The 113,974-nt window shown below is 39.4% G+C and overlaps 1 protein-coding gene and 1 long non-coding RNA gene across 3 annotated transcripts; one reads left to right on the top strand and one right to left on the bottom strand.

The window, feature by feature from the left end:
* Positions 1-23,021: 23,021 nt before the first annotated feature.
* Positions 23,022-34,193, bottom strand: LOC134419088 (uncharacterized). Its single transcript, XR_010027974.1, has 3 exons — positions 34,002-34,193; positions 26,482-26,539; positions 23,022-24,879 (listed from the first exon to the last, which is right to left on the bottom strand). It is a non-coding gene; the product is annotated as an uncharacterized LOC134419088 (long non-coding RNA).
* A 636-nt stretch (positions 34,194-34,829) lies between these two features.
* On the top strand, positions 34,830-82,660 carry TAPT1 (transmembrane anterior posterior transformation 1). 2 transcript variants are annotated; one of them, XM_063157672.1, is made up of 15 exons: positions 34,830-35,040; positions 39,398-39,528; positions 43,623-43,741; positions 48,752-48,775; positions 57,463-57,625; positions 61,349-61,484; positions 62,281-62,378; positions 62,553-62,622; positions 70,317-70,397; positions 71,235-71,344; positions 72,947-73,006; positions 74,450-74,518; positions 75,496-75,572; positions 79,028-79,188; positions 81,842-82,660. In XM_063157672.1, the coding sequence occupies exons 1-15, from the start codon at positions 34,830-34,832 to the stop codon at positions 82,069-82,071; spliced, it is 1,740 nt and encodes a 579-aa protein (XP_063013742.1). In that variant the 3' UTR covers positions 82,072-82,660. The 2 variants fall into 2 exon arrangements, with proteins under 2 accessions (XP_063013742.1, XP_063013743.1); XM_063157673.1 differs by lacking the exon at positions 48,752-48,775.
* Positions 82,661-113,974: the final 31,314 nt, after the last annotated feature.

The raw sequence follows: 113,974 nt of genomic DNA, 5'->3' as shown, positions 1-113,974 counted from the left end.
TGAAAAAGTTGTTGCAATAGCCATTGGGCTGGTATATTTTTTCTCAACATATAAATGGTTCCTCCAGAATTTTCTACTTTTCCCGTACATAATTAATTCCCTATGGTTTGAAGTGATTTTAGTAATTCATTGACAACATCAAAATACTTTATGTATCTAGAAGTTGAACCTGATAGTTGTATTAAATTACTGCATTTGGATTAAAATATAGGTAGTGAAATACAGCTTCCATACACATTCCACAATGTTCATGCTGAGCAGGTCACAAAACCATTAAAGTGTTATTTAATGGCTTAAACTCAAGAAGGTCTGGGGGGTTGGGAAGGGTGGTGGGGAATGGGAAGAACCAGAGTGAGAACAACCAAGTCAACCTAGAAAAATCCTCAAATTTCATAGACCATACAGCCTTAGTGTATGTTATTTATCCAGAGAAGAAAATATTATGAAGAAATGAGGAATAACACAGCATGGTATGAAGAGGAATTGCATGGCAAATCAATTCAATTTTTGAAAGAAAAGGAAGCTTTAAACGGTTGTCATTGGACAATTAATCCAAATAGGAGAGTGTAGATGTTAGGCCATGCGCCAGCCTGGTTACCTGTGGAAGTTATTGAGTGTGTTGAAGACAAGAAAGCATGACATATCTGGTTTTGGGGGATTTTTTGGGTGGCTATAATTGTACCCTTTCATTTCTAGCCTAAGAACAGACTCATGGAACAGAGGAGCTGTGCTGAGCATTGTGTTCAGATTAACAAACTATAATGAAATTTTTTTTTCACTATAAACTTGTTCCTATAAATATTTTCCCAGTGTGGGAAGTCCATTGAGCTCACAGTGAGCACTCCCTTTCTAACAGAAGCTGAACCTGGTGCCTGTTTAGGTACCAAGCTCTAAGCTGCTTGGCACTGTCAGGATATATTTCACACCTAATATGAACATATCTGATGGGTACAGTCCCTGTTGGCCACCTGCCTGGTGCCTGGTCTAATAGCTAATTCTGACTACCCCAGAGGGTAACAGTGCTTTTTCTGCTTGTGCTCAGCTTCTCTTTCCATTTTCATTGGCCAGGGCCTTAAATTATGCCTGTCTACTTCATATATCCTGGTCAGTTCCTGCTCCATGCAGCTGCACTTGAGAAACCAAAACCCTATTAGACTTGGTGCTATATAAACATCAGCTAAAAAAAAAAATAAAAAAAAGGGAGATTGATCCTGGCATAAGGAATTAGGCAGAAAGAGTATGCCTGAGGAGATGCAGCAATGCTAATAGATGCTTGCACATTTTATAAGACTTTCTTATAGAGTGTTTTAAAAAGTAAGTCTATTTGCCAAAATTAGGTCAGAAGAGCTGGCCAAAACAAAAAGAAAACTCAAGGTGAAAAAAAGGAATAGCACTACCTGGATTTTATGTTCTTTATAAAGAATTTTGGTGTTAGGCTTCTTTCTATTACATTTATAAAATTATGCTGCCTTTTACATATTTTATTCAGTATTTTTGTTACAGAGATTCACAGAGATCTGGTTTTAATATTTCCAGTTAACTTCTTCTAAAATGAGTGCTTTGAAATGCTTTACTTTTTTGGACTCTTTCCTGGAAAGCTGCCTGTGATTTCCAGTCAGGTATGGAAGTCTTCTGCCCCTTTGGGAACATATCTCCAGTGTCTGACTCCTCCCATTCATCACCTGGTGTGTCAGATCTCTGAGATGGGAGCGTGGCAAGGGTGCTGCTACAGCTCTCACCATTACAGTGTTGGAGGTGTCCCCATGTAAACACTGCCTAGCCACAGCAAAGATCCTGGAACAAATCCTTCTGCCCAGGCAAGCCAGGAGAGCTGAGCTTGTCCCTACAGACTGGATGCTGCCAGCTTTCTGCATGTCAGCTAACTCAAACATCAGGGAACCTTCAGCTCTGTGTCCCCTGAGTATAAAAAACACTGCTTTACTCCCCCATCCTATTCCTTAGACTCACTGAAAAAAAGTCCCTGCAGACATTTTTTACTTATATAATCAACGTATGGGTTAAACTCATCAAGGAATAAAGAATAGGTATCATATCAACAATTCACTGCAGTAAATCACTTTTGTTAAAATTAGGAACTTGTTAAATAGGGCCTTGATGATAATTGCTGACATTGTGTATTTATGGTAAAGTGACACAGACTTAGTCATTAGAAAAGCAAAATTCAGCATTTTGAAACTGTGGGTTTTCACTGACTATTGAAATTCAATATGCTATCACTGGAATTATTTATTGATCTATTAAACAGTTTTACAGACCCTTGCTGTATACTTGTTAACCATCTTTTATGTTCAGTCCATCTTGTACTATGACACATTTCCTGGATGAACTATAAGCAATAAATTCCATGTTTGCTACGTGTTTTTGCAAAACTATAAAATCTATGGAGGCATCAAAAATAAAATTTTATAACACAGATGATGCCCAGACATTCCTTTCCCGTTGAAAATCCTAAGGACTGACTTGCAGAGGAATCTAGATGAGCATTTCCCCCTGATTTCAGTAAAAGCAATGAATAAATCCTCAAAGTAACTTAGCCACTGAAATATCTTGCTCATAGATGGTTGCCATCTAATACCACCTCCTTTCCTGATTTAGGAACCAGCAGAGAGCACTTGTGGGAGAAGAGAGAGCAGCTTTGCCAGCACAATTGCAGTTCAGAGGAGGAGACCAGCCCCAGGAGGTCCAGAGGCTGAGGCACCTGGATCTGGGCACCTGGCTCAGATCAGGAGAGCTCCTGCAGCAGGATCCCAAGGAGGGAGAAACATCCTCCGACCACGCTCTGCTCCTGCTCACAGCCCAAACCTCAGCCAACATTATCCATCCCCTGGTCAGTTTAGGATGGAACTTCCCAGCTGTCCCACTGCTGCTGTTCACTTGCTATAGTTAGCACAGGAACAAAGAGAGGGAGAACACATAGGATTCTGTTCATTAACATAAACAGAGTGCTCCTGCTCCCAGGGATATCCTTTATTTATTCATAATAAAATATCTCTAAGAAGCCACATTTGGAAAGTATAGAATAATCAAATAACTTGCCCATGGGGGATCTAGGAGAGCTGAATTTAAGCACATTCTGTGGATCATAGAGAAGAAGAGTATGAATCCTGGTTCTTCATCTCCCTAAGGGATGCTCTCACTACCCAACTCCTCGGGACATATGCACACAGTCTCTCCCCCTCTCACTCCCTCTCCCTCCTTCTGTTTCATGCTTCAAGCCCACCCACTGACTCTCCTCCTGTTTCTTTGCACAGACTGAGATGTTGGCTTTGGTGCTGGGCAGCAGTGATAGCAAACCATATGTAAGTTTCTATATGCTAAAGAATGGAAATATTTCGTACTTGAGTCTTGTCCTAATCGTTGTATCAATTTTGTCAATTACAATTCTGATATTTTTAAAATATTTGGTAGAGTTTTCTCATTATAATTTTTGCATATTTTAACAGAAGCAATTAAAGAGAGGGTTGAAAGATACAGATGCAACTGAAAATGTTTAGAAAATGAAAATGAAGTTTTACATTCCAGTACCCAAATTCAGCTCACACAGACTTGGACTGGGACAATTAAATTGCCACCATTTGTCTGACTTCAAAAAATTTTTGTACAGTATCTCCATACGTATCTCTAATTTTTTTATAATGACAAGAATAGAGGAAAAAAAAGAGCTTGTGTGTTAAACTTATCCTTTTTACCACATTTGCTAAAGACAAATAACACAGCATCAGTATTGGATTTACTTGGAATTGAAGAACAAGGTCTTCAGATGACTATAAAGCAGAGGTTAGGTATTTCAGCTTTAAATGTAGTACTAAAAGCCAAAGGGAAAGTCTTGCAAAAGAAAATGAGAGATGAGTCTTTGTTATCCATGTGGGTGGGTTTTCACCAGTATCTGCTTTTCCTGGTCCAGTGACAACCAGGAAAGAAAGACTGGTGGCACTTAAATTCACTAGTTGTCCTTTACACTGGGACAGTGCTCAGCATCTGGGCCGGGCAATCAGTCAGCTGGGCTGCAGGCACAACAGCTCACCCTGAAATCTGAAGCAAGGACAGCCAAGTGCACACTGAGCTGTCCTCTACACTTGAAAGCACATGACCATTTGTCACAGCCTCCAGGAAAGTATGGATATGAGCAGGTACATCATCTTTTACTTACAACCCTGGACAATCTTTGGGTAACCTTATGTGGGTGCCAAGACCTCACCGCTTTTCTGCTGGTACACCTAGCTGCAAACTGACCAGAAATTAGTCCTCAATATTTTAACAGGATTAGTCCTAAGATTTTAACAGCAAATCTTTTCCAATAACAAGAAATAGTATTTTATCCTTTGGTCAATAAATATTTTCAAGCTCTGATAAAGCTAAACAAGAGAGCTCCAAAGGTTTGGGAATACTAAGCCCTGATAGATTAGAATTAAGCATTTATAATGAAAGAACTGATTGCTTCATTCACACCTCAGAGTCCTGCAGTACTTCATGAGGTATTTGAGGGATGCACATTTTAAATGAAAATATGACATTTTTAAATGCAAAATTCAACACAGTAGTTGCAGCTAAGAAGTGTGAAATGATGAAGTAGGCATTCTCTTTTTCTGTCATTTTATTTATAAATCCATAGTCTCTCTGGTGGGTCAGGTTTTGTTTTAATGCATTTGAATATTGTGGCACATCACAAACATTATAAGATGGGGCTTAACTGCTAGAATGGAAGAGTGTTGATTTTATGCCATGCCTTGCGATAAATGTGCCTTTGTGTAAAGCAGTAAAAATTGGTAGAGATGGGATACAAGTAGCAGTAAAAAGAAAAATGTTGAGACTCTTTTAAAATACATCCTGCAGTTTAGCTATAAAGCTCCTTATTTTTAGAAAACCAGTAGAATTGTTCAGGCTCTGCCCCTGCAGTTTCAATAGCAGTCTAGTGCTTTAAAACCCTGACCTTGAAAAGAAAGCGTTTACATTGTAAATGCACTGGCAGTATGGAGACTATTCTATGACTGAGTATCCAACTGCAGCAAAAAGTTCAGAAGCAGGTTTTCTTTCTTCTGAAAGGCCTAATCCATGGGGCTTTTTTAGTTGGTAAAAGCACTTGGCACTAATTGTGACTTACTTCTAGCAGTGAACCTGTATAATTCTCATATTTCACACAGCCAATTAATTCCCATGAATACCAGGAATCACAGACTTTGATAGGTTTTTATATACAGCATTTTTTGATGCTTAGATTTTCTGCAAACATAGGGGACCTCTCAAAGCTGGTTCTTGTGTCTAAAATGAAGCGTGGTTTCATAGCTTGGGGTCACACACCAGTTTGTGATGACCAGAGTACTTAAAGGATGAGCAGAAAACAACCTGTGGAGGTACCACAGGGATGAAGTGTGGCGCTGGAGGGATGTGCAATCCCCTGGCTCTTGGGCTGCCTGTCAGATGAAGGAGGATGGAGAAGAGACAATGCACAACTGCAGGGACTCCCTGCATTGAGCCCAATTCACAGCAAATCCTTTGTAAAATATCTCAACTTCAAGAATCTCCTTGAAAAAGGCTCACTTGTCCCAACTGCTCACAAAGTTAACAGGTCCTCAGTTCTGGTCTTAAGACCTTGGGCACAACCCTATGGTTTAGGGAGACTTCTCTCTTGCTTCCAGACCATAGAGCTACCGTTTTTATTATGGACAAAAAGTGAACTCACCTCTCCAATCTTACAATTCTCATCCTTTAAAAACAGGTTGAGTGTTCTGAGCACTAATAAGCAAATCTGTTAATTTGGGCTAAAATTATACTGGTTATTTAAAGAAATTTAACATCTGTTCTTTGACCTGAATAATCTCAAAACTACAGACTCTCTCAACTCCCCATGAGTTAGAATTAATCAAAAACTTGTGCACAAGCTGTACTGTATAAAAATAGATTGCAGTTAAGATAAGTTGCTAATTATTGTTTTATCTAATTGTTTTTAATATGCAGGATGCAAGGAGGGTCGGGTCAACAGTTAACTCTTAAGTGGAGCTACTTCAGCGATGCAGCTGGTCACCATCCTCCTCTACAGCTGCTCTTCACTAAACAAGTCTGCTAGATATGACAGGGATCCAGCTCTGGGAGGTCATGCCAAGTCTCCAGTACCAGTATATCTTCTTGCACCAGTCTTACTGGTTAAATGACTGAAAGGTCTCTTAGCTGGCATTGTGCTGTGTTAATTAATTAATGACTGAAAGGTCTCTTAGCTGGTATTGTGCAGTGTTTTGGACTTAGGATGACAATAATATTGACCTCACACTGATGTTTTAGTTGTTAATGACCAGTGCCTGCACTAATTCAGTGGCTTCTCAACTATTCAGACCACCTGTCAGTGAGGAGGGTGCAGGTGCCTGGAGCTGGAGGGGACACAGGCAGGACAGCTGACCCCAATGAACCCAAGGGTTCATATACAATATCATATGGCATCACAGTGAGCAAAAACCAGAGGGGAAGTCGGCTGTGGGGCAGTGGCTACTGCTTGGGGACTGGGTGGGTATTGGTCAGGGGGTGCACAATTGCGTTGTGCAGAGCTTGTTTTGTATATCCCTTTATCATTATTGCTATTTTCCCTTGCCTTTCTGTCCTATTAAACTGTCATTATCTCAGCCCATGAGTCGTACCCTTTTTCCAGTTCTCTCCCAGATCTCACTGGAGGAGGGTGAGGAAGCAGCTGTGTGGGGTTCAGCTGCCTGGCAGGTCAAACATGCTGCACCAATAGCAGTTCTCTTCAAGCTGCAGTGGTACCATGACTGTGCTAAAGAGCCCTGATGAATGCTGTTGCTGGGCAAGATCTAGAGATTCTTTAGTTAATCATACCCTGCTACATTGAATTAATAACTGATGAAACCATTGAAAATAAAAACCCACCAACTGTGGGCATGTTCCATGAATTTGTGCTAAATATGATATAATCATGACCTTCTAGAGCAGTGTTGTGAAAATTTGATATCCTCAAAAAGACTACTGAGGCAGCAGTTATTGCTATACAGGCTCTCAAGCCTCTCAAACAACCTCAGCACTCTGTGTTTGCTTCTTAAGTAAATAATTGGTGCACTCTTCATATCACAGCTGGACAGTTTAATACAGAGCTGGTCATATTCCAGTGTCAATGGCAGCTTGATAGTTATGTCCAGGGACTCCATTTGACAAGATAAATAATCAGGTCACTGTACACTGCTTGCTACACATTCAATTGAATCCCACCTGCAAGAATTCATCAAATGAAGCCAACAAGACAATGTCATTCTAGCAGTTGATATCCTGAAGTAAAACAGTGTCAACTCAAAGGTCCATTAAGGAGTCAATGAAGACCTCAAAAAAATTGTAGTAGAAGGTCACAGCCTTGCCAAATGAACCCACCTTGTTAGCAAGGAAAGCACAAAATAGCTATACATTTTTAAGGTTATATAAATACACCAGGGTAGTCAGTTTGGGAGTTAATTTTCATTTAAAAGGTTATCTTGAATAAAAGTAATGCTCTGTTCCTCTGATCTCAGTATAATAGAAGATTCTTTATACTCTTGAAGTACTTAAAGCTGTGCCCTATCCTCTATCATAGTGTTGTAGGATGAACAACTATTTCCCCCTCTAAACATGGTTTTTAGAATTTTTTTCTGCAGAAAATTTCATGGACACTGTGAAAAACCTCTCATTCAAATTGGTTGTTTTTTCCTTAATGGAAGTGACTTTGTGGTATGAAGCTGCATCTATACTCTGCTTAAATAACCAGAGTCAGAATAGAGCCCACCAGACTCCCTGCCCTGGCTCCCTGAGGGCGCATTTATGGCTATGGGATTGGTTATGGCTGAGCCCCCAGTGCCCAAAAATGAAACACTCAGGCTGCCCATCAGTCCCAGCTACCTCTGTAGCACATGGCATGAGGTACAGGCGGAGTGCCTTCCTAGGAAAGATGCCAAGAATTCCAGTCTGCAGGCTGCTGGCCAGCCCATGGCACCAGCATGGCACCAGCCGTGCAGAGCAGCAGCCTGGTCACGCTGCAGCTCAGCCTGCAGGCACCACCAGCACAGCCCCAGCCCATGGCAAGGGACAGAGGATTCCAGCCTGACCCTGCTCCTCCCTGCCCTCTTTGAGGCTTGCAGCGCTGGTGTGCAGAGAGCTTATGATGAAAAAGCAGAGCAGAAGAAGCTTAAATCCACAGAGGCATTTTGAGAAGAACAGCATGTTTCCATTGTTCTTCCTGCAGCTGAGATCACAGGCTTCTCTTAATGAAAGTAGCTGCTGGCTATATTCTTAATGGCAACACTATGATGACACAAAGAGAAAAGAAAAAAAAAAAGATAATTTCTATTTTTAGGGAAACATTTGAATCTGGAGCTAGAAACACAAAATTCCCCTCACTAGAATGATTTATTTTATTTGATAAGACAGCAGAGCTTTCTTGGATGCTATTTCTGAGCATTTCTCATGCTATCTTCCACATACTTCCTTAAAAGGTCAATTTCCTTTGAAATTTTAGATACTGTATATGTTGGATTTTGCATAATTACATGATTTCTACAAACCTCTTGTTTAGCTTGAGCTGAAATTGAACTTTATTTCAATGCAATCGGTCTTTTTCCTTGACACAGAATGTTTTCTGCTCTTAAGCACCTGCCGCTAGTTGCACACAAGTCCTTGAAAACAGAATAAATAGGTCAGCCTGTCAATTTCTCTGCCTCAAGGAAGAATCAACCATACCTATGTCATTCCTGGCAGATATTTGTGCAACTTGTTCTAAAGAGTTCTAATGATTTAATTTTAATAATTTCCTTATCTATTCCAACACTTAAATATCTTCTCAAAATTGCAATTCTTACGAGATTATTGAGAATTAAACCATGCCACCACATCTTGCACTGGAGTCCTTTAAATTAATGTGAAATGACATCTTAATGTAAAAATGAACAACTGTGCCTAGCAGTTTGTTCATGATGGGTGCCCTCTCACTCACACAAGAGATAAAGAATGATCCCTAACCTTCCAGCTCTACAAGCAATTGCAAATTCCTTCTCTTCATTTCCCTTTTCCTAATTCTGTGAGCAGGCATTGCATATCTTAACTACCTGCATGTCCCTCAAGGTTCTTCAGGAAGCCTTTGCCAAGGAGATGTTAGATGTTTGTGCAGGAGAAACCTGGTGCTAAGATTAAAATGATACAGTAGGAACCTAGATAGTGTATCATGAACACAGATCTCCCAATTTTATGTACTTGCTCTTTGAATCATGTTCTCTGCCTGAACTATTATTTGAGACCTTGGCAATGATCTCGTGTCTCTGGGCCCCACCCAGGTGTTTCATGCAGTACAGAGCCTTTAAGAGGGGCACAGCTTTCCACAGACTGACTTTGCTTTTGCCAAATCCCAGCTGCTCAGCCCATCCTGCCTCCTTGCAGGACTAAACTCTGGCTGTGAGCTCCTGGAGAAAAGCTGTCTCCTCACCACACACTGGTATGCCTTGTTGAGCAGCACCTGGATCCTTTCACAGTGCCAGTAATGAATACTAACAAAGCATTACTAAATTCAAAATAATGACAGTATATCATCAAAAGCTGTTTCGGTAATAATAACAAACAGTTGTGGGTATTTCATGTAAATGGGCAATCTTTTAAATTAAGCTGCTCTTCAGAAAATATATTGCATTTCTTTAGAGATTCACAAAACAATGTTTTCATTTAAGAACTCTCTGTAACATAGAGGTCTTTGAGGAAATTTCAAGGTAGACATATAAAATTTTTATTGTTGAGTTTTTTTCCACAATAGGGGCAGTAACTGGCATGGTCCCTTCATTCACCCTCCTGCCAGCTACTTTATTAGCTGCTTTAGCTGTCGTGGTGCAGGACAAACAAGCCACCAGAGAGATCAGTTGAAAGGCAGGTTAAGCAGCTGAATGAAAAAGGGCTGGAGGAATAGGGAAGCATAAAGCAAATACCTTTAAAAAAAGTTAAATATTTTGTTCTGCTTTTCTTTAAAGTAAAAAATGCTGTGGGATTTACTGAGGCACCTGTTCTTTCTCCTGAAGTGCAGAACTCTGATTTTCTGAAAAGCTGGAGTCTGACTAAATCTCTTGCACTCATAACCTGAACAAAGACTGACCCATCCTAGGATTTTTTTTTCCCTGTAAGTTGTAACAACCAAGCTTCAATAGGCTTATTTATTATTATGCAGGCACACTGGAAAGAGGAAGAAAATGAAGATAACTTTTCCTTCCTCCATTACTGCTGGTTGCTGGGTCACATTCTCCATCCACCCCCTGCAAGACAGTGGTGAGTTTGCAACTCTCCCTTGTCTCCAGCCAAGGTTGCCCAGGGTTGTGCATCATATTTCCCTTGGGCACCTCTGGAACCTCTGCAACTCTGCACAGCTAAAATCCCTTTGGGTTTTATCTGCAGAGCACAGTGGGAAGTCCAAAGGGACTCCTGCTGCAGCACAAAAAGGACCCAGTCCCTTATGGGGTACATCAAATTGAGTGCCCAAATTGCCTGTGAACCTGACTTTTTATAAAGAGAAGCTTCAGAAAAAGCAGATTCAGCTCCTCAAAGGACAAGCCCTGGTGAGGTTCTCCTGAATCTGTGAGGCAGTAAGGCACCTCCTGTCCCAGCAGAGCAGCTCAGAGGCAGATAACCCTGCTCTGCACACACACAGCTGAGCACAACTCCAACATATGTTCTTTGCTTTTTTGGCTGAAGTTACTGTTGTCTTTGCTTTCCTCCTTCTCTCCCCCCAACTCTCTCTCGCTCTAACTCTCACAGGAGCAATAAATGCCAGCAGTAAATATTCTCAGCCTTACAAGGATTTCAGTAAATTAAGGTTCACATCCAAGCTTTGGGCAACTTCCTGTGTTCTAAATGGGATCCAAATGAAGGTTTTCCAAAGCGTATACACTATAATAATAATAAAAAACATATCTAAATCATTAAAATGAGTGACAGCATTCCCTATACTAGTTCTAGGCTCCATAAATAATGTATAAAACCAATCTGCATTATATTAGCAAAAGATAAAAATTAGAAAAGGGTGAGAGTAAAACCCCGTGTTTAATTTTTCGGTGACACAAAGAACATCATCCCCGCTCCTGAGCTGCGAGCTCCATCTTGTGGGGGTGGTGGAGATGCAGTGGTTTTCCGCTTACCGCAGTACTATTATTCTTTACATTTTCAGGCATTTTGAATAAATCATTATGATAATACAAGCTTTTTATTGAAAAATAACAGCAAATCAAAGGAGGTAAAGCAAACTAGTGCAGCCCTATGACCTGACATGCCTCTGCTGAATCCCACCTTTCCTTCCAAACTCACTTGTTAGAAACAGACCAGTAATTTGCTCCCATCACTAGTGGTTCCAGCCCAGATGAATGCACTGTGGTTCCAGCCAGATGAAAGCATGCACTGTGGTTCCAGCCCAAATGAATGCACTGTGGTTCCAGCCCAGATGAATGCACTGTGGTTCTAGCCCAGATGAATGCACTGTGGTTCCAGCCCAAACGCATGCACTGTGGTTCCAGCCCAGATGAATGCACTGTGGTTCTAGCCCAGATGAATGCACTGTGGTTCTAGCCCAGATGAATGCACTTGGGTTCCAGCCCAGATGAATGCCCTGTGGTTCCAGCCCAGATGAAGTGCTGTGGTTCCAGCCCAAATAAATGCACTGTGGTTCCAGCCCAGATGAATGCACTGTGGTTCCAGCCCAGAGGAAGTGCTGTGGTTCAGCCCAGATGAAGTGCTGTGGTTCCAGCCCAAATGCATGCACTTGGGTTCCAGCCCAGATGAAAGCACTGTGGTTCAGCCCAGATGAATGCCCTATGGTTCAGCCCAGATGAAGTGCTGTGGTGCCCCGTGTCCCCGGGGTGAGCACCACCGAGCGCTGCCCACGGTGCCTGCCTCAACAGGGCTTCCAGAAGGGCTCATTGGGGAATGAGCCCCATGGAGCACAGCTCCACCCGCTCTGGGGTGGCAGAGGATTGGCACAGGGCAGCTGTGCTGGCCAGGACAAGGGCGCTGCTCAGCCTCCCCTGCCTTCTTCCATCCCCACCCACACCTGGCAGATCTCCGCTGGAAGGAATCCTCCCCCAAAAATGTTTGCAATTGCTATTTCATTTATGCAACATCTGGAATGTACTTCCAGGATGAAAGACTACTTATCTGGTTAGCTTTATTGCCTAATTTCATCCCATTATGACTTGATAGATACCCTTTGATGCCAGGAGTTCCTGTAGGGCAGCACTATCTCTTTGAGCCACTCTTCAAATATTTGTGAATACATTCCTCATTCTCTTACCAAGAGACGTGAGATAAAGCATTAAAAACCTAAGCTTTTCTAGTGATTGCCTTTTTCTTTTCTTTTTGTTAATGCACTCTACAGAATTGGAGAGGCTTTAAATATAACCATTATTTTCTAGTCATTATTAACCAACAAAAAGTGCTTTGTTACAGGCAATGGTGAATAGAAATGCAGAGTTTACAAAGCAATACCCTCCTAAGCACTGCCAAATGCAGCAACCTCTGCTCTGTCAGTCTTGGAATTAATAGAAATTTGGACACAGCCTTGGCTTTTAAAAACTGCAGACCAGAGCTCAGAGGAGGCCTAAGGAATGAGACAATACCAAAAAAGGGAGGACACAGATATTTCATCAAAAATGGACAAAGTCTCCTGGAGGGCAGACCACAGCAGAAATGACACCCAGAGTAAGCACATTAATGAAGTGTGTGGTTTCCACAGCTGTTGTGCCACCAGAGGTAAGAGCACAGGTAAGGAGCCACTCCCCCACCCACTGCTGAGAATGGAGCCAGATGTTTTTGGACTCAGGACACACACTTTGCTACTGGGGCTGAGCAGGGGGCTCCCTCTGAACATCCGGGTGTTTCTAAATTAGCTCTACCTGGGTGTCCCAGCTCCTAGGGACCTGCAAAAGAACAAAATGCAAATCTGGTCTCCTTCCTTTTTCCTTCCAAAGCAATTATGTAGTTTGGCCATGCTGGGCACTTATGCCCAAAAGGATCTGCACCAGATCTCAAAACTCCAAATTTCATATGGGACAAGTGGAAACCTACAGAGAGGTGAAGGACAATAGGCTGGAGGACCATGCCATTTCTTTCTCAGCTGAGGCAGGAGCTCACCTAGACAGCAGTGGAAGGTCTGAGTGCTGATCCTGCTCTTGAGCACAGCAAAGCACAGACTTTGAAGCAAGGTGGGGAGCTGCAGGTCTGAGATCAACAATGCTTTTTGTGATGGAGGAGGAAAAAACAAGACATGAAAACCAGAGGAAAGGCAAAAATTAAGGAGCTTACAAATTTAACCTTGTATATACTAGACAGAAGAAAATGTTGGTGCTCTGTAACATTTATACTAAAGCAGGAGGAAGTACTGTTAGGTGGATTCTGCGGTTCAATGGCCATCAGCTGTTCATAAATCAAGTACACAGAAAGACTGCAGACTGCCCTGCTGCCATGACAAAGACAAGATGATTAATGCTTCTGTTGTGGATTAGGGAGGCACTGAGGTAGTATTACAAATAATACTGAGATGTTGCCTTTTTTTTTTTACTTCTCAGTTGAAGGCCAAGCAAAGTTTGGTCAATATTGCTTAGAATTAAACTGTTAGGGGATTGCTATATGTTTTATAACATACACACATGCCTGTACATGCCCATAGTTTCATAATTTTTTCTTATTGTAGTAAATTCAAGAATGATGATGCAGTAAATTTGTCAGTATTTTCTTGCACTTATTTCCCTATTTGTGTTATGTAAGTTTCTGTACAGGCTGTGTTTTAGCATATATGTATATCTAATTCCATTCCCTTTGCTGAGGCAGTTCTTCAGTCTCTGCAATGTTGCATCAATCTAGTAGCTACAAATCATCTGGTCTTTTCAGCCTGGAGAAGAAAGGAATGGCTAGAAATCCTCTAGATTCTTTAGGGAGAATGAGCAAAAAGAGTCTGAAGGCTTTCAGAAGGAAGGATCATCGTGCCCCAGTTTGCACAGAGACTGATCCTCCTCTGCCAGGAGGATCAGGAGGGGTCTGGGACGTGGTGGATACAGCACACACAGCTGTCCTGCATCCTCCCTCCCCTCCAGACCATAAGGCTCTTTTCTCTCATATGCTTTTTGTCTACAAACTCCTGCGAGTAAACTCTGACTAGCCTAGCCCATGGAAGGGAAAAATACAGGGGTGTAGCATGACAGTTTTCCCACATTAAATACATTCTGAAAAACCTCAAGAAACTATAAGATCTGTAAGAGCCCCTCCTCTCCAATGCCCTTTAAATGCCTCCTCCTATTTTTCTCTGCCTATGTGCAAAGACTCAGAGGATTCCACAATGGCATTTCCCAATCTCATTAACTGACCAAGTTGGGGGGAAAAAAGTCACAGACACTGATAAAAGTAATATCTGAGTCTGGATTTCCACATTTTAAAATGTAGCAGATCTTTTGTTACCCATGCATCTGCCTTGTGCCCATGATCGTGGGATTCCAGTGTTTTTAGCTGAAGGCACTGTCTGATAGATGGCAGTATTCTAACCTAAATTGAAATACATTTGTGTGAATCATTTTAAGGAAAAAATCTAACTCTAAATTTAAAATCATACTCTTCTGTGGTTTCATTTCTTGGTGAAAAGTAAGTGAACTGAAATTAACTAAAATGTAAAACATATCCATCCCTACAGTTATAGAAAAAGTCATTTGCAGCTATTTTAGCAAAATGCTCACAGAACTCATAGAACATATTTCCTCAGTTTCTTGTTATTGTAGGCCTTGGTCCATGTCTATCAAAAACCTTGGAGAAACATCATGTTCTTATGTGATAAAAGCACAATGTTAGTGGACAAACTGTTCACTTTTTTTTTTTTTTTTTGCTTCACAAGAAAGGTAGCTGCTGTATTTTGAATACATGCCATGTTTCTAATATATTGCTCTGTGCACATCTCACTGTTTGCCTGCTTAATTCTGTCAGTAGGTATCTTGAAAAGGGTACAGACTGCTGCAAATGATTCCAAATACTTTGAAATTTATTCACCCCTTTCTTTTTGCCTTTATTTATTAAAAAGGCAAGAACACTTGTCTTCCAAATCTGTTACCGACTTTAATAGTTCAGCTTTTATGAAGCACACAGGTTTCATGAGAAAAGCTCATAAAAGTCATTCATATTCTGTATTTGCATCAATCAATCCTCAATTAGCCATTTATATATGCTAATTTCTTCTTCATACTCCTCTATTATCCATTTCTCCCTTGTACAATTGATTATGTTTCTAGTTTAACTTTACCAGGCAAAGTCAAGACCGTTACAGAGGGTCAAAATTAAAAATAACATTATTGATGCTGTTTTTTCCCTTGGTAAAATATTAAAAAACATATCTTATTCACATTGATCTTTCTTAGCATACATTTGCTGGTTCAGTAGGTTTCAGCTATTTTCCTTTTGATTCTAAATAAAGCTTTTCCGTACAAATATTTCTTTCAGACTATTCAAATCCTTTATCATGATAAACAGGCATTGAAATTTGAATGAATCACTATATAGGTAAATAGTTCTTTATTCCACAAAAATTACAGGAAATGTTGTGACAACTATTTGCATTTTCATATACAGTTCCAGCTCTTTCAGATACTCAGGAAAAGTATTTACACTAAATACTTTGCAGTTAAGTCATAGGAAAGGCTCTTTCTTAGGCATGAGTCTCATTTTAGAAGGTCTCATTTGGGAATTACTCTATCATCTAACAGTAGTTAATCAGATAGGTGTGATTTTAAGTAACTTCAGAGCCTGAGAAGACAAAACATTCAGGCCTTACTCTTACTGTGGGTACACAAAAGTCTTCCTCAGACTTCTCATATGACTTCAACATACCTGTTCATGATCTGCCGAGGTGCATGGAGCTCCAGGATATAGAAATGTACCTTAAATCCTGATTTTGGGGCCCTAAGCTCTAATTCCTGCCTTGGAGATCCTGGCAGTTAATGATTCTGTTTTCTATACACAGAAATGGTCACTACACCCCTGCAGTGTGGACACTGCTTTTGCACACTGGTTCATCACTGCAGGGCTCAGAGCTCTGTCCATCTGGCACCCAGATTTAAATGGTCACTCAGCTTTCCAAGAGCATGGGATTCTCTGCCAGGCATGGCAAAGTCTAAACAGGGGTAGGAAGGAGTCTGTTGTTACTGTTCTTTACCCAAACTAGTTTACTAGGAGTTTGTTGCAAGAAGAATATACAGTAAATCAAAGTGGTTCCTAATAAAAGTGAGCAATAACATTTCTCATTTGGCTTTTTGCCCTTCCCTTTGGCAGTGTCTTTTCCTGAATAAATTATGCTCTACCTCATCAGCCTTTGTCTTTTTAATTTTCCTTTGGTAAAAATGGGTCCTTGGTTCTATCAGTACCAGTGGGAGAGGTGTGGATTATGGAACACCTTTCTTCTCAAGAGGAGGAACTTCTAATGTGGTTTAAAACTGCAAGTGTGAAAACCTGTCAAGTTTTATCAGCTACATGCTTTAATTATTGTGACTCAAAGTCTTGTGATATCTTACATCAAGGAATAAAGACATTTACAAACCCCCAGGTCTTTTTGTTAATGATCAATAACTGATCAATAAATACAAAAAATCCACTTCCCTGTGATGTAAAACAATGGCCCAGAGGAGACCAATAGTTTAATGACATTAAACTGCAGCTTTCCTCATTAGAGCTCTTGGTAAGGTGTGCCCTGTGATTAATGACAGATCATTTATACAGCATTACCAGCAGCAAATAATTCTAATTACCAATAACATTAAATCCTGATCACTATGCAAATAATTTACATAATGTAATGGAATATCTGGTCATTACAGGGCAAACAATTCACAATGTTAACTGAGGTTAGTCAGTTATCACAGAGTAAATAACATTAGAAATTAAACAAGGCCAAGCTAATATCAGGTTTTATCCAGTTAATAAGCAGTGAACATATCCCTAGCAAAGCACATCAGACCATGTAAAAACACATCAGACCATGTTACTTTGCTGTCTAATGCAATACAAATTTGAGATAACATAAAAATATCTTATCTAGCAGGATTTTCCTGGCTATCAGGAAGTGTGTAAACAAGGGGGTGGAGGGATTCATGGTGAAGCTTTCTGATTTCTATTGCTTCATTGATTATATTTTCCTGTCTTTGATGCTTTGCCTTTGATCCTGTATTCAGATGCAGGCTACAGGACCCTTACACTCTGAAGGATAAAGCACCATGGCAGTCAAAACCAGCCCAGATGAGGCCATTCTCATTCAAGTGTTTATACACTTAAAACATAGCTGTAGAGGTAGCATTATATGAAATCTGGCATTGATCTAAATCTCTTAACAGTTATTTATAATTATGGAATCAGATAATGTCCTCATCAGGCACATGAGGCATACAACATTCCAGGAATATGGTGGAAAAGAAGACAACACAATACACAGGAGGTAATATATTTGGGGGGAAAAGGGCAAAAGGCAGCCCAGAGAAGGCTGGAATACCACAATTCTGAAAATATGCATGAATATATGAAAATGTGGCAAGAATTTAATTACATACTTGACTAAAGAGATGAGGGTGGAGGGAAGTAAGAGGAATGGTTGGGTTTTAGTTTTTCATTTCCCTACTGAGAGGAAAGGGTAAGAGACAGGCATTGCTACTTGAAATAATGCCTGAAACCTAACCGCTGTACTTGTGAGCTTCAATAGAGAAGATTTTTTACTAAATATATATTGATTTTATTTGTTTTTTCTCATTTTATTTTGTCTTCTGAAACGATGAAGCAGAAGAGGATACTTGAGTTAAAATGTCAGACACTCAGGTACTCTAGGTAATCTTAGGGGCATTAAAGAATTTTTCCCAAGGGACAAGTCTCCTTGTGATGTTGGAGGACATTTGGACATCAGCAGTGAATTCTAGTTGAAAACTCCATCCATGGCAATCAAATGAGAGACAAAGCCTTGATTTGGCCTCTATCCTTATTTGGCATTGCTCTTGTGACTAGCTTTTGTTTTTGCAGCGTCTCAGGTTAGGACAGACATTGTCTGCAAGGTCCCACATGCCTGTTCAACCATTCCACCCCAGCTGCTTGCACATCCAGCACTATCCTGGAGGCTCTGCTCCTGGAAGGGATCTTGGTTAGATTTGCTAAATTGCTTCTGGCAACCTTGGCCCTGCTTGTGCAAACCAGTGTCATCAGCTGTTTAGATGAACCCAGTTGCACAGCAAAGGCTGACAGGATTCCTCCTGAGGTCAATAGCCTCTAGCATAAGCAAGTAGCCACACATCTGGGGCAGAGAGAGTATTTCCAATGGGCAGAGCTGAGTGAATGCTCACCCTGATCTTGGCTGGCTGCGAGGAACAGCTGTACAGCAACTGAGCATATTGAAAGCAGGTTTAAAAAACTGGCTCCACCAAAGGGATGAGAAATGTGGGGCATAGTCTTGAGGTATGGCATGTTCAAGGTCCTACAAAAAAAGCTTAGTTTTCATACATGCTGCCTGGTTTCTGCTATTATGGAATCATAGAATACGCTGAATTGAAAGGGAGCCATCAGGATCGTTGAGTCCAACTCCTGGCCCTATGTAGGACACTCCAAAAATCATCATGTGCCTGAAATCTCACCTTGTCTTTTTTCTTATACACGTGCAGGATAGTGAATACTGCTTGGAAGTGATTTATGGAAACATTGCTGCATTACCTGTGATCCACCTATGCTCCCCCAAAACCAGGGAAGAACACGTTCATAGAGCATTGCTGTATCTACATGTTTACTACATGAGCATTTGTATTTGGTGATTTTCTCATGGGAGAAAAGTTCCTGGATTTCATGCATATTCACATATTCTTCTTCCTAACCCTAATGTTGAGGCCATCACCTCTTTCATTTAAAACAGCATTGAGCAGAAGATGGAAATCTCACCAAAAAGTATTTATTTGCTGACCCCTCTGAATCTGGGCAGAGGAGATAGTGTTTGATGGATTGTATGGAGTAGAAAAAAATAACAGTGTTTGCCTCTTGCAAACTGATATAAGGAGAACATAAATGAAGCAGGAGTAAAGCAGCAAAAGAGAAAGGAAAGTGGCAACTGACTTTAGAAAATTACTTTAGAAAGGGAAAAAGTACATAGACTGCCTATACTGAACATGAAGGAGACAGCTGGAGTAAGCAGCAATAGAAGACTTTAGGAAAACTTCAGGTTATGGAAGTAATTTTCATGGAAAGGCAAACACAAGCAGAAATGGGAGACAAATCTTGACAAGTTTTTAACTTGAGAGAGCGGTAAAAGCACAGCAACCTCCTCTGTTAAATGAGTCACAGGTCAGTATTGCAAGTATTGAAAACTTTTAGAAAACTTGAGAGAAAAAGTTATTTTAAAAAAAAGACATTTATTTTGCAAAGTCAAAAGAATGGGAACAGTGATACTGAAATAACTGCATGACCTCAAACAAATCAGGTCTTTTTCCTGAGTGTTGTCAAACTTAACTATGAGTATCTAGTCAGCTCTTAGGCAGTATCACTATTGTCTGTGATCCTTAACAACTGAAATAAATTTAACCATTCAATGCAAAACAATAGATGAAAATACATTAGAAAACCCTCAATTTATTTGAAACCTTTTGGTTGATAAAAGATATATTACTTTAACAAGTCATTATTTTAACCAAGGGTGCCCTGTTGTGGTGATTGAATTAGTCAGGAAGGCCCACAGCCAAAAATCATCCATATATGATTTTAGTTATTTTTCTAAAACCAGCAGTGCCACTGAATAAGTCAAACACAGGCCAGCTTTCCTACTGTGAGTCCAAGCTGCTAGGGAAGCAGCAAAGGTAGAAGCTCCCCAGTTCTTCCAAAGTGCAGCACATGCAGACACAGCACAGCCTTGTTCAGACAAAGATGCAGGGATCTGCAGGGGCACATGCAGAGAAGTTTGGGTTCTGGAGATGGCTGCAACTTGCATGTCACCTTTCAGCTGGGTTATTGAGGTATCCCTAAGGTACAGAATGCAGGAAGTGTGCAGAGCTCCCTGGGGAATGGTACAGTGTGAACAAAAGGTTTTATGGCCATGAGGACTTAATAAATAGCACCCAACCCAGTTTTCTTACCACATGGCTTTGCCTTCTGACCACAAAGTAGGTTCAGAAAAGGATGTAGCTCTTTGTAGTTGGTATATCAGCCATGTGCATCACCACTAGCTCATTGCACTTCAAAAAAAGCAGGTTATGCTGTTATCATTTGTCAAAGCAAACTGTGAGAAAGCAGGAACATCATGGCACATACAGGTTCAAGAACTTAATTTGTCTAACACTCCTCATCAATCTCCAGCCTGCTGTGCTTTCTGAGCACCCGTAAATGACAGTGTATTTACTTTTACTTTGCTACACCCAGTGTAATATTCAAAAGATTGCTGTGGTATAACTCAATAATTTCAAAATATCTGTTACAGCAACATCTGGCTCCCTGTGCAACTTTCCTCAACAGTCAATCTTCAATGCAGTCTCCATCTCTGCCACTCAACTAGCTGCCACTGCCTTATCCATCTGTCTGAAAATACCTTCCAACAGGAAAAGAACTACCACTCTGCCCATCCACACAATGTGGTCAGAATGTCAGCTCAGATACATCATGAAATGCAGCACTGCATTCACTGAAGTGTAGCAAATGTGTGAGATTAAATGTGGGTAATACATGCATCATCTGTGTACATAAAACATGTACTTCATCCTGCACACAGAGTGCAACATACCAGACTTGCTGCATGTGCTAAAAAATCAGCTCCACATACTTTCAACAAAAATATTATTTGTTAATTCACCATGTACATTCACCATTTGTTAATTCATTCATGTACTATTTGATCAAAACTGAACGTGAACAAAGAAAGTAGAAAACACTTAAAGCAATTCAATACCATGGTGCTTTCTTAACTGAACTTCCCACCCTTCCCTATGCAATCTTCCAAACTGGAGCTACAAATTCTTCCAAGAGATGTTCCTCCACCTTCCAAGAGATGTTCCCAGGCGCATTTCCCTGGGAAAAAATACCTCGGATTTTGTTACACACCAGCAGGTCACAGGAACAGTCACAAGATGGCAGCAGAGAATTAAAGATGTCTGATACCTTGTTTTTGGAGTTATACGATTTGGTTAATGTTGATTTACACTATAAACAGTGAGATATTTTAGCAGTGCCCAAACAATTTTCTCTTTGGCGCTAAATTTAATAAATATTTTATAGAAGCCTAGTTAAATATTTAGTTTACATTTTCCTAAAGAATTTCAGGCCTCTCTTTAAAAATCTACTTACTTTGTGATTTTCTCAAAGAGAAATTGTTCTTATAAGCAGAAAAGCACACAAAATTTATATCCATGTCAGAATTAGAGAATTAGTGATAATTCAATTCCTGGCAAGAACTCTTTACTAGCAGCTATGTAGATCAAAGTCCACACTGGAAAAAAACTACAGTGCAGTGAAAGATGCATTTTTAAAACTCAAGGAGTTACTCATAAATAACTTACACATCATTAAGACAGAGTAGTGAACAAAGTTCTGAGTTGAAGGCCTCTAAGATCAACAGAGAGCAGCCCCAGGAGTACACTTGCCTAATCTAAATGTCTCCCATAATTTGTGCTGTCTGCTTATTTTCCCCCCATAAAGAGCCAAGCCACAGGTGGAATGACAGACTACCCAGGGCATATTTTTCTCCTGCTTCACATTTTCCCCCAAGGTGCCTTTAACAGACCCATCTCACAGCGGCTCTGCCAGGGGTGTGTCAGTGCCACCAGCTGCACACTGGTGTGTTCTGGAGCCTCTTGGTTTGGCCATGCAGTCATTCTTTGTTAACCTAGCTGTGGCAAGTCTCTAGAATACAAAATATAATTAATTGCTGATTGTTTCCTCAGATCACAAAGCTTTGTATTATTACTAAAAATGTTAATCACTTAATGCCAACAGAGATTGTGGGCTTTGTACCATTATTAGAGGTATGCAGATTCAATAGTCACTATGTCACTAATGTTTCCCAAATACCCATATAATCCACACAGACTCAGACTCAATGGAATTTCTTCATCACACACGTGATCAGTCCCTGCACATTTTTCACCTCCAAAATGGCTTAAGCTCACAACTGACAAACGAGGAACATGTGAGTGACCCAGAAGCAATCTTTCCTTTCTGATGCCCTGGTCCTGCCTCCAGTGAAGTCCAGGTTATAGCAGCAGTGTGAGGGCACAGACCAGTCAGCATCACCAACCAGCGAGACAGGAATGATCCCAGCCAGCCTGAAACACTGCTGAGCCAATTCTGCCAAAGCTGCAAAAGGGAGTGAGAGCAGAATACAGCAGAATCATGGCATGTGCCAGAGCTACTCCACTACCTGACCCAGCTCATCCACAGGAGTGCAACCACAGAAAGGCAGCACCCAGCCACCTGGGGGCCTCTTCTGGTTTTAAGTGGTGAATTCTTTTCTGCTACTGGTAATTGCTCATTGTGTAGTTCTAAAAAGACCTGTCACACTGGAATGCACAAAATCTGTGCGTGTTTTGGATAAATAGATAAGCCCAGCCACAGCTGGTGGGATTTCTCCTTACCATGAGGCACTATCCAGTCTCCAGCAGCCTATCTTCAATCTCAATTGCTTTCTTCTGAGGAAAGAGCAAGAAATCCTGAAGCATATGAGTCTGGAATAAAAAGTGGTTGTATAGGCAGATTTCTCTAACTCTCATCAGTTAAATTTGATTCATGTCCAAAAAAGTGAAAATTCATTCTTACGAGAGAACTGGATTTTAGCCAATTCAATTCTGGATATTATGACTTCATTTCCTATTTGAAGATGTTGAGCAGCATACCTATATGCTATTAAAAGAGCTTTTCTTTATCCCCATTTTGATCCAATTTCATTTGGGGAGATATTCTGGATGCTTTTCGCAGGGTGGGGGTTTATATATGTGTGTATATATATATATATATATATATGCATTTATTTCTGACAGGCATGATTACACAATCGCTAGATGACAAAGTGAACCCTTGCTATCCTTTTGCTGAGTGTTTATCCAACACTGACATGAATGATCTTATATATTACCTTTTGTAAATTTATTGTAGCTATATGACTCTATGAATAATGCAAAAGTAAAATTTTGTGGGGCCTATATACTTTAAATCCAAGCTTAAGTTAATTAAAAGATTTTAAAACTGCTATTATTTTCAAGAATAACTAAAAGTCATTGTACTTTGGATAATTCATGTAACCCTTCATTTGCCTGTTATATCTGCAAGCTTCACATCTATCTTTTACTCAGAAAGAAAACCCTCTGGCCTGTAAAAAGCACCTTGTCCTTCCCTTCTGTTTCTTGAACAAACTAGCAAAATGTGTTATCATAGCAACTACTTTTTTACCTCTCACAGCTGTATTTTTCATTTCCTCGTAGTTTACTCCTTTTTCATTGTTATCACTTGATTTGTATTTATTATAATCTCCTGTTCAGACAGGAAAATTTTTGGAACAAAATTTTGTTGTGCTTTAGTTGTGGAGATGATGCAGTGAATTTATATGACCACATACACCACTATAGCCATCATGCAAAGGAAATCCAGATGTAAACCAAAGCTATGCTATTTCCCTTCCTTTTTTATTTCCTATTTGAGGATTTCAGAGGTTTCACAGATACAACACTCATTATGCACATCACACACAAACACACACACCCCACCCCATGGCAGCAGGGTTGGAACTAGATGATCTTTAAGATCCCTTCCAACCCAAATTGTTCTATGATTCTAAAAGGTGGCACATGTAGTAGTATCCTCATTTATACATAGGGGGAAAGTGCTATAATGATTCCACATCTGGAATAGAGAAAGAAACATGCTCATTCCTTATGCCTTAATGATACACTGTTGTATTTTTCTTCTATTTTAAATTGTCATTGTGAGTCTTCTACTGCAGAGAAATCTGTTATTAGCCCCTCTGGCTGGGAAGCAGAGATGCTTTTAATTTGTATCCAAATTGATGAGATGGCTTTTTACTAAAATACTCTACTTTTTGTTCCACACATTTCATTTCTAGTTGGACTCAAATGTCAACAAATTGATCCTTGGCAAACTAAGCTTTCCACTATGTAATATCATTTCCTCATGGAACTAATTACTTCATCATCTCATTGCTTTTAAAGTAATTGGGGACTCATATATCCATATTCTTTATGCAAATTAAAATTAATAGCTATCTTTAACAAATGGGAAAACTGCCTTGTTCGAGTAGTTCCCAACCTGGAAATTCATTTCCCACAAGAGACAAAGTCCAGTTACTAACCCACACCTAAATTTAAGTTCCAACTTTTAAACCTGGGTATCCAAAATGATCTTCTACAACGCAGATCTAAAATTTTAAATACAAATGGCTCCCTTGCAAAACTGCTTGCCACCCCCAACAGGACACAGTGCTCTCACATTCTCAGCACTGAGTTATCTGCTCAACGATCCCTGAAAGCCCATTGAAACTGGGCTTTGCTGCACAGAAAGAGCTGGCCCAGGATCAGGGTATTCCTTAGTTCTGCAGAACAGAAGGCTTCTAGCACAACAGTGTTTGAGCAGCCATTGCAAACAAATGGGAGGGTGCTCCTCTCTCCCAGGACACCAGTTATTTTCCAGAGTGAAACACGCAGCTCCTGGCTGTGCCTGCTGGACACTGGGGTGCTCATCATGTGGGTGATTCAGCCAGGCATTAAATGTGCTCACTCAAGTTGGGCTAGAGGTCTGAAAAGTCCACAGTACTGTTCAGGCAAAGTAAAGTTTGGCTGCTGAAGACCTGAGCAAAACGTGTTGAAAACAACAAGAAGTGTCCTGGAGGCACTGCAGAAAAAAAAAAAAAAAAGGGTGATTTGACATCATGAGTAATCTGAAGTCACAGCCTCAGAAATCAAGAGCATGCTGTAGTTAGGAAAGAGTAAATAAGAAGGCACAGTAGTTCTGTGAACATAATTAACTTTTTTTCTGCCAATTCTCAGGTATCTCTTAGTCCATATCAGGGACTCCAATTTAAATGTACACTAGTGCTCTGTGGATAATCAGAAGGTGTACTTTATATATTACCATAAAGTGTGCTGCTTTCAATTAAGATGATAGCTTTGCATTCATCCAAGGGGCAGCACTCAAGCATTCAACTGTTCTTATTTCAATTTATAAATCTCCTGATTTCATTTCAAACAATCTCACTTAAGGAAATGGGAGAATGATTGTTATGGATTGTGAAATATAGGAGTCCTGGGAGGGAACTGAATGTACCAGTTGGGAATATAAAAACGAGGGAATGAGTCATATAATTTCCAGTCATTCGGAAAGGGTCATCCTGACTGGGCAGGGCTACAATTATTAAAATTTATGTATCAAGCATTTTATTCCTGGGTTGAATGAATAAATGATCTTCTAGCAGACCATAACGATCCTAAATGACCCGTTAGCAATGCTGCAATAAAGGTTCTGTCAGCAATTAAATGATAGGATTTATAATACAGAACTAAAATAGTGCACCCTGGTCACTAAAATAACTCCAGAGTCAGACTTTGGATCAAGTTACCACAACCAAGCAACTGACTAATGCCCACAAAAATATCCATATCCACGGGAGTCATCTTTGTGCAGGCTGGTTGGATAATTGCACGTCTAGGCTTGTTTTCACCAACACCTCCATGGGATGTTGGGTACTTGGTCAGGGGAACACACATCTCTGTGTGCAGGTGCTCTAAATAAACATTAACATCAATGCATATTGCTGCGAGTTTTTTAGGCCAGAACAAGCCATTAGAATGTAAAGAAGCATATATTCATAAACCTGAGATAGAAGTAAATCCTGCTAACTCAAATATTGTCAGAACTTTAAATGTAATAGTGTTTAGATACATAATTTACATTACTTTTACTTAGTCATCTGCCTGTGTTTGAAAATGTGATCTCATTTTCCAAAAATGAATATATTTCATTTTGCTTCAATTAAATTGCTAAATTTTTTAACCTTTTCCTGAACCAGTAGGGTGAGGGGCCTCTTGAATCTGCTTTCTAGAGGGACCGCTTTGGAAGTTTCCTCCCAGATTTGCCCTAGACCAGGACAAATGGTTTCCCCAAGACATATGTTCTGGTATTCCAATGTGAACTCAGCAACTGACAAATAGAATCTCAAGTTTTACACTTGATGGCTCTCCAGGAGTCCTGCTAACTCAAAATGTGACTCTGGGGCATATAAATTGTTGAGAATTACAGAATCTCACAACAAAAATAATTTGAAAATGGAAAGGAAAAATTATGTTTAGTTATAGTTGTGCTAGTTGATTGAAATACAGGGCAGGTAGGGTTACTCTGAAGGAATATTAAGCATTTTCAGTGTCAAGTGCCTTTCTTTATGATCTGTCAGTGCTGAAACAACAATCCCAATACATTCCACTGGATCTTGTTACTCACCAAGGTAGAGCAATTCCAACTCCTGCAGTTCCAAATGATAATTGGACTTGTAAGGAGCCTGCCAAATTAAAATTGCCTGCTTAAAATATACAACTTGAGCAAAAAAAGGACAGGAAATTTTGAGTTCAGTTGATGATGCGTTCTTATCTCATCAGGCTACTACAGAAGGTCTTCGGCACATATGAAATCATTCCCTTGATGCTCTCACCATGCTTTTGATAGACACAATTTGATACATTGATGGATATACTTTGTAAATGTATCAAAACTCTACACCTGCATGCTAACATTTAAAAAAAAAAAGATCATACAGACTATATTGGTGTTACTGAAATTAATTTAGAGTTGAATTTGATCCAAATTCTGTTCTCACATTTGGCAACTGAACTGTAAGTGTTAATAACAAAACCAATAAATAAAGCAAAAGCTTATCTAAAGGGATGATTATTATTAAAAAAACACAACACTGAAGCGCTTCCTGAAAGAGAATAGCTGATCTTTATGTTAAAAAATACTTAAAATTGACCTTGATTCCAGCTCCTAAAGCTGACCTTGATCTCAGTATTTCATTATCATATATATGTAAAGAAACATTTCTGTGTCTATATATGTAAAAAACAACGTGTGTTCATGAAGAACAGTTCTGTAGAAAGTTTCTCACCCTTCTTATATGGATTAAGTGGATTAAGTGTACCTATGCTAGCATTGTTTAAATAACAAATAACAATTAAACAATAAAACATTTATTCTTTCAAACTCTGAATATTTCAAAACCAGTCCTGACCTCATGAACACTGCATGAGTACAGTAAAGGTCATGACTTTATTTTGACTTACAATGACTGAATATTTAGTCTAAAAGCCATTCATCCTATATTTATAAGCAATACATTTCCTTTACTGTGCATGCTACAGTTCATGGTTTTCACATGCAAGTATAATTACACAATGAATGATAATTTTTCACACTTAGAAATCTAAGCTTAGTGTCCCAGAACCTCTTCATTGATTCAGTTAGTCCTACAGGAGGCACAATGTTTGTGAAGAACACACGGGCCTTGGTGGGATGCATCAATGAGTGGTAAGAGAACTGGCAGACACTGAAGTGACACCATTCATGATCATCTTTGAAAGGTCATGGAGATCAGGAGAGGTGGCTGAGGACTGCAAGAAAGCAAATGTCACCTGGTCTTCAAAAAGGACAGGAAGGAGGACCCAAGGAACTACTGTCCAGTCAGCATGACCTCTGTCCCTGGAAAGGTAATGGAGTGTCTCATTCTGGAGGCCATCTCTTCTCGTGGACAACAGGAAGGTGATCAGCAATAGTCAGCCTGGATTCATTGAAAATAAATCATGCTTAGCCAACCAGATTGCCTTTTATGGGAAAACCTGGAGGAATAAGGGGAGAGCAGCAGATATTGGCCATTCTGACTTCAGCAAGGCTTTCAACACTGTCTCCCACAACCTCCTCATAGGGTCAGGATTTGTGGACTGGATGAGTGGACAGTGAGGTGAATTGGGACCTGGCTGAACAGCAGATCCCACAGGTTTGTAGTCAGGGGCACAGGATCTAGTTGGAGGCCTGTCACAAGGGGTGTGCCCCAGGGTTCAACACTGGTCTTAGGATTGTTTAACTTCTTCATCAGTGACTGGAATGAAGGTCCAGTGCCTCCTCAGCAGCTTCACTGACAACACAAAGCTGGGAGGAGCTTTGGGCTGGTCCCCTGAGTGCAGTGCAGCCCTTCAGAAGGCCCTGGGCAGGGTGGAGAGATGGGCACAAAGGAACCATCTGGAATTCAACAAAGGCAAGTTCAGGGTCCTTAACTGGAAAAGAATGAACCTGGGCACCAGCACCGGCTGGGGGCTGACCTGCTGGAGACCCCAGCTCTGCAGAGAAGGACCTGGGGGTCCTGCTGGACAGCAAGCTGTCCCTGAGCCAGGAGTGTGCCCTGGGGGCCAAGAGGGCCAATGGTGCCCTGGGTGCATCATGGAGAACATTGCCAGCAGGGAGGGATGGGATCCTGCCCCTCTACCCAGCCCTATTGAAGCCACACCTGCAGTGCTGTGTGCAGTTCTGGGCTCCTCAGCACAGGAGAGACATGGAGCTCATGGAGCACACCCAGCAGTGGGCAATGAAGATGATGAAGGGACATGAGCATCTGTCTCATGAGAAAAGGCTGAGGGAGCTGGGCCTGTTCAGCCTTGAGAAGAGAAAACTGGGAGGGGAGCTCATCCATGTCTGTCAGTGTGTGAAGGGAGGGTGGCAGGAGAATGGAGCCAGGCTCTGCTCAGTGCTGCCAAGCAATAGGAAAAGCAGCAGTGGGCAGAAACTGAGGGCCATGTAGTTACAGCTGAACATGAGGAGGAATTTCTGCACTGTACAGGTGACTGCATGGAACAGGTTGTCCAGAGAGGTTCTGGAGTCTCCCACACTGGAGATATTGAAGAAGTGTCTGGATGCAGCCCTGTGCCACATTCTCTGGCATGGCCCTCCTTGAGAAGGGAGGCTGGACCAGATGACCCACTCTGGTCCCTCCCCGTCTTACCTATTCTGTGATTCCGTGGTTTTTACTGCCCAAAGTCAGAAAACACCTTTATGTTCAAATCAAAAACACATTTGAATTCTCTTCTGAGTAGAAATGTTTCCCAGAAGTGAGAGACTTAACATCTAGAGATCTCACAACTTAATTTTAGGCACAAAGCTTGTACATGTGTATATTTATACATATCTGCATTTCTATACCTATATGTCTTCTTATACTACCATAACAGAAATGCTCTTGCTGAATTGAGATCTTCAACTTGTTAAAATCAATAGGACCATTTACAGCAAACCTGATTGCTAATGATTCTTATAACAGGGATTTCCATCTCCACTCGGGTTTGGCATGACTGAAAACTCATTGTAAATTCAATCATAAAATTCTGGACACTCTAAATTTGGGATTTAATCTCTGCTCCCTGGACCTGAAAAATATGAAGAAATGGTAGACTGAAACTTATACATTAGAAAACCCATTTTTAGAGGCAACATTTTTTCTGACACCTAAACAAAACACCAGCCAATTTCTGTAGGATTCTGGAAGTTTCATTCAGGAAACTCATGTTTAGGTGCTGAGACCCTATTTGCCAGGTGCTCTCCTCAATCCTTGGCTTTTGGAGCTCTTTATAACCATTTTTCCATCAGCATTTTCTCCACCGATTTCCTCCCACCTAGTCCTCTCACACTTCATGTCTGGCTTAGCTTTCCTGAGGAAGCAGCTGGGGATGGAGTCAAAGGCAGCTGCACTTATATTTTATAACACTTAAAACTCTCTTGTCATGTATAGAGCCATCTTTGAATGTTATGAAGCTACAGGCGCATAATGTGGGAAAAAGAGAAAAGAAGAGATTACAAAACCTTTTTTCCAACATCTCAGGGTGAAGGTTGTGATAAAAGTAACTTGGAATTGAAGAATCTTTGTGCTACTCTACTTTCAAATTTTACTTTACTTTGAACTTCGTGGAGAAATGCCTCATCATAGAGTTCAGTGATGCTGATGTTGAAAAGACACTTTGTTGCTCTTCTTACATAAAAACTGTCAGTGGTTCAGATGTTTGCACTCCAGCAGAGGCAGCAGTTTAAGAATTAGTTGTGGCATCTAAAACAAGATATAAAACCTGAAGAAATCTTGGCACTGAGAAATGGAGATCAGGTCATGGGCAGGAAAGCACTGTCTCTGATGATCACCAAAAAAGTATTGCCTTGATAAAAAAGAATCATGAAATTTGAAAGAAAAATAAATATAAAAATATTACACTGGGAAACTCTTAGAAGTCTTAAAAATCAAATAATTATATCACTTTTATTCTTAAGATAATGTGAGCATGCATTTAAAGACCTGTAATACTGAACTAACTTTCTGCAACTCTTCCCTTCAGTCCTGCTTGAACAATGGTCCCACAGGATGAAATGTCATATAAAAGCATCTATTTCCCCAAAAATTTCAAAGATGGCAGGTGTGGACAATCATGATGCCACTGGAAAGCACCACTGATTTTTAACTGTGCAGTAGCTCCCGTGCTACTGCAGTATATAAGGAGGTATCCAGAGCAAACAAACAATGGAAATGTACCACTGAGAAGTCAAACTCGACTTTCAGGTACTGTAGTATTGCATAACATGATTTGTACTTTCATTATTCAAGGACATGCTGATGTTGAGTAATGCCTTTAGCTTACCTAGGAGTCAACTTAATCTTTTGCCTACAACATAGTAACAAATATGGTAAACCTTAGCATTGTAATTTTCTATTGAGATTTTTTTAAAAAGTGATACAGCATATGAAAATTGCTTATACAGACTACTTTTCGTATGTGAGGATTATCCCATGCAAAATTAATGTGCTGCTTAGATGTTGAAGATAAAATGGAAGAAAAAGTCTTTACGGGATTTTTCCCCTGTGGGCGTAAACAGATATTTTTAACTTCAGCTACCAAACACAACTGACTGAGACAGAATTAGATTATATTTCCAACCAATACTTTTGTACCTTGCGAATATATGACAGCTGCAACTCTGAAAGATTTAGAACTAAGTTAGTTAATATCAGTTGTTGCTAAGAGATGCACTGCCTTTAGTAGAAAAATGAATACACACTCACATAATAAATAGATAGATGAACCGAAAGTCACAAACTCAACACAAAATAAATTTTATATTACAAAAGGGGCTAAAAATGTTTTATTGTGGAAATAAGTCAGCATTATTGCGCTTAGAATTCAACATTAATTTTGTTAACTAACCTCCTCAGAGAAAGTGTGCACACCAATGACACTTTTAAAAATGAAAAATTATTCATAATCACATTCAAGATCACAATTCAAGATAATTCTTGCAGGAGACTCAAGAAACTAAATAATTAAACCATACATTTTTACTATCTGGTCTGTTTTGAATGCTATTGCGAAGTCTAAAGAAGTTTGAGCCCCACTAGCAAAAAGCTTACAATGGAAAGAAAAAAGATGTTTTGACATAGTTATGAGTATTGCAGTTACTTGTAACTGTTTCATATTGCACTGCTATTATCATCATTTCAACACCTGCCTCTTCTTTATTGTTACTTAATGTATTCTTTTTTTCACTTAACTCTGCTTGGGGCAGTACACTGAGTTTCTCTAGACTTTGTTCACATTTCCTAACCTATGTCCGCAATTTACCTCTCATATGAAATATAATTTTGGTGATAGATCTTTTTTTCATGTTTCTATTACTACCTAAAAAGAAGATCTTAGTTTACTTCTTTTGAACACACATCACTGATATATCATCTTTCTTAAGAGGGCTGAGTTGGTGGGCGTGAATGACATAGATCTGACAAGACAAGGTCTGAAAAGACAACAAAGTTCTGCCAGCAAAAAGCACTTACAAAAAAAATTATTATGCATTTTCCAAGTCTTCTTAGTGACCTTTTGTTGTGGCTTTTGGGGGGAAAATCCACTACAAAAAAGGAGGAGTTTTAAACCATGTGAAATGTTCTTCAGAGTAAAAGAACTCTCCTCAGTCAGAGAGAGTAATGAGTACTCAGGGACTAAAGCACAGCTGAGCTGGATAAAAGTTTTAATACTTAAATACACTATAAAAGTTTTAATACTTAACAGTGCCAGAAAAACTTTTCTGATATCAAATTGGTAAAAATCCCTCTCTGATGATTATGTATAAGATACTTTTTGTGTTGTTTAAGCATTAGTCTACTGTATGTATGGAAAATTTAGGGCAAAAAATGAAGTAGCTTGTGCAAAGCAAGCCCCAAAGATCAAAAGAGCTGGCATTCCTACTAAAATTTAAGTAGCCCTTACTTCTCCGTCTGTATTCACTATCCTAGTGTTTTTTGCTGTTCTATGAATGAAACTGGGTTTTTCTCCTGGGAGACAGTCATTGTTTTGAAACAATCCTCCCTCTCCTCCCCACCTGCTAATTATCTCTTGGGGAAAAAGGTGGAACTGCAGCTGTGGGAACATTGACAGGGCTGTGTCTTGTTCTAAGAAAATTGTTTTAGGAAAAAGATTCGTGAACAGCGCTGCAGAGTCACTCCATAGTGTGTCTCAAAGCAGATAAGCTTTGGAAGGCAAAAAAAAAAAAATCAGCTTTTCCTGCCCAAACAGCAGATGGTTCCAGATAATTCCCAACAGCAGATATCATAATTAACCACTATTTCCAATATGAGCATTGCTAACGTTTCTCACCAAGCAACTTTTCTCCTCTGCCTTGACTAGTTCAAGGCCTCAAATACCTAAACACTGGATTTTGCTGCAGTTGGGTTGACCTTCCAGAAATGGCTTCTGTGCCAAAATATCACATGTAATATTTGGAACACACGTATTTGCAAGTGGAAAAAAACATACTAATCATCCAGCAAATTATGTTTATAAACTGTATGTAAAAACAGAAAAGAAAAAGCAGAAAGACTCACTGGGTAGAAACTCAAGGATATGTGCTCAAAGTGCTTTTGAAGTGTCAAAAGTAGAGTGAATTCTTAGCTGAACCATACTGCAGTCATAACATCATCGTGCCTTCAGCTGAATTACTTCAAGCAGAAAACTGAAGATCTTGTAAATGAAGCAAGATTGTCTTGGGTCAACCCCTGAAGACAAAAATGTATGTGCTGTCACAACTGGTGCCAGCAACTCATTAGATAGCTTCTCAGTGGGCCTGAATAAGATGTAGATGATGCTGGATGCTGCAAGCACCTTCTTTTTGGAAAGACTGACACAAGGTTCTGACAATTTGTTGTCCTTAAATATCATGCAATGCAGCTTATGGTTGGATAAAAGTTTATACAGTTGGAAGGAGAGAAGCAGAACACCTCTCAGGGCATCATGTAACTTTGCATAGACTGCACCAGCCCTTCAGGTGAGAGAATTTTTCAGGTTTTTTTTAAACTTTTGTTCTGCATCCTATTTTTCCAACTGCTTTTTACATCTAAAGAGAAACTCCAGACTGAAAATGTGTAGTATAGTAGCTATTACTGATAGCTCCCTCTCTGATGCTCTTATTACACAGTATCACTTTCTGCAAGAAGCACTCCCCTGTCTGAAAACACAAGATTTGGATACAAAAACTGGATTGAATACAAAATTGGCTTGGATACAAAATTTTGATTGAAAATACAATATTTGGCTTGAAATGCCAGATTTGGGGCATTTACAACTACTAATGGCAATGGGAATGGGCATATCCAGTCTATCCAAAGACCAAAATGCTCTTTGAGACAACAGTACAATTAAGTTAGAGTTATAGATGAAGACTACTATGGCCTTCCAAAGAAAGAATAAAGCATTCTTTGTTTTCCCAGGGTGAATGGCTAAATATTAAGCTGACCGAATCTGGCCTGTGAATATGTGATAAGAACAACAGAACTGAATGTGAAGGAGATCTTGTACTTGAAATTCAGACCAGGTATTTTGTCCTCGTGCCCACGTGAATTCCCTTGCAAACAAGTGCTTCACTGTTACCTTGAGCTGCCTGCTTCTCATACTCACCTTTGTGTGTAAATTACAAACAGCCTGTGGCAGGAACAATTATTTTTCATTAGGACAGTGTCTAGCGAGCCTCATCACCGCCAGTACCACGCTGCCAGGACCGAATGGCATTTCCAGCACTTTCGAGCCACGCCATTTCAGGCCCTTTTTTCGGGCTGGTGGGGCTCGCTGAGCTTCGCGGGCTGTCCGAGCGCTGAGGGGCCCGCTGAGCTCCGGGCGGGGCAGGGCAGGGCAGGGCAGGGCAGGGCAGGGCAGGGCAGGGCAGGGCAGGCCCGGCAGCCGCGGCTCCGCCAGGGTCGGGGCAGCGCGGGGCTGTGACCTCCGGCGCCCGGCCCGGGCCAACTCGTGCTCTGCAGTTCACCGAAGCCCTGTTGGCTTTAAAGTTAATAATTCACCACTCGCTTTCCATTTCTGAACAAGGTCTTTATTTGCGTGGTTCAAGGTTTAATCACCTTGTTAGCCACCGCTTTGAGCTGCTGTCCCACGGCCCGCGGGGAGGGGAGGGGGGCGTGAAACCGTGACTGTCATACGCGTTTTACGAAAAACGGAGGAGGCCCCACTGAGTCCGGCCCCCGACACAAAGCTGCCGCCTTCCATCGCAGCACACTCAGAGCCGCGGGAGCCTCGGGGCGGGGCAGCGGGAGGCGCCGGGCCAGGGCCCGTTCCCTGAGGGGTTAACGGCGGCAACATGGCGGCGCGCCGGCCCGCCCCTCTCCGCCCCCCGCGCGCGGGGCAGTGGCGCGCGGCCGGGCCCGCGGCTGTCGCGCGGTGATGAGTCACCGGCAGGCGCGCGGCGCGGGGGCGGCGGGCGCGCAGCGGGCGGCGAACATGGCCGGCGTTGCCGACGCCGCCGCCGCGCCGGGCAGCGGCGGGGAAGGGCGGCAGGACAGCGGCCGCGGGGAGCCGAAAACTCTCTGGGGGAGCAGCGAGCCGCGGCCGCCTCCCGCCGGCCCGGGGCAGCCGTCCCCGCAGCAGCGAACGGAGACGTTGGGCTTCTACGAGAGCGACCGGGGCAGGAAGAAGAAGCGGAGCCTCTCGGGTGAGGGGCGGCGGCGGCGGGGCCAGCGGGCTCCTCCTCGCGGCAGAGGGGGCCCCGGGACAGGGTGGCCCGCACCGGGTACCGGGGTGGCCGTGGCGGCGTTGCCCGGGGCGGGCGGCTCTTGGTTCGCCCGTGCGAACTTGGGCGAGCGACTTGAAAAGTGCGCCGGGAGCGGGCGGGCCCCGGGAGCGGCGGGCGGCCCGGGAGAGCTCTCCCTCAGCCCTGCCGTGGGGTCGCTCCGTGAGGCGGGTGCGCCTGGCCGGCCGCGCCCCGGTCCCCGTACGGGAGCTGGGGTGCGGAGCGCGGGCGGCCGGGTCCCCGTGCCGTGTCACGCAGTTTGTCAGCCGCTGCTGCTCGGGAGGGGTGCGAGCCCCACGGGCACCGTCCCTGGAGCGGTGCTGTGCCCCAGGGTGGGACTCCGGCTGTCGGGCTCGGTACCTGCCTGGAGCGAGCGGGGCCGCTCGGAGCGCTCCCCGCGGGCCGGGTGGCTGCGGGCTCGCTCGAGTTTCTTGCTGAAGTGTTAGAAATGTTTGGTCGTCTTACCAGGTCTTGTTACACGCTCACAGCTGCGACTACAGTGGTCTTTGCCTGTGCTACTGGCATTGACGATGCTGTTAGAACTTTGAAGTTGTGCCCAGATTATTAAAAGTTATTTAAAGTAAATTAAATTTGCCAGCTGGGGATTTATAAGGAAAAATAAGGGGAAATGTCATGGCCTTTGTTATCAGTATGAAGCTATATTTACATTCAGGCTTCAACCGGTTATTTCAGGTACCTACTAAGTAACTTTTTAAAATACCCCTGCCGTTTTTGTAAAAAACGTCAGTCACCGTGTCAGGATTAATTTAATGTTGTAAGGTTATAAATAACTATATTGCTACTGTATTCTTGAATGATTGGCTTGCTTAAAATCTGGAAAGTGCTTGAAGTGTAAAACTTTCAAGGCTTTTTCAGTCTTGGCTTGAATGTGGTAACACAGATCTTATAAAAAAAAGAAAATAAAATAATGGGAATTAGGATTTAACTTTAACAATGTGTCAATAATTGTATGCTTTCCTTCGAGTTTGATGGGTGCAGTGTCTGTTTCTGATGTGTTAGATCATCAGACGTGCAGCATCATTGACTGCAGTTCTGTGGTGCTGATGAACACTACAGAATGTAAAGGTGATGTAATTTTTCATAGTTGTAAAGGAATTAGCTTGATTGCAGTAGTATGAATTGCTTTGAGGTGAAAAAAAAGAATGATCAAGACACATACCCATGTGCCTGAAAAACAACTGAACAAATAACTTTATAAAAAGAGGATTGTTACTGGAGGTGCTGGAGAATACTTTACTATGTCCATGAAATTGATTTGAAATTTTAAAATAGTTAAAAACCTTCAGTGCTCTTTGATGTTTCATGGCAAGAAAACATAAGAACAGGCTTCTTGATTGAGCAACTAAAAATCCCAACCCGTCTAAGGGTAGCAATACGTTAGTACTGTAAAGAGAAGTTGATTAGAGGAGAAGAAAACTTTTTAAAAGATACATTTTCTTGATTAATTGGCATAATTATGGAAGAAGTGTGTGTATTTAGGATTGACAGGAGTGAAGTGAGCCTGGAACTGCTGTAGTTAGGATTAAATTAATGATTATAGAGTAGAAACTTACTGAAGTGCAATACATTTCACATTTCCTCAACTTTTCCTCTCCTTTCTGGTTAATGGTTGTCCTTTGTGCAGCTATGCATTGAAGTATAACTTAGCTAAATCACTGTCTTCTTACCTTGAAGGAATTTGTGTCTTTTGTGTTTTTTGAAGATGCTTATGCTCTCCTGTCCTGAGGTGTGGAGGTAAATGAGCATACTGTAAGCATTAAGAGTATGAATCTGTCTGAACAGATTAAACTTGGACCACAGTCTAAAACTTTGACTGCAAAAGAGGGGAATTTGAAGTAGGGAAAGAATTTGAAGTGGGAGGTAGAGTTTACTCTTAAAAGAAAATGTTGCTTGATGCTTTGATAGCAGAATTAAGCTGGTTTTGGAATGATTTATTACTTTGTTGTGCCGTGGTGTCTCACGCTGTTCTTTTGGTTACTGTGTTTTTCCTACAGGGTCAGCCCTGATCTGTTTCACAGCTGGCACAGAGCTGAGGCTGCTGCTGGGTGGCAGGAAGGAGGGAGGTGGCTGTGACTGACTGTGTGCGCCAGTGCATCCCTGGCACTGCCGAGGGGACTTTGCAGTCACACTCTGGAGCTTGTGTATTGATCAGGCTCAGTCAGGAGGATTGATTATCCCTCAATATCTAGGGCATGAAAGTCTAAGGGGTTGGAAACTTAAAATAATTTGGTTTCCAGCGATAGACCTCTAAAATACTTTGTGTTAGGTAAGAAGGGGTGGGAACAAATAGCTCATTATCTAAATTCTTAGAATATCTGAAGTTGGCAGGGACTCATAAATTACCCCATGGTACTCACCAAATGCATATATTTACTGTGCAGGAAACTTCAGTTGTTTGACATTGGTCTGTCTTTAAGTTAGAGAAGGTTGGTTATTTAAGGTGGAAGAAAAAACACCTGGGCATTTTACAGAGTTATTATTTGGTGTGCTTATACATGCCAGGTTTTACTTTCAAGTTTTTAAATGTTGAAGAATTGGCATAACCAAAAAAGTTTAAAGTGATAGTGTTAGAAAGGGAGACTCCAGAAAACAAGTTTACAAGAGGTCTGAGCAGTGATTTCACAGATTGAACTTTGTTTGAGACTTCACATGTAAATATTAGTTTATTATTACCCATTAGGCAACATGTTGTTTTGTTTGTTTTTAAATGCCTTTAAGGCTTTGAGTGGTTTTGGCCTACTTAGTGGAAGTGGATCATCAAAATCACTATCCAGTGACAAGCTCATACACTGGAAAATGGGTCAGTTCTCATAGTTTAAAGAAAATCATGATTTATTAACAATACATAATTAACAGCTAGTTAGTGAGTTTTACAGCCAGTACCAGCAATATGCTAAACCACAATAGCAGATACATGGAGAATATTAATGCAGCACCACAAACTACAAGGTGCCTCCAGGTTGTAATCACACCTCCCACCCAAGGTAATGCAGGCTGTAAGCACACCCTCTTTTGCTTCTTTTATATTTCTGCTTGAGCTGATTCCTTCTTTGCTTTAAAACTTTGTAAACTTCTGGCTACTGTGAAAGGCTTCATCTTCCATGTGATGAATATTGAGAAGGCATTGCCTCAGACAGTTCTGGGTGAATTCTTCATGCAGAGTGTCAATACTTGCATTCCACTCTTAACAGCTGTTACCTGAGTTGTTTTGCTAAGGATGTATATACAGCCTCTTCCTGCCCTGAAAAATGCAGAGCATTCTACCATGCAAGGTTACTTCTCCCTCCTCTCGTCCCTAAGACTTTGGCTGAAATTTGAATTTACCATTTGTGAACATGTGTGTGTATCATAGTAGGTGTCTCTAGCTTTTCATTTGTTTGTCTAGATGAGTGATTTTCATCTTCTGGGTATTGTGTGAACCAGAGTTTCTAGTTTTAAATGCCAGTAATCAGAGATGTTGAACTTCATTGTAGTGTTCTGTCACTTCTGAAGTGTTACAAGGAGGTGGTAATGTCAGACCTTGGCTGTGAGTGTTGAAACTTTAGTTCAACCTTCTTTTGCTAACAGCCTGAATTTCATAATTATAATTTCATATGTTATAAATTTTGTAAGACTCTTCCGTGCAAAGTCTTTTATAGAAGCCATATGAGCTGCTTAAACACAGGCCAGTCAGCCTTCAGGTTATTTAGGTACAGCCATTAAAGCAGAGGAGATCTGTATGTGCCTGATGGCTTTTTGGTGGTGAAAGACCTGATCCCAGAGGTTTGTGTGTTTGTGCTGTTTGTGCACTGAACCGCTTGGGATCGCACGTCTGTCAACGCTTTGCTGTTGTGGACAGCTATTCTTTAAAATAAAGAACAAGTTGCTAATGTTGCCCAGTGAGAAAATAGCTTTTAAGAAGTCAAAAATAGAGTTTAGTAAATTTAGGAGGTCTGATAATACATTAAGGATTAGATTCACCCAGCGTGTTGCATTTTGTGTAGCAGCTTTGAGTAATGTTTTGTAGAAGTGGATGTCTGATTGCCTGGGAAAAGCGGCTTGTTTGTTGGGAGGCAGCAGGGAGATGGAGTGGAGAGCATTGGATTGCATCTCCTGTAACTCCTTCCGTGCAAAGTTATTTAACCATCAGCAAAACCTTCTGGGTTAGAGGCTATGCAAATGCAACATGTAACAAGTAATAAGTAACAAATGTTAGCAGCTTCTCACCCTCTGGAGGCCGTGCCTGAAGTGACTCGTGTCTGTGTGTGTTTGTGCATAGATCTTTCCTTGCTGAGGTTCATCAGTGCCGAGCTGACCAGAGGTTATTTCCTTGAGCACAATGAGGCAAAATACACAGAGCGGCGGGAGCGAGTGTACACGTGCATGCGGATACCTAAAGAGCTGGAAAAGGTGAAGTATGCTCTAACTTTTGATTCCATTTACAGATGAAATATGTTGAATTAAATGATTTAAAGAACTGTTTATTTTTAAAACACTTTTGCTACAAAAACAAGATGTAAACCTCTATAATGATATTTTTCAATGTTACTAACTTAAACATTTTTGTTTCAGCTTTTTTTTTGCCTGTTTTCTTGTTGCTGCTGGCAACTCATGCTATTAGCAGAGACAAAAGACAAACAAGTGCAGATGATGACAAATTAATTCAAATATATAGATGTCACTGATCCTTAAAGGAATAATCAAGAAAAAGAAAACTTTTTACAGCAAAATGTAGTTTTACATTTAAAAAAATCTTTTTTTCAAAGATTTTTTTCCAAGGTAAAGTTCTCTGACGATGGGAAGGTTTCAGTCTTATAAAAACAATGGTGACAGATGAGTTTTTCTACGGTTTTTAACTTAATTTTTGTAGTTTTTCTTTTCTTTTGTTTCTTGCCACTATTTGCCACATCTCCCCTCTCTGTCCCAGTGTTATGGCCCTTCCTGAGGGATTCTTGCCACCTCCTCTATGTCAGCTTAGATAATATTCTGGCTCTGCAGTGAGCCAAGGTTTTGTTCTGGCTTAGCCATGTTGATTTGGGAGCAGCAGCAGCAGCAGTGTGCTCAGGATTGATGAGTAAGGCACCATTGGTAATAAGGTTTGGCTAGGCTGCAGTGTAATGATAACATTAAAATTAATACTGCTGAAATTCCCAAAATCTCTAGGGAAGGGATGAAGTTACATAGGGCTAAATCATTTTAATTTAAACTGAAGGAGAAGAAGAAGAAGAACTGAACTGTTCTTCTCCCACTTCAGTCTCCTACTTTATGCATGCTGCCTGTTTTGCATGAGCTGTGGTTCTTGTTGGACCATTCCAGGAGTTAAATCCACTCATAGTTTGGCAGAGAATGTTATACTTCCCTTGCTCTGTTTGCTCTCTGCTAGAATACTGCCCTGATTTGCTCAGCCAGTATTCTTGAGAATCCAGAGTCTGCACAAGGACAGAAGGGGAGCTTCATAACTAAGGATGAAAGAGCAGTGGAGGAAGAAGGAAGGGTGGGCAGGATTCCCTTGGTCAGTAGTGTGTTCATGTTCCCCCTTCAGTATCATTAAATTCATCCTTCAGCCATGGTGATGCCTGGCTTTACCAAATTAAATTCCCAGTCAGTTAGTGCAGAAAATCACAGAATGAATGGGATTGGAATGGACCCATGGAGTAGTTCATGCCCTTGCCTAAGGCTGTGTGACCTACAACAGGTTGTTCAGGATTGAAGGCTTTGGACATCTCCAGGGATGGTGTCTTCACATCCTCAGTATTTACCCATTCCAGTTCATGATAGAATATTCCACTTATGGTAGAGACTCAGTTCAATGACAGTGTTTTTACATCATCTCCATTTTTAATTATGTAGATTATTACATGCTGTCTCCAAAGCACAGAAATTATTCTGAAGGATTGTCACCATAGCTTTTCAATAAAATTTTTGGTGTATGAGAACATGTAATATCCAGTAGTCTTTTTATAAATAAGATTAATGCTGTAAGTGGTACAACTGATGGGTTTTGCATGGTAAATCAAACTTCAGTCTGTGCTTTGAATATGAAATATTATGAAACTGAATAATAAAGAGATTTTTAAAATGATAGTTATCTTTTTACACTGAGATGATGAAATAATTTTTTAGTTCTTTTCCTTGGCTTAGTCCATGTTAGTATGCATACTAACTTTATCAAATTGAGCACGTAGAAACCAACTAAATAGTGCACAGATCATCACCTGTTGCAGAAACTGCTTACCAATGTGATACAAAAATCCACTTACTTGAAATAAAGCATGTGTGGCACTAGTAAAGGAAGAGAAGAATTTTCTTGATAGTTTGTTTTGTTTACTACCTAATAGTGTAATTACAGAATAAGATTGAAAACTATAATCAGGTAGAGTCAGAATAAATTGGAGTAAATTTATCAAAGCCTAATCTTGGGAGATATTACTTAATAGGCACTTATTTAAATTATCCATAATTTTAGACAGGAGAGTAATGTTCAAAGGGTGGTATTTTTGTTGTTGTTCTGAGCACCCTTTCTTTGTTTAGAGAAGCGTGATAATTCACCATGTAAGTGATACTTCCACTCAGGCATTTTGTGTAGTTTCAGTGGGAACTTTTCATTTAGTAGGTTACTTATACTAAATAAGGTGATCTGGTAGTCTCTGTTCCTGCCATCTTAAGGGAACAGGTTTTAGTTGATCTCAAAGTTAAACTTCGTGCTCCTGTGTTAAATTATATTTATGATAATGGAAAAGCTCTGTAAGCTTTTCTGTTAGTTCCCTAATGGAGCAGCAGAAATAATGTTTACAGAAAGGAGTAGAAGGTTCAGCACTGATTATATTTCATTGGGTGTGTGTAGCAAAAACATTGGGAAAATGAGGACATTCAGCAATAATTGCAAATATTAATGCAAGCTTATAAAATGTGAAAAACAGTCATTGCACTCAGGGGGAGAAGAAGTCTGTCTAAATCTAAAAGAAAAAGTAGTGTTGTTTTTGAGATTATAAAGATGTCCTCAAAGAACACAAGCAAAATGACAGGCTGTCTTTCTGTTTTGTTGGAGTTAAGGAGTTTAAAAATACTAAGTGTTCAGTTCTGGTCATCTTTAGTGCTTGAATATTCAAAACCGAGTTTAAAAGTTATTTTAAAATAAATAGATAGCTTAATGACATATTAAGGCAGTGCATAAATTTATCCACAGTTCATGTAACCACTGCTCCTGATAACTTTCAATAATAACTAAAAGTGATGACATTTTAGAAAATACTACTAGAGATGAATGAGTAAATATCAGGAAAGAGACCTTAGCATCATGATTGTATTGAAGTATTCTACCACTGTAGAATTGGTTGAAATAATATTATAAAGGAAAATAAAAATTGAGGAATGATGGCAGTGCTGTTGGCCTAAGTCAGTTGTTTTCATGGCCTGTAGATAGTTGTTCTGGGGTGCAGTCTGTAGGATTGCTTTTGGAGTTACAGTGTATGAGGTGTAAGAGTGCTCACATGGGACTGGCCATTGCTCAACTAACAAAGAAGGTACTTTGAAAGGCAAAGGGACTGTGAGAACTAAAAGTAATTTACTTGTACTTTGGTTTACACCCTCACCCCAAGTACCTTCCTTTCCCATCAGCAGTACATACCACTTTCACATGTAAATGCATATCTGACATGGTTATGTGGGTCTGCTTAGATGTTGCTAGTCTTAATTGTGTAGCCAGTTAAGCTGGCTTCTATGGGATTATCCTTGCAGGAAAAAATACTGCCTCAAGTCTGACCAAAGCATAAAACCATATTTCTAGATTTCCATTTAGATAGAACACAGAATCATCTAAAGAGTAGCTAAAGAAGGAATGTCATGTGGGCAGAGTCTGATCTATGGGAGCTTTGGAATTGTGGAGTTTATGTCTAGTTTAATTATCATATAGTTCCTTGGCTTGTAGCCACAATGAATGGCTTTAATGTTTGTGTAAATTAAGGATAAGACATTTGAACTTTGTGTGTTATGTTCTTTGTATGAAAAAGGTAGTTATTCTTTGAAGGAGTTCCACCACAGCTGTAATTTACAAGGTAATAGAAAACTTTTTGGGGTGAGGAAATAATGTTGAAAAAGGAGATAGGAAGAAAATGGCTGTGCACATTTACACACAACTCTATTGGTTTTCCCCTAAGGTTAAAACATGAACTTTGTTAACCTTACAGGAAAGTCACCATTGGAAAATGAGCTGCAGGTATATTCAACTGCAGTTTATATATTAAATAAAGACTAAGTTCAGTGAGCTGTGAAAGTCTACAAAAGCCTTCATTACTTGGACCTTGTGGTGCAGAATTGCTGAACAGTCTTCAAATGCATAACATGTTAATTTTTTTTTATGGTTCAGCTGATTGAACAAGTGAGCATATTGTGCTTATTTGGTTAATTAGTCTTATGTAAATGTATATTTCATAGCATAATTCTTTATAAACTTCTTGTGAATTTTATAAACTAATAACGTACTTCTGTTTATTTTTGTAATTTAGTTGATGTTTTTTGGAATCTTTTTGTGCCTGGATGCTTTTCTGTATGTGTTCACCCTGCTTCCTTTGAGAGTTTTTCTGGCAATGTTCCGGTTCATCACTTTGCCTTGCTATGGCTTACGGTAAGTTGATTCAAGAGAAAGGTGTTGATACCCTTAAATGATATTTCACCATTTATGTGTATGCTTCATTTTATGGCCTTTCAGTGCTGTTTGAACTACTAATGGCTTCTTCCACTGAAAAATAGAAGTCTCAGTCTAAGCTAGCCAAAGTAAAGGTGTGTATGTGACCTTTAAGCTTTACCAGCAGTCACTGTCACCATTGCTTCCCTCAGACACAACAGTTTGATAACAGCACCACTTAGGCATATCCAAGTTAGTAAAGGAGAGAGATGTAACCTTCCCTTATAGTTTTGTTCTTTTACCTGACATCTATGTGAACATTTTAAAAAAATTTCTTAGGATTGGCTCATGTGTTTTGATAGGCTCTTTGATATCAAAACAGAAGTTGTTTATTTTTTAACAGTTAAGGCTTTCCTTATTTTTATGGAAAACTTTGCTGAAAAGATCCCTCAATAAAAAGTGTTCTTTTCTTTCATCTGAAGAATCCTAGGGAGTGAAATGTGGAGAGGACAACCAAGCAGAATATTAAGAAATATTAGATCTTCATGCCTTGATTTTCTGTTCATGTCAATACTAAGAAGTTGCTAATACATAAAGTTTTTAGTTTTTCTGGCATAGACATCAAAAATTGGATAGAATTAATCTCCTTCATAAAACCTGCTACTTCATGGTAAAGTTGGTTGTGTAAGCCTTAAGTGTAGTCTAAAATAAAAGGAGCAGTTGTATTGATGTAATTTTTTCTCTAGAATGAATAAAGACTTCAGGATCTTTATTCTGAATTTGACAAAACTTGAAGTTGATTTATGGTTACTGAATTTTTTTAAATTATATTGTTTGTATTTGCATTATCAATATTGTCTTTTATATGTGAAGATCTTTTAGATGCATAGTTTGGAAATGTATGTTCTGATTACAAGCAAATGCTAGTTAGTTGCAAAAATATGATATTGTAAAATATAGTCTAAAGCTGAATGTTTGTGTTTGTGATGTTAAACATAGGCACTAGATGGCAGTCTCTAGTGTTTTATTGTGCTGTTAATTTTGAACTGAACTTCAGAGTTAGTAGGTCAAGACAGTTTTCTTAGCTGTGTAGAAATAAGTTATTTGGTTTTAGCCTGATGACAAGGCAAATTCTGTGCCTATTTGTAGATATCTGTATAGATGCTATTACTAAATTCAGGTAAATGTAACAGAGTTCAGTTTATCATTTGAATCTTACTTTTTTCTGTTTTAGAAGTGTTCTTCCTTGTTTATAAACTCAGCTTTGCTTTTGGCAAAGAAATTTTCTGCTCTTCTGAAATTACAATTAAAGATTTCAAAGACCAATTACTGTTTTAGGTTGTTGCTCAGTATGCTGACAGAAGTGACATTTGAAGCACCATATGCACTCACATGCATGTGCTATGTGTATATATGCGTTCATGCACCTGCAATGCTAATATTTAGTCTGCTTGCTTGACAGTATTTTGTGTGTCAGGGACAATAGAAGGTGGTTTAATCTGTTGAACTTTAACACAGTCAAGTGTTATCAAGTAAGATGCTGTGAAACTGAGACTGAGTGAAGAAGTCTTTGTTTTTGTAACAACTCCTGAAGCAATTTCTTCCAATGTGTTGGAATCTAGTTCACTAGAATCTCTACTTGTTCAGTAGAGGCTTTGTTTAATTCATTCATGTTCTAAAGTTTGTGGCTTTTTACTGAAAATTTTAGGACTCATGTAATGGAACGTCTTCAGATGTAATAATTCTTATTTCCAAGTATTCAGAGCCTGCACTTTGAATTTTGGGGGGTTTTCTTGGTTTTTGTAGTTATGCTGATTTTATTTGTTATGGCAAAAAATATTTGTGATTTTCTTCCAGCTCAAGAAATACAGTTTTATGTATTTGTAACAAAATAGAGTTGAATAAGTAAAGCACATTTGTAATTATAAAAGGTACTTACAAAGCAGGTGGCTGTTTATCTTCTGGCTTGTTCTTCCTTGCAAATATCAAATAAATGTTGACTAGTTGTTATTTGAACCTGCCACATCATATTCCATTCTGTGTAGTAAATAAAAGTGCTCCTCCCTTCATCCTGACTTTTCTCTCAACATCTCAGTGGAGTAATTGAGCAGTGACTGTTCTGTTTCTCTTCCAGTTTACTCTTCAGCTTATTTATTTCCTCATAATTCTACCTTCTCTTTTCAGTGTAGAGAAATATTATATTACCCTTTTTTTTTTTAACAATGAAACCACATTCTATATAAATGGGCTAATTCCTGTCTATGGTGTATTATGCAAAGTGCTTAAATATTGGGGAAGTGGTTTATAGCCTCTTCCACATGTTGGAATATTTCATTCTACGGAGTTCTGAAAGGAAACAAAGAGTAATGTATCTCAAAGAAAATAGTTTACTTTTTCTGCCTAGACAGTGTAAGCACTGTTTGACTTCTGTCATCCTTCCTCATCACTTGATCTTTCCTTTTGAGCAAATTTAGTTCTCTGTTTTTGTCAGAGCTATATTGGCGCTGACAAAGCAATCTTTTTAAAAACTTCAAGAACTTCAGTCAGAAGAAACCAAGATTCTATCATTGAGTGAACTAAATGCTTTGTTTAATTACTGAGATCAAACTGGCAAAGGCTGAATCATTGCATGGTTTTGGTAGTTTTGGCAGGTGCAATTGCATTAGTCTGTGCTCTATAAGTGACGGGGTGCTTTTAAAAAAATTAACAAGCACTTTACAAAATTAGATAACATCTTTTGAAATTAGAAAAAAACAGCTCTACTGTATTTGAGACAAGAACTTTCCTAAATTATTCTCTTTGAATCTTTTAGACTATTCTCACCTTATGAAAACATTCTTTGACAGCATAAAAGATTCATTGTTCCAGCCAAGTATGTGCCAAGGTAGACAGAGCAGTGTACCTGGTGGAGTTCTGTTCGAATTAGGGTCCTTGGTGACAGGTTCCTAAAACTGACTCTACCCAAGGTTGAAAGTCTCATTTTACAATTCAGACAATTTTTTTATCAATACCTCAGACCCAGAGATTCTGGGTAGATTCATATCACTTCCTCTTTTGAAGCTCTTTCACAGAGCTAACTTATAATTTTTCTTGAAAATATGTTGCATGCCAATAAAGGGCAATATGGGAATGTGGAAAATCTCTTCTGTATTATTTGTGAGGCACCATGATATGAAAGCTAAAATTGCACGTTAGTGAAACTCTGATAAGACTCCCAATTTAATTATGTTTGAAGGCATTTTCCATCATCTCCACAAAGCAAGAAAGGATTTGGGAGGGAAAGTGAGGGTTTTTTCTCCAAATTGTAGTTTTCTCAAAAAAATACAGTAGGAGATTATGTATTTTCTGACATGTAAGGATAGATTGACAAAACCTTTACAAGAGACCTCCCACACACACCTCATCTGCAGGGGTTCCCCACCCCCCCACGGGCAGGAGTGGGTCCAGGGATGAGGGCAGCACCTTGATAGTGGAAGCCCAACAAGACCCTGCTTTGTGTGAGCAGCACCCACCCACCCCTCACATGCCTCAGCACCTCCAGAGCTGAATCCCACCAGGAGCTGGAGCCTGGTGCCAGTGAACCACAGTTGTGAGTTCAGTCCCTGTGCAGGCCAGGCATTTAAGAGTTGCACTTAATGATCCTTGTGGGTCCCTTCCAACTCAGAATATTCTGTGAATTTTTCCATGTGGAAGTAGATATAGGTAGATTATAAATACCTGTTCAGTATTTTACTTTACTCTGCTCTCTAAAATAAGTGACTTAAGGTCCTGTCAGCAATAACATTAATAACTTCAGCTATATTGCATGTACATCTTAAAATTCTCATTGGCCTCCTGTGAATTTACAGATTCATGTTTTTCAGTAAGAAATAAATAGAACAGCATTATTCCAAGAAAGAAACTGTAGAAATAAGGCATATCTGGAACAATAAAACAAACAAATACAGTGGCATTCTTTTTATAGACATTATTTATCTATTTGTTCATATTATCAGGCTAGTAAATAATTTTGAACCTCTGTTATACACTTACTCCCAAGCCTTTTTTGTCTTTGAGGAACTTAACTATGAAATCCATAAACTTCCTTTTGTCACCTGAAGTTCATTTAGGAAGTTGTGCATCTGCCCATGGAAATGTTCAGCTTTCTACCAACCAAAAAAGGAAGATGCATTCAATTTTTTTCTGTAGTATACTCTCAGATCAAGTGCTCCTTTCTCCTTTCCATAGCAGTGCATAGTGTAGCAACATTACAACCTTCTCTTTCTTTCTTTCTTGTAAATCAGACCGAAGGGAAGAGCACTTTCACTTCCTTTATAGGATGGAATGTGGTGTCACAGGATTCCTCCTTGGTGAGTAAATCCTGATTTTCTTTTTATTTCTGTGCTGTCAGGTCAGCCAAATTCGCACATCTACAGGTAATCAGTAAAAAGCCTGGTTACAAATGAGTAGTATAGCTAAATTAACCAACATACCTCAAAGGAGGAACCAACACTTAATTTTCATTACAAACACATGAGATTGATTCAGTGCAATTTGTGGTAGGTGTATTTTTGTGTAACTTAACTTATTTCCACAATGATGTAATCTTAGTTTTAAAGTAGAGTGCCTGTGGACCAATTTGGCCCAGTATAAAAAAGGCTGTCTTGGAAAAACTATAGCCCCTGCTGTACTTCAGTTTATAGTGCCTTAACCTTTTTGAGGTTTCTTCTAAGTACTGCTTCAGTCAGGTTCATAGCTATATTTTTGTTTGTACTTAAAGCAGGTTTTTTTGTAATGCTTAACCTCAATCTTAGGGGGTTCAGAAAGTTCATTGCCAGGTGTCTTGGTATTAGACTCATAGATAATTCTATGCGTAATAAAATACAGCAGTTTCGCATATGTTTGTTAACTATCTTCAGTTATATTTGATTCTGTTATTTGAAAAATAAAAGCCTAATGAAAGCTTATTCTAGCTGTCACTTATTTGAAACCTCGTTTTGTTTTTTTTATTTTTTTTATTTTTTGAGGCAGCTCTCATCGGGGCCTAACAGCAAGGTTGGTTTTGTTTCATTCTTAGCATGGTCTCGTGCTGTATTGTGTGCATGTAGCAGCTTTTTATTGTTTGAGAAATGCAATGCCACCTAATCTTGGCAAGCTTGGCTCTCCGTTTCTTAGAAGTCCACATTTGGGATGTATTTTTTGTATAATTCTGTAGAATCACAATTGTACATGAGTGAAGTCCTGCATAGTGTATGGTGTACAGCTTCTTAAAATCTCAAACTGGAAATTAGATTTTCTCAAAATAGCCTCTTTTCCTGAAGCCAAACTTGATCATAATTGTAGGAAAACATTTCCAATAGATTGCATAGTCCATTTAAAAGAATTTTAGTGTGTATTTATGTGGGCAAGTATACACTTCAGACAACCTCACTTGGATTTTATTTTCCATTACATCTTTAATTATGCTAACAGGAAAATATACCTTATGTGTTAATGTGACAATTTTAGTTAGTGCTTCATGTAAAATTAGAAATTTATGACACCACAATTCTTTTATGAAGGATATCTTGAAGAATAGAGAGTCTGGTAAAAACTACACATAAAACAAACCCCATTGTTCAGTTTCCGTCCAAGTATCTTCAATGTAAAATGGAGAGAGAAAAGATACCTAAGCAAAATTTTAACTAGACCACAATATCAATAACTGAAATATATTATATATATACTCCTCAATGGTTGCCTGTTTGAAAATGTTAGCATTGAATAAATAATACAGTTAGAAGAGGTTTGCTGTAAAATACATTCTTAAACTGGTAAAATGCTAAAAGTCTTCTTCAGTGTATTAGCAGAACAATAAACCCAAATAAAAAGGACTTTTAAAGCGTCAGCATTATTATTCTTACAAAACCTTTAAAATATGTATTTGTGTATGTTATTAAGATGAAAATACCCGTCTAAAACATTTTTGCAGTGACACTGTATTCATATCTTTAAATTACTGTATATATGACATCAGTATCGGAAATTTTGTATGTGTTGACTTCATAGGAGTAATTGTTTAGAGTAATATGAGTTATTTGGATGAGATTAAATAGTCTAAACTAAAGAAATCCATTAAAATGCAGTGAATTGTATCAATAAACAAGAAAATACATTGACTGCCTGTTGATTTAAAAAAAAACTTAACAAAACAATCAAAACCCAAATGACTCTAAAAGATGATTGGAAAACCATATGTAATCAGGCTAGTGAAGAATTGAGGAGCCCCAGGAGTCATGTAAGATAAAAATAAAGGAATCATATGACATCATGTGACAGTCTGTGCAGTTAAGTTTAAAATAATGTATTCAGAGTGCATATGGGTTGGATGCCAAAGTAACTAAGTACTCAGACAAGTGTACTTGTCTGCAGATTACACAATGTAGTGAAAGCATTGTTCATTTTGTAGTGTTAGTTGCTGAAAAGCATACGAGAAGCAACTGTAGTGACACTTCTTTTAAGCTTTTTTATACAGCAAGAACAAATTTATTTTTGTCCAGGTTGCATTTCATGTTCCAAATGGTTTAACTACTTTAAATTCAATAAGCAAATCTTATTAAAATACCCGACACACAATCTTGGTTTTCTTGGAAATCACTTGCTTAAGTAATCTTGTTCATTAGCTACTTATGATTTTGAACATATTAAAGATAAATATTGGTAAACTGTGATTTATCTTTAATAACACTCGTGATGCTGAGTAAATTCAGTTGTACAACTTTTGGAGCAAAAACAAGTTTGGAGGGATAGATACCAATGCTTTGAAAACCTTGAGCTGCTTTGCTTCTTTAATTTGTGAAAGAGAAACTAGCAAACATTAAGGATCAGTAGTGTGACCATCTGTGCAGTCACAGCCCCTGTGGATGATGGAACCTAATGCTTTTCCACCACTAGATGGAGACAGAAGACTTACTGCTGTATAAGATGTGGATCATGGCATTTTGAGTATGATGTTAAATAGAAATACCTTGAAATTTACAGACGGATAACTAGTTCAACTAGTTCCTTAAACTTTCACTTGAGTTTGCTTATGATGAGCACTGGTTTTCACACTAGAATTTTCTTCATTGGGTAGGTGTTTTACATAGATTGCGATATAAGTTTGACTTGATTTTGTAACAGAGGGGATTTTTTACAAGAGTCACAAGTCATCTTGAAAAAAAAATTACTGTTTTTCCTAAAGCTTATCCAAGTTTGGGGGTAGCCAGTATATTGGGTAACATTCTAATTAGATAGTATTTTAATTTAATTTTATAGAATATACCAGTATTCTAGAAGTAATTCTACATATTTGTAAGGCAATTTGCTTGCTTTTAGCTTTCCAAAGGGAGGGGGCATACATGGATCCAGTGGTTTTCTAAACAGAGGAAAGACTTGGATTTACACTTTCTAAATTTCTCTCATGGTTGACAAACCATGAATTGGAAAGTTTGAAGCATGAGTATTAACCCTTGCTTTTTATTGTGTTGTAAAAAGTGGGGTTTTTCTGTAATGCTGATTTGCTCAGTTCCTGGTTGATGCCAGTCAGTGCATTGTGGAAATTTTGTCATAGTCTGACTTTGAGCTGCTGTAAATACTGCGGGGTGAGCATTGAGTGTGCCATGCTTCTGCTTTTTAACAACTGACTGGGCTGAAACAGAAGCATGCTGAATAGAGAGGTATAGTAGTGTGGCTTGCATAGTATCACTATGTCAAATGAATAATAAGCTTATATATCCCCTAAAGTATGGACTTCTTTGTTTGTGGTGTTTTTAGAAGTAAGGCTTTGTCTCAGTGGAGGTTTTCTGTCAATTAGTAGATGTAAAGATAAATATACCCAGAGGCTGAGGAGTATAAACATCTTGTTAAGTAGATGCTGTAGAATGGTGAAGTCTCTGTGTGAGTTTTTTTCTGTATTGTCATAATTTGTTGGTTAAATTACAGTGCAAGAGAGTTTATCTGTAAAGGAATGCTTGGATTTTTACTGAATTCATGCAAATTGAAGGATCATCTCATGTTTAAACATTTTGCTGTATTCTGTGTTAGTAATAGTAAAGCAATATAAGATTTAACATAGTGGATAATAGAATGGATAAGTCTTACTCTTTACTATTAAGATACTTGGCTGTTTGAAGAAGCTTTAAAATTTGATTCTTTGATAGTCTAGCCTATACAGCTAACGTGGGAACTTAAGACTTACCATAATGAAACCACTTGTAAAATTCCGTAAAGAGCATCTTAGAGAGCATGACCTAAAGCAAAAAAAAATTTGAAGTAGTAATGGAATAATCATAGAATCATTCAATGTTTTGTGTTGGAAGGGACCTTAAAGATCACCAGTTCCAACCCCCCTGCCATGGGCAGGGACACCTTCCGCTAAACCAAGTTGCTCAAATAATCCAGAAAATAATTAGATGAGAAGATATAAGTCATGTATCGTAACAAGGTGCTTATGAAGGACAGTCCAGATGCTCTGGATCATTTTATTTACTAGTTTGAGATGTGAAAGTTGTGAGGTAAATTATATCCAGCTAAATTTTGAAACCATGTAACATTATTTCTGGAATCTGGTAGGACATTAGAGGAACTACATCTTGGACACAGGCTGTCATGATACCGTCTTTCAAGAGCAGAGTTCACTAAAGCCAGGCAAGTGTTAATATTTAACTCAGTTGTGCAGCATCACTGTGTGCCTGGGATAGCTTTGAAGGAAAAGACTAACTGCTTTCTGCAGAAAAATTGTACTGCCCACTGCTTTGTTACCTTGCTGCCAGAATGATTGAAGTTGCATTGTTGTAGTGCTCTTTAGTTATTGTTCTCATTTTGTCACTCATGAGAAAAAAGACCCACATGTAATTTTCATCTGAAATCTTCCTGTCTGTATTCTGTCATACTTCATGCACAGCTGTAAAAATGTGAAGTGTTGGAAGTGAGCTAAGCTGTTTCAGCTTCTCATATCTCCATTCAATGGTTTCTAAAGTTATACAATATCACACTCTGAGTTATCTCATCAGCTCAGTAATGTCTAATTCTTAAAACTTGGGTCCCTGCTTTCTAGTGAGGTATTGAAATTACCAGCACTATGCTATGTTTTTCTTGTTTGCTTTTTGGCTTTTTTGTAGTTGTCATAGCTTGGCAAATGTGAGCTTTTAATTTTGTTTATTTGAGATTCTGTAGTACTCATGGTGTGCATGACTGCAGCAGTATGAGTTTGTGTGTGATATTAATCATGAGGTCTGATTAATTAGTGCTTAAGATGTCCTGAAAGTACTTTTCAGTGTTGGCAGTGAGTAGTTTCTGGAGACAATAAGTAAAAACACATATTGAGGAAAATGAATGCAGAATGCTGGGATGCTCTGACAGGCATGAAATCGCATCAGCCTGTGTTTGTTTCTGTGTGTTAAATAGCTTAATGCAAAGGAGAGGAATGATTTGTGACAAATACAGATTGAACTGTGTGCCTGATGGTGCAATAAAACTGCAGTGGTCAGCTCTCACTGAACAGTGACTGCATCATTTAATTGCTGCAGGCTTTGCAGTCAGTTCTGTGTATTCACCAAAAGGTGACACATCATGAGACTTAATCCATTTACTTGATTTCCTTGTCTTTGTAGGAAATAATTATCCCTTTATTATATGCAGAAACACACCTCAAAATCCTTTTTTAAATGTTATTAACCAAAGTGGAAGATGATTCTGCTACAATAAAAATGCTTCTGTGGATTTATGGAGGAGACATGTTAATCTCTCTCAATTGGAAACATGTTAGTGGTACACTGTAGGTTACTTGTTTAGGCAGTATGAAAGGGTCTTTTCTAGTGTACAGTGAAAGAAAACTGGAATATATTTTAAATGCTAGGATCGTCTTACTCTTCTTACTTTGTAGAAAGCAGTCATCTGTTGTTAATCTTTGCAGTAATCCCTTGTACTGAGTAGAGGGATGCTGGCAGCTCTTGTGTCATCAAACTGAGGAAACTGTGAGGATATTTTTGTGACTAAGATGTTGTGGTTTAGTCCCAGCTGGCAACTAAGTACCACACAACCACTCACTCCTTCTGTCTTCCACCCATGGGGAAGGGAATTGGAAAGTTTTGGTAAAGCTTGTGGGTTAAGAACAATTTAATGGTTGAAACAAAATATGCTAATAATAATACTTAATATGATAATAATAATAGTAATGGAAAGGAGAAAGAGAGAATCTAGCAGAACCATAAGAGAAACAAGTGACAGAGTTGTCCACCAACTGCCTGGTACCCAGCCAGTCCCTGAACAGTGATAGACCCCGTTCTGGGTAAGTGTCCCAGTTTATATACTGGGTGTGATGCTCTGTGGTGTGGAATTTCCCTTTGGCCAGTTTGGGACATCCTGCCCTGGCTACACTCTGTGCCAGCCTTCTGTGCACCTCCTCACTAGTAGAGCAAAGGACACTGAAAAATCCTTGACCCAGGGTAAGCACTTCTTAGTGACAACCAAAACATTCAGTGTGTTGTCAGCATCCTTACACTAAATCCAAAAACCAGCTACTGAAAATAACAGGCACTGTGTCCCAGCCCAAACCAGGACACTTGTTCTGAAGTTGTCACAGCATTAGTGTTGGTTCGGCTTCCTGTGTGAATGAGAAGTGCAAGAACTTATTTAGAACTTTGAATAGAACATTGACAGATTGTATTTTTAGTTAAAATATCAAAAAAAATATTGTTTATTGCAGGTTTTTTTCGTAGTCACACAGACAGACTAGTGAGAGACTAAATCTAAGTTAAGACAAGGGGACAAGAGGACTTCAAGTTTTGCCAGGGGAGGTTTAGCTCAGATATTAGGAAAAATTTCTTCACCAAAATGATTGTAAAGCAATGGAGCATGCTGCTGCTCAGGGGAATGGTAGAATCACCATCCTTGGAAGTACTCAAAAGATGAATAGACTGCTGTTTAGTGATGGACTTGGCAGTGATCAGTTATCTCGATTATCTAAAATGTCTTTTCCAAGCTAAATGATTCTGAAATTCTCTAAAAATATTTGAATGGGATCTGTTCTACAAAAGTTTAATTCCTGTAAAGCACAGCAATCAAGAGTAGTTGATCTGACTCTTTAGGGCAGCTTTTGAATTTCAATGATAATCAAGTTTGTTCTGTACACAGCACATTCTCCAAATCTTTTATAGGATGCTGTGTGCAAGTTGGTATGCAACTTGATAAAGAGTTAGTCTCTTGTGACAGTTTTCAGAGTTGAGACCACCTTTAGAAGAGCAGTTGTGCTCCTGGTTTTATGTAGTCAGAATTTGTAGTGCCTTGTCATCGTTGCTGTGTGCATTTACATTGACTTCTCCTGAGTTGGTTTTACTTGAGTGTAGTCAGGTGAGCATCAACAAAAGCAGAAGAGTGCTAGAGTTATCAGTACAGAACATCTGCAGCTTGTGACTGCTGGTTGAGCATCCTTGATGTAACTTGTAAGCCAGAAAATCTTTGATGTGATATTCTCAGTCTGTATTGACTTGTGGTCATCAAAGCATTTTCCTTTGACAATCTTTCTGGACTCCTTCAGAAGCTTTATAATAAACAGATTCTACTCACTAGTGCATTTCAGTGAGACCATGCTATTGTTAAAACTGGTACCTTAAAAAACTTTTAAAAGACTCTGAGTGAGATTTTCAGGTGGGCGTCTCTTTTGTTCATCAGGTTTTCTCTACCAGGTATTCACTACTTCTCTAATGATGAGGTAGTTGTTGACTGGAAGAATGAAGATACTGATATTCTGAGTAATAAATTCTGATTCTCTGTTTCATGTGCTAAGGCCTGGCATTACTGTTATGGCATAGTACCTTTATGACTGTGTCCCAATCTGTATTTCAGGGTTTGAGTGTTGGCTGAGAAGCTTGCACAGAAATGACTGAATGCACTTCCAAAATGGAAGTAGATTGGAGGAAAAGGAATATGCTGTTACTCAGCCTATGAACAGTAATCATAATCATGGACTTGTTTAACTCTTGTAAATATTTCAATATATACTATTTTAATAACTATAATCATTTAAGTCAGATGTCATTCAATAAGGCAGTAAATCTTCGAAGTCTGATTCTACAGGTTGAGGAGGGTGCATTTTTTTGTGTGTCATGCAAAGACAATCATAGCCTTTTTAAGCAGTGGGCAAAAGGTACACATTCAGTTTTCTTTAATTTTTTCAATTGGTGTTTGCAGTTAAAACTCAGTTTGAGGGCTGAAGAAAGGAAGAAAATTCACTGAGGCATTTTTTCAAGGACTTAGGCTGAAATAAGATATGGTGTGAATATTGTTTGTTACTGGAGCACTTGTGAAGGCAAGAAAATGTCTCTTAGGGAGAGAAAGCCCATGCAAGCAGTTCTGGTATGCTGGACCAGGTTGAATTTGTTTATTTAGAATGTAATTGTTTTTAATAAAGTTTATGCAGTAAAAATTATATAATAAAAGGAGCAGTTGCTCTCTGTTCAAAGTGCTATACTGTAAATCTGAGAGTTCTGGAAACTTTCTTGCTCATACTCCCAGCAAGAGCAAGGACCTCTTTGCCCATTGTGGAATGTCATTGTGTGGTTCCTGGAGTGATATAATGTGTGAGTGTTGTTTTCAGGGTGATTTCTTTTGGATAGAAAACAAGAAATCCAAAGTATAACACTCCAGGTGTGATTAAATAGAATGAGTGAGGTAGCAGGGATTTTAGACTTCTCTGCAGGGTCTGTAGAATTACTCCAGAGGTCATAAGTAGCTGTTTGGATGTTTTTTACAAATGGCATACATCTTTACAAGATAACTCTTAATTTTTTTTCTAAATGTGTTATCAGTTCATGGGAACATTGTCTAATGTCTGGATGACTTACTGATTTAAGAATACAGAAACTGAAAATTCATGGCTTGAATTCTGCTAATTGCTTGCAACTTCTTTGAAACATTAGCTTCTTTAAAAGCATTTCAGTATATTTAAAATATATATATATTTAATAGAAATTATTTCCTCCTTTTTTGTATTTAATTATCAACCTTTTGATGTAATTCATAGGCTTTTTAACTGCTTTGCATCCTATTAATATTAAACTAAATAAATAGACATGTGAATATGGCCTTGTTATTTCACTATGCTTATGTATACTGTTGTAGCAATTGAGATAAAGCCATTTTCTTCCTGTAGTTTTGCTAGGTAGGAATTGTGTAATGATTCCTTTAGCCTCCTGGGTTACTCATGGAAAACTTCTGCATTTGTTTCACAATCAACTTCCAGCTCTGATGTCAAATTATTTGCATTTACTGCTGGAGAGCTTAGAGCTAAATGAAGATACAGAATTTACAACCCGTTCCTCAGCACCTGCTTCATTATACTGAAATAGAAGATGACTGTTTCATATCTTTTTGATCATAGTGAATACAATTTCTGTGCCTGAGGAAGTCAAAATCATAGAATTGTGTGGAAGTGGGAAGTTAAATTAGAAACCAAGGGCATGCATACAGGTTATTGAAAAGTGGAAGCTCTAAACAAATATAATGTTTTAATTACAGGGATGTAGCTAGTAAGAGACTGTGATCCTGTTTGTAAGTGTGATCTATAAATGTGGTGGTGGAGTGAGGGGCAGGGGAGGAGGCATAATAAACTACATTAAAATATATCCATGAATAACAGCTGTCTAAATTCATAATGTGTTAGTAGCATCTGTATTTTGTGGGTGTATGACATTTAGTGGAACTTTCTGCCCTTTGTATTTCAGTGACAGACGTTTGCTACAACCTGCTCAGGTATGTGACATGCTCAAAGGAGTGATACTGGTCATCTGCTACTTCATGATGCACTATGTTGACTACTCTATGATGTATCATCTGATAAGGGGACAGTCTGTCATAAAGCTCTACATCATCTATAACATGCTTGAGGTAAGGATGTTGACATCAGAATATGAAACATGCTTTTGTCAAACTATTAAATATTTTGTGTTCCAGTATTGACTTACAATGTGGCTCATCTGGTATTCTCACAAATCTTCACATAGATAATAAGCACAGATGCAGTGAAACAGGTTTGTGAAAAATCAGGGTTTAGATACTGTTTCATAATGCCTAATTTATGGAGCTTATTAATCAATTTCATAGCAAGAAACTTGAGGAATGGAAATGAAAGAAATGTCTTATGAAATGCCAGATAATGAATGAGGTTTTGAACTCACCAAGAAAAGTAGAAGCTGTTGATTTGAAATAATGATAAGATCCTGAGAAAGAGGAGAGAAGGAAGATAATAGAATACATGGAATTTGGGTTTTAATTCATCATTATGGAAATATAGCTTTCATTGTATGCAAGGACACATGTTACAGCTTTACCTCAGTCCTGGCTAGCAGACACAAGCCTTTAGGGTGAATGAATGAATGAATGTAGAAAATGAAATTCTGTTTTGGGAGGTAGATATAGAGAATAAAGAGAAATTCTGTCAAGAAAAACAGTTTCTGTTTTTCTATTAATGTAAAGCATAAGATTTTTAAATGTGCTTCTATGATCAGTGGTTCACAAAGTAAATAATGTTTTCATGGGCACAATCTTATCTCCATCCTGCAAATATAGGACATGTAGGAATACAACCTCTTAAACGGACTCAATCAGAGCTTTGTGCACAAAAGTTATTCTGCTAGGTATCTGGGATTCCTGAATGATATATTAATCCTTATTTGAACATCTGTTGTACCCTTGTTTGAAGACTGCTGAAACAGGGTGACATTCTGCAAAATCTGAATATTTTTTCTGAATTTCCTAATAAAATATGAAAATATTGCATAAAGAATACACTTTGTTATAGTGAGTGAAATAAATATCATACAAGCCACCCCAGTTGTTTGCTTATGGGTTTTTGTTGCTTTTGATTTTATGTTTGCTGGAAAATATGTATAAATATTAAATTGGCACTGAGTTGCTATCTAGATTTTAGTTGTGTGGGGAAATACTCATCCATATATAGTTTCATAATTGATGAGAGATTATCACTTACTAAATAAATCCATGTGCTTAAAATAGTATTTTCTCTTTATTTCAAGACTACAAATCACTTAGTGCTGTACTTTTCTCAGCTTTATGTGCTTACCACATAATTTGAAGCAATACTGCAGTGTTTGCTGTGAATTGGAAGCCATGTGACATTCTGTTTGGAATGAGGAATTGAATTACTTTGCTATGTTTGGCAGAACCAAAATTGTGTGTTTAACTAAGAAAAGTGCTGCATTGTTTCTTTTAGGAAAGGGGGAAGTTTGTTACTACTTGTGGTTATTAGAAAAATTATGTTAGACTTTGAATTTGGGAACAGTATTTAATTTCCATGGTGTCTCAGGAAACCCAGCATGCCAAGCAGAGTGTGTGTTTCTAGGGGACTTTTTTCCCATGACAGGTTGCAGCAGTATTGGCAGAAAATGTATCCCACTGAAAGCCTTGGATAGTCAGCTTTCAACAGTTTGAATATTGGCTTGCTTAGACTACTTTGGTGATTTTTATTAAAAGTCATTGCTACTGATGCAAGCAATTTTTTTAAGGAATTCTTAATATGCTCTTTTTTAAGCAATATGCTTTACATATTTTCCCAAGTTTTCAAAATAAAGAAGATCTTTTCAGTCTAGTAAATCACTGAGCAACAGAGATGTTTACAATGTCCTAATGTTTTCGGCTGTTGGCAAGTCCAGGGAGTATTGTCCTGGACAGATATGAGGAATGCAAAATCTTCAAATTATGTGCTGAATGCTCCCAAGTGACAGGCTAAGGGGAGCATTCAGCACATTTGGCTTAAATGACACTTTTCTTTTGTAGATTCAGCCCCACCGGCTCCTGCTCCTTGTGAAGCCCCAGTGTGCGTTACGCTGGTGACAGCACTCACCATGGAATTCTGCTGGAGCCTGGAGCCGGCATGTAGGGTTTAGGTAAGTCACATTTGGAAAAGCAAGCAACAATATTGTGTGCTGGGTTTTAATATTTTCCATCCTTTCAGCAAAGAACCAAGGACTGCTTAAATAGAAAGGAAAGCAAAGCCACCATTTTATCTATTAAAACCCTCACAATATTGTGAACAAAAACTTACCAAACTCTTAAGTTCTGTAGCTGGTGTTACTACACCAGGTGTAATTACTCAATGGGTCATCACAATGAGCAGGAACCAAATAATGCAGACAATCTCAATTTACAAAATCTAAAAGCCGAAAACAATGCCACTGTAAATATCTCTCAAACTCATGGGGTTGGGAACTTCAGATTTATGATCATTCATCAGCTCATGGCTTTGTTTATTTTATTTCATAGGTGATTCTTAGAGCACAGCACATTGTACATTTGCTTGAGGCATCTTGTAAAATTTTGTTTTAATTCAATGTTCATATTTTAGGAAACTTCATTCAGTAATAGTGTCAGAAATAAGTATGACTTTCCTCACTTCAATATCTTTACCTTGACAATTATGTAGTATAAAAAGTTGGGAGATTATTTGAAGTCTAGGTTTCTGTTATCCCAATAACTTATTTTCTGTCTAGTAGGATCAGTATTTGCAGGGACATTGTGCACCTGGTTCTGTACTGCTGCATGTTGATTTAACATGTCCAAAATTGTTGTTTTACAGAAAGACACCAAGAGAAAATATTCCTTGTCTTTCTTAAGTAGAGATAATCATCTTTACCTGTCTCCATTTGGTTGAATTAGTAAGCAATGAGAGATAGCTCTTTTTTTAGCCAGACATGCCAAGTTTAATTTAAGTTCTGGTTTTGCTGCCCTGTGCAGCTTGGTCTTAAAATTATTGAACAGCAGTGTATAGACAGAAAAAATGTTGTTCTGTGTGATGATTTTCAGTTTTATATGTTTGTTGCTGATGAAATGTTGGGAACTGGTGGAACTCCCTATGACCTTTCTTGCTGTGGTATTAAATTACAAGTTCAAAATGCTGTCCATACGTTTTCTATCTTTAGAATTGCTGCTGGAGGGTTTTTTTTTCTATTTGTGTGTATATTCTTTGGACTATACTCCAGGTGTTTGTTGTTTTTTCAACATATTTTCCCTTTTTGGCAGACTTTCAAGTCCCTCTTAATCACTTGTTTTTGTGTTATAGTACTTTTAATTTTGAATTCTGCTTTATGTAGACATTTGCATTAAGTATATACTTCAGTGTATAGAAAGCAGTAAAGACAAGTCTAATTTCAGGCTTTTTGCACCTGTAAGTTAATGTCCCCTGTCATCTGGAATTCACTGTTTTATTGTTGAGTTTTTTTCTATTAAACCCAGAGGGATGGGGAAAACATTTTAAATGGTTTGATACAACATACATGCTACTTTAAAAAAGGCTGAGGTTTAAGTTGTACTTGAGTATGTTTCAAGAAAGCATATAAGATAACAGTATATTATTTTTTATTCCAAATACTGTTGCAAAGGGGATAATAAATTTGAAAGGGAAAGTAAACTGCTTAAACAAAAGGAACGGTGTTGCTGTGAAATCCAGAGAGAAAATGGAACAAGTAAGAGATCAAAAGTGATATATACGTGAAACCTTTTTTAGATTGGGCTATACTTTTAGTTTGAAGTGTTCTTGACTTGGGCTTACTCAAGTGTTGGAGAGAAAAAAGCAGTAAAGTTGTTCTTGTTTAGGTGGCTGATCGTCTGATTTCTTCATTTGGACAAGATATTTTGGATGCTCTTTACTGGACAGCTACAGAGCCTAAGGAAAGAAAAAGAGCTCACATAGGTGTGATTCCTCACTTCTTCATGGCAGTGTTCTATGTCTGTATCCTTTTCTTGGATAAATTACAACATTTTCTAAGTTAAATTACAGAGTAATTGCTCTGAATTATTTTATTTTAATACATTTGAAAAATTGATAGTATTCCTAAATCAGTCTTCCTTTACTTGAAAAGTAAGATTGCCAATACCGCCTGCTTTAAAAGAAATAATCCCTTCATGATGGTGTACCTGTAGTAAAATGAAAAGCCATAGTTGGATAGTTCATGGAAAATTTTATTTCTATTTAGTTTGGAGTATTTTGGCTCACAGGGCCTTAAAGATAGAGAGGTTTTGTTATTTAATGGTATGTTAAATGCATCTAGCATGAATATATTTTCTTGAAGTGGAAGGATAAACTAATGCATATTCAGGATGCCAATGTTCTCAGTGTGAAATAATCTTAAAATGAATTTATGAATCTAAAGAGATACTGTAGTCCAGTAGTTTTGGTAATGAATTTAAAATTCTTAAAATTTTTCCCTATTTTGTGTGAAATCTTTAGGCTAATTCTGCATCTTTACCTGAATTTTTTTCTTCAGATTGTATTGATGTTTCTCACAACTAATGTCATTGGATTCTTTTAGAGCAAGAAAAATTAGCATCATTATTACATGCTACAAAGCACTGTACATTTATTACATACATGTAAGTATTGTCTTGCTGTAGGTCTGGTTTACAGGAATGTGGAAGCTTTCCTGTTAAACTTTGAAAGCAAAATAGGAGATCTGTAGTTCACTACTCTTCAGTACTGTTGTGCAGAAAACCTATTTCAGATATTGTTCCTTAACCCTGCTGTGCAGTCCTGCATGCTATTCTCATAATGGTTCAAGCAACAACCCTTAATGTGGCCTTCAACTCGCACAATAAATCACTGCTTACCATCATGATGTCCAATAATGTAAGTATCTAGCTTTATCATATAGCTGCCCTCATTTGTTTCAGAATCCTATGTCTTTGTGTATCATATGTCTTAAATATTAATATTTTAAAATTGCATCTTTTTGATAATATTATTTGTTTAATGTCAGTTTTTTATGAGTAAAAACTAACTCACTGTTTCTAAAAATTGCAGTTCGTCGAAATAAAAGGAAGCGTTTTCAAGAAGTTTGAGAAGAACAATCTTTTTCAAATGTCAAATAGTGGTATGTATAGCAGTGCTGATCAGGAGAAAATGTGAGAGAGTCTGTTTATTTAATTCATTAATGTATTTAATATAATCAATGTATTTAATATTATTCTTACTCTAAACATTTTACCTTGGTGAATTTGAGTGTTCTGACTTGCATTCCTCATCATCCATTTTACTCATTGGTTCAGTAGGATGAAACTGAGATCCACTTCAAGGAACACTTAGTCCTTTTATGGCAAGTTTTTATTTGAGGTGCTAAAACAGCCTGCTGGCTTTGTGCTGAAATGCCCGTGTATCCAAGTGATCAAGCCTTCTGTTTTCAAAAAATTGACTTTATAGTGTGCTGTATTGACACAGAGATCTCAGAATGCATATTGTTAGGTGGCTGTGAGGGTGGATCTTGAAATACCTCCCCCCAACCCTAAAACAAACAAAAAAAATCCCAAACAAATAAAACATCAAATCAACAAAAAACCAGTGCAACAAAGTAGCTGATATATGAGGGGCATACCAGAGATTACTCTAATTTGTGATGTGTTCCCAAGATATTAGGTAGAAGGTACTTAAGAAGCGTGCTTCTGGCACTTCTTAACTGTGTTGCTGCTTAGGATGAATTTTGGGCACTTTTACTCAGCGTGTCTCATGAGTAAAAGCTGGTCAGGTACCCTTTGATGGAGATTCTTCCTAATACTGATATCAGCCATTTGAAATATTTATTGAATTCTTGATTTTAAAGCCAGTAGGAATGGTTGCACTTTAAGGCTCTGCTAGAGCTTCTTTGCTTGTACTGGTTTTGTAGAATCTCAGAATGCCCTGGACTGGAAGGGATCTCAAAGATTGTCTCATTCCAACCCCAGCCATGGGCAGGGTCACCTTCCACTAGACCAGGTTGCTCAGAGCCCCATGCACCTTGGTCCCCTTCTCCAGAGGGGGGACATCCACAGCTGCTTTGGGCAACCTGTGCCAGTGCCTCAGCACCCTCACAGTGAAGAATTCCTTCAGTATATCTGATTGGAATTTCCCCACTTTCATTTATACAGATGAGCACAGAAAATAGAACATATTCTTTTCATTACAGCCCGAAGTTTTTAAACCAGATAACTCAAATATGCAATAGGTTAAAAAATAGCTACTTATTTAAAAACAGATTATTCATATTTTTGTATCATAAGTTAAATTTTCAATAGGCTTACATCAGGTTTTGAGTTCTGACTATTGATATGACCTCTGTCTAGTTCATCTGCAAACTTCAATATTACGTGCAAATATTCTGTAATTCTGTGGATGAAAGACTACTTATGTAAAACCTTAAATATATCACAGAGAATTATATAACAGAAAATTAACACTTAATTTTAATCTTAAACCTCCCCAAAAAGATCTTCCCAGATAGGTTGATAATGTTTATTCTGTGATAATAGTATTATTTTCAGTTCCAAGATCTAGTTAATTATATTTTTAAAATCAGACATATTTAATTTTACAGTGAGAATGCTAAAAATGAAATTTACCTAACTATTGACAGAAAACCTAGATAAGGTTTATTATTAGTGCAGAAAATAGTTATAACTATGCATCTAGCTCTCCTGCCTAAAGGTGTGGCCTCTTTCATGTTGAAATAAGCAAGGGACTGATATTAGAAATTGCTAGCAATTTCCTCCATAAAAACAAAAGGGTATCAATATTTTATTGCTGGACATTATTATTGAAGACCCATAATAGCAGAACCAGGTCATCCTTTATCAGTTGATGGAAGAAGTATTGCCATTCAAGAAGTATTGTGGGGATGGAAGCAGTGAGTACATACATAGAAGAGTGCACAAAACAAGCTAATCTATTCCTTTCAAACAGATCACTTTTCCTGGAACACCTTTCAGTATGGTTGTAAATAACAGTGTTTTTCTTCTCAGAGATAAATAACTGACAGATTTTTAGTAGAGCTTTTCACCTCTTTTGAACTTGAACAGATTTACTGCATCACAGCCTCAGTAAGGATGGAAGAGTTTTGTTTCAATTCATGTATTCTGATCACTTTAGTGTCCCTTAAATGTTTTATTTCATGCAGCTGAAATGGTGGTGCATCTTTTGATGGTGTATCTTTATGATGGTGGTGGCATGGTATGCCAGTACTTCATCCTATCCTGGAACTGAGGCTAGTCTGCTCCTGTCAGCTGAGCTTCCAGTTAGCCTTTGGAGTGTCTTGTGTGTCCTAGAACACACTGTGCTCAAACTGCATGCCTGGGCTGAACTAAACTAAATCTAGGCACTCCCATATATTCCCCACCTTTCTCTGCTTCTTTCAGTAATTTTCTGAGGTCTGCAATCATCTGTAGGGTAATGGTGGCAGCAGTAGCTGATGAAGCTTGGACACACTGAATGGATTCACCTTTTCTGGGCTCAGCTCAAAGTATTACTGTTATTGAACAGTATTTAAATAGTATTTAAATGTTTTCAACTCAGTGTAAATGTACCGATTAATACACAGTAGGTAAATAATTTGAGGGGAATAATAGGAGTCTCACAGAGGCATCTGAGGAATTTCTCATGAGTAGGTGAAACTTTCTTCTTATTTAGCATGTTAATCAAAAGAAAAATATGACATAGCAGAAAAGAAAAGCAATGACCACAAGAGTAGATATTGTGTTCAACAGAAGTTACTACAACTAAAACTCAAAAGCAAGTTTTCTTGTGAATAAAAGTGTGAGAACAGAAATGAACTGTGCAAGCTGTACTTTCTAAGAAATGCCCTGTATCACACATTGAAATACCTTGCAGAGCCCTGCCTGGCTCAAGCTTCTACATAGTATGACATCAGGATAGGAAGGGCCACCAAGCTACTGGAAATTGTGAAATCATTTTCACTTGGCATTGTGCTCAGCACCAGTTGGTGGATAGCAAGCTGATGTGTAGCTGTATTATTTTTCTCAGTGTTTACATTTCTGGACTTAATGGAGTCAGTGATCCTTCTCACCTTTGTATGGCTATTTGAAATTCTACTGTAACTGCTAATCCACTAAAACTTCAGGATTAAAATAACTCTGAATCATCTACATAAAAATAAATTGAACAGGACATGAAATACACATAAGTTAATTGTTATCTAATAAAACTAAACCTGTTATCTTGTAGGGGCAGATCAACAAAGACCTCGGGGCTTCTATAGCTGCTTTACACTGCAGCTACAGAATCTGGGACTTCAACCATGCTATTCCCAGAGCTTTGATTTGTCAGCTGCAGCAAAACTACTTTTGCATTGTCACCCTGACTTTTACAAGGAAATTTATGTACACCCAGGCAATCTAAACACTGCAGCCATTGGAAAGCACTTCTATACAGAAAGCCTTTTATTTGTTGTATCAGAAAGGAATATTTCCCTAAATTTAAATAGTATATTCTCTTTTTGAAATAGTTATCTGTAAACTAATTTTGTAGGGTCAGTATTAGAGAACAAGGAGACCAAATTATAAAGAGAAGTTCTTTCATCATTGTTGAAAGCCCAGTGTGCTGCCTTCCTTTATGCTTTTAAATGTCTTATTTTAATTTCAAGCTGTGCTCTAAATAGAATTTTTTCACAAAAGTCAATTGTACCTCATACAAAGAAGTGCATTAGATGTAGTGCATTAGGTTATTTCCTTCAGTTCGTTATTAGGCCTGACTCTTCCTTGTTTTTTAAATCTCCTGTCTCAAAAATTTAACATATTTATTCTAAAGTTTTAGGAACTTCAGTTTTCTTCTTTATAATTCTGTACTTTTTCTTCTCTCTTCTTTGTTCCAAATTTATCAGTCTCTGACTTTGATCTCAATACTGAATAGCCTTTATTTTTACCTTTGGTCTTTGAAATTTTAACTGCTTTCTTGTGTGGCTTTGGGTTTCTTTAATACCATTATTCTAATCAAGTTGTTTATTTTAAGGATGAGGGATTTGGGGGCAGGACTGTGTTTGAGATTGGTGTGTCCTTGATGGTTCCTTGTTCAGTGATTGATCCTTTCTTGTGCTCTGGTCACTTGTTAAGAGGTAGTTGGCACTACGGCTGTTTAGGAGTTGCTGAGATGTAAACCAAGAGATCTTCTTTCACTTCTTACATGCTACAATTTATAACTAGCTTTTGATCTAAACATATAAACAGTGGGATTAGCATGATAATTTTTTTTTTCTTTCTGGTTTGGAAATCCTGCATAATGTGTCAGGAAATCTGGAAGGAAATAGCTGTGTGTTCTAAAGACTATTTACCCTACTTCAGGATCTCTGTTCCTGGGCTCTCACTATGATGCAGCCCAGGACACATTTGGCTCTCAGGGCTGTGAGCAGCGTTGCCAGCTTGTGCCCAGCCTCTCATCCACCAGAACCCCCAAGTCCTTCTCAACAGGGCTGGTTTGATCTGTTCATCCCCAGCCTGTGTTGGTACCTGGAGCTGCCCCAGCCCAGATGCAGCACCTTGCACTTGGTCTCATCACACCTCTTGAGACTCCCATGGGTCCAGTTCTTGAGCTTGTCCAGGTCCTTCTGGATGACATCCTACCCTTCTGGTGTGGCAACCTCAGCACTTAGTCATCTGCAGTTTTGCTGAGGGTGCACTCAATTCCTTCATCTGTGTTGTTAGTGAAGATACTAAATAACCCTGGTCCCAATATGGACCCTTGAGGAGCAGCACCTGCCACTGATATCCATCCAGATTTCATGCACAATATGTCATCAGCACTGTGCATGGCATGTGCTGACAAGAGACTGGTCAAGGGAATAAATACATCTGAATTAGTGCTACATGTCAGGTTTTTAACACTTCGACTCATAAACACTGAGAAAGCAAGCTTCTTAATCATGTCCTTGTGGAGGTAGCTGAAGACCATTTAAAATGTCTTTGGCCTGACATTTTGACTCTCATTTAACCCTGACTTATAATGGCAAGGATTATTGAAGCTATACTGTATCCTGACAGAAAAACAGTTATGTGCTATGCTTATCATATATATTTAGTGGAATACATGCAAAAGTGAGTTGAAATGGCTTATATCAATGTTACTAAGCATTGTCACTATGGAGAATGAAGAGATCACTTTTGTTTCCACTTTACTCTTTGTTATGCTGAAGCAGAATAGAATGATTGCCTCCTGCTACTACCTGTGCTATCTGTAACTAATCACTAACACTGGTGGTTTGTCACTGTTTTGCCAAATTAACAATTGCATTGATATACTTTACCTTTGTTGTTCTTAAGAGCGTGAGCAAGTGTGGAGCCAGGGATTTAGCTTCACTTGTTCTGTAGTTCACCACATCATCCAAGAAGTGGCAATACATTGTAGAGGAAAATCCCCTCACCAATTTAAAAAAAACAGATGAACATATACAACATCAAATTAGTTCATAATAAATGATGAAACATTACTGTACATATTTTGTATTCTGGAATTTTAATTAATATTTAGGACTGATTACCAGTGGTTGTTTTGGATATCCTGAAGCCTTTTTTGTCCTTGTCCGTGAGGGTGAGAAATGAAATGAATTTTTGATTTGTTTGAGTTTGCTGTTGAAGCTGCTGTAAAGTGCCCTGTCTGCCTTGCTTGCAACTCTGACAGTTGATGAGAGGGATGAGAATGAAGAGCAGCAGCCACAGTTATTCCTTTCCCTCCTAACAGCCTTGAACAGCTGTGGCAGAGGAGATAACAGATTAGAAGGGAGGCCACTGAGAACATGGGAAATAAGCAGAGGGGGGAAATAGGTATCAGCCTGTCACCCAGTCTCAGAAATTAGTGGAAGAAAAATTGGTATTATTACAGCATTATAAGAAGAAATTTAAAGTCCAAAATGTCCTTTCTCAATTTAATCCTGTTGACTGGTGAGCTAACATATACCAAGCAGGTAATAAATGTCTGGAGGATTAGCTTGAGACATGCTTTAATGTTAGGCCTGAATTAATGTCCTTGCTTCCCACTTGAGAATATCTCTCTGTACAGGCCTCCATGGGACTGGAAAAAATGAAGATGAGATCTGTGTTTGTTCTTCATTGCTGGCCAGTGGTGTGTCATGGCAGTGTGGGAAATAGAAGATAAAACTATTTTGAAATTCAGTGCAAAAGTCTGAAAACTCGGTGGTTATTTCCAAGTCACTAATGGGCATGATAAAGCATATAGATCAATGAGTGCTTGACTGCATTTTCATCCATTTGTGACAGCGTCAAGTGGTGCCTTGTCACTAGGTTTTTCAGACAATACTCTGTTCTGGTCATTTGGGCAGTATTTTGTGAATTCAGAAGCATAGAAGAATGCACTTCACTTGTTGGAGTGTTATTGGCAGGAAATGAGGAAATTATCATTAGGTTTTACTTAAGTCCTTTTTTCTGCTCTAAGTTTATTGTGCTAAAATATTTCCTTTTTCTCCCCCCCTCCCCATATATATGCCATTCATTCTATTTTAAAAGCTTGTGCTTCCTCTGTCCCTTCCCCGGGGAGAGGAAGGGACATACTGACAAATGAATTTATGATACTGTGCATGAAATCTCATTCTTCTTGAATTCTGTGTGCTTTTTCTTTCCTTCTCCTGGAGGATTTCTTCTATTATTTTTGCTCAATTTTTCAGAGCTGCCAGTATTTCCAAACTTCTATTCTAAAGTGAGGGATATTATTATACTGTAGTAACTGCAGCCACAAGCACTGCTGGTGACCTGTAGTCAGTAATAGATGATGGAAACTGTTGACACAAAAGTCAAATTTTTTTTTGTCCAGCTTAATCCTTGTGTGTTCTTCTGAACATTTATATTTCTTGTTTCCCAAAATCAGTAGGTAGAACCCCACAGAATGTTGGAGGTGCTTAAGAAAATGAACCCTTGGGCCCACAAAGAAATTACTTTTCTGGTTATTGGCAGGTGTGGCAAGCAATGAGTGTCTTCACAGATTTTCTCAGTGGCTCTATCTTCTAAAAAGACTTTTTTGGACTTCCTAAATTGTGATGACATTATGTTTTAGGTTTTACCCTGCTTTTTAGTAATACAGTTTCAGGAGGGTGTTTTTTAGTAAGCTAAAAATTGTGATGCTTCCTGAAACAAGCTCTGGAAACAGAATACCAAGGTGGAGTAAAAGACTGCCTTGTCTGGGGGGCAAGGCATAGGACTTTGTCCCAAATTAGATTGCTCTGGTGCTATGGTGCTTACAATTTTGATAATTCTGCTGACATATCCTGCTGTTCCTTTTTAAGAGGGCAGTGTGAAAGACTGTGAAAGATGTAACAGTTGTCTTCAAACATTTTTTCTTCCTTTCACTGAACCCAATATACAGCAATTTGGATATCTTTGATCTTGCTAATAGCTTGCTAATAGCTTGAAAGGACAGATTGGTACATTCTCTTCATTTTAGTAACAGGAAGTGCTGGTTCTTTTTGAATCACAGAAGGAATGCACAGACTTTGTCAAGAAGAATGATGATTTTATTAATGTATTAGAAGAGGTGATAGTAAGTCACAATTCCCTTCTGCTGCTGGGAACTCCGAGGTGGAGTTCACATTGGACAGAACAGTTCACAACCTACTGGGAAAATGCTCTCCATGGTGTGGTTCCCAGCATTTCCCCTACCCCTTAAATCCAGTTAAATAATTTGTGGAAAATGTTATCTAATCCAAGAATTAATAGATGATGGAACCTCAGAATGAGTAGATATCTTTGTATGCAAATAAATGTTCCTTTGGAGCTGACAGATTTTGTGGTTTTTTTAATCCAGATATAAAGGAGAGGTTCACTAATTACGTGCTGCTACTAATTGTATGTCTAAGAAATATGGAACAGTTCTCATGGAATCCAGGTGAGTAAACTAGAAGAAAAAATTCTGTGCTATCAAGAGCTGTATTTCTTACTTCTTCCTCCAATCTGAAAGAGAAGAGTAATCAATACATTGAATTAACAAATCCTAATTTTATCAAATACGTTAGATTCTTATTTTTCTATTATTAGTATTCTTCTAAGAATGACAGTGTTCCTTCTGCTAGAAATATCTATTGTTATGCTATAAACATGTGTAGTTATCTTTCAAGCAGTGTCTGGAACAATTTATTCCCAGCCCTTTCCTTTCCTTTGAATATGCTGTGAATGAAGGATCTCCAGAAAGTAGATAATGAGATTGAAATGTGATAAAGATTATGTTAAAATACAATTCTTAATCTAACATTGATTATACTGAAGATTTTAATGACATATTAAATAAATATTGTGTAAAATAACAATTTCATTGTTTTAATAATTTTGACCCCTGCTCTGTGTAGTATATTTTGCCTGAATCTTACCAGTCTACCTGAATTTTACCTTAAGCATCTAAAACTGCAGATGCTTTGTCTATGTCTTACACATACTGAACACATTGTATCTAGTACTTACAAAGGTTATCTTCCTACTAGAGGTAGAGGTTTACAAAGTGAAAAGTTTAGAGCCTGATCCTAACTGTGGTGTGATAGTGCAGCATTGATAAGTTTTTAGGACAGCAATGGAATAAGCAAGAATTTGCACACTGCATGCTCAGTGATATGTCAACTTACATATTCTTCAGACTCATGAGGATTTTTCATTGTTGAATAGAATTGTTATAATTCTTTTTGTATGCTGACATTAAATTAAATGGCCTAACTTGTTTCTTCACAACCTTCAGATCACTTTTGGGTGTTATTCCCGGATGTTTGCATGGTGGTTGCTTCAGAAATTGCAGTGGATATTGTGAAACATGCCTTTATAACAAAATTCAATGACATCACGGCAGATGTAGGTATCCTGTTTGGAATGCTGGGTGCTATTTTAAATTGTATTTAATTTTGCTAATTTTTTTTTTAATATTAATTTTTTTCCAGTGAAGAAAATGTAAAAATTGTTATTTTCATATGTTTGATATCAATTGGGAAAGCTTGCTAGTTTCCTGATACAATATACTTTTGAGGACCTTTTTAATGTGTAACTAACATCTCTACTAAATTAATAGCTCCAGATCCATAAATTATTGCAAGTTTTGTATAACAGCTCACATAATAGCTACAATTCACATTACTGGCAGATCATTTTGTGAAGTGATTTAAACTGAAAGAAAGTTACTTGTTCTATAGTCTAGACAGAGCTTGTAGCCTTCCCTAACAAAATGGACTGTAGGTTAAAATTCAGGCTTTTGGAAAAACACATTTTATTAGGCTGCTTTACCTCTATTATTGCATGTATGTTAAAAGTGGAATCTGAAATCAGAGATCTTTTTTTCCCCACTGTCCCTAGAGCACTAATAGGAAGTAGGTTATGTTAGTTTCCCACTCCTGAAATTTCTTAGGCCGCATATATTATCCAGTCCTTCTTTTAAAGCAGTGGATGAGGTTGCTTCTTGTGTGTTGCAGCATTACACATGGGCCATTTGTGTTCCACACTGTGAATTCAAACACACTCAATAAATTTGTGAAGATATGAGCTAGTGTCTTTTCACTATTAAAACCACTTCTCAGAAAATGAGATCAGGACTTGTGAGGTGCTTTCTTTTTCAGCATCTCTAAAGTAACTGTGAGGTGTAGAAACAAGTGTAATAGATGCACTTAATAAGCTCCCTTATGCCTGAGGCATTTATGCATGCCCTACTTTTGTATAGAGAGCATGGAAAAGAGCAGTAATGAAGCCATGGTAGCCAAAAATGTGGCATGCTTCAGAGTGCTGAAACAGCTGGAGGATGGGGGTAGTCATTGGCAATTTTGCAAGGTTTATTAAATAAACTTTGTGGGGTTTGTGTATGAAGCTCTAAAGATTTATGGTTGCTACATCAGACTTTTCCCAGAATTTTTAACACCTGCAGTGCAAGTTGTCCTGCCACTTATCTTTAAGATAGATGCTTTTCTTTCTTAATATGCTGAACTGTTTTAAAGAGAAGGAAAAAATTAATTCATCTTCAGATGCAGTTTGATTTTTGCATACGATCATTTGCTTAGTGTATAAGAAAGCTGTCTCATTTGTTTGATTTGATACCAGGGCTAGCTTTCCTGTAGCTTAAAAGCAGTTGTGAACTGTGGGGGGGAAAAACTAAATGTGATTAATGTGATTTCTTTTATTTCATGTTTCTCATGATCCTAAAATTCAGTAACTTTATGAAGTCTCATTCAATTCCTAAAGCATAGCATAGTGTTGTTTGTTGTCTATATATATATGCAAATTACTTTACTGCAGAAATAGAGGTTCATCTCTTGAAGAGTGCCATTAGCCCTCAGAAAAACTGGCTTTGAGTCTTTCAGCAAATGCATAAGTTCATAATACTTTATGGAAATACTTTATTAATATCTGTGTTGCTTTTATAACATGTGATAACAAATTAATCACACATCTGATGTGCTGGATTTTTTCCAGGTCTACAGTGAATACAGAGCCAGTCTTGCATTTGACCTTGTTAGCAGTCGACAGAAAAATGTAAGCCTGAAAATAAAATGCTCTTTCCTGTATTAACTAAGACAATTGTTACAAGGAGGATGTTGGAACAAACACTTAAAGAAATACATACAGTACTGTTACACTCCTGCAGCGCTGAAACTCTGCTCTGCTTTCTTTAATAAGAGATAACAGGAATGTTTCTTTATGATTTATATTATATCCAGTTGTTCAGGTCAGTTTGAGCTTCATTTAATATACTGCTGAGTAATCTCTTCCAAATATACTTACAGTAAGGGGACAGTTGTAACAACCTCACATTTTTGACATACATGGAAGTAAGTAAACTTAACAGGGTAATTTCATATTACTGTTCTTTTCATGGTATTTTAACTGTGTTGGGTTAAAGCACAGTATTCATTAGGAATTTATGTTTCTTTACAGATAGAGTGAGTGCACAGATGTTTAGAGATGTTTGTACTGTGCATATTACTGTCGTGGCATGGGTATTTATAGAACACACAGACCACTTGTTTTTAGTTAGTACCATTTTTTGGAAAGCTGTTTACTGCACACCTTTCATGGATGAGGACTAGGTTTGACTTGTTAACATTTCACTCCTTGGTGCTTTAGAAGTGTGCTGTAACTATAAATGGACTTCTTTACTATGATTTCTGTAGTTTTCTTGGGCTTGTTTCTTGGGCTGTTGTGAGGAATACAGTACTTAAACCTTATAAAGAAGCTAGACACCGACAGCTACAAATAATAATAATAATAATAATAATAATAATAATAATAATAATAATAATAATAGTTGTTGTTATTATTTCTTAGTAATAAAAACCTCAGTTGATAAGTTTTGAAAATTCCATTACTTTTCCTAAGGATCATCTGTGAGAAATAAAATAGCATCATTTAGGCACTGACTTTGGTGTGATGTTCAATACTGCAGGCAAACTGTCATGTGAAGTACTTGTGTTTTGAGTACAAATGTAAAAACATTTTCAGAATAATTTTAACGCGGTTATCTTAAGGTTAATTATAGATGTTTGTAGAATGATTTAAAATTGCTAGTGTGGTGGATAATTGTTCTTTTATCCCTGTAACAGGTTTTTCTATAGAGAATTTGAGGATCAGTCAAATTAATACAAAATGTCTCTAAGCTGGTAATAATGTACAGATGAAATATCATAGTGGCTTTGGATTCAGTGTCCTAGTTGCTCTCAGTTTAGACATTTGTATTATACTCCAGTTGCTCTTGATTTAGGGCATTGAAGCTAATCTTACTGGTCATGGTAGTATTTATTACATTTTTGTCTGAGAGTGCAGCTATCTCCATTTGAATTCCAAAATGTGAATAGGTACACTTTATACCAGTATAGTGTTTGTTAACAGAGCTTTATTCTTATCTGGAGGGTGTGCCAAGCTAAAATAAGCTCATTCCTTTGCATAAATAGTTCATTATTCTTCCTCTTCTTTTCCTAGGCATATACAGATTATAGTGATTCAGTTTCCAGAAGAATGGGTTTCATTCCTCTTCCACTGGCTGTTTTAGTAAGTAGTATCATTCCTATCAGTTTTCTGTCAATAAAATCTCACTTTGAGAATGTGTCCCTCTGAAATAGCTGGCTGGATGTTTTGAGGATGAAATTATCATCTGAAGTAACTGAAGTTATGCTGAAAGGATGAGTTAACACTCAGTATAACTTGTATCACATACTACTCATGGCTTCACAAATGCCTTAGTGTTTCCCAGCCTTTCATAGAAAATCAAATATATATTAATTTTGTAGAATTTGTAGGAACTTGAATTGTACCAGTGGAATTAAACTAAATCTGCATTTACTAAACATGTATTCCTTTTGGCAGTTATCCTATTCATTCATTTGGAATAGTCAAAGCAGCTGGTTGCCAGAAGGTTAGCAGTAGTGCAGCAGTTTATTGAGGTTTTTCATAGGAGTCCTTGTGACTGTCCCTATAATGATGCTTCATGACTCAATATTCTTTTGCATGGGGCACTGAGCTCCTGTTGAGTATATCACTCTGAAATAGTTGACTTTGTTACACATGCACATTGCTATAAAATGAATGACTTAATTAATGAAACTCTGTCCATGTGCTGTCCTGAATTAACTATTGCAGAATGTTGTCTCTAAGTAGCTGTCCCAACTTTCCCCCTACACACATAAGATACACACATACAGACAAGCAGTAGTTATAATGCTGGGGATCTGTACATGCTTTGTCAGCAAATATGTTTTTTTCCACTTCTTACTTTACTTGAAAGTCAGTGTTAAGGAAACATTGTCAAACTCTGGTTTTGGAAAGTTGCAACTAAGTGCTGGTATAATACTCATTCCAATCAAGATCTGGAGTAGTTAGTACTGCCAAGGGGAGCATTAGACTAAATTTCTGTTAATGTAAATGTTTCTAATTTTTCTTGAATTTTCTTATTCACCAAATAAGAAATGTCTGTTACAACGTTCTGTTAATAACTGTGTGCTAAATTTTAACTTTTATCCTTAAAACAGCTCATCAGAGTCGTAACAAGCTCAATAAAAGTACAAGGAATCTTAGCTTATGTTTGTGTTGTGCTGTTCTACTGTGGGTAAGTAAATCCACACAATTGAAAAGTATTCACTATTATTTGATTACATATGTGCAAGAAGTTTCTGTTGATATGTCTGGATGTAAGGATAAACAGAATTTATATTCAGTAGAACAAAAATGTAAAACCCTTATGCTCATAATCTGAAATTGACAGTGCAGATTTGTCCCTGAGTACTGTGACTACATTGGGAGTTTATAGCCCTCAATAACTTCAGTAATGGAAATAACTCATTGCAAAAAGACTGAGACAATCTGAGAGACAAGCACCATACTTCTGTGTATAAAGGGAAATTGAATTCCAAGGAATGAAGTTTTCTGTAAAAAGACCAAAAGATTCAATAAGTGAACAAAAGCAAGCAGTTCAAGTGCTCTGAGCAGATAATGAATTCTTCTCTCAGGTAGTTAAATGCAAGGTTTACTTTGGTCTAGGAAACTACTGTTAAAAAAAATAAATGCAAGGCTCACATTTCCTGGGAAGGGGGGGTCATTAAGTAATCTTAGTTAAGGAATACAATGTTCAATGGCAGTTCATTTCCCATACCAAATGTGTGTGATTATTCCTTCAGCATCCCTTCACTGCCAAGTCAGTTTATACTTACCTTACCTTTAACTTCTCACCAGTTGATAGGTATTTCTAGACTGCATAAGTGTACTTTACATCCAGTTTAGTCTGCCTGTCTTGAGACACTTGCTGTGTACTGTCTGTAATTTCTAGGAAAGCTGTATACTGCACTGTCATTGTTTGCTGTCTCTCAAAATTGATGACAAGCAATGAAGTGTTTCAAGTTGTTGACAGAAGAACCTGCCTGCAGTGTTGTGGGAGTGCTTCTTCCAGTGTCCTGCCAAGTTGTGTTTTAAGTGAAGGCAGCAAGGCTTGAGAAGCATAAGACTGCTAAGGCTGAGGCAGTGGTTCAGCAGGAAGAGAGGAGACCATGCTGGAAGGGAGGAGGCTACTGTTCTACAATACCTTGTGAAAAGAGCAGGATTACTACTACTACTACAGGATTACTATTACATTCTTAATTAATAGGTAGACTGTTATCTCTAATCTGACACTAATCTGCAAAAAATGGAGCTCAATCAGGAGTGTTTTGTCTACATCAGTGTAGGGACACATCTGTTCAGTGTCAGATAACTAAGACTTTGAGATACTGCATATAGGCTAAATAGTAAAATTTTAGCCACATTCCTCTGTACCATACTTTGACTTTTTCCCCAGCATACTTCATGCTGTGCCCATGTTCTCCCTAAAGCTAGCTTTGTATTCAAAGCACTCTGCCCTGATCATCACATTCAAGCTGTGGTACATCAAGGTCAGCACTTTCATCCTGCTCAGTGGTTTTTCCTTTTTCCCAGTATGTGTAAATATTTTCCTACCTCTACCATTCCACTGCTGCAACCTAGGATTTTTCACTCTCTGTGGCTTGGGGAATGGAGGGCAGAAGGAAGTAATGTGATTAACATGAAGTGTTAAATGCTGCTTTTTAAAGACATAGGTCACAAAAATAAATACATTTTGGTCTATTTTGTCCTCATTGAAAAGTGAGAAGAAATTTTTACTCTTGCTGTGATCTCAGACTTGGAGCTAGCTCACCTCCTGTATCTTTCAAATAATTTTTATTCTGAACATAAATTTCAGCTTTTCATCAGATGTTAGACTATATATAGAATACAAACATAATAGCATAGATATGTGAGAAATGGCATGGTAAAATCTGAAGCAGTTAGCTGGGCAAAGAATTGAGCCTATACTATGGATGGATTAATTTTGTATTGTCTATTAAAAACTCTAGTTAAACTTTAATCATAGTTAAAGAGTCTTGCCAAAAACCCATGAGTTTTCTTTTGCTAGAATTTTGAACAACTTCAAACTTCCATTGTTAGAAATTTGAGCCTGAGATAGGCTGGCAGAAAAGAATAAAGGAGAATTGCTAGAAATGCTTGCATAATTTTCTGTGAGAAGCTGGAACTGATACAGGGAAGTGGTGATTTATGGCCTTTTCAACTTCTGATCTCATTAAATTAGAGTCAAACTATGCTGTGGAAACCTGTTCTCTCAGAACAAAAAACACGTTACATAAGAAGCATAAGAAAAACACCTCTAAAGCATTAAAAATGAAGGAAGCCTTCTCAACTGTCTGAAATAAAATCTGTCCCAATAATATAATAAAATTGAGGAGAAGCACAGCTTTCAAATGATATAAAATGATATCTTCTTTGTGGTTGCTTGGATACTAAAATGTCACTTTCTCCTGAGTACTGAAAGTGGTGTGCTCTGCACATTCTTCCATTTCTCTTTTGAAATAGAATAAACTTACTTTTTCCCTTAAAAGTATAGAGTAGTTTATTTTTTTGTTTGACAAGTTCTGATTGCATTTACACAGAGAGATAGGGGAGCTGCTGCTGGAGTGTGCCTGAGTCACTTTATGATGAAACAGTTAGACCTGCTCCATGGGTCTGTGAATGCTCATTTCAAGCTGTCTTTTTAGTCTTTTAATGATGTACATGATAAACAGACTTCAGAGAGTAGAGAATGAATTTAGAGTCTGCATTTGGTTCACTCATTTGCATAGAGAATATTTCATTCATCTTGCAGAGAACAGATCACTCTGTCCTTGTTGTTCTGCAATGAGCCTTCACTCCCTGGAGTGGACATTGCTCTATGAGTCAAGTGTTGCTAATAATGAAAATCAGATTTTGCAAAACTTAGTCGAATGGTAAAAAAGCACTTGATGGTAGATGAGGCTTTCCCTTTCTTCAAACAAGGAGACAGGTGGGAAGGGGAGTCAGTGATGTTTGTGCTGCATTTTAGTCACAGTAGAAAAAGAATCTGCCATCACTTGGACTGTGCTATGATGGTAATGCAGTGCTACCTCTTTGGATTTGTTGAGTTTTATGGACTGTCTCCTATGATGTGAAAAAAGACTTTTCATGATTAGCCTGTAGTTTATAAAAGCTAGATATAGGACTTGGCAGTGCTGGGCTCATGACTGGACTCAATGAGCTTGGAAATCTTTTCCAACCTTTATGATTCCATGGTTCTGTGTTTGCTGTGTTGTGGTTCCTAATCTACTAGAGATCCTTGGCTGGGCACACTTAATTTGGGTACATTTATTTTGGACTTGCAGTGTTGAGGGCACTTTTTAATTTTGTGTTTAAATATTTAATGTCTTAAATGGCTGCTTAATTGTCCTTGTAGTCCTTTAGTTAAATAATAAAACTTGCCGTTTTTTCTAGATGCTTTCTGGAAGAAAAAGAAAATAAAGCATTGAATCTGAAACAAATTGTTAGGAAACCTTTTGATCTTGATATTGAAAGGATTTAACTTGTTAGCTAATCCTTCTAAGACAGCATTTAGCATATGTAATTATTTTCATATGAATAATTGCAGTATGAATAATATGCAATTATTTTAATGTGCTAATGCAAATATGTAAACTATTTTTTTTCCAGGTTAATATCTCTCAAGGTCCTTAACAGCATTGTACTGCTGGGGAAATCATGTCAATATGTAAAGGAAGCAAAAATGGAGGAGAAATTATTCAATCCTATCCTGACTGCCACCCCAGGGAAGCCAGCTGGCAAACAGCAAGGCACATTTAAATCTACCCAAGGTAAGGCCAGCTGCCTTGATTTGTTTTTCAGTGAAAATTTTTCAGACTAAATTTGATATTAAACCAGATGCATGACAGTATTTGCTGGCCAAACCCTGTTGCTGGACCCTAATTGTGCCATAGCACAGCTATGAATACAAGTCTGCAAATATAGTAGAATTTTTTGCTTTTAGTTCATGCATCTTCTTTAGGTAATAAATTCTCATATCTCTGATAAGATGTCACTGTGATATGTGGAGGTGATAGAAACAATGGAATAGAAGCATGCTTTTGTTTTAAAATCATAACCTTAGAATGGTATGGTTTGGTTTGGGTTGGAAGGAACCTTTAAAGACCATCTAGTCCAACCCCCTTTGCTGTGTCACTGTGCAAGTGAATATTTACACATCATCTGTGGCAGTGCTTAAGCTCAGTAGGGAAGCAATCTGTATTTCTCATGGAAATCAAAGTAAAACATGGTAGATTTATGCATAGGTGTAGTTAATTGTAGTTGTCATGAGCACATAATGGAAAGCTTTATGAAATCCAGATAGGAATTTCAGTGGGTCTCTACCCTATTTCCAGTCTGTGCAGCACAATTTCCTCTTACAGGTCCTCAGCATCAGCAGTTAATTTATAATGGGAATATGGCAGTATTGTGTTTGTGTGACACATTATAGAAGGAAACAGAAACCTTCATTGTTCCTGTCAACTGAATTGGATTGCATCTTCCTGTGGGAAAAGCTCAATGAGAGCCTTAGAGAACCTAACAGTGGGGCTTTTATTGTGTTCACTCCATGGCTTGCCAACAACTCGAGCAGCTTGAAATGCAAGGTGCTCGTTAGTCGTCAGAGTGTCTGGCCAGCAAGGGGAGAGTTAAGAATCTGTCAGTGTTTGGCTTAACCTCTGTATCTCATATGTGTCAGATCACATCAGGCACAAACTTGGTGCAAATGTTTACTTTTAGGTTCATACAACTGCTTTGCATTCATGATGAAAGAATGTGATCTGAATTGTTCTGAATTCATATTTGCAGTCAATTTTGCATTTCATTAGAGTACTATAATGATGATAATGTTTTAATTAAACATTCTATTACTGCATTTGTAAGTTGTTCTTACTTACATTGAGCTTTTAACTTACAGTATATAAATCCTGAAGACTCTTTTGAGCTGAAGTAGCAGGGATGCTTATTTTCTCCAGCAGAAAGCTTTTGAGCAAAAAGTAGCAACCAAAAAGCTTTTATGGATTTTATTCAGAGTATTCCTGGCTTCCAGTGGTGATGGGAAAAGCTCAATTTTACAGTTTTTTGGGGATTTTATGTTTTTTAATACCTCTTTTTTACTAGAATTCTTGATTACATGAAAGAATGATTTTACCTTTCCCAGCTTTTGCCTTATTACTGCTGGATGGACTCTGCAGTGTTAGTCTCTGTGCCCTACTTACCAGGGTTTTACAATACAGTCTCTCAACCCATCTCTTCTTAGAATGAGGGTAAGGGAATTAATTAATCTGGTCTCCTTTCTGCCAGCTTATAGTTTAAGTCAGTTAATTTCCTAAAGAGTTTTCACTTTGTCCACAAAACCAGTTGAATTTTTGAATAATAAAATTCTAAACTTGCTCTTGAAGGATGAAAGCTCTAATTACTCGTAATCATTTATAGGCTGACCAGCTACATCTGGAAGCTGCTGAGGTAGAAAATATTTATGCTTGTAACCAAGTTCTAGAATTAAAATACTTGTCTCCTTTTTCAATGCAAGTTTAGTACCTTTAATTTCTGTAAGATTGTAGAGGGCAACTCATGTCCCTCCAAGTAGTAGATGGCATACTGTGGATAGATGCTCTGCAGAAATAATTTGGTAGTAATTTGGATAATGCTGCCATTCTGACAGGTAACATTTCCTTGGGCTGGTCTGCAGTACTCTCCACATCAGTCAGATTTTTTCAGACTCCTTTAGAAACAATAGCTCAGTCTTTACTGAGGAGGAGATATTTTTTTTTCTTATCTTTTTTCTTCTTTCCTTGTGATTCGCTTGTGCATTTTAATTCTTTAAATGTTTTAACAAAATATGGAAAAAATACATGGATATAACTGACCAATATCCTAGGTTAATTAAGCCAGTGTTTATTTCCACTGAAGTAAGAGACAGGAATAAAAATAGACATCTTTAATAGCACTGCTTTAAAAGCCAGTGCATAGCAGTGCATGAGTCATTTATTAGCTATCCCTGGAGAAGGCAGGTTTATTGTACTTATCAAGAGGATTAGGCACATCTACTTCCTGCTACAGAGATTCCTTTTGTTCATTTCAGTAGCAAACATTTGTGTGATTCACACAAGGACTGTCAGAAATCTTTTTGCTTAAGCCAACAAAAATAAGCATGTATGTCCTAACTTCTGCTGCTTATTCTCTGGCTGATTATTTAAACTTCTGTAGAATTTGTTTTTTCTGTCTATTTATTTTCTATATGATTTCTAAATCAAAAAAGGAAATCTCTTAGCATAAAGCTAAAAAGAGGTAGTGGCTTCCAGAAAGCATTTTTCTGCTGTTCTGCTGACTTGCTGCAGCACACTTTTTCAGGATAGCTTTGGACAAATCTGGAAGTTGCACATTGTATCGATATGTCTGTGTTAAATTCATTATTATCTTTGTAACTACCTTCTGTTCCCACAGGAATTTCCACAGATGAAAACGGTTCTACATCAGTTACCAATCAACCAGTGCATCAGAAGGAGAATATGCCATCTTTACTTGTAACAAGCAATTCTGATCAATTTCTGACAACTCCTGATGGAGAAGAAAAAGATATAAGCCAAGACAGCTCAGAATTAAAACACAGGTCTGCAAAGAAAGACTTGTTGGAGATAGACAGGTTTACTATTTGTGGAAACAGAATTGACTAAGAATTTATTTTTTTTGAAATCTATGTGCTAAGGATACTGAGCTGTTGGGACAGCAGATGCTACCAGAATGGACAGTTGCCAAAAGGCAAATAAATATTTATTTAAAAACTTAAATTATTAATGGCAAAAAAGTTATTAATTTCTTTCTACAAGTAACTTGGCTTGGTATCTGGTCAGGTCAAGGAAGTGATCTTTAACTTGCCTCTTGGAAAATGTGGTGGATCGTGAGTCTCTAGCCTGGTGGCAGAGCTGCAGTATCACTTTTCTGGAACACAGACTGGAAAAAAGCATAACCCTGTTCTGCATTATGCAACCATGCTTCCAGAACACTATTTGTCATGAAGGTTCCTCCAGTGTAAGGATATTCCTGGAAATGTTTGGTGACTTGACCGGAAGCTTGCCTATCCAGTTACCGTGTTTTATTAAACATCTGCAAGCAGAATTCCAAACTCGTGCTTATATCAACAAACACATAAAGCATTGGTACATAAAACAGTAAGTCAAGACAGTTATTCTTGTCAACAAAAATATTTTCAAGATGTATCTTGAAAATCTTGTAATCAGAATAAAATTTTGCCTTTAAGTGAAAGACTTACTGCTTAGTATTTTATCTGAATACTAAACACCAAGGAAAGATCACAGTAATGAAGGTTCTGCTTAACTGGGCAAATATGAAGCATATTCATTTCATGTGTTGTGTGTCCTGCAAGGCAAATTATTTAGAATTTTTTTTTAAAAGCTGAGGATTTTTTGTTGCTGTAGGAAAAAATATTAAGGGGCACTTCTAATGTTAAAGAACAGGAGTGTTAATTGCAGCAAGCAAGTGTTGTGTTGGAACTGTAGGTGTGGCATTAACACAGCAGTAAAGAACATTGCACTGCATTTTGCATATAACTGTTAGGAGAATGACATCTGTGTATTAACTTGCCTGAGAACATGCCTATAAAAGCTCACACTGACAATCAAACCATAATTATCCATTCAATGTAATTGATTGGTTGTAGTCAAACTTAAGTAGATGGACTAGATCTATAAAGAGCATTTAAGCATTACAATGCATCTTAATTTCTGTGTGAGATGCAGAGTTCGGAGGGTTGACAAAAGAAGTTTTGGAATCCTCAGACCAAGAGTGGATTAAATTCGAGCTCAAAACATAGGCTGGAGAGTTTTATCAGAAGAGACCCCTTAGTTAATGATAAATTCTTCATATGTTGTTAAAACACAGCATTAGCTTCCAAAATGCCTTTCAGACATTCAAGTAAACACCAATTTTACTTTCCAAGGGAAGGTATCATAAAAGTACTTCAGTACTGAACAAATGAAGACAATTTGCTCTTTGCTAATTTTCATAATTTGTCAGAATGGGAAAGCCAAAGTTTCTTTGCTGTAGGAACATGTGAAAGTTTAATGTATCTGCTAATCCCTGAGACTTGCAGGACTACAGTAATATAGCAGATGGAGGCAGTTGGACAGAGTTGTGTGTCTGAGCAGACTGATAATGAGAGAACTCTGCTGTACAGTTTGGGGTTGGCTGCTCTGGTGGGAACTCCCTGCCGCAGCCTCTCCTCTCCCATAAGAGTAGTGGGAGTAATGGCCAAAATCTGTCGTTATGTTTAGGGATGAAGTAAAAAGAAGAGGACTTGTGCTGTGGAAAAAATTTGAAAATCTTTAATTTTTGATGTATTTTATACTAATTGGAGATGTTCACACATTGAAATTAAGATTATCTGTCAATTTGGTGTATCTTATTTTATAATTATTTAGCAGTTGCTAAAGAAAGCTTGAAATTGCTTTAATTTTTTTTCTGTTGAATGACATTCTGTATCAATTTTATAAGTGCATCTTGTGTGAAACTCAATAAAATTCAATTTTGTAATATTTGTTTAAAAAAGGAAAAGTACAGTGTCGACATTGCTTTTTTAAAATTCAGAGTTGGTGATCTTGCCAAGTATTTAATGTGTTAATTTCCAATTTCCATAAAGTAGGATTCTTGCAAATGTGGGACACGAATGAGTGTAAGAACTGGGTTATCAATGGCTTCAGATCTGTTTCTGTAGCAGTTGGTTGTTGCTACTTGTAGAAAGAAGATATTGATGCCAACGTATTATTAATTTGGTTTTTAAGGGCACACACCATGTGAATGAAAAAATCCCATGTCTCAGGGAGTTGTACTTTCTGTAGTCAGTTACTACAATTGGATTTACACCTCCCCTGCAAAGCCAGGTGTGAGTGCAGGAGCAGCACAGGCAGAGCCCTTGCTGAGCTCTGGGGCCTGAATCCTCCTGGGGCTTGGTCTGGCACTTGAATTGTGGTTCCTGCTCTGGAGCAGCCCAGCTGGGCTTTGGCTATGGCTGGTGCAGCCCTGCCTTGCCCTGGCATCCCCATGACACCAAGGTGGGCTGGAGGCACTCTGCAGGGGCACAGCACACACAGCACTTCCCCTGAGCTCCCCGGTCTGGTGGGGGCCCTGCTGGGCATTCCTGCCTTTGCTGCAAGCTCTGACTGTTCTCATTTTGTGTGCATGATTTATAGGGATTCCTCGGATCTCTAGCAGAGTATCTTTGATGAAAAATCACAGCTGCTTTCTGACCCTGGGTGGTCCTCTCAGAACTGTAGAGGTGGCTGAGGGGGAACAAACCGCCAAACAAGAAAAAACAGCAACACCAAATTTCTCATCTAAAGAAATTATTTAGGTTTTCTTGAAAAGCTTCTGTCTTAACAGTGATACAGATAAGAGCATCACAAGTTAAGTAGTGAATAAATTAAGTTCTTCAATTGATAAATCCCTCCAAAAATAAAATCTAGGAAACATTTCAGCTAAAGTCACAGTTGCCAAATTAATTCCAAAAGCACACATCGAGTACAATGTATATTCATAATTGGTAGTATTCATTATGGGAGCATTAAGAAACAACTGGTTTTGACAGGATTATTTAATTAATCTTTTCAAGCCTTTCAGATGCTCATCAGCCGAGCAGAATTTCCCCTCAAGCATAGTAGTTTTTACAAATACCCATGCTGTTAATTTACTCTCCTCTTAATTTACAGTGAGTTTGTGAAAGCTTTTCAACTTTGTCTTAATTTCTTGTGGTGCAAAATTTTAGTCCACTAATTTGTTCCAAAGTCTGTTTCTGTGACTCAGCATAATTGGTGAGGTCACTGTTGTTAAAGGCAGTGTTTGCCCAGTTGTGGCTGCTGTGCCAGTTCAGCTGTTGGGCTGGAGATGTGAATCTTTTTGGTGGTGGCGAGCAAGAATGGATGCAACTTAATTATAGCATAAATATAAGCAGACTCTGAAGCTTCTGAAACATTTTGTCTTATAAACTGGGCTCTTTCATTGTGAGTAAACTAGGTGTTGTTCAACTCAGTCTTGGGGAGTCATAGCTTCAGAATGCTCTTCACAAATGTTTAACAAAATTTGCTCTTAAAACTTCTTCAGAGTAAGTGCTCTTTCTTAGAAATTTGGACTGGTTTAATTTTGCTGATGCAGGAAAGCAAATAGCTTTGTGTAAATACTGAGCAGCTGTCAGGGCAAGCTGCAGTTGGGACCACCTTTATCTCAAAGAAATGGTATATAATTATATAAAATGCTTAGTCTGTGAAGGCTGCTAGAAAATGATGTATCATTTCTGTAAGTCTTTTTTGTAGTAACTTTCATCAACCATACCTACCAAGCCTGAGTCTAGTTAGGCTTTTTTTAGAACTTCAATATACCCTGATTTAGTAAAACACTGCCAGCAGAGTTGTAAAAGATCATAAATATATAACACTAAAGAACATTTATTCATAAGCTCACAGTTGTAATAACAAAAAACATCCAAAGTTGCAATAGGTTTTAAGAAATTTCTCAATTTTTACCGAAACACTTATATTTGTGATGATATAAACTCAACTTTTAAAACGTGCCCGTGTTGTAACTCTGCTGCCCACCTGTGCCTCACAGCTGCAGCTTCAGGCTGTGCAGGCTGTCATTGCTCCCATTCATCACCGCTGCCTGGGAGAGTGATGCTGTCAAGCAGAGCTGAGGTTCATTCCCAGCTGGAGGCAGTTCTGTCTGACAGATGAACTGCAAGGAAATATTGAGCATTGTGGGGAGAGTGAGACAGAGGAATCAATTTTTGTGGGTAGGAAGAATTGGGTTCAGCAGCACTGCCTTGGGTTCTAGTTTTTTTGGGTTGACCTGAGCAGTTCTATGACAAGCTTTGCTAGATAAACCCTGTATTGTAAAGGCAAACACGTTGCATGCATTATATGTTGTGTTTGCTGCTTCCACACTTTTATATCAGAAATTACTAATCTTGGAGTGGTGGTATGACAGCTACAAGGCAGTATATTTTTAATAGAGCAATTTTTGGTGTTCAAGAAGTCTCAGGTTTTGTTGGTTGTTCTTTCCATCCATGCTCAGTTTGCTGGACAAGAGCAATAACTTTATTGACAGTTTTCAGTACCTCTGTGATCTAAGCACCTGTCAGGACTGGGCATCCTGTTCCTATGATGCCCAGTCCTGACAGGTGCTTAGGTCACAGAGTCACTGAATGGTTTGGGTTGGAAGAGACCTTAAATATAATCTAATTCCAACCCCAGTGCCATGGGCAGGGACACCTTTCTCTAGACCAGGTTGCTCAGAGCCCCATCCAACCCGGCCTTGAACACATCTGGGGATGAGCATCTCCAGCTTCTCTGGGCAACCTGTGCCAGTGTCTCACCAGTCTCACAGTAAATAATTTCTTCCTAATGTCTAATCTAAACCTACTCCTAATCTCTAATCTAAACCTACTCCCAGTTTGAAGCCATTCCCCCTTGTGCTGTCACTACATGCCCTTGTAAAAGTTTCTCCATCTTGTAGGCTCCCTGTCTGCTGTCCCAGAAAATACATTATCAAGGTAGCTCAGGAATGACTTGTTTGATACTGACAGTTTAAAGTAAGTGGAATTGCAGATTCTTAGGAAGTGATGCATTTGATATACTGAAGTGTGAAAGGAAATTTAAAATGCAGCGCTGCACAGCATATTCTTAGGACTGATACACTAAATCAACACAGGAAAGTGTGTGAATTGATGCTACCAAGTACAATCCTGGTACAGCTCTGAATGTCAGACCAAAATTTTGCTGTAGGTTTGATTTGAGCTTGGCACTCCTGTTAAAGGCAGCAATTCAGCCACCAGCCACCTTTCTGTAGCCAAGGCAGCAGGAGCTGTGATAGGTGAGTTCCTTCTGGGAACAATTCCTGAAGTACCATGTGTATCTAACCTGGAAGCTCTGGGACACTTTTCAGGTTGATGCTTTCTGCCCTTTGGAGTCTCTTGAGGTGTAGCTGCAATGAAAATGAACCTTGTGTTGAACCTCTGATGGGAGACAATGTCCCTAATGCAATAGCAGAGGATACACCTGTTGGGCTGATGAAAAAATCTGACTGTCTTTAGTCACTTTAAATTACTTTAACACTGGAGTAAAGTGAATTCTGCTGCATTTGAGGCGATGCTTTGTGCTGCATGTTCAGCCATTCACTGACTGACCACGAGCTATTTGACTTCCATGTGGGAACAAATACATTCTCCAGCCAGTTTTTGTGCCAGACCCTCATTTCTCAAAAGCAAGGACCAAAGCCCCAGTAGTGATTCTTTGCATGGATGCTCTGCTAATGGCATCAGAAGGCAAAGGAGGCATTGAAGTCACCCAACATCAGCTCCAGCCCTTCCACTGCTGGGCCTTTCAAAGCCTGGGCTTTGTAAAGAATCAGGGAAGAGAGTCCAGTGCACTAGGCCAGAGCAGCTGGAGTGCCCTGGAAAGCCAATGTCAAAATTCTGATCTTTGTGGTTCTATTCTGCTGCTGTTCCCCCTTGTTGCTGTGTGTTGGTGCTTGTCACACAGTCCAGCACCAGTGGCTGGGTTCCCTGCAGCTTGGTGCCAGAGCTGAGGTTTGTCCTGTGCCCTGCTCAGCTGTGTCTGCTTGTTTTGTTCCAGGGCTCACTGCTCACTCGTTTTCCCTAATTTTTTAATCTTGTTAATCAAGCCTGTTTCACAGTATCAGAAGCTGGATAGAGCTACTGATTCTAGCTCAGGTCCTGTCCAATGCAGTGTCCAATCCTGATATTAACATCTTTCTCTATCTCACATTACAATATTCTTGAACAGTAAATATGTACATTGCAAATGCTGTTATTACCTTCCCACTATCTACTTTTGGTTTTCCTTACTGAAATTTAACCCTCCCTACTTTTTGTCCATCTGTGGCATGGAGAATAGATTTTGCCTCTCCCTCTCTTTTCTTCTTACATCCCTGGCAGCTGAGACTGCTTTGTGTTTCCCTTCAGGCTCCTGCTGAACCCCCACAATGAGTTCAGCTTCTGTTTGTGTGGAGAGTGTGTCCCATGCTCACTCTGAGCACAGAAATCCAGCTGATACCTTCCATAACAGCTGAGCTGAACCTGAGCATTACATCAGCCAGCTTTTAGCTGCCATATCCTGGTATGGAAATTCCCTCTTAAAAACAGGATGCCACTTCTGACCCAGGAGAGTTTGAATGTGCTGCAGGAACTAGATGCTTCCAGTGGAACTGCCTGATTATTCCCAAGCCTGCACTCGTGCTGTATATACTGCTGCCAAAATGTAAAATCCTGTATTAGAGCTGCTTCAGTTCAAATTTTTTACCATCTGTTTCTGTGGTCAGTCAGGTTTGTTTTGAACTCCTGTTAGGTAGTGTATCCACAGCCTCTACCTTTCTCTGGCACCTGCCCAATATTACTGATTAAAAACACTGAGTGGCAATGGAGCATGAAGAGACCCCTGCAAAACCTTACTGCTGTGTGAGGATGAAATGGTGATAAATATTCCCCAAGCAGGATTTCACAAGAAGCTTTATCAGCTGCTCCAAGCAATTTTAATCTCTACTATGTTTCCTTAGTTTGGAAAGATCACATGAAAGAGTATCAAAAGCCTCATAAAAGTCAACATATGTGATTATCTGCTGCTTCTCACCTTATGGTGTGCTGTGTTGAAGGGAGATGCACTGGTTTGAAATGATCTCACAAATTTATGCTGGCTTTCATTCATCATCACATTACTCTTCAAATGCTGAAAAGAACAAAACCCAAATCTGATTATGTGCCCAGAAAAACTGTGGAAGACTGCAGTTGGTTTGATCTATCATTTCCTTTTTCCCTTTTCCAAAGATTGCTCTTTTAAATCACAAGAATTCTGCTACCAACTTTGTTAGCCACTTTTCAGAGTTTTCTGTTTTGGTGCCAAGGATAAGACCTAAGCTGAGTGAAAAATCTCACATCCCTCCATACTGATGTGTCAAGATCCCCATAAGTTCCCATGAGATTGCTGGTGGTATATTTGGTAGGGAGAATGGTGGGTTTGAACTGCTGTGTTCTGTCTTAGTGTGGGGTTTCTACAAAGAAGGGTGATATGAATAAGGTAAGAAGCTCTCATGGTGTGCAAAGCCCTGCTAATGTGCCTTTGATTACCTCTAGGGGTAAAAGGAGAAGGGTGCCACCAGAACTGATGTTTTCCAAAGGCCCTCCAGCAGTAGAGGAGGTATGAGATAAATCTCTGAAGCATTTTGTGATGTCCTAAGTGCCCAGTGATGAGAAACAAGAAAGCCAAGTCAAAGTCAGCTACCATGACCCTCAAACACAGGGTAAGGGCTGTGGCTCTCCCTCTGTCCTGGTGCTTTGCTGTCTCAGGGAGATGGAGTGGTGTGCAGCTCAGGCAGTATCCACAAGCACCTGAAATGTTCAGTGGAGGCACATTCCTACCTGTCCTTGCCTTGGATTTACAGGAACTACCTAATTTTTTTCTGGTCCTTAGGCTTTAGCTGGGATTGAACAGTTACTGCTTACCAATGGGCTCCTGATATTCTTTTCCTCCCAAATCTGACTAAAAGCCTCCCCATCCTGGAAAGCCGACAGACAAAGCTTCCCTTGTCAAGAGGGTTCTCATCTTCCTCAACAGCTCATGCAATGCCACCCCTTGGCTGAGGGTGACAAAGCCACCTTGGGAACATCGCCTGTGTGCTTCCCTGCAGGAAGCTTTTGGCTTCACCTGACCCTAGAGCAGAAGGCTCAGGATTCCCAAGTCCAGAGCAGCATCCCTACTGTTTTCTCCCCTGCCCTCTGTTGGCCAGGGTCCCTTCCTGTGTCACTTGGCTGTCCTTGTGCTGCTTGGGTGCAGAGAACACATCTCCTGGGCAGGAGCCCTTACATCACACCCATCTGAACCTTTCACCAGCCCCTGCTGCTTTTGCATTGCAGTGGTGACTGTAATTTGTTTTTTTGGCAAGCCATTTGTTCTTTTCTACAACAAAGAATGAATTCTTACTTGCTGGCAGGATACTGGAGCAGCACAACAAACCATCTTTTTTGTGGTGAAACCTGCTAGGAGCGGAAGCAGAGGAAGCCTGTGATGCATTAATTTCCTTTCTCCTTACCCTAGCAGGTAGAGTGAGCAACAAATCACTTTCTTCCAAATTACATTTTCAGTGGAGAACTGTAATAATAACTCTTCTTCATCACCTCTTTTCCTAGGCTAAATAGCTTAAAGTTCTTTCCTCTAGACTCTTCCTAATTTATCTGCATTGGTCCCAAAACTGGAAGCCATCCTCCTGCCAAGGCTTCACAAAACCCTTCTGTTGGAACAAAACCAACAGTGGGATTCTTCCTTTCCATGTTTTGCTCCTATTGAAACACCTTACAGTTGATAAAGCAAATCTGTCATCAAGTTGTCTCTGTCAGCATAAAGTCTGGATGTTTCTCATGTAGCAGCGTGGCCAAATTGAACCAAGTCTGAGCTGGACTTTAAAAAGATTTAGATGGTAATTAATTTTATTTAAACACCTGAATAGTTTCATGAAACTGATCTCCTGTATATTCTGTTGAGATTGGCACTTCTTATTATTAAGTTGTAATAGCCATAAATATGGATTAATGGTTTGGCTTTGGGACCCTGACACCTTGATTACAGATAATCAAACATCACTTTATTCCAAGACCTGGAGCAGGCAGCTGAGGTGCAATATCAGCTCCACTTACAACGCCACTGTCTTGACATGAAATCCTTGATCCTGTGAAGGGGAGAGGAAAGCTGCAAGCTTTGCCCAATTTCCTTTGCACTTCAACAATCTTTACATTTACACTTCCAGCGAGGTGACAAAGATCTGGATGTTATATTTTTGGATGAGAATTGAAATAAAATACTTCAGGCATGAAGTTAAGTCCTTGAGCCTGAATTCTCAGTGAAATACCAGCAGACCACAAAGAATCAGAGACATACCTCACCCTGACAGGTTTTCTGTGCATTTAATGTATTTTTATACAGTGCTAATTTAGTGTAAAGACTCCAATCTTGTGAATAAAATAAAATGGAAAAAAGAAAATTAAAAAAAAAATGTAATGAAAAAACCTAAAGGCAAATACTTGTTAAAAAAAAAGAAATAAATTCCACACAAACAAAAAAAAAAAAAAAAAAAAAAGAAAATTATAACAAAAAAGCAAACAAAAACCCATAAACAGCAAGAGCCAAAACAAACAAAAAACTCCACAAAACCCATCCCACACTAGGCAAATGATAGCAATTTCAAGGGCATTGCAATTTACAAAAATCTTCCAAATTATGTGGGGCAGCTCCTCAATTGTAGCTGACTTTTCCTAATTAAAACAAATTCAATTAGTAATTTCTAGGTTGCAAGTTGAAAGCACCATTTTAGCTTTCCCTTCAGTGCAGTAACATTTAAATATCCCTTTAATCTGAAGTAATTATTTAGGAAATACACTACAGATCATCCTGGGACACTCCTCTAGCAAACAACTGTTGCTGCTTAAAAGTTTGTGTCTGCTTGAAAGTGATGCACTTACAAAAACCTACACCTGAAATTCTATAACAGCTTTCACCTAGGCCACAGTCCTTTCTGCTTTGTGAAATGTGCAATAAATCCCTGTGCAAATGTAATATCACGCTTTCACATTTCAGTCAATAATCTCAAACCCAACAAATCTCAATTGAGCCTGACAGCAGCACGTTCTCCCACGGTGGGACACGGGAGACTATTTCTGCTTAAGGAATCCATGGAATGAAGAACGGAGAATCTAGCTCACCAACCCAAAATCTGACTCAGAGAGAGGAACAAGGCCAGAAGGACTTATAGTGCTGGACCATCCTACAGAACAGCACTTGCCTGAGGCAAAGAAACTCTTTATTTACTTTAGATTTACTCATTGTGTTAGGCTTCACCAAGGGAATGTGCAGGGCCATTTCAGAGCAGGTCTCAGGATTACCCATTCTCTGGGGATAAACTTCAGGGCAGGTTCACCCCTGTCTGAGGCACCATGATTGATGCACACTGTGAGGTTTGAAAAACAAAAAGCTTTGCATGCCACTTTCTTTTCTTGGACCTCCAGGACATCTTTTTTATTAGTGGTAATTACTTGGAGGCTTTTGTCTGTAATCCTAAGAAGTGGAGATTTTTTCTCTAAAATAAATACATAAATTGCAGATTGCTGTACAATCAGATGACCCCAGGAGTTCCAGCCTTAGGAAATACAGCAAGCACAAGTGTTGAGAGACTGGAGTGCAAAAACAACCCTTGCCACCTTAACTAAACATTTTCTCCCAGGGTGAAATGCTCCTTTAGTGCAGAGAACCCACAGAAGAAATTTTGCATCATATTATCATATAATTATATGGGCTTATTAAGAGCAATCATGGTAAGAACTGAATACCTCCTAATTCCCAAGTCTGTAATGAGCAGGTTACAGAGCTGCCTGGGCTGTGCACAGCTTTCTTTGGAGGCAGCAATTAGAGCAGACCCAACTGGGAGCAGGGTTAGCTGACGTGTGGCTTGCAGAACAATTTACTTTGACTGAACTGTTGTCACAAGTTGTTGAGTTTACAGTCACATGCAATTCTCTAGAGCTAGTAATAATCTGATAACACAGAGAACACTTTTTCTCTTTCCTTCTTTAATGCATATCTGAGGATTCAGAAATCTAAGTTTAAAGAATAATCTTCCTCTGTCCTGACCTTATGGTTTCTCTGTGTCTTTGAATGGTACAATTAGAAGTGAGAAGGCAGCTCTGCTCCAGATCTGATGTACAATTAGACCAAATTTAGTATAGCAATATTAAAATGATTGTGCCACTTTGGTGAGGTAAAGTACACATTATTTATACCTAGCAGTGAAATTCTGGCTGGCAGCTGTGGTCCACTGCAGCTCCTCTGTCCATCTGGCAGGTGTCATTGTCTGTGCTAGAAAGCAAAGAGTAAAATTCAGGTTGGGTAGCTACTGAAAAAGCATCTTTTACTTTATTTTCATTTCATTTGAGCAACATTCTCCAAAACACACCAATGTGTATGTGTGTGCCATCCTAGGCATGGTTCTTTAGCATTAATGAATTCAGCTCTGCTCACATGCTCGGGGATGAGCACTGAAGGCATTTTCCTCTCTAGCAGGGGCATTTCTCATCTGGTGACTACAACTGTACTGAGTAGAGGCCAACACTGTGCTACAGTTTCAGGGAACACTTGAGGACATAACTGATGATCTGAAAACTTGGTTTGGGCAAGCACCATTTGCTTCTAGCAATATTCACCTGCAGAAGTTGAATGGGAGCATGAAAAAAATAACAGCACAGCAATTCTCTTGTGTTAAAGAGGGCAGTTTTTGTCTGTCCAGGTGTTTTAATAAACCAAATCTCTTCCATAAACTCTTAAGTAAGTTGTAGTTCAAATTTATTTGTTTTCAAGAAAATCACAAAATGCAAATCAAATGCTTCTGTCTGAAAATCCAAACATAATACATCTCTAGCTTATAGAATTGATCAAAGATGTACTAACACTGTATGAAAAAAATGCTGTTTTTCACACATTCCTCAATGCAAACACTAAAGATTCCCTTAATTTCAGAGAGCTTTATTAGGAGGCTTTTTTACAAGAGTCAGAAAGAAATATAATGCTCATCTTTATTTTCTTGTTCATGGTAACACACGGACAAGCCCTAAAGCCGTGCAGATTGTTGTGCAGATTTAATTTGTACCTCAGGGAATTTCTTAACATCTTCATAGGTCTCACTCCGGATTGCTGCACTAGTGAACCAAGACAGTGAGAGATCAGAGAGGTGTCTCAGGCTGTTTTAATTGCAGGAGGGAGCTGAACATCTTTAATGGGATGCTGGCAAAGACTGGCATTGTTCAGCAGAGCCTGAAAAAGACCAGAGGGGATGGTGTCCTTCCTAACATCTCCTCAGCCCCAGTCCTGCTTTTAAAGACTCTCTTTCAGGGCCCTGCTATGTGTGACTCGCTGAGCCGCCCGTGGGTCTCCCAGCGCAGACGGTGCCCCCTTCCCCCCATCCCATGGGAGATAAGAGCAATCTACTGCAAAGGACAGCGAGATAAGAAAACGAAAGTAACATGTGGAAAATGCATGTATTTTATGATTGGCGAATATTAAAATGAATATTATACGGGTTGTGTTAGAAAATAATGCTGTATTAATTTTCTTAAGTACTGTGTTAAATATAGTTTTAGGTTATAAAAATTGTTAAAATAGAAGCTATGCTATGTAAGATGCTTTGTTTAACAGAAAGGGCTTGCAGCGAGAGAGCAGCCACAGGACACCTAAATCTTTCAGAGAAAGGGAATTTATTGCCCTCTTATCAGAAGAAACGAACTTCTTCCTGCCTTGGAGGCACTGTTGGGATTAGAAGGAAGAAGTTGACACTGACCAGACAGAATCCTGTATTTGAATGGAATTTATGCATCATGTATGAAGTGTATGAATATGCAACAGGCTATTGCTTTTAAGGGTCAATCCTTGTTAGCAGGTGTCCTTTTTCGGGCTCGTGCTGCCCAGAAAAGGTACCCGGACGTCCGTAACTCTTTGTTTCCATTGTCTCATATTGTCTTCATTCAATTTGTCCAAATTGCTATCACTCTAATTGTGTTACTATTTTTATAACCATTTTATTACTATTAAACTTTTATAATTTTAAAAACAAGTGATTGGCGGTTTTCACATAACAGCAACCATATTAATAATAAAAGCTACAAGACAAAGAGACTGTTTACACAGAAAGAACCACGACGAAGTATCAGCCAGCTCTTCCCACCACACCATTTTTCCCTGCCCTGAAAGAGGGAGGCATCCCTTACTCCTGTACCTATCAGTGATGTGAGATGGTACCGAATGGGCCACCGTAAAAAATTAACCCTTCCCTGGCCGAAACGGTGTGGGATCTCAGCACCTCAGGACTGAGGTGCAGAGTGACCAAGACCACCCTTGGGGGGCTCGGAGGTCCTGGAATGTTGCCAGAAGTGTCTGGTGGCTGGACTTTGATCCTACACAGGAGACGACACCTGTATAAGGATAGGAGGATTTCACTGGGTGAATGGTGAAGGGATAAGTTAATTAGAGTGTAAAACACAGGGTTTAGGATTTCTGTACAGGGGGGTCTAGAGAAACAAGATGGAGGAATTGGGGCGTGTCCTGTCCTTCTTCTTCTTGGCCTCCATCTTCTGTGGTGATGGTGGCACTTTGGGATTGGTTATTACTAGAAGTGCACCGGTTAATAAGGGTAGAAGGCATTGGGGAAAAATTATAAATATTGTACACGTAACTTCGGGTATAAAGATAGGTGACCGCCCCGGGGGCTCTCAGTGTGCTCATGGCTGGCTGCTGTGCAGACCTCTGTCGGGCTGAAAGAAAATCTTTTAGATAAACAATTAATAAACACCGAGACCGAGAAAAGATCAGAAGTCTCTCCTCGTCCTTTGAAGCGCCGGGCTGTCCAAGGCCACCCTGGGCCTTTCCAGGCCACCTAAACAGCCGAGAAACCGACAAAACGGGGGCACACATCCACTTTACTGCAGTCACTTTACTGCAGCCGTCCTCCTCCCTTGCTGGGCAAGGTTTCAGTGCTGGCAGCTGATGGAAACAAGGGAGCTTGAGCTGGACTGCCAGCGCTTGCTGTGGGGCTTCACACACATTCTCCTCGCCAGCCTGTGAGCCTCTTTTTAACATCCAGCCCCTCCTCTCAGTTTGTTTATTTCCTGCTACAAGACCCTTCTAACACCTGAATGACCTCATTTAACCTAACGGGGTCCTGTTTAACCTGTGGGTTAACAGAAGGACCCACATGGGAGAGCGAGGCCATCAGAGACAAGGACAGAGCCCTGGCACTCCGAGGAGCAGCTGCTTTCCCAAAGAACACCCTGTTTCACTGGCACCAGGGAAGGAGATAAAGGCAACGTGAATTAGTGTACAGACCGGGCTGTCAACAATTTCTCATTTCCAGACAGGACCACTTTTTCCAGAACATCTGGTATTGATACTAATCAGTTCTCCATCTTTGATTTTCCAATATTTTTTACTGTTTTACTGCTATCTCTTGCACAATCAATGCAGGTTGTTTGTCCCCGTTTATGGCCGCCGTATGTTGGGAATGAGAGCTCCGAAGGCAGGCTCAGGGCAGCACAATCTGCTGCAGAGTGCGAGTGCAGCTGCTGGAGCTCGGCCAGGGGAGGCTCCTCTGGGCCCGTCCTGCTGCACTTGCTGCTGCCTCTTTCCCAGGTTCAGTAATATTCCTGAGAGCTCCAGTGGTCGGGGAGAACACTTGCACAAACACAAGCAAGTTCCTATAATCCCCACGGATTGTCAACAATTGAGAGACTGAGCTGGAATTTGATATCTGTAAAAGACTCCAGTGAGAAATTTTCCAGGTTTATGTGCTGCTCCGTCCAGCAGTTGTTTGATGTCCAACTCAGAAATAAAAAACACCATTGTCACCAGAAATTCTTTTGATGAATATCTGAAAAATGCTTCTAGCAGGATCACCATTTCCTCTGATATCTCTATTAAAAAAATAAATAAAATAAGGCAAGTTACTCAGAACACAAATTAAACTTCTTGTGTATTCTTTTGACAAGAAGCCCAGTCAATTCCCAATGTTTATGCAAGTATTCTGTCCAGAAAAAAATAGTCTTTGCATCTGGGATGTATAATTTCCTGGCTGGTAACTGGTCTGTTTTCAAGCTACAGTACAGGAGATTTCCTGTACAGGCAATTTCAGTGTAACTGCACAGCCACAGTGCCTGAATTAGAGTCTTGGATTCCTTCTGTAACAGGGACTGCAGTCCTGCACAAGTGAAGGCAGCACCAGCTCTGCCTGTCTTAGATGCTTGACAAAGGCACAGGTGAAGCATTTGGCTTGCAATTTTTGGATATCAGACATCCCTTCTTCCTGTGGAACTTCTTTTTGATGCCCACTGGCAAATAAAGGAAAGTCCCTGCTTCAATCTTTTTTAGAGGTGTCCATACTTTTGCTTTGGCTATTGGCATCAGAGGCTTGGAGTTCTTTTCCCACTGTATGAAAAAATACCTTTATGTAGAACACAACTGTGTAAATAGAAATGGTTGGTTTGATTCTGAGAGCATGGAGGAGATCTCCCTGATCAATGAATGCCCCAAGGGATCAATATTCACCCAGCAGGGGGAATAGAGGGATGCTGAGTGATGAGGGCACAGCATGATATGGACTATGACATTGAGTAGAAATATCAAATGAGTGCAAATAAAACTCAGATTTCTCCAGTCAGCCAAACTGAAGTAGTAAGAAAGTAGTGGCCATAGGAGATGAAACACCAAATAGCTAATTTTTGGTGGGTTTTTTTTGTCATGGCATAAGTACAACTGGGTTCATCCAGAAAAAACTGGGAAAAGATTCCAGGCTGAAAAAAAAAAAATGTTTCTTTGCAACTGGAAATTGAAATAACTGTTTGGTAGGGTTTGTTTGCTTTTTGTTTTGTTTTGTTTTGTTTTGTTTTGTTTTGTTTTGTTTAATGGCTTCAGTGTTCCTGTTACTCCAGGAGGGAGGGTGTCATCTTCTGCCTTTAAGTGATGGTGAGCACAATGAACACTGAAAAACAAGACTATTGCAGCATGAACCAGTTGTCAGCTTGAGGATGGACTTTTCCTTTTTTTAAATCTTTCTCCAAACAGGTAATGGGAGAGGCTTCAGCATTGACATTTTTTTGGGGAAGAAGTAGTCCTTCCTGCTCAGGAAGAAATCCTGAGGAATTGCACGAGTGACACTTATTATTTTTTTTCTTTTCTCTCTTTTAAGCATTGTTATTTCTGTGTCTTTAAGCAGCTTTGCACTGTGGATCACATCTCTTTTGAAACCTAGAGACTAAGTTATGTCTGAACATCAGTTAGAGAACCTGAGTCTTTATCAGCAAGACTCAAATCCCATTAGTATTACATTTTGCATAAAATATTCAGAATGAATTACATATATTTGTAGGGCAAAGGAGCTGTAAATTAGTAAATAGGAAAAAGAATGATGTGGGAAAGCATGGCCTGAAGTGTGTATCTGAGACTTGGGAAGTTATGCATAATGAATATGTAAGTGTGCTGCTGAATGTGGATAGTTTCTGTAGGTGGATGATGGAAATTGCACAGCACTGATGTGTAAATAATGCACAATCCCTGAGTGACTCTGACCTGTTACTGATGAAACAGAGGAGAATGTGCCGGGAAGAGCCTGACAATAATGCTCAAAATCAGTCTCTGCAGGAGCATCCACAGCTCCCAGCAGCCATTACAGAGGCAGAATGACAATTTGGGGATGTATTTTGATGATTCCTTCACCTCTCCTGCCCTCACTCATCACAAGGGGCTTCTTGCAATTCCATGGATGAGGGCTTCCTTTGCAGGATGTTCAAATAGTGAACTTTTCAGTTGCTGGAGGGAAAATTCACCTAAAATGTGTGTCCTCTCTATGTGCAACTGAAAACAAGTATATGCACAGTCTAATTTATTTATAAAATTTCAGAAATGGGCATGTGCTGCTGTAGATGAATCTAAAAGAACAGCTGGCTCAAGCTAGATGCTGAGGATTGAAATACTAATTAATATTTTTCTAAAGGCTGTATCTCATACTGCAATTCACCCCAGGACTAGGGAAAAAGATATTCACAGCAAGAAGCTGAGCACTGCCAGTGTTTGTGTGCTATTGAAACTTCATTCAAAAGCAGCACAAAGTTACCCTGCGCTCTTCTCTGCTTCCACATCCCTAAGTGGCTCTTTGCAATTGACCACAGTGTTTGTATCTGGAGCAAAACAATTGTAAATACAGAAGCCAGTAAGAAACTAGTGTTTTCTACATGCTGACATTTTATCTACTGCCTCTCTGCTCTGGTAACTGCCTTGGTGCTGGCAGTGCAGGGACCCCAGCAGGAACATGTAAAGTTGTGTTGTCTCCAAGAGGGGCCACATGCTGGGGAGTCCTACATGCTAAAAGTAACCAGATCTTTTAAAATCTGGAGGAAATAAATCCTCTACATATTTTTTCAATTACCGAGGACAAGAAACCCCCTTTACCTTCTCTTTGGTTTCCGCAAATTAACTGGAGGGGACCAAGTTGAAGGCCTGGGTGTTTCTCCAGTTGGCAGCACTGTTTTGGTCTTTATTTCAGCCTCTGAGGCACCAGGACTCCTGCTGTCCTGGCAAGACACTCCAGAATAAAATCATGCTGTGGCTTTGGTAGCTTCCCATTGGGCTTTCTATTCCCCCACTGTGAAGGGTCCCTTCCTTGCTTGGGGAGCCCCAACAGCCTCTCTCTGTTTGTTAATAAGCTCAAAGGAAGATCTTTCCACAGAACCCAGAGCTTTGCCCCTGTCAGACATGCTGTCTAAAAAAATCGATAAAGGAATTAAATCTTTCGGGAGACACCTTAAATATTTGTGATATTTGTGCTTGAAGGTGACGTATCTTTGTCTCTGAATATGGAAAGCTAACTCCTGTCCAGTGCATTCAGAATGGATAAACAAGTTGTCATGCATAATTTTAATGGTGAAAATAACTTTCCATGGGTGACAGAATGAGGATAAATGCATTTAATATGAAATCCTTGTTTATATATGGACAGATAGGCTATATTTCTGATACATGGTGATGTATATTCTAAAGGGTTTTTAAGGATTTTATAGCTCCAGTTCTGCTTAAGAGAGAACTCACCAGACCATATGGAAACTCTCCCCTTCTTTGGGAAGTTTAATACATGGGCAGAAGAAGCAGCTGCTGAAGGCAGAGGCCTGACAGGGTCAGCAAACCCGCCATGAGGCAGCCCCTGCCTGCTCTGCCTGCAAGAAGAGGAATTGCTGCTGTGGTGAGGGCTGGGGGGCCTGGCAGTGCGGGCAGGGCTGCTCCGGTGGGGCAGAGGCAGCTCTGCCCCATCCTCCCGTGGGGCTCATCAGGAGGGTTCAGCTCCCACTGCGAGGAAATGAAGTTCAGCTCTTTCTGCCCTGCCAGGAAAACTTGCTCCAGTCCTGTCCTGTCGTGACCCATGTAACACTGAACCTCTGTGGAGGATGAGGCTGTGCTCTAACACGACACTCTGATCTCAGCTGAGCTTCTCTGCCATGGTGGGGGAAGCAAATAAAAGCATGGAAAAGGGAACAAAATATATTTGTTATCTTCTACTCTGATGTCAGTGGCCATGATAGCTGCACAGGTGCCATGCTGAAGGCAGCCTCTTCTCAATCAAAACACAACAAAAGGGAACAATTCTCAATGTCAACACTGTAATTTCATTTCTCATGGCTTTCCTACTATCTGAAGCGAAAGCCCAGCACTGCCAGAGTGCTCTTGAATGGTTTTGAGTAATATAAACAAGTATTCAGATGTGATTCTTCCTTTGCAAGCTGATCCCATCGTGTATTTACCTAAGCCATTCTCTGCTGGGGGTAGCTTGATGACACACTTCCAGCATAAGAATCACTAAACTAGATTTAGTCATGCATACTTGAGTCACAGTCTTGTGTTACTTAATTTAGTACAGGCCATTAAATATTTTTACCTCTGTATTGGGGTCAGGACAGGAGAGCTAATCAAGAGAGATTCACAGAGGCTTTATGTGTCATACAAAGCACTCAAGCTAATCTTCCACACTCAAACTTACTCCTCACCACATGTGACTGAGAGAAAAACCCACAGAGGTCACACATTTCATGTACATACACACGTATTTACATGTGAGTTTGCTGAGACAAGCGTGCATGTGTGCAAGGGAAATATTAAACATTAAAACCATCTTCATTTCAAAGCAAAGCATTTCAAGGTGAGAATAAAGATGTTCAAGGTCAGCCAGAGCAGAGGCACAGAATCCCCAGCCTGGTCTGACCTGAAGATGTGTTGTTGATACACCATGGAAGTATTGCAGTGGCACAAAATACTGCTTAATTCAGCATTGCTACCTTGGAGCAGGATATGCTTGTTGGGGTTTCAAAGCACATGGTTTATTAATATGTTAAGAGATAGTTACATGGTGCAAACATCCTTGCTACACAGAGGCCCAAAGTAAAAAGACACATTTGGCATAATCATTTTGGAAATCTTAATCTATTTATCCTCTTTAGTATTCATCTTGTTAAACATGTACAGCACTAGATAAATTGGTGCTGCTTAAATATTTATCAAATGTCTCCCTGCATGTTTAAAGAGCAAGCAGGCAGCCAGTCATAAACATCAACATTTTTTTTATCATTCCTCCAGGATCATCTACATTCCTTCTTTGCCCCTCAAAGGCTCAGCATCACAGCCAGCCCAGTGCCACAGAGCAGGGAGAAGGCAGGCAGGGTCTGAGGGCTGTGCCAGAGGGGTGGGAGCAGAGCCTGGGACCCCCTTGGGGCTGAGCCCCGGGTCCCTGGCACAGCAGAGCAGTCCCTGAGCGGGGCTGTGGGGCTGGAGCTGTGCTCAGCCCCTTGCACAATTCCTGCTGCTCTGTGGGGCTGGAGCTGTGCTCAGCCCTTTTCTCAGTTCCTGCTGCTCTGTGGGGCTGGAGCTGTGCTCAGCCCTTTTCTCAGTTCCTGCTGCTCTGTGGGGCTGGAGCTGTGCTCAGCCCCTTGCTCAGTTCCCTGGGGCTCTGTGGGGCTGGAGCTGTGCTCAGCCCTTTTCTCAGTTCCTGCTGCTCTGTGGGGCTGGAGCTGTGCTCAGCCCCTTGCACAATTCCTGCTGCTCTGTGGGGCTGGCGCTGTGCTCAGCCCTTTTCTCAGTTCCCTGGGGCTCTGTGGGGCTGGCGCTGTGCTCAGCCCTTTTCTCAGTTCCCTGGGGCTCTGTGGGGCTGGAGCTGTGCTCAGCCCCTTGCTCAGTTCCCCACTGCTCTGTGCTCAGCCCCTTGCTCAGTTCCTGCTGCTCTGTGGGGCACCAAGCAAGCATTCCAGCACATTTCTATTCAGAACAAGTTTTGTTTACCCCCATGGTTCCAAATCTCACTCTGGCTTCAAGCTGTTGTATTATCACAACCTTTTTCTGCAAATAAGCATTAAAAACCTGGTTTGCATCACTATCAGGGAGCTTAAAAGCAGAAGGGAAAGAGGAGAACTGTTTTAATATGAATTACAAAATCATAGCAACAACCGTGAAGACAATCTGATCCCACCCCCTATTTCACTGGTGACTGGTACATTTCAGCAGTGCTCAAGTTTGTGCCAGGTGCATGCAAGGAATTGCAATTAGAATTTGCTTCCAGCCACGTTTCACACTGCACCAGTGCCAGCCCAGCACAAACATGCATTCCACTGCTAGAGAGAGAAATGGAAGCAGAGGGTCCTGGGCAGACCAGGGCATGGCACAGACCTGGGCTCTGACACCAGCACTGGATGTCCCACAGCTTCCCCGGGCCCAGCCTGGTTTGTTTCAGCTGCATGAGTGATGACAGGGCCAGAGCACAGCCAGGACATCCTGCACTGCAATAGCATCTCCCCCTGAGGAGCCATGCACTGCACAAGCATCTTTGCTTCCCTTTTCAGACAAGGAAATCGGTGAAAAAGAGATTACAATAACTTTCTGCCATGTATGTATTAACAGCTGGCGAACCAACAAAATCAAACCTCTATGACTCCTAGCTTTGTGCTATTCCCACAAAACTGTGTTTAACTGTGCTCCACTTGCAGCCAAGAACACTGATGGTGCAGTACTCTTTTCATTGTGCACAACAGGACATTTAGTATCAATGGCTTAGTGACAATATTTGATGTGGTTTCAAGTAGATTTTTTGGAGGCCCAATTCTGTACCTTCCAAAACTTTCCTTAATGATACAGATAAAGGAGTGGGGGGTGTCCTTATTAAATATGCAACTGATGCCAATTTGAGAGACAACAGGAAGCATTTTGGAGACAGAATTATTCAAATTAGTCCTTAGAAACTGGGAAAGTTCTAAATTAAATATATGAAATCAAATAAGGCAAAGTGAAAAGGAGGAAAAAATCAAACACACACCCAAAAAACCCCCCAACCCTGAAAATACATGCCTTACCAGCAGTATTGCATAAGAAATTCTGGATATTGCAGGAACCAACACACACTGAGTATGTGCCTACCAAGAAGGCAGATTCACCAGTGCATGAAGAAAAGGCTCTTTATGATGTGGGATGTTGTTAGGATGCTTTCCTCTCAGCTGGAGTAGCATGTTTACACAGGGGAGCTATATGTTTTAAAGGACACATGCAAATTAGAGGTCACAAGACAGAAATGACAACATGACTCTTAGGATAGCTTTGAAGAACTGGGCTTTGATCCAGAAACCAGAAGACCAGAGAAAGGACATGCTAACATGTTCCACTGCATGTTTCAGTATTCCAAATACTGTTGGAAAAAGGACAATCAATTATTCCCCATGTCCACTGAGGGAAGGATGAGCAGAAATTAACCTAATTTTCAGCAAAGAATATTTAGGTTAAATATTAGGAAAATTTTCTTATTATGAGCATAATGAAGTGTTGGAGCAGACTGCCTGAGGGACGCAGTGTGAGGCACTGCCTTCCATGGAGGTGCTAGAGTGCAAGTTGGACAAGTGCCTCAGGATGTTCTGGGAAGAGTTTGCAGCTGGGAGGGGGGACTGGGGACCCTTCCCACTCTGTTTCTCTACCCATGTGGCAATTCTCCTGTTGTGAGATCCACTGGCCCAAGGAAATGTAATATTCTTGACACCACTATCTGTCCTAATAGTCATCTGGTCTTCACAGCAGCTTCTGGAGCAGGAGAGGCTACAAGTTTGCTCCAACTGATTAAACAACTCAGTTAATAAGCTGAATAAAAGTGCTCCAGACAAATTATTTTGGTCACAAATAAGTTCAAAATGACTTCATACTATGATCAAAGCACGGCACTGCTAAATCTGTGCTAAACCTCTTCCTGCCCACCAAAAAGAACTGACATTTTGCAGATTTGAAATACAGTAACTGAGGCAGCCTGGATACAAAGGTTAACCTAGACAGATTAATATGAGCTTGCATAAAGCTCTTAATGCTATTCCAAATGCTAATAGTGACTGACATTATAGGGTTTCCTGGAACTGATTTAGAAAGACAAGAATTGTTTGCAATAAAGTCTGTTTATCTTACAAGAAGAGCAAGAATTCCTTGACTACCCCGCAATTTAACCAATTATGATCTCATTTAACAGAAAATTCATTTCTAAACATGGCATTTATCTGTCTGATTTCCCAAGACACTGTACTGTACCATGCACTGCCCTTCAAACAGGGCTCCAGAAGCACTGCTGAAATATATGTTGGCAAAAAGCTGTGGAAAAAGCAAATTTTATTTTAACCATTTTATCAGGCAGTAAAGTGAATTGTTTCCTCGAGGTGAGAATGAGTGGGACAGACATTCCTAATGAGGGGTTTCAGATTCTCAATGTCTGTTCCACACCCTGGGGTGGACAGCTCCTGGTTAAGCAGTAAATGATCCTCAGTGCTCTTCAGCACACAGGTGCTCTATGGAGTTGCTTTTGAAGATTTTCAGCCATGCACATTTCTCCTTTTTATTTCAGTCAAACTCATAATTTTCCCTTTTTTTTTTTTTTTTTTTTTTTTTTTTCTTTTTAGTGAAATAACACATGTGAGACTATTGTGAATCTGGCAAAGGCATAAGAGGAATTTCGAGAACCTCAGGGAGCTGAGCCATTTCACTGAGAATAATCTTAGCTCACAAATAGAACAGCAGTCCCTGGTAGTATTGCAAATCCTGCTTCAGCAGCAAAAATATCTTAGATTTTTTTCTCCCTCTTAAAGAAAGAGAGGAAATAATATACTTTAAATCTTTAAGTGTCTCTGCCAAGAACTTTAGACCAGATGATCCTTGAGGTTCCTTCCAATCTGGTATTCTAGGATTCTGTGATTTAGGCTGCCAGTTATGAAATACTATCTCCCCTCCTTCATCACAGAAGAACCTCAATGATAAAAAAGAAATTAAACTTCTCAGAAAAAAATCAAAATACAAGGTACTTATAGAAAATAAATATCAAAATGGCTATAATATAAACTAACTTAGGCTGGAAATTCAACTGGAAGAATTTTTTTAGTGTATGTGGTATTCTGTGTCATTAAGTACAAACTAATTACATTTGATGTATACCAGAATTCAAATTTGGCCAACAGCTGAACACACATTTATCTCTTCTTGTTGAGTTCAGAGTAAACTGTATTCATTCCCATCCAAGGGAATGTTTCCTATTATTTCTTGGAATTTTCATACATTCACATAGGCAGGAATTATTTTTGATGTGATCTCTCTGCTCTTTCTTTGCCAACTCTTGGGCAGAATTACTATGCACAGTTTTTTTAATATTTTGCTGGATTTTGCTCTGTGTATTGAGATATTCTGCAAACTACTTAAATCCAATTACAAAACCACTGCACTGTGCATGTTTCATAATATGAAACAGCTGCTAAGGAAAGCTCAAAATACATCTCATGTGCACTTTTTAATTACATGCCTTTACTGTACCAACTCTCAGCTCATACACAATATATAAACTAATACATTTTACTGCAGTGAATTGTGGATTACTTTTCATAGGATGATTGCTTCTACAACTACAGCACAAATTGGGAATTTGTTTATTTCCATACTACAAATAGCAGAGGGTAACAGCTACAAATCTGAAAAAGCAAACATTCAAGCCTGTAAATGGCAAATGCTAGGAGGAGCAAGGTGCAACATAAACAGAGAAAGCTTAAACAAAACATGGTGAAAATTACTACTATTTGGACTCTAATTCCCTTGTAAGGTCTTTCTGTGGTTGCCTCATCAAATGGGCAGAAATAAATGCAGAGGAATTTAATGAAGTGTCCATGTAGAGAGAGAAATAGGAACAGGAGTTTGGAACCTAAGCTCTAAGCTATTAGACCCAAGTATCTGTAATTCAATGTACAGGGAATTAAAGAGCAGAAGGACTGCCCCAGTATCATTGAGGGTCAGATTTATAGATAAAGCATTAGAATAATAAATAATGGCTTCCAGATTTGTCAAAAGGCGTTTTGCAGCTGTGGAGGATTTGCAGACTTTTTATGCTGAAGGGAATACTGCTGCTTTCTAGTTGGAATTGGCACCAAAATCCTAATCTTTTATCTGTCATGTCCACTTTGGACCACTGAGTGTTCCAAGAATAGACCCTCTTTTTAAAAATTTGTTTCATTATTTAACATGTTTTTTCCTAATACATTATTAAGAAAAAAAAAAAAAAGAGAAAAACATAGACATTCTACCTGGCAAGATTCAAGAATGGTGCTACACTACTATAATATCTTCAGTTTGTCAAAAGACAGGACTAAAATAACCTCATAAAGGTCAAATGGCACCACAAAGTGTTGGGCCAAGATGTAGAGGTCAGACTTGAAGACTGACTATCACCACTGAGTGGTACCACACCTAATTCTTTGGTATTGCCTGGTACTGTGGACCCACACACTGGTCATCACTATTGTGAGGCTGTTCAAAAGAGTGAAAAAGAAACAGGAAAATTAAATTAGACTACTGAGGTGAAGGCTAAAATTTTAATCTTTAATGATGAGAGAAGATGTCTGTTCAGACATTTCACAGTACACCAAAGTCTACTCTCATCTGACACCCAGGTACCTCTTCCCAGGAGTCTGCCACACCTGCTAGCTTAGTACTGAAACTAGTATAAATCTTCATGGATTTGTGTATGTTGTACATATGAATCACATGCAAGGTAATCAGAACAGTCCTATCAGGCTCAAAGGAAAAAAAATAGGCATTAAGGAGCCTATGAAAAAACACCTGACCATTCCTTTCTTCACAAGATGCAGCACAGACCAAAGAGTGCCAGACTTCCTGCAGTCCCTTTTATGAAAGCAGGTGATGAGAAAACTCGATCAAAGTCAGTCTCTGTTTTGCTCAGGTTATGGATCATGTGTGCAATGTCTGTTTTCTGTGTATGTGGGGGCCTCTATTCCCAGGCCACAGGGTGCAGGGTGTGCTCAGGGGAACGACCTGCGCCCCCAGACTGCACTGTTCCTTGAACTGCACCAGTCTGGAGACTCATGTGGAATCATGGAGGCAGAGACCAGACCCCTGAGCACAGCTCAAACAAGATAGCAGAGTGGATCACCGTGGTGCACCCACCAGCCCCACTGTGAGCAATGCAGGGAGGGAGGCTGCAGCAGGGCACAACCAGGAGGCAGAACTCTGTGGCTCTGGGAGCATGAGGCTGATTCCTGCTCTGCTGCCTGCACAAATACAGCTGTGTGCTACCTCAGCTCAGGCCACATTTTAAGATTACAGATTAAAGCAAAAAACCTCAGGTGTCCTCCAACATACATGTTCTCTGTTCTCCAAGGTTTAATGTTGCCATGAAATACTTACAAAATGAAAATCATTTGATGTTCTGATATGCAAAAAGACAAAGAAACAGGAATAAAGGGCAACTTTTCTCCTTTATATCTTACTGCTTCAACATTTGAAATACTTGACAATTTCTTGGTCTATAGCTTATTTCTTGGCTTATTTCTTGACAATTTCTTGGTCTACAGCTTAGCAGCAGGAAGGTAAAATACAGGAAATAAATTAATGTGAACATTAGGGAAAGAAAGAGCCAATCTTCACAAAATTCTAAAAATACCTTCCTAGGAAAGGAAAAAAAAATTCATTATTTTATAGGAAAAAATGTCATTTTGCTTGGGTCATGTTATCATCAAGGCAGGAGTCTTTTCTCAGCCATAATGAATGGTTTTGTATCAAACTTGAGAAGACGAAGGAGGGAGATGGAGCTGTGAGGTGGCAAAGGGGACAGGCTGCATCCCTGTTTTGTGTGATAACAGATTGTGGATAGTAGGCTGCTAACCCAGAGGTTTAGTGGGAACTGGGATCTTGGGATGGGAACAGAAATGTTGGGGGAATTTTTAAGAGTGGAGCTGAACACGAGGAGAGGGAGGGAAAAGTTCATCACCTAGACCATAAAACCTGGACAATGATAAAAATTGCTCTCTACTCACAATGGAAAAACCTTAGGGATCAGGTGCTCAGCACAACTCTGTGAAGGACTTTTAAAACCCCAGCCTTTACTATCCTGGTAATAAATTTACAGTGGAGATATAGTCTGTATCAGATAAATCGTTACACCTCATATAGTTCATTTGAGGAGACTTGCAGTAGGTGTAAAGTTAATAATAGAAACTGGAGCGAAGGGGCCCTGTCAGGTTAATCCTATGAAGTGTGTTGTTTATGAGCTTCCTACAACATGTTGTAGGTGGTGGTGTCATTCTCCCTGAAAACAATAAATGAATGCCTTCCTTTCTTGTGTTTTGTTGTGCTACAGATTATTTAATACTGATATTAAAAATAACCTTCTTCCAATCTTCTTTACTCACGTCAGACAGCATTTACTACAGAGCAAGCAGACAAAAGAAGGTCACTGCAGCAGCTAAGCTCCTGAGGTAGGATTACATATTGTGGAAAGCATGGGATAGTCACCCTGTGCTGAGGGGGCTCCTGCTTGTCAGAGAGTCACAAATGGAGATGAAAACCAATCTTCTTTTTCCTGAAAAGTGACCATCCAGATCAATGCCTTTGCTTCTGTGATAGCATTCACGTATGTACTTGGTTTAGCTGATTAAATCTTTTTGTACTGTTCTGTTCCTACTGATATACAGATACCTTTATTGGATTCATAGTTTGTGTAAACAGCCTTTCTGGCTTCTGCCCAAGCAGTCCATCTCAAATCCTGGCTTTCAGAAGAAATTTATAAATGCATTCATTAAAAAAACCCAAAATAAGTAAGCCACAAGAGAGAAGAATCTATCAGTTCTCATCTCCAGGTGCCCATGCCAGTAGCCTGAGGTGAGGTCACTGGCTGGGCTCGTGCTGTCCCACACACAGCTGCTGGCCACTTGCACCATCTGATGAACTTGTTAGCCAGGACTGGGCTTGGTGACTGTGTCTGTGGGACCCAGCCCAGCTGAAGCCTGTATATCCCCCACAAGATTTCAGTATATCACAAGAAAGAGCTGTACTGGTAGCAATGCTTAACAAGCAAGGAAATACCAGCATTGAGAACAGTCCTATGTCCCATGGCAGTACCCCGACTTCTGAAGGGGAGGGAACCAAATTTGTGTGTTCATATTTGGTAAACAGGAGCATCCTCACTTAAAATCTCTTTATCAGGTGAAATTACACATGTGCAGGAGGTTTGCAGGACTTCATCTGAAAGCATTCATCCAAAACCATAAGTTGCCTTCTAGCAAACTGAAATGCCATTGCTGATATGGCCATGTTGTCCTCTATCAGACAACTCATTACATCCAGCTCCCACAGCAAGAACCTTGGAGATGCTGACCAGGACCATTTGTCACCTGAGAAATGTAAGGTGCTGGAGCTGGAACCAAAACCCGGAGTGGTAGTTGGCCATTTCAGCCCAACCTGTTACCAAACAGCATCAGAACCAAGTCAGGAACTTGAAAAGAATGTGAAAATGCAGACAAGAAGAGCATGGAATGAAACGGCAGAAAATCTTCACTTGCTGGAGCCAAAGACATTTCGGTTTTCTTTTGGGTTACTAATTTTGTTCTAGTGTCAAAAAGACATGTGCCTTTTCCATTTTTGTTTCAAGCATTCCTGACTTTGTAGTTTACCAGGATGCCAAGAGGCAAAGCTTGCAAGCAGAAATAAAACATAGCAATGATGGAAAAATGGAGTGAGTCTGTATGGGGGTGTGGAGGAGCTCATAGAAGAAGATAGAAGCTCCAAGTACACGCATCATATAATCCCTGTCATTTTGTATTTTTGTTTAGCTGTGAAATCTGTTATAGCAACTACTACTGGTTTGTTTCCTCAGATGAAAAACAACAAATATAATTTTTGAGTTCCCTGACGAGTTGACATGCAGATTTATCACAGTCACAAGAAAGGGGCACAACAGAGAGTAATGGCAAGACATGTAGCTGACAAAACATCAACTCTCTGAAGGGATCCTAAAGTGATATAAATCTTCCATTCAAATGAAGGCAATCCTTACAGAAATCATACCCTAAAATGGCATGAATCAAAGGTGTACAATGAAATATCACACTGTTTTCTAAGCCTGAGAATTAATGTGAGTAACATTGTCCTTTTCATGTTTTTATTTTTCCTTGGGAGTAAGAAATTAAGCAAATACATGGCAGAGTATAGCACACAGCAATTGTAGTTTCCCATAATTTTTATGGATTCCAATAATTCTTTCAAATTTTGCATGCTTTGTGTCTAATACAGCAAGATGTTCCTCCTGCTTGCTCTAACTCAATTTTTCTTCTCTCACAGAGCCTGCAGAGCCTGGGTGAGGCTGGCTGCAGCCTTGAAGAGCTCACAGCTTGGAGTTCGGGTTGTGAACTCATCCAGCCTGTAATCCTTTAAGCCTTGCATCCCACAGAAGAATTAAGGATGAGGAAGGCTGCAGCTGTGGATGTCAGAGAGGAGAGAAAGGGTGAGTGTGGGGAGCTGGGCAGAAGGAGGCCATGGGCCATGCAGGTAGCTGGGCAGTGCTGCTGGCCAGCGTCTGCCAACTGGGAGGGCTGGCAGAACCCAAAGGGCTGAGCCAGGCCAGAGGGGAAGCGTGGTACTGAGGGGCAGGAGGAAGGGCAGAGCTAGGCAGGGCACACAGAGGACAGGGAAGGACTCAGGGGTGGTAACCCACGGAAAGCAGAGCAAAGTGGGCAGGCACTGGGCTAAAGGGTAGAGCTGGTTCAATTTTGGGATGCTGGCAGAATGCTGGCTGCTGTCACTCTGACAAGTTCTTGGCAAAGGGTGTATGTAAATCACATTTCTCCACAGCCCTGGTGCAGAGAAGGCATGCTGCTCCTCTCCCACACTTCCATGCACCCTTCTCTCCCTAAACAAACATCCAGATGAAACTCAACACAATATAAGAGGTCCTTATACCTTGTACTTTGTCCTTTTTCTTTTTTGGGAGGTGGAAAGTTTGCAGTTATGATTCAAGTCTCTTCAGGGAATACTATACCTAGCTGGACTCCAACTAATGAAAAAGGCTATTTATCTAATAGACCTTTAATCACAAGCTCTACTTAAAAATCAATTACATGATACAACCATTATAGTTAAGCTCTAAATCTCATGTGTCTTCCTGTTATCTGAGGATTTTCCTCTGAGATAACAGAGATGATTGATATGCAGCCAGATTTTCAAACGCTCACCACAGCGTATGGGTCAGGTTTTATTCTTCCAGCTGTTACTGTTTTGGATGCTTATCCAGCAGGTTTTCAGAGGCCTTATCATCTACTGTGCTGTGGTTTGAAAGAGTGCTTCCTATTTATGTGAGCAATTAGGGTTCAGCTGCCTCGGGAGCCTGACCTCAGCTCTGAGTGCTGACATAATTTAAAAGTTCTGGCCACAAAGAACAGAGCTAGAAGGCATTCTGATTAAATTTAGCCCAATCACCCTAAAAAGGCACAAAGGACCACAGAGAGAAGATGATGCATTCCCTCAAGGACAAGTTTTCTCGATGTCTCTGAGCTTGCTAAGATTCCATCGTGTTTTCACACATGGTGCCTCCTGAATGTGACTGCTCCACATGCAGGCAGTGCACAGGCCAGCACATCCCTCACCGTGCCCACAGGAGCGTGGGCTGAGCCAGCCCAGGCACAGCTGGCATTTGGATGGCAGGGACACAGCAGGGAAAGGGCTGCACACTGGTGCAGTATTTCCCTCTTTACAGCTGTCTGCCTCTACCTGACGTGCAGTTAGCAGAGAAGAAACATCAAGGAAAGGTCAGCAGCTGCTCAGAGCAGTTTCAGGTCAGACACATGCTTGGGGCTGCCAGCAATGCAACGGGAGGCAGCTGAAGAGGTCATGCTTCCATTTGGCAGCTCACAGTGACCAGCTCTGACATCCTAACTAGGTGCTACTCAGACAACACACTTTCAGATATAAATTACCTTAACTCAATCACTTCCAGGCACCTTAGGCAAGCCCTTTATTTCAGGCTAGATCCCAATAGCACAGAGAAACTCAGAAATGACTGGAAAGCTTTCTTATATTGATAGGAACATCCATGAAAATAAACAGGAGATCAGTCATACATGGATCATACTAATCATAAAATAGGTGTTGGTTCAGCTCTAGTTTGCTGAAGAAATGCCTCCATTAGTAGTGTTGGTCTTGATTCAGGTTCAATTTTTGTCTGAAAGCCAGTATCTTTTTCCTGTTACTCTAGTTTCATGTCCTTGTTTATGCACACTACAGACATTTCTCATCCAGAAGTACTGTGGTAGCCTACCATAAATGGTAGAAATCACTTTTATCACTTGTTTCACATCACTTGTATAAATTAGTAACCCAAGAGAAAATCTAAATATCTTTGGCTCCAGCAAATGAAGACTTTTTTCACAGCTTCATTCCACACTCTTCTCCTCTGCATTCCCACATTCTCTTTGAGCTCCTACAGACTATTCCATCCTTGCAGATATCTATCACTACAGCCATATGCTTTCACTCTGCATTTTAAAATCAGTCAGTGAGTCACTGAGGTCAGCAGGATTTGGCCTTTCTGGTTTAACTCTGAATGGAAGCAAGGGAATCAAACTCACCATATTGTCTCATTAACAGTGTTGGGCACTCACAGCCCATTATCTGGAGGGAATACTTTCTTCTATTTTGAGAAAGATTCATTCAAACCTTAAGACAGGCACTGAAATTCTCTTTGTCAGACTCACTAATTTAATACATTCGTCCATCAGTCAAGGTGTTCTGTTTTCCCCAAGACTCTTGTTGTTCCTCTTTGACATCTGGCTTAGGGTGCCTATGACAACTACAACAAGAACTTGGAAAAGAGCCTTTCTCTGAGCTCTGTACCACTCCATTTTGGGCTGTGCCTTTACATATCCTCCTGCTGAACAAGCTAAGATTAGCTCTGTTTGGGATAACTGTTCTGTGTGCAGCCAGTGTAGCAACTTGTTCTTTGATGTGCATTGCTGGCAAATGCCCTGAGCTGAAATACAGGTAGAATTCAGCAACACGGAATACTGCCTGTGGGAAAACTGTTCGATGTTTAGCCAGGCTTCAATTAGCAATGCAGAGTGGTGCCATAGCTGTAGCCTTGATTTGTTTCTGCCTGCAAAAAGGAGACTGCCTTCTCCATCAGTTTTTTTTACTGATTTCCAAGGAATCAGCATAACCTTGGATGTCCAGCAAAAATTCTTGCTTTGTCTTGCAATGCATTTGTGATGCTGAATAACAGAGGTTGTAGTAACAGAGGCAAGAATCATGTTCATGTTTTACTGCTGCAATAGAGGAACCACATTAATACACCAAAGTTGCAAATAAAAATCAAAAGCACAAACAAATCTGCACAAGGCAGAAGGAAAGCACAACAGCCTTTGAAAGTGTATATTACTGTATTGCAACCTGTAAGAAAAACACTTCTCATTTTACCAGTAAATCACTGGCCTTCGGGAACAGAGAACACTTAGGAACATAGATAACAGCCCTAAAGGAAATGCTAAACACATCAGGAAATCTTGAGAAGAGTAAAACAAGATTTATTTTTTTCAAAAGCTAACGGAGTAAGTCATCTTGATGCGGAAAGCAAACCCGTCTGATGTCGAAGGAACCC

The sequence above is a fragment of the Melospiza melodia genome, chromosome 5 (genome assembly GCF_035770615.1).
Source record: "Melospiza melodia melodia isolate bMelMel2 chromosome 5, bMelMel2.pri, whole genome shotgun sequence".
NCBI classification, from domain to species: Eukaryota; Metazoa; Chordata; class Aves; order Passeriformes; family Passerellidae; genus Melospiza; species Melospiza melodia.
The sequence above is the reverse complement of the archived record's forward strand: the minus strand, read 5'-3'. Positions and strand labels throughout refer to the sequence as shown.

What these genes read in the sequence shown, in the direction of transcription:
- TAPT1 (XM_063157672.1), top strand. Translation starts at nt 34,830, where the DNA reads ATGGCCGGCGTTGCCGACGCCGCCGCCGCGCCGGGCAGCGGCGGGGAA. An exon ending in TTTTCAAATGTCAAATAGTG is followed by an intron (nt 62,623 to 70,316) that starts GTATGTATAGCA and finishes TTTTTAATCCAG; the next exon opens with ATATAAAGGAGAGGTTCACT. An exon ending in TTAGCAGTCGACAGAAAAAT is followed by an intron (nt 73,007 to 74,449) that starts GTAAGCCTGAAA and finishes TTCTTTTCCTAG; the next exon opens with GCATATACAGATTATAGTGA.